This window comes from Dermochelys coriacea, chromosome 4 (genome assembly GCF_009764565.3).
Source record: "Dermochelys coriacea isolate rDerCor1 chromosome 4, rDerCor1.pri.v4, whole genome shotgun sequence".
NCBI classification, from domain to species: domain Eukaryota; kingdom Metazoa; phylum Chordata; order Testudines; family Dermochelyidae; genus Dermochelys; species Dermochelys coriacea.
Window position 1 is genome coordinate 96,031,811 of NC_050071.1, and position 144,179 is coordinate 96,175,989.

The 144,179-nt window shown below is 41.0% G+C and overlaps 1 protein-coding gene across 3 annotated transcripts; it reads left to right on the plus strand.

Annotated features, from left to right (window-relative positions):
* The first annotated feature begins 13,133 nt into the window (after positions 1-13,133).
* On the plus strand, positions 13,134-82,601 carry GABRG1 (gamma-aminobutyric acid type A receptor subunit gamma1). Of its 3 annotated transcripts, none has more exons than XM_038399274.2 (9): positions 13,134-13,825; positions 31,497-31,645; positions 39,852-39,919; positions 54,724-54,944; positions 57,624-57,706; positions 68,689-68,826; positions 69,140-69,292; positions 72,289-72,500; positions 81,105-82,601. In XM_038399274.2, the coding sequence occupies exons 1-9, from the start codon at positions 13,725-13,727 to the stop codon at positions 81,381-81,383; spliced, it is 1,404 nt and encodes a 467-aa protein (XP_038255202.1). In that variant the 5' UTR covers positions 13,134-13,724; the 3' UTR covers positions 81,384-82,601. The 3 variants fall into 3 exon arrangements, with proteins under 3 accessions (XP_038255202.1, XP_038255203.1, XP_043369841.1); XM_038399275.2 differs by having other exon boundaries at positions 72,388-72,500; XM_043513906.1 differs by lacking the exon at positions 69,140-69,292.
* Positions 82,602-144,179: the final 61,578 nt, after the last annotated feature.

The following is a 144,179-nucleotide window of genomic DNA, read 5'->3' on the forward strand; positions in this document are numbered from 1 at the left end:
CAATTATTTATTATAAATTTCCTTAAAAGTCTGTTCTCATGACACTTTTAGCCCTGTTTTGCAGACTCGGGGTGCTTTTCCAAAACTGATCCAAACTATCTGAACTTTTATGTGCTTATTCAGGCAAAATCTTTGAATCTCATGTGGTTTGCTCCATTCTAATCTCTACCTTATCTTATCTGAAAATACAAATCTTTGAATAGGTGTTGCCTCTGATATAGGCAGTGTTGGTAAGAATACTCATATTTCAGGTTGCCTGACATGTTCCATTACAAAACTATTTTCTCAGTTGTTTACATCCTTTACCAGATTTTAAACATTTGGGCTGAAAATTTCCCTTCTTTGTGTGTCAGCCACTTCTCAGAATGAGGTTGGGAAAAAAAGTCTTGTTTTGACCCTTAAATTCTCTTAATTGAGAAGCTCTAGCATCTCCACATTTTGGAGAATTTACTTGAAATTTGGCAGGGGTGTGTCTCCCTGGTGTCAGGGATGTGTCTTTTTCGGTTCCCATGAAACGGTGTCCAAATGTGGCCAAGAGCATCTGAAAAATGTCAATTCACACATGCTCAGTAGAGACTTGATACAGTTTGGTAGCTGAATTCTCCAACAATTCCATCTGATTTGCTCCTTCTGGCTGCGAGGGTTGTTATGGTGCTGGCACAGAAATTAAGAGCTGGGAGACTGTGTCATCTATGCTGTCAATTCTCCCTCTACTAGCACCCAGACATTGTGGTTGAGAAGGAGAAAACAACCTGACTGGCATACAAAGCCATGATGTGTCAGGGAAGGAGACTGGGATGTGGGAGTGGGAAAAGGTGGGGATGTGAATCTGGACCATGGGGGTAATAGATAGTGGGGAGGGAGACTAGATTAAGACATGAATAAGTTGAATGGGGGGGGGTAGAAAGCGTCAGACTTGAGGCAGACAGGGGCAGCAGGATCTGTAACTACTAGAGTATACTCTCATCGTAACCTGGATTAAAAGTTGGAATTCATGAGTCTCAACTTTTCTTTGCTGTCAGCAAATAGGTGTAACAACCAGTGGGCAAAATGTGTGCCTTATCTCTTATTAGTGGCTGGTCCATAGAGAAGATGGCAATCTACTACTGGTATCAGTTACTCTGATAGTAGCTCAGTGACAGAGGTCTGTGCTGTGGATCTAAACATTTTAACTCTGCTAATGATCCAGGGAGAACCAACACGGGTCCGCTTGTTGGAATTTGATGGGGAGTGTTGAATTTCCTTTTCTCAAAACCTAGGAAATTGTATTATACAAAACCCTGCATCTAAAGAATGTTAAAATTGTAAAGTCAAGCACTCAAAATTAAGTTTGCTTGGGCCACCTTAATTCAGCCCTCTTGTGTGTATGCATTATGGTACAGACTTTAATTACCTATCGTATACTGTTTTTGTTTTTTTTTTCCACAATGCAATGCTGTCCTGGAAAGTTGAATTCTATTCCTGTCTCAGCCACAGAGTTCCTATGTGATGCTGGGCAAGTCACTTAAACCAAACTTTTCACAGGTGATCACTAATTTTTTGGACAAATAGGTTATTTGCTGAAAAATGCAATTTTGGTTGACCAGAAACTATTTGTGATTTTGACCCAATCAGGTTTGATTGGGGGAAAAAGCTTTTTAGGGCCAGCTTCTGGAAACCATGTGTATGTCTTAGTTTAGTGGTTATGACATTTGCCTTGGAGATGGGAGACCTAAGTTTGTATCTCCACTCTGGAGCAGGGACTTAAACTAATAAATCCCCACTCCAGGGTGAGCATCCTAATCAGTAGGCTATGCAGGTGTGCTGTGCTCAGTCTTTCCTGTTGAAGCTGTTCCACTTTGGCTCAATGATTATTTATGCATTTATATAAAGAGAGAGACTTTCAAGCCTGATGATTAAAGCACTCACCTAGGAGGTAGATTTGGATTCAAATCTTATCTAGGGCTGATTCAGAAGTTGGAAGTGAAATAGACTTTTGTGTGACCCAAAATGGTCTTCTCCAACTTGATGATAAATTCTAAAAATAAAAATCAGAAATGAACTGAGTATTTTTTCTGATTTGTTTGCTGGCTGAACTAAAAAACTGTCGTTCACTACAGGCCTACTAAATATATTAAACTAACTCTATACAATCTGATATTCAACTGCTTCATACCTTGTATAGCCTTTTGCACTTGTACAAGTGGAAGTAAAATACAACCATTTTGATTTGGCAGGGTTTTACACCCACTTTGCATAAGTGTAAATGCCTTCATGTGATGCAAGGCAATGGTTAATCAGGTCCATAATATGACTTTCCCACTGCAAATCAGAATTACTAATAATTTAGATGTTTGATATTACAGTATTTGTAGATATCTCATTCCTAATTGAAATATAAAACCACTGAAGAAGAGTGTACTAGCCACTTTAAGAGCAGGTACCACTAGCCCTCTTTTTACTGGTATTGGCTATTTAAAAAGAGAAAATCTGGACAGTGTAATTCTTAAAGAAAGCCAGAAATCAGGTAAACAAGAGGCAGCACATGACTTCTAGGCTATATAAAGGGAAGCCTGTGGCTCAGTAGGAAAAAGACTTCCACAAGGTGAAGCTTAGAGACACACAGAGGAAAAGTGTGGGAAAGGGGCAGTGGGAGAAGGCCTATGACGAAGTAGGAAATTGAATGGCCACAAGAAGGAAAAAATGCCAGGGGCCTAGATTTTCAAAGGTGCTCATTCTTGCCCTGTTTAATGTACTCAGATGAATGTGCCTAGGGCCTCATGGCATTGTCGTAGCTGACTCTATCTCTTCTTTACACCCCTATGCCACATGTAGTGAATGGTGATACTTGTCAGTGCCTTTTGAATGTATACTAGGCACACATGAATGGTGAGTAGCCTAAGTGCCCAGTGAGCCAGCTCCAAAGGGCAAGGGAAGAAGCCAGGGGAAATAAGACTACCTTATACACCTGAGTCCATCTCAAACAAATTTCTTACACTTTGGCATCATCTACAAATATTGCAGCTGTGACATGCTCAAGGCTAGTCTCATTAGACAGAATGATGGGGCAAAATAAGCTTGTTAAACAGCTTCCCTTTGAAAATCACCTTTATCACGGATTTCCCCCGGGCCACTGGATTGTATGCACTCTGCATCCCTGGTCCCAGATAGCTGAGGCAACATCCAACTCACATAATAGTGCATCAGTCTTTCTCTTTCAGTTAAGGCTGACCAGTAATTATCAAGGGCAGGGAGAGTGGACAAGAACTGGTTGTGGGAAAAACTGACATAGTCGACCATATGAAGACTAAATCCATCTCCTTAATTCTCAGGCACAAAGGCTCCTTGGAGAGCAGCAGCTTGATCCTCAGAGGAGAGTTTCACTGTTCGGGGCAACTGCACCTGTATTCACCCTCTACAGTCCAACAAGGGAATCCACGCTCAGGCTTTTGGCTCCCCAGCTGTCACCACTTTTGGGCAGAGATCCATATCTCTCCTCCTTCTGACTAGGATATTTCCAGGCTGCAGATTGTGACCCTAATCAGCCCTTCCTTTCTTAGAGGCTATGAACTGTTGTAATTGCCACAATTAAGTTACCATCCAGCTCTGTCTAAGCAAGCACATTTATTCTTAAGGTAAAAGCATTACAAAAATATTTTAAAACGATAAAAGAGCTGACTGATGCTAATAAGCTTACCAGAGATCACCTCACCTCAAACAAGGGATCTGGCAGGTGATCATCAAGAGGTTTTTCTGTTCTTACAAGATCATAACAGCTTTGGCTCAGAACAGAGAATCATCAAATGTGTGCGTTTCTAGTGGTGTCCCACAGGGAGTTGTTCTTGGCCCTATGCTATTTAAGATATTTATTAATAACCTAGAAGAAAACATAAAAATCATCACTGATAAAGTTTGCAGATGACCCAAAAATTGGGGGAGTGGTAAATAAGAACTGCTCAAAGATGCAGAGCAATCTGGATTGGTTGGTAAACTAGGCACGAGCAAACAATGTTGTTGTTTTTTTTAAATATAGCTAAATGTAAATGTGCCATCTAAGAACAAAGAATCAGGTCTTAGTTACAGGATGGGGGACTCTATCCTGAAAAGCAGTGACTTTGAAAAAGATTTGGGGTTTGTGGTGGAGAATCAGCTGAATATGGGCTCCCAGTGTGATGCTGTGGCCAAAAAAACAAATACAATCCTTGGGTGCATACAGAGGGGAATGTCTAGTACGAGTAGAGAGATTATTTTACCTCTGTATTTGGCAATAGTGTGATTGCTGCTGGAATACCATGTCCACTTGTGGTGTCCACGATTCAAGGTGGATGGTGATTAATTGGAGAGGATTTAGAGAAAAACCAATGAGAATGATGGAAGGATTCAGAAACATGCCTTATAGTGACAGACTTAGCAAGCTCAATTTATTTAGCTTAACAAAGAGAAGGTTAAGGGATGACATGTATATTGAGGGGAATGGCCTCCCTCTGCGATTGACAGGAAGGAGCCATTCTCCCCACTCCCCCAGTGGGCAGAGCCCGGCAAGCCACACCCACCTGACCAGAAGCAAAGGGGTGGGAATGGAAGTTTAAAAGGTGGACCCTGCTGCTCAGTTGTGTGAGAGGCAGAGAAGGAAGTGGACATCTCTCTCCTGCTGCCAAGCCCTGCTCCTGAGATGGAGTTCTGCTGCACTGAGGACCCAGAGGAGGTGCTGGGACTGCTGTTGGACCAGTACCTGGAGGAGTGACTAGGACTATTGCTGAACATGTACCCCGGGGAAACAGGGGAATCCCAGGAGACAGAGGTACACTCCAAAGGGGTAGTAGGAAGAAGCCAGGGACACCATACAATAGTCCAGTTGGATTGCCAGAATTCAGGTAACGTGTTTTGACAGGATCCCCACTGACCAAATCATGGAACCATCCACCACTGTTAGAGCCCTGGGCTGGGATCCAGTGGGTAGGGTGGGCCTGGGTCCTCCTACCCCTGTGGCAGCCTACCCACTTTACTACCCTTTGTTTGTCCATTATCTGCCTGAGCCAGAGGGCCAGGCCCCCCAGGATTGCCAGTTGCTTGGCCCTGGCCAGAGGGCCAGGGCATCCCGGGATTGCTAATTCCCCATTGAGCCTTGCCTTTATAGATATGTGGTAGCAAGGGGGCCTGGCTTCCCACCAAGACTGACTGGGAGGAACGGTTACAGACCCTACAACTTCCTTACAGTCTGTAAGGACCTACATGGTGAACAGATATCTAATAATTGGCCTTTCAGTCTAGTAGAGAAAGGTATAACATGATCCAATAGCTGGAAGTTGAAGATAGACAAATTCAAACTGGAAATAAGGCATAATTTTTTAATGGTGAGAGTAATTAAATATTGGAATAACTCACCAAGGACTGTGGTGGATTTTCCATCACTGACAATTTTTAAATCAGGGTTGGATGCTTTCCTAAAAGATATGCTGTAGGAATTATTTTGGGGAAGTTCTACTGCTTATGTTATACAAGAGGTCAGACTTGATTGATCACAATGGTCCCTTCTGGCCATGGATGTATGCCCCTGTAAATATAACTCATGGGAAATAATATAGGAGGGCGCATGCAATGGCAATCTCTAATGTGTTGAGATGCATCACTGATACCAGGGAAATGGCCCACATGAGCTTGAAAGAGCTAAATGCATATAAGGAGCACTTAATATGGCAATTATGGGTCTTATGAGGCTTGTAGTTTTACTCTTTTTTTTTTTCTGGAGCTAGGAGTAGTTCTTAATGCCTCCTGCAGCAGTCTGTCCCTTGCAACTTGTTTCAGTGCTACTTTGGGTGGGCTTCTGCTCCACCTCCTCCTGGCGGGGTGCTTTGAGAGTTCACCACCACCACTGTCCTTTGTACCTCTGCTATTTGACCCTGAAGGTGAAGATATTCCTTTTTGTGCGGCTGTGTTGTGGAATATAGAGTGTGCAAGGAATCTCTTTCCCAAACCTAGTGGGTCAATGCTGTGATGTCCCACACGTAGAAAAAGGGAACTGAAACATATTTTTAGGATATCAGAGGCTCTCTTGGTGACCATTTTTGATTTGTGGTCATAGATAAACCATCTTTCGCAGACAGAGGACAGATAATGGGGAACAGGAGTTGTGGTCAGACAGGGTATCCTCTGTCTCTTGTGAGGGTAAGAAATCATATGAGATCAAATGTCAGGATAATGAAGCCCATGGTTTAGTATGTGAAATAGACAGTGTAGGAATAGGGGCTGGGGGCAGAATGGGAGCTGCTTGATAGTGAGATAGTAGTCCAGTGGCAGGTGGTGGGAAGGCAGAGGAAAAACCTCATGCATCACTTCTTAAGTAACAACTAGCCCTCCAAAAATTCTCAATTGAAGACAGACCTGAGCTGGACCGGTTATATGTATTGTGGAGACAGCCTGGGTAGCTGGTCACCATTTCCACAAATACCAGGCAAGCATTGTACACAGCCATCATGATCATAGAACAAGTCCTTTTTCTGTTTCTCTAGAAGCCTGTCAGTTGGAGGTCCTAGGGTTAATGTGAGTCTCATCCATTGCTTCAGATACTGATGAGGAAACTAGTGATCTCACAGAGTCTCATGGGGAAATCAACAAAATCCAAGGATTGACTGACACCTGTGGTTTGGATAATGGCCCACCGAAAGGATCCTGGTCTCAGGATCTGGTGACTATGATAGACACTGATTCCTTTGTCATGATGAGAAATAACGGAGACCCAATTGAGAGATGCTTCTGGATACAGACCTGTTTGACAAGGCCAAGGACATTCTGAAGGCTGATGCATGTGAGGGGGAGAGAGTTGCCTCCTTGCTTGTGCCTGACATACACACCTATATATCTCTCCTCTCTCTGCCAGCTGCTGCATCACTAAATTGTTGAACATGTTTCCTTGCTCTCTGGTTGATCCCTGTTCTCTCTGCCACCTGCAGACAACCCTCCCTCACCCTGTCCCATCCCTCACCAAGCTATATGTTCCTTACCGTGATACTGCAGGATTGAAGGGGGGTGGAGAACACAGACTGCCAATGGCTCTCAAAACGGGTCCCAGTACTGAGACTCCAACCTACTAGTGCTATGTTGCCCCAGAGTTCGATTTTTTTCAAAGCTATCTGCACCAAAAGCAGCACATAGCTCACAGTCCAGGTGCATGGCATTTTCAGAAGGCCAATTATATCCCATACAAACACACTAGATGCACAATGTTTTCCACACCCAGGAGGCAGTGCTTGGGCAACAGTGGCATTTTCAATGACCAGGAGATGTGACTACCATTACTTGGACTAGGACTATTCCTATTCAGTTTCAGCTCTGCAAATAGTAGTATTTTCAGCATGAACTAGCAAAATGGCAGCAGGTGCATAGTGCACTACTCTGGTATTAGGTGCAGATCCAAAGGGCTCTATGATCCATTGCCATTTTCAGAATGGGCATGAGGAAGAGGAGAATGAGGCATGGTGATGCATCTAAGAGGGTTTCATATGTTCGACAATTGTTACAGCCATATTTTCAAAAGTTAAGCCTGTGCCATTCTGTAAACATATCCTGGTGAAGTGACACACACAGATTTCCAATGTGAATGTACATAGCAAGTATTTTCATATCCCTACCCCGCTAGCTGGCAAAATGTGTCTGCAGGAACTTGAGTTACACATGTATGTTATGTATTGTGCTCATAAGTTGGGCAGGCACAAATGCATGTGCAGTAGTGTGTCTTTCAAAAATGTGGCGCACAAATAAGCTGTTGGATGGATCCAGCAAAGTGGCATTAAATATATAATTCGTGTTCAAACCTACATGAACATTTATTGTATATGAAAGATTAAAGAATGAATGCATTGTGGTCCTAATACTGCTTTAATAGCTGTAAAAAAAAAAGTCTGAAGAATATTGACCTTTCTTATTAAAATATGGCACTGACATTTTGAAGTGTAATTGTAAAGATGAGGTGGGCAGAATTTGGATATGACGGGCACAGAAGATGGATTGTAAAAACCACATCACTTTGATGCAGCATTCATATTATGATCAAAACATGAAACAATTACATTCAGCCAAATAGTCAACATTTTAATAGAAAATAATTTATATAAAACTTTAATTTCCCAGAGCTAAATGCCCTTTTTAATTAAGATTCCATCCGACACATTAATTTCCTCACTCACGTTAATCATTAAAATGATTACCAACAGTATGATTATAGCAACACTTACTAATTTTAAATGAGAGAAGCAATACCAAGGAGAGAGACGTGTGCATGTAGGGAAAATGAAACAAAACAGCCCTCATGATCCCTGACTTTTAAAAAGCACTTAAGAGACTATCCCTTTCAAGAGTAGCCAGGATAAAAAGTGAATCAAATGCAGTATGAGAAGGCAGACATAAGGGTGACATGTGAGAGAAGACAAAATAATTACCTAAACTAGGAGGAGTGGAGACAGTGTCTATAGTACCATTTCCCTGGAAGCCTGTGGGAAGGCATTATGTAAAATAATGCTGAGCCTAAATATGGATTTATTTATCTCCCTCTGATGTAAACAGGTTTCAGGAGCAATGGTTTATGGATCAATGCTGCTATGGATTGTGGAAAAATCAGGTTACACTGAAGAGGAATCAGGCCACCTGGTGGGTGGCCCTGGACTCCACAGATCTTGGGGAATCTGATTTTGGGCAACCAAAACACTTGCCCATTCTAGGGTAGAGCTATCTGGTATGAACCGAGTTTCCTCTCAACCTCCTTGGGTTCTTGCTTGGAGCTGCCATCTTGCCCATTGTGATATTGCATTCCATATGTTTTATGGAAATATGCTCATGAGTGTGAATATGATGTAACTGGAATATGCTTTATGCAAAAGGTCTCTTGTAAGGTATTGTAACAAAGGTAATAACCTACTGAATATATTCCTCCTATCTGTATGCATGTATCATTCTTGTATCTGAAGCTAGAAATACAAAGTATAACTCTGAGGTCCTATTATAATTATGCAAAGTGTGGACCATTAATGGTGATTTAGAATCTTGATGGCTCCCATTGACTAGGACAATTCATTGTAAATGGTTTATTTACCTGCACACCTTCCTGTGTATGTGTGGGCTTACATTGACATGTGACCGAGTCATATGATGCTGGAATCCATCTTAATCCTTGTACATTTTCCACTGATGAGGCGAGGGTGGGGACAAGCACAGACAAGATTCCCCCTTGTGCCAAAGCTATAAAAGGGAGTGGATCAGGACAAAAGGGGCTGCCAGTCTTGAGAAAACTCCTGCTTACCACCTGAGATGTCTGCTGGATCTAACAAAGACTGTACCAGGGTAAAGGATTGGGCTCAGACTAGGAAGGGCTCTAGTCTGTGAAAGAAGCTTATTGGAACATCTTTGAGGGTGAGATTATCTGTAATCAGTTTCTTAATGTATTAGCCTTAGATTTGCATGTTTTTGTTTTATTTTGCTCTGTGACTTTCTTTGTCTTGGCTGTTATTACTTGAAACTACTTAAATCCTACTTTCTAAATTTAATAAAATCACTTTTGTTCATTAATAAACCCAGAGTAAGTGATTAATACCTGGGAGAGCAAACAGAGAGATGCACAGCTATCAGTGATATAGAGGGTGAACAATTTATGAATTTACACTGTATACACTTTATACAGAGTAAAACAGATTTATTTGGGGTTTGGCTCCCATTGGGAGCTGGGTGTCTGGGTGCTGGAAACAGGTAACCTGCTGAGCTATTTTTAGTTAGTCTACAGCTTTGCGGGTGTGGCCCAGACCCTGGGTCTGAGTTGCAGCAGGCTAGCGTATCTGGCTTAACAAAGCAGGGTCTGGAGTCCCAAGCTGGCAGGGAAAACAGGCTCAGAGGTAATTTCAGCACAGCAGGCAACAGTCCCAAGGGGATCTCTGTGACCGAACCCGTCACATCCATAATATTTTGGACTTGACTTTCTGTTTTTGTTTTAGTAAAAGACGTTTGACATCTTACACTGGCCAACATTGAACTTCATCTGCCATTTTGCTGTCCCTTTACCTAATTTTTGTTAGCCCTCTCTGAAATTCCTCACTTTCTTCTCAGTTTTGACTGACCTATATAACTTTGTGTCTCCCACTAATTTTGCCACCTCACTGCTAATCCCCGTTTTCCTTGCCAATGAGAAATAGATTAACTGACACCCATCCTACTACAGAACCTTGGGACACCTCACTGTTAACTTTAGCTATGCCAACCTTTGACCATTTATTCCTATTCTTTGTGTCTTAGCCACTTTCTAATTCATAAGAATACTTTACCTTTCATCCTATGACTGTGTAATTTCCTTAATAGACTTTTGTGATGGACTTTTTGAAAGACTTCTTCTTTATCCATTACTTTATTGATATGACTGAAGAATTCTAACAGATTAGAAGCCATGCTGGTTTGTCCCCATTACACCATCTGGGGGTCTTAGAATTTGAGGTTTCAGTTGACATAATCAGTTTTCCTGTTTCTGAGGCAATGCTTTTGGCCTAAAATTCTAAGGATCACCCCTAAAACCTCCATATTTTTTTTAGTTCTGGAATAAGTATTTTCCCAACATCCTCTCTTATTTCCTTATTCTTCTGTATGGTTTCTTTTGCTCACTTGTACTCCAGTACATTTTGTCAATCTCTCAGGATTCCTGTTTCTGATAAGCATCAAGAAATTTTTAGGATTTTTTTTAAAATGTCTTCAGCTATTTACTCTTCAAAACCTCTCTTTGCCCTCTTACTCTTTCACTTTTCACTTAATTTACTACAGATTGTCCTCTTTTCTGGTGTTTCCGTGAAGGATTAAGTTCTACTTTTTCAAAGACAGTATAAGGAAGGAAGGCTAAGGCTTGGAGCTACCTTGATCTACATTTATCTCCATGACAAACAGAGCACATATCAGCTTTGCTTGCACGCCTTTTTGGCAGGATCTCATTGGTTTTGGTTTCAACTTTTTTTTCCTTAGATATCATTTTAAAATTCAGATGAAAATGAAACCTGTGCTAAGTAAATTTTTTTACTCTCAACTTTAGTTATTTGTTGTTGGTACATACTACAGTAGTGTAGTCCTAATCTTTGCCTGAGCCTGGAATTTCTTGAGTTTGGACAGACTGCTATGCCTTCGGGAAGCTGCACTGAAGTCCATGGGCTTCAACACAGACAGAGCAGTCTCTTCATATTAATCTATTTACATTTCATACAATTTTCTCCACTAACAATGTGTCTCCATTTCCTGTTATGACAGCATGGGGGTAGGATAACATTTTTATGGATTAGCAAGAGCCTTAATGGTCCTAGTAAAATGATTGATTGTAGGCCCCTTGGAAAACTGAGTGTGTGTGTGTGTGTGTGTGTGTGTGTGTGTGCGCATCAGTGCCATCCATAGACAAGCCTAGATAGGAAATGAGGGCAGGTGTACTGTACATCCTGCACAGGGCAAAAGTGTCTTTGAAGTCAACACAACCAGGAGGGGTGCTTCTCTGTATCCATTTTCATTAACAAATACATGTTTTGTGGTGACTGAGCTCATGCTAGTCAGTGTCATCATTCCCTGGAGGATCTACTTTCTGCCATCACCTGCCTGTCCAGCTACTTGTCTTCAAGTCTTTGAATTTTTCACTTGATATACTGCATCTGTCTGAAGTGTATTGTAAAAATTCTTATCCTTTCAAGAAGATATAGATCTCAAAATACAATTACACCACCCTATAGAAGGAGATAAGAACGAAGAACCCACTACTAGCCAGTATCGAAATAAGCAGTAGCAAGGAGATTGAACTACACTTTGATATATCTTCCACCTTTGAGTAATATTTAACTTCGATTATCAAAAGTAAAATGGGTCACTCTAATGAAGCAGGGCAACTTTTTTTTAAAAAAATTAAATAAAATAACCCTATGTTGACCTGGAAGCTGGTGCAACTACACTAATTTCAAAATTGTTTAAAATGTAAGCTCTACCGTGTAGAGTGCTGTACTGTGCAAAACTAATCTAGATTGGAGCTTCTGAACATGAACATAAATAATAAAGTACACCAACACTCGCTGTAACATAATTTATTTTTTATTTAGACTTTTCCTGCACATATTTACCCATCTCATTAAAGTCAGGGGGCCTAATCACTGTATAAAGTGAAGCCAATGTGTAAATCTTTGCAGGATTGAGCCTTCATCTCCAATCTGTTTAATCACTCATAGCCCACCCCACTTGTGTTTTTTTTTTTTTTTTAAAAAAAAGCAACCCGTTCACCTTACATTTTCCTTGTGCTATATTCAACACATTTAATATCCCCAGTGACTTTCATACAACTGCATCCTAGAATACTTTAATACTTTCCATCCCAAAGCTCTTCACTGATTCATATTTGTAAAGGCCCACAATATTCTGGCCAGGTAAATAATATGGTCCCCTATCATTAAAGGGGGGGGGGGAGAGGTGTTGGGGAAAGGGAAGCAAAGAGAGGGTGATGTGGAGAAGCCCATGCCAGAGTGGGGAATAGAAGCCAGCACTCCCCTCTCTTCAGCAACTTGGCTAGGCTTCTTCCTCTAAATCGTACAGCTCGGATCCATATCAGCAGAAGGAGAGATGAAGGGAGACGTCTGCAGACGAGACCAAAGGCGATGGAGCCCCGTGGGCGAGGGATCACCCGCTTGGTGGTGGGAGGGGCAGCCTGAGCGGGGACAGTCACGCATCTTCCAAACTCCTGCAGGAAGTGCCGCGCCAGCCACGGCCCCATCCCCATCCCCTGCCCTGAGTCGTGCCCCCAGAGGAGGGGCGGATGAGGAACTGCAGGTGTCCACGTTGCCGGGCTGCAGCAGCCGGCAGCACAACCGCCGCCCCGGCCGGCTGCCGGGACTGAGCGCGCAGGGCAGAGCCAGAGCGGCGGCCACCCGCGCGCTCCGCTCCCGCGGCGGCCCGGCTTTCCCCACCCCCATAGCAACCGCCCGGGCAACCGGCGCTCGCGCTCTGCGCTCCTCCTCCAGCACAGCGGGCCGGGGGAGGGGGCAGCAGCCTCGCCGTCGCAAGGGGCCGGCGAAGGGCGCGAGCGGGGGGGCTGGCTGCCGCGACCAGGGGCGGCAGGTGGGCGCAGGGGGAGCCACGCAGGGGGGCGGCTCGCTGCGCCAGGCGGGCGCTGAAAGCCACCGGCTTCCTTGCGCTCTGCCTTCGGGGGAGCACAGTCAGCCCACGAGCCGGCGCTCTGCCCCCGGGAGCGCTGCCCTCGGCAATAGACAGCCCCATGCCGCCCCCGTCCCGTTTTGCTTTAAATCCTTATCATTAAGCCGTTGCAACTTCCTCCCTCTACAGCGGGACCGAGCTCTGCGAGGAGCTCCTAGCTCCCCCCGCCCCCGGCTCTCGATCAAGCAGCGCCGCAGGGACCCTTCTCCTCGTGCAAGGCCCTCCGCGGGTGGCTCCTTTTTATTTCGCTTCCCGTTTAAAAAGACACCAACCTGTCTGCTGAGCGTGTTTCCCTTCTAGTAAGGAAGCGCCACCTCTGCGAGGGCTTGATTCGTCTAGCACTTCTTAAGATAATTTATGGAGCAACCTGATGAGCTTACTGGCTAAGTTGCACGGTCCTTTTAGAGTCGGATCCTACCTGGCTGGGGGGTTGTCTCCCTCTCGCTCCTACGCGCTGGGGGGGGGGGGGACGACGACGACACCGAGATTGCAGAGTAACTACTAGAGAGTGACTTGTAAGAAAACCAGGGAAGAGAGACTGAAAGCCAATGGATTCATGGAGGCGTCCCTCCTTCCCGTGGCCTCTTTGCAGTCCCTGCAGCAGGGTGAGACTTCTGCTCCTGCTATTGACCGTGCGGTTGGGGAACTGGTAAGTACAAGTGACTAGGGGACCTGAAGTGGCTCTGCTTTGTAGCCTCTCTCCCTCCTTTATTGATCGCTTTGGGTTGCGGACGTTGCATAGTAGCATCCCATTGCAGGTCTGTCCTACTCCCCTCCGCCCCCATCACCCAACTCCTCCTTTACGTTTGTTGTCGGATCACTTTCTGCTTGGATTTGCATCACTTTCACCTGCCCGAGAGCATTGTGTTCTCGAGGAAGGGGAGTGCCTTATTGTTGTTACAAACCTTAACCTAAATTATAGCTCTTTTGCAAATGACTCTCTGCAACCATCTCTAGTGAATCTGACATTGATAAAGTAAAACTTTACTTGATACGTTTGTCATTTGAGTAAGAAGCGTTTGCAGAGCCCCTGCTTCAGTTTAGCTGCAGTAAGTGATCTTCAACTTACCTTTCCTTTAAAATAATGCATTTTTCCTACCACCCGATATTCACTGTGTGGGGGCTGTGGAAGTCAGTACAGTTGGGAATTTATCAGAGCTTGCACATATTTGCCAGTATCTGTTTCCCAAGAGGACCTTAATACTCAACAATAAAAATTGTTCCATGCAGGCTGCAAGTTATCAGAGTTTCATCTTAGGCAATTAGTTTTATGCATTTTTTTATTTAGTTTAGGTTGTGAAAAATAAATCTTTGTCATCTGACAAGTGGCAGGTTGCTGTTCCTGTAGCTGAAAAGTACTCTGATGTAAATAAATAATACAAATAATTTGGCAAATAACTTAGTTTGATCATTTATTTGCAAAAGAAATAAACCAAAATATTTGTACAAAAAAATTGTCAACTGCATATTGTATTTTAGTTTTCCACCAAACTCTGGTACTATCTGCGTGGCTTTAGGACATAGATCCTGATTCTGAACAATTGAAGTCAATGGGAGTTTTGCCTTTGGGATGAGGATCAGGTCCATTGTGCACATGTGGAACAGCTGGGTAGGTTCTGAGGTGCTGTTGAAGTTAGGAAGCTGAAAATGCAAGCTTTAAGAGGAATTTACAAGACTGATCATACAGCCTCTGAAGAAGAAATTATTTTCTACCTAGTCAATATGCCATTTATAAATGTCCATAAAGATGTAACAATGATTTTGTTTTCTTTCAATTCCTTTAATAATTCAGAGGTAACATTTTTTATTCCTTACTTTATGCATTAATAAAAATATTAAGTAGCTATAATAGTGCAATAGAATATTGCCCAGTGTGCCTATCTTTAACTATATGCATCAATTTATCATTCATAGATGATGTAGCAGATGTGTAGTATCTAGGATGGTAAGAAATCCATTAGCATATGTTTAAAGAAATCCATTAAAAGTTAGACCCCCCCCCACGCTGAACATTTCAGTCTGTGTGAAGATCTTAGCTTATCTCTCTTCTTCAGAGGACTGCTGTGTGATCCCAGTTGGAAACACCACTGATTACCCTTTTCTTAGGCATGTATTAGTGTCTGTTTCTTTTAAAATTCTTGTCAGATTAAGGTAACATTTTTTAAAAGGCATTGATGGAAATGATACCAGCACAGCTGTGCATCTTCAGAATGTTTTTTAAATGAACATGTTACACCTCAGGTATGAAGGAAATTATCAAGTGGTTTGAGAGAAAAGAATATGTATGCTTATTGTATCTGTTCAAAGACTAAGTTTCAAAGACAGGAAGAGCTATCTTAAAAATAAAAGGAGTACTTGTGGCACCTTAGAGACTAACCAATTTATTTGAGCATAAGCTTTTGTGAGCTACAGCTCACTTCATTGAATGCAGTCGGTGGAAAATACAGTGGGGAAGATTTATATACATAGAGAACATGAAACAATGGGTGTTACCATACACACTGTAACCAGAGTGATCACTTAAGGTGAGCTATTACCAGCAGGAGAGCGCGGGGGGGGGGGGGGGAGGAGGGACCTTTTGTAGTGATAATCAAGGTGCGCCATTTCCAGCAGTTGACAAGAATGTCTGAGGAACAGTGGGGGGGGGGGGGGAAGATAAACATGGGGAAAATAGTTTTACTTTGTGTAATGACCCATCCACTTCCAGACTCTCTTCAAACTAAGTTAATTGTATCCAGTTTGCAAATTAATTCCAATTCAGCAGTCTTTCCTTGGAGTCCATTTTTGAAGTTTTTTTGTTGAAGTATTGCCACTTTTAGGTCTGTAATCGAGTGACCAGAGAGATTGAAGTGTTCTCCAACTGATTTTTGAATGTTATAATTCTTGATGTCGGATGTGTGTCCATTTATTCTTTTACATCCCATCCCCAAATCTTACTCAACTCCAGCCACTGTGTTTAGCTGCAGCATATATATACTCAAACAGACCAGACCTCCCTCCTCTACAGTCCGTTCTGCACACTTCTGTGAAATTACACATGCTCAGGTTTGAAGAAAGGGGCGTTGAATGGTTGGTACCTTTACTGGGGTGAAGATAAGGTTGTGGTGCTTTTTTCTATGCTGTATGGTAGAACCTCAGAGTTATGAGCACCAGAGTTATGAACTAACAGTCAGTCACACACACAAACACACCCCTCATTTGGAACCAGAAATACACAATTAAGCAGCAGAGATTTCACCCCCCCCAAAGAAGGAAATACAGTACAGTACTGTAAATGTAAACTACTAAAAAAATTAAGGGAAATCAATATTTTTCTTCTGCATAGTAAAATTTCAAAGCTGTATTAAGTCAGTGCTCGTTGTAAACTTTTGAAAGAACAGCCATAACATTTTTTTCAGAGTTACAAACATTTCAGAGTTATGAACAACCTCTGCCAAGGTGTTCGTAACTCTAAGGCTCTACTGTAGTTACCCATCAGTCACTTACTTTTAAATGCTTGTGCTTTGTAATAAGATCAAAATTATTATGCTGTCTAAATATAAATTATATTTTATTTATTAATATTTTAATACAATGCATATCACCATGACACAAAAACCTTAACTATAACCCAATAAAACTAATTTTCTTTATTAGTAATCTCTAAATACACACACACACACACAATATAAAACCCTTATGAAAAAGAAACTTAAGTTATTACTACATATATGTGATATATGTTGATCAGCCTCCAATGCATATAGTTATTATGGCAGAGCTCCAACCTTGTCCTCGTTGGTCCCACGCTTCTAGGTGGTTAATTATAGCCTCAGTGGCTCATGGTGACCCTCCACATAGCCCTTCTCTCTCTAGGGCCAGGGTTACAGTCTGGCATAAGCCAGCAAGGAGGTTGGTGAGAGAAGTCCCACAGTCTCTGTTGACCCTAGGGGCTTCAGAACAGTTTAGCTTCTTGTCCTGACAGGGGCCTGTCTTCCCCTCCCAGGAGGTGTTTCTATAATGGCAGGTTGGGGCGGAACTCAGGCCCACCCTCTACTCCAGGTTCCAGTCCAGGGACCCTAATGGTGGCCGCTGTTGGTTGCTGACCGTTCACTGCCAGAGTTGCTACATTTCCCTGGGCCAGTTCCTCACAGCTCTCCCGCTTCTCTCTTCTTCACCCATACCTTACGGCTCTCTTACCAATGCATAAGGATACCTTCATTAACCAGCCCTTCAGCCACACTTCCTCTCCCCTGGCTCTCCTCAGCCTGACTGGAGTGAGCCCTTTTATAGTATCAGAGGGGCCTTAATTAGAGTCAGGCGTTCACATTACCTTAATAGCCTCACCTGACTCTTTGCAAGTTATTTGGAGTCGGTTAACAGCTCTAGTCAGTTAGGGAACAGAAAACTGTTAATTCAGTGGTCAGTAGATCTGCCTTTGTCTACCCTGCTGAGTTGAGGAGCAGTGGGCGCTGTCCGGTTCCCTTCGTTTGACCCTTTGACTGCGCTCCTGTCCCTGTTGTTCATTAGTTGTCCCCTGTAATTATTTGGTTTTCCAGGTTCTGTGGATCCCCACCCCTTTAGGCTGGGGGGGATCGTTTAGCAATGGGCGGGCTTCTCCTGCCCACTTCCTGGATCCCAATAAGACTACTCTGCTGAGCCCAACTGGCCTAGAGGGAGGAGAGAGACTGCTACTACTGCAGCTGCTCCCCTGGCTGGGCCAGACCCCCGCCCCCCCTTCTCTGCTACCTGGTTGCTGGCTAGCCGCTGGACCACCCCCTCCCCCCCTTGGTTGCTGCTGCTCCAGCCCTTGGTGGGTGGGGGGTGGCTGCTGGCCTGCTCCCCAGAGGAGGGGAGTGAGGGACCCCAGGCCCAGCCGTTGCTGCTGTGGACAGTACTACCATCACCACCACCACCCGTGAGGGGTCATTTCTGCCTCCCTGTCCACTGGACTGTGGCCTGGAGCTGTTGCATTTGCTGCTTGGAGCTGCTGGAGCCCCGAGGAGGAGAAGAAGAGGCCATCTGCTGCTGGGGGAGCGCACAGGGACTCTGCAGACCACTGTGGAGGGGGCCTTTAAGACCGAGTAACTTTTGAACTGTGCTTTTGTGGTGGGGGTTTTGACTGTGTTTGTGGGGACATGGGGTGTGGTGTGGAGCCTGCCCCCTAGTTTGTCCGTGTGTCCCCCCCAACCCCCACCATTGCTGCCCCCTCCACCCCCCCCCCCCACTGGCTGTTTACCATCTGCCTCAGCTCCTGCCTCTGGGCTCAGCTGCTTGCTTGACTTGCCACGCCCCGCTTCCACCATTTGAGCCAGAAGCAGCAGCCAGCGTAAACAGACTCTTTGTGCAAGCGCATGTGGGCGCACATGCCTCCTCCCCCCACCCTGGACTGCCCACCCCACAGCTTTGCCCTTTACTACCTGCCCCATTTGCCCCTTGCAGCCTTTTCCCTGCTTTTTACCCCAGCCCCCCTTACTAGCTTCAGTTTGTTTGCCTGCCCCGTTCATTTCCTTCTGCAGCCTTTGTTTTGTTTGCCCCACCCCAATCTCTAAAGCTAGCCCCTTGGTTTCCTGACCTAACTCCAGCCCGCTTAGCCCCTTGCTCTGTGCAACCATGCCCCCTCCCATGTGCTTGTGCAACTCCCCTTTTTTAGTTTAAACCCTCTTCACTGCACCCCCAATGCTGTTGTATCCCCCCTCCCCTAGTGCAGCTAGAGAAGCCAGAATCCCACCCAGTGTTGGTCATTGACTCCTAACCTCTTATTGCCCCCCGCATTCAACCTACCCCCTTTTGGCACCCTCCTCCCCCTAGCGGGGAGGAGTGGTCGACCTGCTTCCCCTTTCCCCTTCTCCTTCTGGTGTCTCCCCTTCCCTCCCTGCTCACATCGGCGGGGGGCCGAGACGCGTGGGGCTCCTCCAGAAAACCCTGCCGCACCATTGCCCCCCCCCGAGGCTCTTCCTCTGCTGCCGCAGCCGAACCACCTGCTACTGTCTCTGCTGGGGCACCGGCAGCGGTGGACACCGGGGTGACCTCCGCTACTGCCACGTCCCTCACCCCTTCCGACCGTGGGGAAGCCCTCCCAGCCGGCAGGAAGGGTGAGGGTAAAAAGAAGGGGAAGGGCCCCGCAAAAAAGACCAAGCCCTCCATGTCAGGGGCTGCCCCCACTGCCATGGCCCCACTACCGGCCACGGCGTCCCTCCCCACTATTCCCTCCACCAGCTCTGTGGGTGCCCCTCCCCTGGCCCCCAGGGTGTACGCCCAGGTGGCAGCAGTCCCCCTGCCTGCCGCTATGTCATCTTTCCCGCCCACCGCCTCCGCTACCATCTATAGAGGCTGGGGCCCCTACCCAACCTTGACGAGGAAGCACGGCATCCGTTGCCTCCTGGTGCCTGCCTCGCCCCACGTGAAGACCTACGTGCGGGCGTTGGGGCCCACGGCCATTGTGGCAGCTTCCAAAATGTACGGAAAGGTCGTCTTCTTTTTAGCTTCGGAGGCTGCCACCCAGGAGGCGGTGGAGAAGGGCCTGGCAGTGGGGGGCGTGTTTGTCCCCCTAGAGCCGCTAGAGGACCTGGGCGTCCACCTGGTCCTGACCTCAGTCCCTCCCTTTCTTCCCAGTGCTGCCCTGTTACCTGCCCTCTCTACCCTGGGGAAACCCATCTCCATGGTCAGCCCTCTCCCTTTGCAGTCCTCGCTGCAAAGACCCCGCCCTCCTTCATGTCCTCTCGTTCCGCCGGCAGGTGCAGCTTTAACTGCCACCTGCAGCGTGTGGTGGAGAGGCGCTCGAGGGGTCATTCTTGGTCCCCTACCAGGGGGCCCATTACCGGGTGCACTACTCCACGGGGGAGGCCCGGTGCTACCTCTGCCGGGCGATGGGGCACGTCCGGAGGGACTGCCCCTTGGCCCAGCAAGGAGGGGCATCCAGCATCCCCGAACCCCAGCAGGGCTATGGCCCCGTCATTGCCAGCACCCCTGGCTGCATGGTGCCTGAAGCCACCCCTTCTCCTTCCCAGCCCACCACTGCTCCCGCTTTGGCCCAGGGGACACCTCCCCCACTACGTCCAGACAAGTAGGAGAGCCCTGCCTTCGCTGCATGCAATCTGGTGGGGCCTGTGGAGCAGGGTGCGGCAGGGACACCACCAGGCATGGGAGAATCTTCCTTCCCTCGTGATGTCCCACCATTACCCCCCCCGAGTCCCTGAGCCATCGCCTCTGTCCCCTGACCCGACCCCTGCTAGCCAGCCCCCAGATGATGCCATGGAGGGCTGGGCCCTGTACGGGGGAAGTGGGGCAAGCGGAAGGCTCAAGCTCTGCTCCTCCCATCCAATGCAGAGGTCCCCCAGAAAACCAGAAAGGGGGGCACTGATGCCAAGCCTTCCACTTTGCCCACAGGTGTATTCCATCCACTGGTGCCAGCTGGGGAAGACATGGCAGCACCGGAGAGTCATATCGCCCCTCCATCGGAGACCCACCCCTCCAAGGCCCCCGAGGGAGCCCCTCCTGCCCCGGTATCATCTGAAGCCTCTGTGAGCCCCGAGGCGACCATCGTGTCGGGTGCCAGCGGGGAGAACCCCGGGGTGGTGGAAAGCGATCTCCCCTCGATATACGAGGAGATCGAGTGCCTAGGTCTGATCCCGGTCACCCAGAGGGAGGACGACCCTTTGCCAGCGGGCCTCGATCTGGGCGACCTCACTCCAGCCCCCCTTTCCCCATGCTCCCTCCCCCAATCGTTGCTTCTGCTCCCACCTCCGAGGAGCCCCTGTACTCCTCCATCAACCCGGCTGCAGAAGGCACCCCGCTGATGGCCGCCGAGCCTGTTGAGGTGACGGCCAGTGCCCCTCGAGGACCGGGACCCCGGCCAGGACCCAAGCCACCAGGGGCATCCCTTGTTGGTGTGGAGCAATCGATCTCCTTCCCGGGCGGGGGCCCTACAGAAGACAGTCCACTGCCTGATGCTGTGGCTGCCAAACCCACCATAGAGCCTGCACCCGGCATCACTGAGAGCTCCCTCCTCACCCCCCCCCCAACCCTTGAGCCTGACCGGGAGGTGCCACCACACAGTGCTTGGCTTCTGAAACCCAGAATCTTGCCTCTGTCCCTACCCCTGTCCTGGAGCCCGGCCATGTCCCTGATGCCGATCCTGTCCCTATCCCCTCCACCTCCTGTGACGTTATTGCCGCCCCTGGGGTTGTCTCCTTCCCTTTTCCAGCAAAGGACCCCCAGGGAGCGGCCTTTGTGTTTCCCGGTCCCGACCCACTAGGGGTTGCTATCTTCCCTCCACTGCCCCCTATTGCCCCAGGGTTCGAGGTGGGCCGCGTGGCGCCAGCCCATCAGGGGTCCGCCCCTTGCCTGCCCATCTCGGTGGGCCACGGGGCAGTGCCAGGGGCCTGTCAGGGGATGAGCAGGAGATAGTAATCCCACTCCCCCCATGCGCTGCGAGAGGAGCTGCGGGAGTTTTTAGAAGACGTCCGTGGCTCCCACAACAAGGTACAGCTTGCTCTCCAGCGATGGAGGGACTTTCATCAGATCCTCCAGGCGGCAAGGACCCTTATGGGGGAGGGCAAAAGGACTGAGAAGCAGGCCACTGCAGCCTACCAGTGGGTCCGTGGCTCCGTGACTCATTGCTCACCTATGGGGTAGGTCACGGTTTGCCGCGTGGCCCAATGGGCCGCCTTCCTCGGCACCTTGGATCCTCATGAATGCCTGGTCTTGGGCTGGGACTTCAACACCACCCTCGAGGACCGGGACCGCTCGGGGACCGAGCAGTGCCCAGCCGCCGCGGAAGTCCTCCGGGAGATAGTGGAACATCACTCCCTGGTGGACATCTGACGTGACCAGCACCCGGATGACATTTCCATGTTCATCTTTGTCCAGGTGGAGGCCCATTGGTCTCGTCACTCCCTGTATTTATTTATCATGCTTCCACCTTTCACGAGCCCACTCCTCCAGCATCCGGCTGGCCCCATTCTCTGACCATCATTTAGCCACCGTGACGGTCTCCCTCTGCGCGGAGAGGCCGGGGCCAGCCTATTGCCATTTCAACAATAGCTTGTTGGAGGATGTGGGCTTTGTGGCATCCTTCCAGGAGTTCTGGCTGGCCTAGCAAGGGTAGCGGCATGCCTTTCCCTCGGCGCGGCGGTGGTGGGACCTGGGGAAGGTGCGTGCCCGGCTCTTCTGCTTTGACTACATCTGGAGTGCCAACTGACGGAGGGATGTGGCAATAGAGCAGTTGGAACAGGAGGTCTTAGAGCTGAAGAGGCGTCTGGCCGCCAGGTCCAAGGATCCACCCCTCTGCGAAGCGTGCCGGGAGAAGTGGGAGGAGCTCCGGGGCCTCGAAGATCATCCAGCCCGGGGTGTCTTTGTTCAATCCCGCAGCTGTCTTCTTTGGGAGATGGATCATGGCTCCCGCTTCTTCTACGCTGTGGAGAAAAGGAGGGGGGCCAAGAAACACGTCACCTGCCTTCTGGCAGAAGACGGCACCCCCCTCACGGATCCGGTGGAGATGTGCGGGAGGGCGAGAGCCTTCTACGCAAGCCTTTTCTCCCTGGATCCGACCGATCCTAACACTTGCAGAGTGCTCTGGGAGGAGCTCCCTATGGTCAGCGCGGGCGACCGAGACCGGATAGAGGTGCCTCTCACTCTGGCCGAGTTCTCGGAAGCCCTCTGTCGCATGCCCACCAATAAATCTCCGGGCATGGACGGGCTGACCATGGAGTTCTACCGCCTGTTCTGGGACGTCCTCGGCCCAGACCTAGTCGCCGTCTGGGCTGAGTCTTTGCAGAGTGGGGTCCTCCCTCTTTCGTGCAGGCGAGCTGTGCTCGCCTTATTGCCGAAGAAGGGGGACCTCCGCGATTTACGAAATTGGTGTCCCGTCTTGCTCCTCAGCATGGACTACAAAGTCGTAGCAAAAAGCCATCTTGCTGTGGCTAGGGTCCGTGCTGGCGGATGTTATCCGACCAGACCAGACCTAAATCGTCCAGGGCTGCAGCATCTTTGACAACCTATATCTGGTCTGGGACCTTTTGGAACTTGGGTGTAGGGATGGTCTGTCATTCGCCCTCCTGTCCTTGGATCAAGAGAAGGCGTTCAACAGGGTAGACCACGGGTATCTCCTGAGCACTCTTCAGGCATTTGGCTTCAGACCCCAGTTTGTGGGTTTTCTCCAGGTGCTGTATGCTTCCACAGAGTGTCTGGTCAGACTTAACTGGACCCTGACCGAACTGGTCAACTTTGGGCGAGGAGTATGGCAGGAGTGCCTCCTCTCGGGCCAGCTGTACGCTCTGGCAATCGAGCCCTTCCTCTGTCTCCTCCACAGATGTTGAAGGTCATTTAATCAGAAATATAAGAAAATTGTTTCAAGTGAAGATTTTGCTGTGACTAAAACTTAAATTGCTGAGTTTATTATTTGTGGGAGAATTTTTTTTAATGTCCTTTGGAGATATATTGCTAATCTGTGATGAATCAGAAGAGGCTTGATCACCTTGGCATACCCATTAAGATACTACTAGCTTGATTGCCTGGGCACTTAAAAAAATTGGCAAAGGATTTCATTACACAGAATGATTGAAAGAGAACTGAAAGGGTTTCTATTAGGGAGCTGAGTGTTTTTGATTTTGAAACAAAGTTTTTAATATTTAATGTTAAACAGTTTTTTGTATCTAGTATATCCTCTAAAACCTCAACCATTCCTCCTGCTCAATAAAAGTGCTTCTGATTTCTGTGTACAACATATTTTAACAGTATATTCAGACTTCCTCTTCCTTTAAATTTTTCTACTGCCTTAGGGCCAGATTCTTACATTGTAAAGCACTGTCTGCAAGTCTGCAAGCAGTCTTGTTTGAAATTATTGGATCCACTTAGGGAGGCAATGTGAAAAAAGGTGGCAGAACTGATTGTTAGAAGTTACATGTTTTGAGCAGAAAAAGACTAATTATTCAGAGCACTTCTAAGGCCTTTATTTATTCATATACAAAGACACACTGATTAGTATTTAAATCTAACTCTAGCTTTTCATTATATTCCTCCATAACATAAAATATGTAGCCATTATTGTCAGCTCTTTTGAATAAAGGGGATGCAGGATAATGTGAGGATCAGGGAATAGAGGAAGCTGGAGGCAAACTGAGTGGAAGTAGGGGCATGAGGTTGACTAAAGAGAGCTGTGGGGAATATAGAGAACAGGAAGAGCCACCCCACATCCCAAGGGATGGGAGAGAGTGCATAGGGTTCCTTCTGAGTAGTAAACATGGAGGTCTGCCTCGTGTCTTTTGAACACTAGAGAAGGTAATACAGGTAATGCATCAAAAGCAACATAGAGATTACCTCATATATATGTTCCCTCTTTTAAATCAAACTATCATCTTTGATTGATCTATTCTAACGTACTTTCTAAGAATGCCTCTCTCTCTCCCTTCACCCCCACCCCCAATATGGTTAGTTCTCCAATTGCAGCCACAGAGGTGGGAAGTTCTCTGGATTAAGTACTCATTGCAATGAAATAATACATATTTACTGATGAGTAATATTTTTGTATATCCAGGACTCCCAGCCTTTCTCTAACCCCTGGAAGGTACATTTTGGTTTCGTATTTGCCCTTAATGGGCTTCACATCAGGTCCTTTTGATGATGTGACCTTTGGCCAATTCATCCAATTTCTGAAGCCTCATTACCTGGCCATGAAAAAGAACTTCTTTATAGTATAGGACCATTTACAATGCTCTGGAGTAGGATAGTGACTGTTCAGGTGTCTGACCATTTGAAAGCCTTATCTGGAAGGCTTATCAATAGAGCCTTATTGTATATATGCAAAATATCCCAAACTGTATCATTAGTCAGGATGGTTATTTGCCATAATGAAAAGATGAAGAAATCATAACTTTGTCAAGGCAAAAAGGCAAAATCACATTTTTAATTAAAAAGAAAAAAAGTAATGGAAGACAGAATTCTAATTAAATCAGTCTAGTTTACACTGGAGGCTGAGACAGAACACAGTGAGAAGCCCAAAAAGGAATAACTAGTGTTGTGTTATGTGATTGGCTCACTTGTGTGCAGCATGGAAGAAGGGTTTTACCTAGTGGGACTGTAAATGAGTAACAAAGTGTGTGTGTTGAACTCTGGAGCTGTTAATTTTGTTAATTTAATTTTGTTACTCCTGTGAATCTTGTTCATGTAATGATTTTTATTTAGTGGATACATTTACACTCTTTTTCTGTTTTATAACCACAAGGCCTTGAAGGATAGAGCACACAGGAGGCAGGTCTTGCTGTTACTTACTTCCAGGTTCTGTTAAATATATTTGGGCTCTGGCCATATCTTTAGTTATCTCTAAATGATTATGCGTTGTGAAGCACTGGATTTCCCCTTTCTGATCTGCCCAATCTGACTGCACTGGCACTGCAGCCTCTGCCAGCCTATAGAGCAAAGAAACAGGACCAAGACTGGGTCTTCTTAATGTAGTTGTACTCTGGTGTCTGCTGATCGCACAAACTGTTCCTTTTGTCTTCAACGTTCTCCTTGGTTCATTCATATCTAACCAGTATCAAATGTCCCAGGTATATGAAGGTGGAATGGGGGATGTGTTATGAATACCAACGTAGTGACTTCAGTAGACTGTTAATAGACGCTGAAGTACAGTAGAACCCCAGAGTTACAAACTGACCAGTCAACCACACACCTCATTTGGAACCAGAAGTATGCAATCAAGCAGCAGAGCAAAAAAACAAACAAACAAACAAAAACAAACCCCCCCCCGAAGTACTGTACAGTATTGTGTTAAATGTAAACTACTACCCAAAAAAAGGGAAATTTTTTTAAAAAACTTTTTTGACAAGGTAAGGAATCGGTTTCTGTGCTTGTTTAATTTAAATTAAGATGGTTAAAAGCAGGATTTTTCTTCTGCATAGTAAAGTTTCAAAGCTGTATTAAGTCAGTGTTCAGTTGTAAACTTTTGAAAGAACAACCATATCGTTTTGTTCAGAGTTACGAACAACCTCCATTCCCAAGGTGTTCGTAACTCTGAGGTTCTACTCAGAGCAATGAAGGGTTTAACAATGGGCTTTGACTATAGATAAGTGCAATGCTAGGAGTTCTGTTCAGAGCAATAGTGAAAGTAGGTGCAAATTTCAGCTCTTTTAGAAGAGCGTTGACCTGAAATGTTGACCTAGTTCTGACCACCTTACTGACATCTCATCATAACTTTTTATTATAAGTATTATTCTGTGTTTGGAAGGAAAGCAAAGTCTCCAAGTTCATAAAGTCATAGGGAACACTGTACACTCCCCTGTGGCTTGTGCACTATTAGTTCCCATTATCCAGAAATAAAATGTCTTATCAACCACAATTAATCATTTAATTCATTTATGAAAACTCTAAGGTCACTTTATCTAAAACATTTAATCTTTATGATCATTGATTGCGTTTAGGCACTTACATTTATAGTGTGCATATAATCCCTGGTATGGTACCTAACCTTACACATGCTGCATCTGGCAGAAGGAACAATATCACTGCTCTATTTTTTATAATTAATTGCATAACCTGACAGATGTTAATTACAACTTAAAGCTCATCTGATTATTTCCCCTCATATTAAAAGTAGAACAAAGACCTATGATATTAAAGTCTAAAGATGAACATGCTGCCTGATGCTGTAAAGACTTACTCAGTCATTAGTCACTTATGCTCAGGGATTTATTAGTCATGGTAATGTCTCTAATTAGTTGGAGGGCATAAGCATAATTAAGGCACTTTTTGTCTAATTACAGTTAACCATATATATGTAGTTACTGTTCAGTTTATCATCATAGCCACTGAAATAAAAACCTCTGTTTTTGAAATGAATTTTTTTTATTTATGGCAAGACTTATTTATGCTCCTTCAAATTTATTTTTATTTTAAAAGAATTCATAGTTAAGTCAAACTCAGCATCTGAAGTATAATGGGTGATAATTAGTGTAGTGCCATGGAACATTAAATTTTTAATGTTTGAGAGTCTATCAAATTCATTCTTAATCTTAGTGCCTACAAACATTCTCCAACGGCTTCATAGAGAGTGGATCTTGTTGAGACAAATCATATTTCTTTTCCATTACTTTACACTTCCAGTAATACATAGGAGGAAAGAGATGTCATGCAGTGGAAGTACTGAAATATTCTATGACTAAAACTGGAAGAAAATAAATATATAAAATTGTCCTCCCTCCATTGGTTTAGGAATGGGTAGAGTTCTAGTAGTAAGGATTATGGCAGAAGATGGGAGTGAAGAGTGGCTGTAATATACATGAGTATTCAATAATTTATTTTTATTATGGCACAGTAATAAAGAGGTGTCTATCCCAAGTCTGCCCTTGCCAGATATTCAAGCTACAGCCTTTAATTCAACAGTTTCACCTCTATGCCATAGAAAAAATATAGCCACCCAACAAAATGAACAAAAATACCCCTTCCTTGCCATTGGGTAGGGCGAGTATTGAACGTTTTTAAAATATAGACCCTGGACAAATAATCAAAATAAGAAATGTGACATCTAATAAGAATCATACTCATTGGACTTATTTAAGTGAATTTGAAAAAACTGAAGGGTGCCAGGATGGAATTCTTCCATCTGTTTTCCTAGTACCATATTACTGATGGATGTTGATGTTAGTAGCTTATAGAAAGTTATATTTGTATTTGTAATATAGAGTTTTGAAAGTTGGGGGGAGGGAATGTTCCCATTGGTTGGGGGGATAGTGAAATAATAAAAAAAATATATTCTATCCTGTGTTTAATGTATAAAAGAGGTGAGTCTATGGCAGAGTACATCAAAGTACTATAATTTAGAAAGTGCTAGAATCAGTCAGACCTTTTGGTTATACCCTTACCACTTGAGCTAAAGACACAACTCCTTTAGTTATGAGTCGGTGGCTCTTAACGTTGGTTGGGAAGGTCACTAAAAGGGGACATGATTACATTCACGTCATCTCTTCCTTCAGAATTTAATGAAAAAGCCCTGATGCTTAAAGTGACTCCACTTGAGCAGATTCCTGCACCTGCATGGAGCCCTGCTGGTTTTAATGAGTCATTGGTAAGTGCAGGTTCTGTCTGCACGGAGTCACAGTTGCAGGGCTGGAACCTTTAAATAAAAAAAGAAGAAAAGGCCTGCTCCACAGCAGTGATATCTCCATCCAATGTACATTTGTTGTAAATTCAGTCTAACTACTCATTATCCTCAAGGGGAAAAGCAAAGAGAGTACAGAGCCCCTATGCTTTTACTAAATTTAAGCAGTGATTAGAGTAACCAAGCAAGTAAAAACAGGGACAAAACATATAATAATAGCAATTGATAGTTCTGAAAAGATGAATGTACAGTTGTGAGACTTCTGTTATTATTCATTTTAGTGTTTGGTATGGAATTCCACTAATGGGAAACTTTAAATATTTAATAGCTGATATTGTATAATGTCTGTACAGTACTATAGAGATGTTTAGTTCCTTAGACTTGAAAGGCATTGCATAACACTTAAGTGATTTCCACACTATTACAGGGGGGGCTGGCAGTGACCCCTGTATCTAGGTTGCCTAACATTTTCTATTATAAAAGATTCTTACAACTTTTTGAATAGTTATCAACACCTCCGTTATTTGCTGTAGGCCTTTGATTTTTCCCAGGAGGCAAGCCTTGAGATCAGAGAGGTGCCTTTTGCTCATTCCATGAAAATCCATTCAACTTTGGCTCAATTCTAAACCACTGAAAATAGAAATTTCCCTCTTGTGCCTGATTAATTTTGGCAGCAAGCCAAACACCATGAACGTTCTGTGGCTTTGTCCTCACAACCGCAGCAGCAACATGTACTGCAGTGTGACCCCCCAGGAACAGACTGAGCAGCCATAGTAGTTGTAGCAGGGAGAGGGAGGAGAGGAGAGCAGTGCTGGGCTCCTCCTGACCACCTGGACATCCAGCACATAGCCCTAGCAGCCCAGTCTTCCCTCTAGGGGCACTAAATGAGGCAAAAAAGTCTTTCCGCCTCCCAAAGTGAGACACGAAACCAAGCTAACATTAATCATCGTCCGAAAGCCAACACTTTCTGTGAAAAAATAGTTTAGTTTTAATCCCAATTTTCAATTGGAAAAAAACAGTTTTGATAGAATTTTTTCAACCAGCCCTAATTATGTATTTTGAGAAATGGTAGGAGATCATCTGATTAAAGACTAATTTGGGATATCTATGCAAAGGAGCAGAGTTAAGTCTGAGCATTCATATTCTTGCAGTGTCATTTCCTGACTTGTTTGGATACTTGAATCTATAGGCTTAATGTTCTCTCCATGTAGAACTTTTTCTTTTTGATTTTATTTTGATGGAATATAATCAAGAGGACTTGATTTATATGTGCAGAATACTTTTAAGTTAGTTTAGACATTTAGGACTTATGAACTTTGAAAATTCCCTTTAATGATTAAAAATATGCATTGACTTTTGTAATCTGTTGGTCATCATTTATAATAACACATCTTAATGGCATTAATTCACTATAGAAAAGTAAAACTTTTTAAAACTAAATATGGGATTTTCCAAATCACGTAAGTGACTTTCAGTGACACTTGTGTTCATTAGTCACTAGGATATATCTATGCTACCTTTTAAAACCTGCAGCAATGACTCTCAGAGATTGGGTGTAAAGGCCCCTGCCTCAATATTAAAAATAGCTGTGTAGATTTCAAGCTTGGGCTGGAGCTCTGGCTCGGAAGCTCAGGCAGCATGGTGGGTTTCAGAGACTAAGCTCCAGCCCAAACTGTAAGGTCAACCCTGTTGTTTTTAGTGCCATAAAAAAACCCCATAAACCCATGTCTGAAGGCCCGGTCTCTGAGACTTGCTTCCATGGGTTTTAAAATGCAATGTAGATGTGCTCTTAGGCACTTCTGAAAAAATCTTACCCTAGGAGTACAATGGAAAGCAGTAATTTTTTTAAATAATATTGATGTGCAACTTCTTCCAAGGATAATAATATAACTCCTTTTTGTTGCCTAAATACCTTTGCTTATCTTAGCATTGAAACTATGACTTTTATGGGTTCCATATGCTGTATTATAATTAATGCTAACCATTGTCTCTTTGTCAAGATACATTGTATGACTCCCATAGTTACTGCTCAGACAAGGTGGGTGCGGTAATATGTTTTATTGGACCAATTTCTGTTGGTAAGCGAGACAAATTTTCAAGCTTACACAGAGCTCTTCCAATAAAAGGTATTACTTCACCCACCTTGTCTCTCTAATATCTTGGGATCAACATAGCTACAACAACACTACATAGTTACTACTATCAGTTTGATGCACTTTGTTTGATTAGAAGCCCACAGCAATTTCCTTGAAATAGGGGGATAAGTAACATAGATTGCATACATTAGCAATGGAGAAATATTTAAATCCACACTCATTTGATTCAAATGGAGAGAAAATTACTTCCAGGCATTCTTTGGCATTTTGGAGATCATCTGAGTGGCTCTATAGACATATTTAAGCCACTACTATTTTTCTTTTGACTCAGTGATAAATTATAAATTGCTTCTTATCTAATTGAAAGGTAGATAATAAATGGGCATGTAATTGTTTTTCTTGTGTATTTCTTCCATCTTAATAAAATGTCCTGATAACAAATAATTTGAACTAAAAGGAATAATATAGCACTCTTGCTGCTGTCTGTTTAAATGCAAATAAACTAATGACACACAACTTTTAGCTCCTAACTATATGAACATTCATTCATAAAAGAATGCATACATTAGGAATCCTTGCTCATTATTTGGACTAAATAAAATAAATGTGTTCTGTTTTAGAACATTCTGAGGCTAGAACAAAGTATTACCATATGGGAAATCTTGGTTTGGGAATGATGTCACTGGGCACTAGGAGAGTTGGAGACATTAAGGTGATGGTTTTGATTTCTGAGGGACACCTACTCTCATGATTCGCCATCCCTTAGAAACATTAACATAGTGATTTAAATACAGCAGTTGAATTGGGAAAAGCTTAAGAAAAAGCTCAAAATAAAGGTAAAATTGCTGTCAAGACTTCATTCAACTTCACTCTATTTGTGATCTGAGTTATTGTATCTGAATGGCAAACTCTCTTCTTGACACATTTCTCAGGTGTATGAGATACTAGGTGCTCTCTGCTGCCAAAAAAAAATAAGCAATAAAATATATCAATTAGGTGTAACTATGTGCTGGATACAGAATATGTTCAAATCTTTATTCTACATAATAATTAGGTTACCATGTTTACTCTTTTTGTCATTTCATTCTTCCAGCAGTGTGTATTTTATTTCACTATTTTTCTTCCCTCATGTTTCATTGAACCACCCTTAGTGCTGATAAAGCAGATGATGAGGATGATGAAGATCTAACAGTGAATAAAACATGGGTACTTGCACCAAAGATACATGGTGGACATGTCACTCACATACTGGACTCCTTACTTCAAGGCTATGACAGTAAACTTCGGCCAGATATTGGAGGTAAGTTCATCTCATATTAGAGTAAATAGAAAATATGAACCAGAGAATGCAGACATTGTATGGGCTTTAATGAAATGGTGGCAAGTAGCTGTTTAAAAGTCAACTGTTCATGAATTAATGTATCAAGCTAGACAAACGGAATGTAAATAAAATGGAATATGTGAAAATAACTTTCCACTTTTTTATAGCAAGTACAATAGAAATTGTATGTGTATATATATTATATGTGTATTATATATATATCTGGTTTTGTACTATGTAAAGTATTTAACTTTTGAGCAATATCAAATAGGTAACAAATTACTGCAGTTCCATGTTTCTTTGTTTTTTCATTTTGCTATTTTAATGTGATACCTCTGAGAAGAAGGTATTCCACATTGACTGTCAAAAATCTACCCTGAAATCTGCAAATATTTTTTCAAATGTTTCTACCCAGTATTTTTAGTCCTGTTGGAGATAATACAGTGCAATCTGTTTCATGAAAAGGTTTAACTCAACTCGCTGTTACTACTTATTTGTATCTAATCATGGAACACAGTAATACCAGGGTACAAAATATATCAGAAGGACACAACGGGTCATGCTGGTTGGGGAGTGTCACTATAAGTGGAAGAAAGCGTAGAAGCAAATGAAGTAAAAATTTTAAATGAACCAAATTGTACCATAGAATCTCTATGGATAGTAACTCCATGCTCAAATAATAAGAATATAGCAGTAGGGATATACTATCGACTACCTGACCAGGATGGTGATAGTGACTGTGAAATGCTCAGGGAGATTAGAGAGACTATAAAAATAAAAACTCAGTAACAATGGGGAATTTCAACTATCCCCATAGTGACTGGGTACATGTCACCTCATGTACATGGATGAGATGCAAAGATAAAGTTTCTTGACACCTTAAATGACTGGTTCTTGGAGCAGCTAATCCCGGAACTCACAAAAGGAGAAGCAATTCTAGATTTAGTCCTAAATGGAGTACAGGATCTGGTCCAAAAGGTGAATATAGCTGGACATCTTGGTAATAGTGACCATAGTATAAGTAAACTTAATATCCCTGGGGTGGGAAAACACCACAGAAGTCCAACACAGTAGCTTTAATTTCAGAAAGGGGAACTACACAAAAATAAGGAAGTTAGTTAAACAGAAATTAAATGGTACAGTTCCAAAAGTGAAATCCTTGCAAGCTGCATGGAAACTTTTTAAAGACAACCTAATAGAGGCTTAACTTACATGTATACCCCAAATTAAAAAACATAATAAGAGAACCAAAAAAGTGCCACCATGGCTAAACAACAAAGTAAAAGAAGCAGTGAGAGGCAAAAAAACATCTTTTAAAATGTGAAAGTAAAATCTTAGTGAGGAAAATAGAAAGGAGCATAAAATCTGGCAAGTGAAGTGTAAAAACATAATTAGAAAGGCCAAAAAAGAATTTGAAGAACAGCTAGCCAAAGACTCAAAAAGTAATAGCATTTTTTTAAGTACATCAGAAGCAGGAAGTCTGCTAAACATCCAGTGGGGCCACTGGATGATCAAGATGCTAAAGGAGTACTCAGGGACGATAAGGTCATTGCAGAGAAAATAAATGAATTCTTTGCATCAGTCTTAATAGATGAGGATGTGAGCCATTCTTCTTAAATACAAATCTGAGGAACTGTTTCAGACTGAGGTGTCATTAGAGGAGGTTTGGGAACCAATTGATAAACAGTAGAAATAAGTCATCAGGTCCAGATGCTATTCACCCAAGAGTTCTGAAGGAACTCAAATGTGAAATTACAGAACTACTAACTGTAGTCTGCAAAAAGAAAAGGAGGACTTGTGGCACCTTAGAGACTATCAAATTTATTTGAGCATAAGCTTTCGTGAGCTACAGCTTACTTCATCAGATGCATTCAGTGGAAAATACAGTGGGGAGATATATATATACACAGAGAACATGAAACAATAGGTGATACCATACACACTGTAGCGAGAGTGATCAGGTAAGGTGAGCTATTACCAGCAAGGGAGCGGGGGGGGGAACCTTTTGTAGTAATAATCAAGGTGGGTCATTTCCAGCGGTTGACAAGAACGTCTGAGGAACAGCCGGGGATGGGGGGGGAATAAACATCTTTTAAATCAGTTTCTGTACCAAATGTATGGAGGATAGTTAATGTGATGCCAATTTTTAAAAAGGGCTCCTGAGATGATCCCAGCAATTACAGGTTGATAAACCTGACTTCAGTATCGGGCAAACTAGTTGAAACTAAAGTAAAGAACAAAACAAAACACATAGATGAACATAATTTGTTGGGGAAGAGTCAACATGGTTTTTGTAAAGGGAAATCATGCCTCACCAATCTACTAGAATTCTTTGAGGGGGTTAGCAAGCATGTGGACAAGGGGAATCTAATGGATATAGTGTACTTAGATTTTCAGAAAGCCTTTGACAAGGTCCCTCATCAAAGGATCTTAAGCAAAGTAAGCTGTCATGGGATAAGAGGGAAGGTGCTGTCATGGATTGGTAACTGGTTAAAAGACAGGGAACAAAGGGTAGGAATAAATGGTCAGTTTTCACAGTGAAGAGAGGTAAATAGTGATGTCCCCCAAAGGTCTGTACTGGGACCAGTCCTATTCAACATATTCATAAATGATTTGGAAAAAGGGGGAAAAAGTGAGATGGCAAAATTTGCAGATGATACAAAACTACTCAAGATAATTGCAGACTGCGAAGAGCTACAAAATGATCTCACAAAATTGTGTGACTGGGCAACAAAATGGCAGATGGAAATTCAATGTTGATAAATGCAAAGTAGTGCACCTTGGAAAACATAATCCCAACTATACATATAAAATGATGGGGTCTAAATTAGCTGTTGCCACTCAAGGAAGAGATCTTGGAGTCTTTGTGGATAGTTCTCTGAAAACATCCACTCAATGCTGCAGCGGCAGTCAAAAAAGCAAACAGAATGTTGGGAATCATTAAGAAAGGGATAGATAATTATACAGAAAATATCATATTGCCTCTATATAAATTTTGAATACTGTATGCAGATGTGGTCACCTCATCTCAAAAAAGAGATATTGGGATTTGAAAAGGTTCAGAAAAAGACAACAAAAATGATTAGGGGTATGGAACAGCTTCTGTATGAGGAAAGATTAATAAGATTGGGACTTTTCAGCTTGGAAAAGACATTACTAAAAGGGGATATGATAGAGGTCTATAAAATCTGAAATGTAGAAAGAAATAGGGAAGTTTTAATACTGCTTCTTGTAACACAAGAACTAGGGGTCACCAAATGAAATTAATAGCAGCACAATGCATAGTCAGCCTATGGAACTCTTTACCAGGGGATGTTGTGAAGGCCTAGACTATAAAAGAGTTCACAAAAGAACTAGATAAATTCATGAAGGATAGGTCTAGCAATGGCTATTAGCCAGGATGGACAGGAATTGTGTCCCTAGTCTCTGTTTCTCAGAAGCTGGTTGACAGGGGATGGATCACTTGAGGACTACCTGTTCTGTTCATTCCCTTTGGGACACATCTCACTGGCCACTGTGGAAGACAGGATACTGGGCTAGATGGACCTTTGGTCTGACCCAGTATGGCCATTCTTTTGTTCTTATGGATCAAGGCTCCTTTGTTCCTGACTTTGTACAAACACACAGAAAGAGTTGCTCTGAAGAGTTTACACTCCAAATCAGTGATTTTTCAACCTTTTTTAATTTATGGACCCCTAAAATATTTCAAATGGGGGGTGCAGAAGAAATCTTAGCTATAGTCTGCGGCCCCCCACAGAGGTCTGTGGATCACAGGTTGAAAACTACTAGTTTAAATAGATGAGACAAAGTCCAAGAAGGAAAATGGGCACAAAAAGGTGATATGACTTGTCCAAGGTCACTGATAGGGCCAGGATTGGAATCTAGGTTTCCAGACTCCCATGCCAGTGTGCCTTATTCATTAGCCACATTGCCTTTCTGTTTCTGAGAATCTTTTTTTTCACAGACTTTTGTCCCTGAATAAAGCATAGGTTATCACACTGTTTCCTCTGTTACTTCTCTCCAGAACCAGGAAAACTTGTAGCCCCGTGCTTCACTGGCCACAAAATTTGACCCATACAAAGAAATACAGACTACACCTTCAACTCCTTTCCTGCTACTTATTGAAATGCAGTAGACATTTAACAGAGAAAGAAACAAAATCAGTCATTAATGCACTCATCCGATACTCCACTTCAATTATGTTGATAAAATCTGGTGTTGGTTTCAACGTCTCAAGACTTGCAGAACAAAGTTACTTGACTGGGATTATCCTTAACTTTCAAGGTAATAATATCCCACAGAAGAATGTTTGCTGTTGAATTAATTTGACTCATTTATAGTAGCAACATTTTTGTCTCTGAGCCTGAAGCTCAAGGGTTCAAATACCAGAGCAGGATTTGGTCTCTTCCTGATGTTGACACAGCATTTCAGAATTTGAGAACAAGGGGGAGTGCTGTACTGTTAAAAGTAGAATCCTTTCAAGGACACACTGGGTTCCCTTTTCTGCCTGTTTCTGGTGACTGTCCAGATGAAAGTTGAGAATCCTATGATAATTTTGAAATTTAATAAGAGAAAACACCATTGTGTAGCCAGTCTTTCTCTGTCCCTCTCATTCCAATATTCATGAGCTGTGCTGACTGCTTAATAACCACTTTATTTATACGTTCATTATTACTAACTTTGTTGTTTGTACTTTGAAATGCTTAGAGCATAAAGATGCCATTCTAAAACCATATTTTGTTCTTAACATAATACTGCTGGCTTCTACATGGAAACAAGGTTGTATAAATCCAGATTACATACAGACATTACTTTGTGGAAGGTTTTTATTATTAATCTGTATAAATTAGGAAATCAATAAAATGCAAGTGTGGTAATGCCTAGCCTCACTTTTTGTTTGCTTGTTTCAGGGGGTTTTTAGGTTCATTTAGCCCTCCTGAGTTTACAGTGATCCATGTTGTTCCATCCTTAGTCCCATGTGTGATGGGTTTGGTCACAGAGACCCCCTTGTGACTGTCACCTGATGTGCTGGAATTACCTCTGAGCTCATTTTCCCTGCCAGCTTGGGACTTCCAGAACCCTGTCTTGTTGAGCCAGACACACTAGCCTGCTGCAACATAGACCCAGGGTCTGGTCTATGCCCCCAAAGCTTCAGACTTAACTGAATACTGCTCAGCAGGTCATCTAGTTCCCAATGGGATTCAAACCCCAAATACATCCATTTTACTTTGTATAAAACTTACATGGGGTAAACTCATAAATTGTCCACCCTTTATAACACTGCTAGAGAGAGATGCATAGCTGTTTATTCCCCCTGGTATTAATCACTTACTCTGGGTTTATTAATAAACAAAAGTGATTTTATTAAGTATAAAAAGTAGGATTTAAGTGGTTTCAAGTAATAACAGCCAGAACAAAGTAAGTCACAAAGCAAAATAAAACAAAACATGCAAGTCTAAGCCTAATACATTAAGAAACTGATTACAAGTAATATCTCACACTCAGAGATGTGCTAGTAAGCTTTTTTCACAGACTAGACTCCTTCCTAGTCTGGGCCCAATCCTTTACCCTGGTACAGTCCTTGGTAACCATGGGTTTTCTCATGACTGGCAGTCCCCTTTGTCCTGCTCCACCTCCTTTTATAGCTTTGGCACAAGGCGGGAATCTTTTGTCTGTGCTTGTCCCCAACCCCGTCTCATCAATGGAAAAGTACAAGGATTAAGATGGATTCCAATATCTTGTGACATGGTCACATGTCACTGTAAGATCCCTAGTCTCCATTCTTTCTGGGTTGGCTCACATGTACACAGGAAAGTTTGCAGATAAATAAACTATTTACAATGAATTGTCCTAGTCAATGGGAGCCATCAAGATTCTGATCCACCATTAATGGCCCACACGTTGCATAATTATAATAGGATCTCAGAGTTATACTTCGTATTTCTAGCTTTAGATACAAGAATGATATATGCATACAAATAGGAGGAATATATTCAGTAGGTTATAACTTCGTTACGGTATGTTACAAGAGACCTTTTGCTTAAAGCATATTGCAGTTACATCATATTCACACTCATAAGCATATTTCCATAAAACATATGGAGTGCAACATCACACCCTGTATAGTCAGTTCTCAAAGTGACAAAAACATGGATTGAGATGGTTGATATTTTCAGAATTTCCAATGTGAAATACAAGAGAAAAAGTAAAAATGTTCACTGTTTTCATCCCCCCCGCCTCTGTCCCTCTTCCCTCCACCCCTATTTTTTACCTGTTCTGTACAGGCACTGCCTAGATCCAAAAGAAAACACTCGTAGACACAGGGTCCAGCTAGTAAATGGCCATGCATGAGCAACATGAGATTCACAAGGACCCTCGAAATGCAAACCTGCAGTATGAAAGAGGGCCATACTCCCCCAGTCAGAAGCTATTACAGTGTTCTCTATTTCTTAGATGTTTTAGATTCTTTGTAGATGTTTTCTCTATCCTGCCAACTTTACTTCTATCTTGTCTGAATTGGGCACCCTCCATCCTGATGTCATCTAAACTCTGATCTCATTCTGATATTAGGTTATCTGTTTTGCTGGATCTGCTGAAATGGGATCTTTGCCAATTATTTCAGTGGAGCCAGGATTTCATCTCATATCCTGGCCCATTTACAGCATCCTGAACATGTTGAACTGGAGGAGGTAGGCAGATGGACCCGTCTGGCACCTCACACTAGGCCCTTGAGGCTGAGGAACAATTAGTGATCTCATGGATCTCTCTCAAACTAGGAGAAGCCCATTCTAGAGACCACAAGTGTGCCCACAGTATCTCAGGTTTCAGAGTAGCAGCCGTGTTAGTCTGTATTCGCAAAAAGAAAAGGAGTACTTGTGGCACCTTAGAGACTAATGCTCTAATAAATTTGTTAGTCTCTAAGGTGCCACAAGTACTCCTTTTCTTTTCACAGTATCTCAGCAACCCTTCATCACCTCTGTACAACCATGTCACATGACCTCAAATGTTCTTTGGAACTGAGAAAATAGAACTCCACTTGGATCAATGAGAAAGTGGAAAAATTAATTCTATATTAAATACTTTCCTTGTGGCTCTTTCTCCTTTTCCCCCATAAATCAGCAGAGAAACAAAGGGGTTTCATTTTAAAAATCTTCCAGCCCACTCCCACCACATTTTTATACGGCTGAGTCCTCTTGGCTAGGGACACTGAGGCCACAGGACCTTAATTCTTAACATTTACTGCCCTGTTGTGAGGTGCTGCATGACATATCCTTTTCCCTTCATTTATATCTTCACCCACTCTGCAATATGAAGTGGAAAAAGCAAAAAGTCATAGTAACAATGTTTTTAAAAACAAATATTTCTATTGCTGCGTCCTGGCCTCTCTCACTCTCATATTCCCATCCTATAAACTAGCCGGGGGAAGTTACTGCATATCCTGTGACACCTATACAACAGAAGACCTTTATAAGCTAGCCAGGTATTTTAAGAAACTATCCAAATAAACTGAATGCAATTCTATCCTTCCTCTGTTAGAAGATGATCTCTTGAAAAAAGCTAGTTTTTGTTGAACACTTTAGACTGTCTTCTTTGTATTAAGAAATGAAAGTCATTTAAATGTTACATATTTTAAGAGTTCTAAATTTTGTCTGTGAAGTGACATATTGATCTAGTTGATAAGAATTATTAATGCATCTTCAGGTATGCTTTCATTGGAATATAATTGCATAGGTTGAAGAAACCTGGCTAAAAGCCAGTTTATTTTTCCTACACATCTTCAATAAGAACTGACAAATTACACATGATATTTCCAAACATTTTCTTCTTTCTGTTTATGATTCAAATTTTATTTTGGAGGATGAATCCTTTTATTTTCTTCCTCTACCTGACCTTTTCCCATCACTGCTTCATATAGTCACAAAACATATCAGACAAAGGTATGTTTTCCAGTGTGAAACAAAGATTCATATTGATGATTGTAATTTAATGACAATGAAAAAAGGGAGTTATGTTTCATGTGATTCTGTGCACAGTGATCAAAAGCCAATCTTATGCAATAACTACTCCTTCTGTATTTGATAAAGGGATCACTTTTATTCTTATTTTAATAAATAAGTTACATTAACAGCATACAGTATATAGAGTTGATTACATATGTAATTATTATGGTTGCTCTTTTGTTTAGTGAGAACTACAGTAATTGAAACAGATGTCTATGTTAACAGCATTGGCCCAGTTGATCCAATCAATATGGTAAGTCCTGATTGACTGAAAAATATGTTTGGATAAATAAAAAATACCACCACTTTTATTCAAATTATTGCCTTTTACTCCTCTAACTTTCATCCAATTATAGTGTGCCCTGTAGTGTTAAAGAACATTTGTATTATGTTTTTAAATTGAATTATGATACCATTATGACAGAAGCTGAAGAGTCTCTGTACTTGCCAGCAATTGCCATGTACATTGGCCAAACTGGACAGTCTCTATGCAAAGGAATAAATGGACACAAATCTGACATCAGGAACCATAACATTCAAAAACTGGTAGGAGAACACTTCAACTTCTCTGGCCATTCAGTAAAAGATTTAAGGGTGCAATTTTACAACAGAAAAGCTTCAAAAACAGACTTCAAAGAGAAACTGCTGAGCTTGAATTAATATGCAAACTAGATACCGTTAACTTGGGTTTAAATAGAGACTGGGAGTGGCTGGGTCATTACACATATTGAATCTATTTCCTTAAGTTAAATATCCTCACACCTTCTTGTCAACTGTCTAAATGGGCCAACTTGATTATCACTACAAAAGTTTTTTTCTCCTGCTGATAATAGCGCATCTTAACTAATTAGCTTCTCACAGTTTGTATGATAACTTCCAACTTACCTGTGTGTGTGTATATATGTTCCATTCTATGCATCCGATGAAGTGGGCTGTAGCCCACGAAAGCTTATGCTCTAATAAATTTGTTAGTCTCTAAGGTGCCACAAGTAGTCCTTTTCTTTTTATCCTGAACACAAGCTCTCAAAAAGCAGGAAATGTATGTGTTGCTTACATACCAAGGTAATAGGTGCCTTAGAAAAACCTAAAGTAGACAGTATGACCTATGGCCAACGATATACATTCTAACAGCCTTACAAGTTCAAGGCCTCTGGCATGAACTGCAGATACTGCCAGGGAGTCACTGTCTCTGACTGGGCTATATGGGAAAGAATAAGTGAAAAGCCTCTGAGAGGGGAGATCAGAGGAGCAATGGGATAGTGGAAAGCTATCAGATCTCCACCCTCCCTGTAGCAAGCTTCTGCAACCCCATCTGTCTGCCTATTGTGGCCTCCTTTCACCTCCTCTCCTAGTTTCCCTTGGCAGTCCCTGAAACAGTTCACTGTGGCAACGGCATATGTGGCTAAGCAGCCACCTGTCCAAGGGTGTAGCAAATAGTAGTCTCTTCCATCAGACACCAGCATCAGTGGACAGGAATCTAATTTCAGTTGTTGGATTTAGTGTGCAGATGCTGGCTGTAGTGTTGGTGGCCTGTAATATACAGGAGGTCAGAATAGATGGCCTGGTGTCCCTTCTAGCCTCAGACTGCATGTCTTTAATATCTCTCCCCCCCCATTCTGTATTTGTTCATCTTTCAGTGCTCTTATTGGGCCAGATTGTGATAGACGTTTGCTACCAGCTCAATAGTATTTCATACCATGAGCAGTCCCATTGCAGTCAGTGGGACTACTTAGTGGAGTAAGGTGCTAGTTAGTGGAGTAAGGGTATCACAGTCTGGCCCTGAAGAAATCGCCTGTGTTAACATTGTACCTTTCTACTTTGGGCCCAGATTGTGATCTTCTTACTCGTATTGTTGAGCAATTACTAACTAGAGTACTCCCACTGAAGTCAATGCAACTGTTCATGTGAGTAACTGCTGACCAGTGTAAAGACAGGTGGATAGAGTGTTGCAATTTGGCCAATGTCAACTATAGCCTCACTTATTTTATATGAAATACATTAAAATCACCATCCTCTTTGGTTTCTGAAATATACTAATGGTGTATGGTTTTGAGACAGTTATCATGCATTTCATAAAAAATAAAGCTTATTATGAAAGGAAAAACTACTGATACTGGAGACAGACAAATCCACTCCCACCCTGCCAAAAAAAATCAAAGCCCTTTTGTTCCCCATACATTTTTAAAATCAAGAGAGAACTAAATATCACAGATATGAAAGAACTGTAGCCAGAAGTTTAGAAAGATATCCGTAAGGCATCAAATTCCACATCCTGTTCTTAACACCAGTGTTTCATATTCAATTAGTTCTTGTAAATATTCATGGAATTCTCTTTCCTATCAAGTGTTGCACATTTATTAGGGAAGGTGATTTTGCTAGAATTCAGATACTTATGCCAAATAAAGGTCATTTAATTTCAAAATCTTTCATTTTCCAAACTGGTGATATTTTACAGGTAAGAATCTTTTTCAATAAAATATTTCACTTTCTTTGCTTATCATTTAGTCATAAGTGGAACATTGGGTACTAAAGATATATTACTTTGAAAATTACATTAAGAGCTTAAAAGATGAGCAAATAAGTACAGTATGGAAGTTTATTACTGACTTTATTTTCTCTCATGAGGCCTGGTTTATTGATCATCCATAAGCCTTTGTCTTTTGGGTTTCCTAACTTTACATAAATATATAATTCAATCAAACTTTTACATCCTCAGTGAAATAGAGAAATATACATCTAAAAATGTGCAATTGTTAAAAAAAAAAGGAACATACGTTGTTATAATAAAAAGTATAAAACTGGAAAAATGCAGAGGACTGTGTTAGCAACCTGACAGGGAGCAACACTGTTTCACAAGTATGTAACCCACATCTATTCTGTGGTGCTTTGTCTCCCTCCATTGGTGGCTGAGGTTGATGAGCCTGCTATAACCTTACCTAAGAGAAGTGGCTCTTTCAGTGCAGACAACAGAGGCTCTTTGTTTCAGGTCCAAAGGTCACAGGTTTGATCCCCACTGCCAATGACCCATCAGGGACATTACATTGCAAGTATATTTACACAACTTTGTCTGAGTTGCTGTAATGTCTCTCATAATGTTTTATCTGGCATAAATAAAACAAAATATAACTATCTTTTTAGCCGTTACTACCTTTTCTCTCTCTTTATCTGCCACTGTTCTTCTTTCATGCCCCTTTTTCTCTCTTTCCTTCTATCCTAAAACCAATAAAATGCTTCGTTTCCCTCTCTTAATTTCTCCACTTGACTCTCTCTCTTTTTTAGCTTGTGTAACTTCTTCTATGTAACTCTTGCTAGTTATCCATTGAAGGCTCCTGTTACAGCAAGCTAACAGCCATATTTTGAAGCATAGCACCATTATTTTTAATAAGGTAGCAAAAGCACTGGATACGTCAAAGATTCACACAGTACATCAAATGTTGCTTCACCAGGCACAGTGAATGGCACGGGCAGTTGTTAGGCTTGGTTTTTCTCATCTTATTGCACCATTCATTACTTTGATCTGTAGTGCTTGCCGATGGTTAGCTTTTAAATATCAACTTTTAAATGCCATTTTTATTCCTAAATCATAATCACTACGAAGCAACACTTCATTTGTAAAGGTTGGTGAGGCTCATTTCCCTGCGGCTAGTAAGGTATAAATGCCCTGATATAGATTACTAAGCATTGTCCTTTATTTGTCCTAGTATAGGATGCTTTGTAGTTTGGTGCTTTGGGAATGTGACACAGGATTTCAGTCATTTTTCCTTTTTACACCTTTTAAAGAACAGAAACTTGTTCTGTTAAAATTCAGTTAAAGTATCATTCAATGTACATTAAACACATCAGAATATAAACAGTCTTGGTCAGAAAGTACATTACCATAGACATTCATTGTTCCTATGCTGAAAAATGTAATACCTAATATTGCATCAATTAATTGTATTTGAAATTGGATATTATTGAATTAAGTGTTCTATTTAATGGATGTAAAGTGACCAGTATAAATAAAGAGTGATACATGGAGAGAGGTATTGTAGCTATTTGTATTAGTTTTAGGGAGTAAGGGCCTGATCCTGCATATGCTTTAGGAATGTACTTCAGTTTATACATTAACTAGTCTTATTGACACACACACAGACACTGGTCGAATCATCTATAGGAGGAGTTGAAACACATGTAAGAAAAATGGACAAATCTAAATAAATATATCTATAGGATGTAGTGCCCTAAACCTACTCTTAAAAAGTAAATATAGTTCCAGGTAAGACACACAAGAAATATATAATAAATAATACCTGTCCCAGCACAGCAGGTCACCATCTATCTCTAGAGCTATGTGAACCCTCCCTGTTTTGGCTCATGATGGGTTTGTGAACTGAACAGACATTAAGAGTGAACAGTCCTTGAAGCTTTGCTTGGCAGCTTTGCTTGGCGGTTGGAGTGCAATGATGTCTAAAAGGAACATGCCAAGTCAGTAGAGTCTCTTGTCTTGGCATGGTGAGGGAGAGAAAAGGTTGGTGGTAAATGAGGCTTACTCCGATTCACAGCTGCAGATGTGCATATAACCTGTACTCATATATGTAAATTTGTCAGAATTTGGGGTGAGGATTCTAAACTTCTAGATCACTGAATCCAAACAACTTGTGTGGCTTCTATATGCATATTGTATACAATTCTCTCTGTAGTTTTTCTCCTATGACAATATGTATCCCATGATGCTCTACTCTCAGATCAGGTCAGCAGTGCCAACCTTTGCTCAGCTCTGGAAACCCCATCAGCTTTTAAAGCTCAAGCCCCTCTTTGAATTGAGCTAACAGAATACAGTTTTTTTTCAGTTTATTTTTCTTAATAAGGAAAGGTGGATTTTTAATATTTTTTATTCCTGTCAGCATTACATGTGATAGCTGATTTGTTACCACATGTATATTTGATGTTTGCTGAAATTATATATATATATATATATATATATATATATATATATATATATATATATAAACAATGAGTAAGCAGATGTCTAAATACTACTTTAGTAAGCTTGGCAGTTGAATTGGGCTTTGCTTTGAAATGTGCTTAGCTTTAGAATCCATATGCCTATTAGTATTAAATTATTATTCACTGTTATTTTATAATTTCAACATGGCCCTATAAATATACACTGTACTGAACAAATATCAGTTTACTTCACATTTTCTGTACATGCATTTGGGTATTTTACAGTAGATGAAACTTATTGCTCCAGATCTTGCATTGCAGTAGCTTTTCCCCACATCACAACTATTGTAAGTAACTCAAAACTTGTCAAATCCTCTTCTAGGAAGATTACCACACTGTATGAGGATCTTCCAGTTACGTGGTGTGGAATAGCAGATCCTATGCCACTCCCACTTCCCATGACTGGTGCAAGGGGTGTGGCTGGGAGGGAAATGAAAAGGAAGTGTCTCTAAGGGAACCTTTGGACAGTTGGCACATGCTAAAGTAGCCTTCAGGGATTGAACTAGAGCACAGCAGGCCCAGAATGGCAATGTCACCTTTGCATCCCTCTCCCAAGTCACCCTGTGCTCTTCTCAGCCACCGCTGAGAATCTGGGCAATTGTCTCTTAACAGACTTACTGTCTACAGGAGTTGATCTATTTATGGTTCCACAAAGGTTTTTTTTTCTTTTTTTAAAATGCTCTTCAGTGGAAAAAATACCCTGATTTTTGCATGCTATCTATGAATCCTTTGATGTATGGATTTTGTGATTTTTAACACTGTACACCTAGGCAACTTTATGCTGTAGTGAAATTTTAAATCCTATATATCCAGCCAGCTCAGTTTTGACTGTCTATAAAACACCTCTGCTGTTTAAACCACAATTGGTTTAGTTTTTCTATATCTTAAACGATCATTGGATAATTGACAAAATATATGGTGTTAGATCCTCAGCTGACATAAACTAATATAATTCCACAGACTTCAGTGGAGTATGCTAATGTATACAAGCTGAAGATTTGGCTCATGCTATCTTAAACATCTTAGACAAAACAACAATATGCATGTCCAAACCATCACCAAAGACATAGAGGGTTTTTGTTTTGGTGTATTAATGTTTCCTGGCTTTCCAATATTTGATATATATTTCAATTGTTGATGTATATCTACACTATTACCTAAATCTTTTTTTAAAGTATTTGGAAATAGTAATTGAAAGATACAGTTTTGGGAAATGGAATTCCACCTGGAAATCTTCTGCCTTTTCTTAACCATATTTTAATATCTGCTGTTACACATAAGTATCAAATTCTGCGAATGCTGTAGAAGACCATATGTCCCTCTTCATAGCCTTCACTCCTCTCTCCTTCTATCCAACATGCTCCCAACACAGATAGGCTACTTGGCTGCACTGTGGTAATTTTTTGTGTGATTTCAGATCACCCCTCTCTGGTGATCTGTAGGACAGACTCACTATTTTTAATTTCTTGTATCATTTGTAACAGTTTCTGAGCTACCCCCTACATTGTCAATTAGACAGTAATATATCAAAAATACCCCTATCCATTATGGCTACTCCCTAGCCTTCCTGGGCAAATATTGCCTTTTGATGTTGTGTTCCAACTGTAAGAATCATCATACCAAACTTAATTTCTCTCTATTAAGTTTTCACATTATCATACAATAGTTACTTTACAGTTCATCTTGCCTAACTAACATTTAAAATACACTTTGCGATCCTTAGAAGAAAACCTGTGTTTATGCCATCATGTTCACATTCTACACAGGTCAAGCAGTAGTGATTTCTCATTGCAGTTGCATTTGTGCACCATAGATGCTTACAGTGAGTACACTATATTTTGATTTCTTTTTCTTTGCTTATTACTTTTGGTTGAGTCTTATACGTTCTTATTACCATGTTTTGTTTTAGGTGCTGTGGAAAATGCATCAGTGAAATTTTAGTTCAAACAGTTTTGGGTTTTTTTGCTTTTTTGTTGGTTTGGAATAATATAATTTATTGAGGTTTCATTTTTTTGAAGTATCAATAAATATCTCTGTACATCATAGATCAAATCTCTTTTTAATAGAGATTAGTTCAGAATGAATTTTGAAGCATTTTTGAGATTTTACAGCATAATTGAATTAGTGCAATTTGTTCCCTTAAAATTTGCACCCACATCTTTGTGCCTTCTGCTCAATTATGGATGATTGGGCTGCTTGAGTCTCTCTAGTTACATTATAGTGGGTGTAACTCAAGAAGTCAGAGTTTCAGCAAGGGAACTCCTGTGTGTTTTAAAACAAATAAATAAAACCCAAACTCTCACATGCCATAACTTCAGGAAGTACCCTAATAAATATTTCAGGTAGAAAAATAATTAACTGGCATGATATTTATTAGTAGTCTCTAATTATACAGAAGAGTCAAAATAACTCTTATTATTTATTTATACAACCACTTGTCTGTTTTTCACATTCATAATGACCCAGATTAGTGTGTACACCAGATGTAACTACAAAGAATATGAATTTATCTGCTGTATTATTACAATTTAGGGAGTCACACGGACCTTTTCCTATACACATCTTGTAAATATGTCATTGCAGTATTATTTCCATTAGCCTGGCATATGCTCACATGACAGCCTGTAGTAAGATCTGTTAATGGGAATGATCTGATTGGTTTAAAGTTTCCAACTGTTGATGAAACTGTGTTCTGTTCAATAAAGTTCCTATAAGCCTCAGCTGCTTCTCCTCCCCATCAACACAATATCAAAAATGTCAGATTTATAGGTCAAAATCTATTGCGACTCATTGGGCTTCCCAGATGCGCCTTTAGGGTCCTAAGGAAATAACCAAAAGCGTTTGCTGAAACAAGTAATTTAATTTCAGCTTCAGTCCCAGGCATGGGTATCTACTGTTGAATGAATCCATTGCTGAGCCTGAAACAGTTCCCATAGTTTTAAAAACAGGGTGCTTTAAAATAACCCACCAAAGAGAGCAGACACATTTTAGAACTTTTGTTAGAGTAGCTATAAATGAAAGTCTGCTAAATATTTTACTACTAGAAAGCTTGCTTGAAAGCCCTTGTTTCACATTCACGTAGAGGGTGTTTCAGAGTAGCAGCCATGTTAGTCTGTATTCACAAAAAGAAAAGGAGTACTTGTGGCACCTTAAAGACTAATAAATTTATTTGAGCATAAGCTTTCATGAGCTACAGCTCACTTCATTGGGGGGTGTGTGTGTGTGTGTGTGAAAATAAGTGCTCAGGGACAGCATGCTGGTGATAAAACAGCTAATACTGACAGCTTTATTCCATGCATTCGTGCCTCTTAGATCATATTTTCACTGTTTTGTATTTGACTGCCTTGATCGCCTAACCCTTTTATCCCCACACCAAACTGTGTTTGTGGAATTTAGTAATATCTCTCCTTATTGATAAGGACAGAATGCCAGCATATTTTCTTTAACTTTCCTGAAGAAGAATAAAAAAATTTCCTCTATTTTTCTTGAAATCTCTTGCTGAAAACGCTTTCTTTCTGTTTAAGTCTTCAGCCAGAATCAACCCAAGAAGGCAATGACCTCTAGACAGAACGGAGCTGTTATGAATCAAATGGGTTTTCTTTCTTCATCTCTGCAACTTGTTTGAAGCAAGCTATACTGCAGACCTTTGCTGAATCTTCATCTCAGACTTTGGCTGAAGCAAGTCTTATGCTATTTCTTGGACTTTTGGCTTAGGGAAACACGGTTACATTTGTTTTTGTCCCATAAAGAATCGGGGCATTTTTACTCTTAGTTTCCTGTTTTCCATATAAAATACGCTCCAATTAGCATGTCCCCTCTAGCATGTCAGACCCACTTTGATGCACATTACTCTTTAATACACCCTTATATTGTAGAATAGAAAATCAGTTATGAGACTACTAGAAAAACATTAAGAAACAAACGGTTTCCTTTTTTGTTGGATTTTACTTACTCTTTAAAGTCCCTGTACTCCTCAGCATGCTGGAATGACACATGGTTTCCATCACAATGATTGTAGTTGGGCCTTAGAATCGATGTTGTTATTCCAGATACAACAGCTGGTTTACAACCTGTGCAATAACTTTTGCAGCATTAGTTACATCCACGTAGAACATCAGAGAGCATGGTCTGTTTCCTTTTCTCAGGGCCTTCCAACAAAAAGTCAAGTATCTAGCTGTACTTGAATGCTGACTATGCATGTTTTTTCATTTGCTGTTCGAAATTGTGACAGATCTCAGGAGTTGTCTTATTTAAATACCATGTAGTGACTGTTCCAGATTTTTTTAGTGCAGTTACTTTTTATTATTGATTGATTTTTTCATTGGGACTACTCAGCTGAGTAATTGCTCAACCATTCACAATCTGGCTGTCTGATGGTCATCCATCACTATTCATTATTGTCTCCACTTTGAATTATGTTACAGTGGTGGAGAATAATATTTGTACCACAGTTTAAAAGAGATGAAGAAAAATTGAGGTAAGCTTTAAATAATTAGGCAGGCTAGCTCTTTATTCAAGTTATGGGAGAGCAGAGTTCTAAAGAGTTCAGTGTCTAATCAAATGGCTAACGTGTCATGGTCATTGAACCCTAGGTATAACTGGAGGCTAAATGTGAATGAACACACATTTTGCTGTGGCCATAGATTAAACCAGTTTTAGTTTGCATGGCTATTTTATCACTCACTTCATTTCAAAGAGAAAGCAGTAGACCATTTTTATTTTAACATTGTGGCACTGAAAGGCAAAAGGTTTGATAAAAGACTAATGGAAGAAGTGATAGAATTGTTAAATGTAAATTTCTGTACCAATATAAGAGAGATGAAATAATCATCCGGAGAGAGATGCTGCAATAAAGGAGTATACCGTATTATAAATCCAAAATACTGTTCTGCTGGGTAGTATAGAAGTAAACTATTAGTTTCTACACACACTATGACCTTCAATCATCTGGTTGTGGCCAGCACTTCAGACAGGATACTGGGCTAGATGAATGTTGGGTCTGATTTAGATCATAGGAACTGCCACACTTATTCAGCAAATTTTAGGAGCCACACTTCTCCCTCTTGTAGAGAAATGACAGGTCCTTCAGGAAATAGAGAATGAAATCGGTAGCGGTTTTGTCTTCCAGAATTCATGAATCCACTAAGATCAGTGCAGATATAAAGCCAATACCAGAGGCAGGATCTTTCTCTGATCTTTCTCTTCCTACCTCTCCTTAGCACAGCCTTCAGTGCTGACTGTTGAACCCAAAAACCTCTTGGAAGTGTTAGTCAGCTGTGCAGAGGGGCTCTGTAGAAAAGTAATGCAGCCAAATAATGTATTATGGATCCTCACGAATAGCAGTCTTTCCGTGCAGATGAGGAAAGATAAGAATGCTTTGGAGGTGGCTGGGAAAGGCAGTGAGTTGCATGTAGAGGGCCCCCTCTCTGCCATCCTTTCTCATGGATCCATAGAATTGGGTCCAGTGTTGCACAGAGTGAACTATTCAGCAACAGATTATTAATTTTGTTGTATTATATTTTATGCATTAGGGTTGTATTTGAACGGTGATAAATGCTGCATGCAAGGTGTTAGCAAGGTATTAGCAAATATACAACTATGTCTAGAACTCATATTCAGAGCTAAAATGTAAGATAATATATAAGCAGCTGGCTTGGTTCAGCTGTTCCCTTGCTGGAAACCCTGTTTTCCTTCAAAATCTTCTAGTAGTTTTTCTTCCTTTTTAACCTAAATTCGTTGGGGGTTGTAAGTGTTCTGTGGCTGTGTGAAATTTTCCTGCTCTGGTGGGTTTGACAGTAATGTTACTTTGACATATTTCTCGTTTGCAGTTCTACTGTGAAAAGTGAATATTTAAAATGCCACCTTCTTACTCTCCTGATCTGCTCCTGTTGTATATTGAAAACATCATCTGTTGACTTCACTCACCTAGTGACTATTTACTCCTGTTAATGCTCAGGGGGCAGCTCTGGAAGAGGGAGCTGGTGCCTGTTCTTTGCTTATGTGTCTTCAAAAGAATTACTTACTCAGTTTCAATTAAACTTGTGCAGCCCATTGAAGTCACTTGAGGGCGGTGGGGAAGTTCTCCATTGCACTATGCTTTGTGTGATCATTTACACAAGTGCAGAGTGAGTGCCAAAGGCTGCCTGTCATTCTGACTTGGTAGCATTTTGCATCCACTTTGAATTGCTGTAGCTGACTACACAAAGCACAGGCAAATGGAGAGTCAGGCTTTGTTTTGCAGGCAACATTTAAAGACAAAGGGGTTGCACAAGTATAATCGATGGCCTAATTTGACCTGTGGAACCACAACTGCTGGAGATAGTAGCTGTCAGGAAATAAATCAGACTCTTAGATGCAGATGATCCCAGGTCAGTCTGCATGATTAGCAGTTACAGGCTCCCCAGTCTCCTCCCTCCCACCTTTTTCCTTATAAACTGATGATTTTTGTACTGGGAATCATTCAAGGACAATAAGCAAAGCCCCACAGTGCCTTATTGGCAGAGTGATTTTTCAGAAAACAGAGACCCTTCAAATTGTAATTGTGTTTAAAGTCTTGGCAATTTCTGATAAGACTGTGGATATGACTGAGACTTGTTTCACCCCGTGTAAGGGGCCATATAGCTACTCCATCCCAGGAGCAACCCAGGAAAAGAACAGTGACACAGATGATAATAATTGCTTCCCTGGTCTCCCCCACCTTGATTCTGAGGGCCAGTAAGTTTTACTGCTATGCCATACTCACACTAGCTCAGCTGTGCAGGTGGGCAAGATGGGGGGAAGAGAGTAGGGGCAGGGCATTCTCCACACATGTGGACCAATAGAACTCTTCACAGGGTGAGGGAGTGGGTCAGTCCTTCTATTCCCTTCTTCCCATTCATGACATAAAAGGGCAAGTCACTATCTTGCCCTGTATCAGTTACTTGTTCCAAGTGTGTTATATTACAATTATTCAGCTGATATTTTGTTTTCCACCTGGGCTCTTTTCCTACCTCTCTATTCTGTATTTTCTTCCATTCATCCCAATAGCCCTGGAATCTTCTCCTTGGTTTGCCTGCCTTGTCATCTCTCCCCCAACAAGGCACTTCTGAAAACATATATCAAAGTTCAGGGCAATTGCACTTGTATTCCCCTCCATGGTCCCTCAAGAGCACTGACTTTAGGCTCCTGGTTCCTCAGCAGTCACCTCTCTTGGGCAGTGACCCACATTTCATTCCCTCAGTTTTTTCCAGGCTGCACAGTTCCCTGACTGTGTAGTGATGTCCACAGAAAGCCAGCATCTGCACTTTGCTTTCTCTTCAAAGGCTATGAACAGCATAATTGCCAGCAGTTATAAGTTGCCCCAAAGTCCTTTATGAGCAAGCAAACTTATTCTTAAGGTGAAAGCATTGCACAGAAAACTTATTAAAAACAATAAAAGAATCTACACACATGCAACTGAACTAACCAAAGATCACACACAGACTCCAACAAGAGCTCTGTGCAGTCAGTCCTGCAAACTCCACAAACGAGTTTTTCTGTGATTACAACAGCCTTAGCTCAGAAAGCCATTGCACCATTGTTCAACACAGTCTTTTGAAGTTCATATCACTTCCAACTGTTTGCATACCATCTTCACCCAGAGAGGTTACATACATCCCAGTCCACAGTCATACATAACCTTTGCATATGGTACAATGGACTCCAAAGATACTTAAATTTAACTCAGTAAGTTTTTTTTAGAAAATTGCCATATCTGCCACAACATACTTAATCAAAAAGACTTTCAAATCCTAGTTCTCCCCTCAATGAAGTGTGACCTTTTTCTTTTTTATATAGGCACCTAAACAAAGAAAACATCCAGCAGTTGAAGAGTAGGATTAGCAATGTGCCAAATGTCATGATTCAATCATATGCCTTTTTCCTCCACCCTAGGTTGCAAAAGCAACATTTGAAAATTAGGAAGTGCCAGAATTAAGACTGCCTATGCGACGTTAATTCTGTTCCCTGCTGCATTCTGATACAATCTTTAATTATATGATCACATACTATTTTTCCACCTGTCCCCCTGCTTCATTCAATTCACAGGATGGACAGTGCTCAGGGAATGAGACAGCTGCTCCATATTTTTATCATCATCATTCAATTAGTGATCACTGCTGTATTTATTGTACCCCATCCAAAACCTGCACTGAATACTGAATCATTCATTTCCTTGTAGTCTTTTCTATGGCACTCATTGCTTTGTCTCTGAGTGTTTCACAAACATTAAATTTAATATTAACAACCTTTTGGGAAACAAGTATTAGTATCCCCATTTTGCAGAGGGGGAAACTAAAACTAAAACAATAACTTTCCTGAGGCAGCGAATAAGCAGCATCTCTTATTGTTTTTTTGTTTTATGTTATTAGATACAGGAGGGGGCAGATCTCCAGCTGGTGTCAATTGGCAATGGCTCTATTGACATCAGTGAAACTATGGCTAGTTTACACCCACTGAAGATCTGGCCCAAGGTTTTTATTTAACAAATGTTGTTTCCTTCTTTCCTTTCTTTCTTTTTTGTAAAATCCTGCTGATTTTTATGTTGCTGAAAACACATTGAACTGAACATATTTTGGGTATATTAATTTCTTAGAAAACAAAGACATTAGTCCCTCTGCAGTCAGTTTTACTTTTATATGACTGACGTATCTTGTTTTCTGAAGAGATCAACATTTAGTATTTGAGTGACCCAGGTCAAATAATTGAGCACTACACATAAATGGACTCCACTGTAATTGATAATACCTTCCTTTTTCATGGCATTGAATTCTGTGCAAGACAAATTATTTTATATAATAGGGCAGATTGCCCCTCAAACTTAAAGCTGTGCTGATTCCCCCACCCCAGGAAATGGTGTGTTGTTCCCCTCCATGTCAAAACTAGCACCTTTACAAGAGACTAAAGCCAGCTGCATGAAGACCCTGTGCCCCTACACAGGGTCAGCCCCTCCGGTCACACTCCCTGTGGCTACAGCTGTCCCTGGGACAAGGATAGAGAGCTGTGTGGAAAGGTACACCTCTACCCTGGCCTTCCAAGTCATCTTGCTCCCCAAAGCAGACCCTGGATGCACTGAACATTGTTGCAGACACTTCCATGCATGGATGGTCCCTTCCCCGTGGGTCTCAAGGGCCTAATATGGCCCTGTGTCAACAGAACTCTCTTCAGAGGAGATGATGTCAAGTTGCTCCTTTGTCTTAAGTGCAGAGCAGCCCTGAAGGATTTCTGAAGAACAAGTCTAACACAGCCATAAAATTTCTCCCCTCCCACGCTGTACAGTTATTACTGTCATATGTAGATGCAGATTGAATTGTCTAATGAGAATCCTATTTTCTTATTACTATTCTTCTGTTCTGAACATAAAATATCTACTAGGGAAATTAGCTTTCCATCAAGATAAGATGTTACCTACAGCCTAAAACGGATATATGGTTTTCTTTAACAAAGTTTCCTTCCTACTGTGGACTTCTGGAGTTGTTCCTCCCGACTCCTTGTGCAGTTCATGATCAAAATTTACATGGAAAATGGTGAGGTTTCCTTTGCTGCATGTTCATGAATTTTTCAAAATGTGTTTAACTTAACTGGTAGACAAATTCCATATTTTTTGGCATGAGACATTCATGGAAATGTTGAAAAATGACCACATTTTACCCATGAGAGAACTTTTCACAAAACGGTCAAGATAATTTGAAAAAAAACAACAAACAGGCCTAGAAACTCTGGTCTAACCAAGTTATGCTCGGTGAAAGAGTAGATCTATCTGCATTGTGAACCTTGGGGCTGCTCTATCTCACATTTAGGTACCTATGGTCCCAAGTGGCTGTTCTGGAAACTGATTTAGGGATGCTCCAGTCATGTCCCCCATTCCTCGGTTACTCCTTTTATATCAGAGGCTAGAAGTGCTGTATACTCCTCAAGCAGTGCAAAGGTATCCATAGCAGAATGAAGGAGCTCACCTTAAGTTTAACTTTAAAAAAAATATATTTGGCATATTGGCTTTGGTTGTTTGTGTGTGTGTAAATATAAAAAAAACCATGGTTTCTCTTTTTCTAGGAATACACCATAGATATAATTTTTGCCCAGACCTGGTATGATAGTCGCCTAAAGTTTAACAGCTCAATGAAAGTGCTTATGCTTAATAGCAATATGGTTGGAAAAATTTGGATTCCAGACACTTTCTTTCGGAACTCAAGAAAATCTGATGCTCATTGGATCACAACTCCAAATCGTTTGCTTCGAATCTGGAGTGATGGACGAGTATTGTATACTCTGAGGTAAGGGCTCATGAACTGGATGCAAAGGAGCTCTTCATTAATATTTTCACTCATTGTTATATTCTGCAATCCATTACAATTAAACCTATTGATTTTACAACTTTAATAACAATTGCAACTGACAGAAATAAATGAATTATCATTACTAAACAAAATATTGTGAATGGGACTTTGAAAGAATTATAGTAAGAAGTAACTTCCAGGTCCCTTTCAGTTTCGAAGTTCAGAGGCTCAGAAACAAATGTGGAGATGAATAAGTTGTGGCGTAGTCAAGTAGAACAAAAAATACATGCTATTATAATGTACTGCTCTACAAGAAATTAAATAGGAGCAAGGGGCAGATATGTTTTATTTAGGTACAAGAAGACAGTAAAGATAAATAAGATTAATGTAATGCGACAAGCCAATACCATAATTTGTGTTTAACTCTTGAAGTGTCACAACTCCAGCTGTACACTGGACAGCAGACTTACAGGACTAAATTGAACTCTTTACTGTCCCCTATAGCTATTTTGCACAAAATTATATTTGAATAAAAGAAAGCACTCAGTTAAAATATTAGTCATAAATACTTTATTTATATATATATGGGGTAGGAGTGCCCATTATGGGAAACAGTTGTTTGCCAGTATAGGAAACTATCCTGTAATAATCTTTTAGAAGGAAAAATAATCTAACATGATTTAAAACGACATTGTTAACTTGATTTTTTAAAATGTCTTATTTTGAAGAGTGCAGTTTTCTGTTAGAGCCTTCTGATGGAGCCCTCTTTAAAGAGTATATCCTCTTTTGTAGAATTTCCTATATAGAGTTTTATGCTCATCTGCTACTGTTTAAAATGTTTGTTAGCTTTTTTGAGCACCACCACCAAACCTGCTCAGACCCCTGTCTTCCAGCCAGCTTGCTGCCTGTCCATTTGCAGTTCCAGGTTTGCTGCTGCTGTTTCTGGTTAACATTTTTTTTAGAAGGCCTAGGGAAGAGCACTCATGTAAGCTCTTCACGAGCAGTGGGGATGAGAGTGATGTCACCAAGCTAGAGTATGAGATGGGAACTGTAATCAACCTTCAGCAAAACCCAGTGTTGTCCAATGTACACATTTGAATCAGGGAAAAAGATGGCCTGAATTTGGCCTAAAGTGGAAGTAAATGGAGAAAAGCAAAGTTTATATGATAGTGAATGATGGAGCAACAACAGGATCTGACAGCACATCATGCCATTTGGCTACAATTACCCCTATTGGCCTTCACCACTTCCTTTTTGGCACTTTGTGGAGCAGGATTGGCACTTCTTCACCCTCAACTTCATAGGCAGGCTGATTTTCTGCCTCTCCTGAAATTGGTCAGCTGATCTCTTCAAGACACCTATCTGTGATCCCAAACCTAATTTGGGTTGTCTTAAATAAAAGCTGATTTTATTGGTTTTAACTATCCAAAAAGAACAAATAACAGAAAAGAAAACACAGAGAATAAATGCATGTACTGTAGTTGGCTACTTAAAACAAACAAACAAACAAAAAATGCATCACTCGGTGAATACAAAACTTTAAAATTGAAATATAGTATGTTTTCTGCAGCATGGTAGACATCCTTTCCGTCTTGCATCCTGAAGTCTATCCATCTGTCTCAACTGGTCAGGTCAGATTTCCAAAAAGACCCCAAAGAAGTGTGTATATAAAATAGCAACTTACTTCATAGTCCTATTTTGCTTATCAGCTTCTCTCCCAGCACCCCTCCAACAACACAGGGATATTTAAGCATGGTGTTACTCTCAGAAATCAGTTTACCTGACTCCTATCAAAAAGAAGGGGAGATTTAATTGCACAAATAGCAGTTAGGTGCCTAATTTCCAGTGGAAGTTGATGGGAGCTGGGTGCCTAACTTGTGCCTTTGCAAGTTTTCTGCATAGATGTAAGGTATAATTTTCAAAAGGCCCTAAATGACTCAGCAGCCTAACTCTTATTTTCTGGAGTTATTTAGGGCACTTATCGTCTTGAAAATATTACTCCTGGGCATCTTCTCTTTAAGAGCCTGATCTTGCTACTCATATTATACGACTAGCTTCATTGAAACTACCTACTTGAGTAAGATCTGCAGGATGGGGCCCTATGTATTCAATTCCACTATTGCACATCTAGACATCAGGCATAATGATTCTGAATCCCACTTTAAGAGAAGCCATTAGAGTAGGTTATTAGGTGGTCTAATATATAACCACCTATCAATGGCTTTCACATAAAGAACATATGGTTTAAGAGTTCCAGAGCGTGCAGTGGAGGGAGCACAGCTCCGGCTCCTCTGCTAATGCTGATGGAGAGCTCTCCCAGTCTTGGATAAGTGGCACTTTTCAACAACTCCCCCTCCTCTTTGGTTAGTGAGGGGAGAACTGCTCCTTCTATTTTAATCAGCTCGTACTAGTGAAGAGCTGAAAGGACACAAAAATAGAATGGCATACTTGATATACCTTGTGGGTAGGATGACCAGACACACGTGTCTTCAAGTAGTATTTGGTGATGGATACTGTTCCTTAGAAATTATATTGAATACTTTTTATACATGGTCAGTTTCCTATCCCTAATACACATTCACTGGCCAAAACGACTTGCATGTACTCTAATATGTAGCACAAAGGGTCTAGGTACTTGAACATAACCTCACTCATAAAACTTTTTCTTCTAATTAGGTTGACAATTAATGCTGAATGTTATCTTCAGCTTCATAACTTTCCTATGGATGAGCATTCCTGTCCTCTGGAGTTTTCAAGCTGTAGGTGGTAAAATACTTCATAATTTTATTTTCTATTATTTAAATTCAGACACTGTTGATTGATAGGCTGCAAAGCAGCAAGTCAGTGATTGCACGTTAAATTCTTGCAGAACAGAAAACAATTAGCTGTTTATAGTTTGCTTAGTCTTCTCTTGAATTGAATGAATGATGTTACACTTCATTTCACTGCAACTTTAAAAGGGTAAAAATAATCCTACCACTTAGGGACCTGATACAAAGCTCACTGGAGTCAACAGCCATCGGCTCATTGACTTCATGGGGCTTTGGATCAGATCTTAGGAGAGGAAGAAATATATATAGAATCTGCAAAATTTACGAGCATTTAAGTGACTACATGTAGTATATTTAACAGTATACAATTACAGGATCAGGTCACAATAAAGTAACACTTAATCACCACAACTAGGCCCACTGTATAAAAGGATTAAGGCCTGTTTTACAGTGCCCTCCTCCAAGCAGACCTAGTTTGGCTCTTGCTGAGTCACTCACTTCCTGGGTTAATTCTAACTAAACTCTCAAGGAATTCATGGAAGCAGTTTCCAGCAGGGTTAGTTGTTTGATCTAAGCTTTCTTAACAAACAAAAGCAAAACCTTGCAGACTCTTCCCTCAAATGCCTGTGCAGGCTGAGTCGTCCCTTCCCCAAGTCTGTCCTTTGTACCGGTAACTCCAGTGACCAAAGTTTCCTTGCTCTAAGCTCAGAGCCTCAGTCATAAATGACTCCACATAGTATCCCTTCTGCCCATTTGGAGCAAATCATATCGGCAGTACCTCCAGTAGCAGTCCATTGGAAGCACTGTCCCTGGTCTCAGCTTTCTGGAGGGTATTGCAATCCCTGCCTCCATTTCCTGCTGCCCTCTTTTATAAGAGTCAGCTAACTAAGTTCCAGACCTTTCTCAGATGCAGAGAGTGGGGCTAATCATCCAGCTGCAGGCCTCTGCCCCAGAGGAATACTATCTGATACCTTCACATACCCACCTGCCTTGAGTGGGCCTGTCATGGCACTTACCACAGGGCCTACTGTGTTCTTCAGTTCTTGAAAGCAAGCCTGTATTCCAATGGCCCTTCCTAGGCCAATACTCTATTCTAAATTGAAAGGGTTGAAAGTCTAAGTACCAACTTGTCACATGGGCATTTGAGTCCTTTATGATTTGGAGCCATCTAATGCCACATGGAAAGGGTGTTGCAAACAGATAGTATCTCAGTGGCTGTACAGCCTAGTGTATGGCCAGGCATTCTTTCTCAAAGGACAGAGTACTGGGTTTCCTGGGCTAAGAGTTTTCTACTTAAAGAAAGGACGTAAAGGACAGGGCGCTCTTCTGAATGGAAGTTTTGGGATAGCACGGCACCTACAATGTAATGCAAGGCATCTGTTTGTAGGATGCATTCTCGAGTGAAATCAGGGCTATGGAACACTGGCTTGTTGCAGAGAATCTGCCTAATTTTCCGAAATGCTTGATCACACTGGGGGGGGACCCCGTGACTTGTCCAGGGGCTGACTTTTAAAACCAGGTTGGTAAGAGATGCAGTTAATAGGACAAAGTTGGGCACAAATCTTCTATAATACTCTGTTAGGTCTAGGAAGGCCCAGGCCTGCTTTTTGATTTTGTTTGGGGGTGTTTGCTAGAGCCTCAACTTTGTCAACTAGGCATTGTACCTTATTGTTCCCTACTAGATGAAAAAAATATTTTTTTCCTTTCCCCACTTTGCAGTTCTTTGGGTTTGCTGTGAAATGGGCTTCCTGTAGGGCTTGAAGGACAGCTGCTAGGTTCTGGAGGTGGGTTGGCCAGTCCCAACTGTATACCAGCCTCTCATCTAGGCAGGTCATGGCATAGTGATGGTGGGACCATAAAACCTGATCCATTAGCTTATGACAAGTAGATGGAGCCTCATGCAACCTAAAGGGCATGGTAACAAATCGGAGTAGGCCCACAGGGGTAGAAAAGGTTGATTGTTGTTTTCCTTGGGAATCGAGAGCAAGGGGAATGTGCTAATAGCCCTTTTGTTAGATCTAATGTTATAAAACAAGCTTCACCAAGACAATCTAGCAGATCATTGATTCGGGGCATCGGCTAGGTATCAAATTCAGAAATGGCATTTAGATAGAAATCTACATCAAATTGAATGGTCCCATTCAGCTTTAGTACTAGAACTACCAAAGTCCACCAGGAGATATTGGGAGTCATCAAGGACTCCTGTCTTAACATTTCTGAATGAATGGGTTTTTCACCTTCTGGAATTTGATATGATTTCTGAATGGGCTTGGCCCCTAGCCCTATGTGGATGTAGAGAGGCACCATGGAGGAGAACACCTCCTTTTAAGATCTTAGGGAGTTGTTTATTTGCCTTCTCTGCCCATTAGACAGTCCCTTCCCAAGTGATACTTCCTCTATCCCAATTTTGGCTGAGGCACCAGATCCTCTTCTCCTTCCTCCAGATGGATACAAGGCTTTCCTGTACCTTCCAGGGTTTTAACAGGTTTACATGATAAAATATGCCTTGTTTTTGCTTGTCTGGGCTGTAAATTTCATAATCTGCTGGTCCCACCTGATGGAGTACTTCACAGGGGTCCTGCCTTTTGGCCAAGAGCTCGTATTTGAAGCTGGCAAGGGAGTAGGGGCACTTGGTCTCCCGGTTGGAATTCCTTAGCTCTAGCCCCTTTATGATATTGCTGCATCTGGATCTTTTGGGCCTGAGAGAGGTTAGTTTGGGCAAAGAGGCACAAGAGTTCTTATCTTTCCCTCATTTAACTGACATACTGGAGGACAGTGGTAGGTTGAGCTTCCTAAGACTCCCTAACTTAGTTTAACATTCCTTGAGGCTGTCTCCCTTAAAGGAACTCAAAAGGAAAGAAGCCCATGGAGGCTTGTGGTACTTCTTGTATCGCAAACAACAAATATTAGGGGGAGCAGCTGGTGTCAGTGTTTGGCCTCTGTTCCCACAGGCTTGTTTAACGTATTCTTGAGGACCTTATTGAACTTCTCCACCTGACCATCAGCCTGAGGAAGATAAACTGCTGGAGTAGTCAAACTTTCAACAGTGCCCAAACCTGTCACTTGATCAGTGACTACTTCCAATGGAAGGCCAACTTAGGAAACCAGTTGGTGTAGCTCTTGCCTCCCTCCTGGAGCAAAGGTGTTTCATAAGGGAATTGCCTCTGGATGTTGGGTGATATAGTCCACAAAAACCAAAATGAACTTGTGACATCAATCACTCTTTTACAGAGGGCCTATTATATCAATCCCTACCTGCTCACAGTGGGTTGTGATGAGGGTAGGGGGATGAGAGTGGCCTGGCCCTGAGCTTTGGGGCTCCTTTTGGTAAGCAGGGCATGGCAACAGAAATCAGCTGCCTTTCCACATATCTCCAGTTAAAAGAATTGAGCCAAAAATCTTTCTTGGGTTTTCACCTTACCCAGATGTCCAGCCCTGGGAAGAGTATGGACTAGCCATAGGTACTCCTGCTTGGCAGATTTGAGGACTAGGAGTGGATCTCTGGGTTCCTTAGTTTATAGGTGTCTCTCTACCCAGTTCAGAATCTCATCCCATAATTCAAAGAAGGGAAACTGGTGAGATATGTGTTCAAAAGTAGCCATCCTGTTGGCAGCAGTGACTTGGCTGAAACCTTCCTGTAGTGTCTGGTCATCATCCTGTGTTGCCACAACATCAAAGGTGTCACTCAAGACACTGTAGTCTAAGATGGGAAGGGGATCTGCAGTGTCCATCGGTAAGTGATAACATACAGACTGTTGGGATGTTCCCCTCACAGAGTTTACCCTTTGGGAAAGTCCTTCTCCAGGCTCCATGGAGTCAGCTCCAGCACAGGCTTAGGCTTGATCCTGAGACTTCCCTGAATGTCTTTGTGAGCTCTGGGACCTTCACGAGACTTCAAAAAGATTGGATTGAGCAATGGGCAATAGATCCTAGCATCCTCAGAAAGGGGTCTTTTCTTGAGGTAGGGGGTCTGGGTTGGAGGGAACTGATTCTCCTTCCAGGAGTGTCAGAAGACATTTCCAGTCACATCCCAGGATCACTATCCAGGGTGGGTGATCACCACTCTACCTGGAAGTGCCCTGATTGATCTGCTAACTGCAAATCAAATGAGGCCATTGGGTATGTACACATTTCTCCATGAATGCAGAAAATTCAGATGGATCACTCTGGATCGAGGGCTTTGGGTGAGACTAAGTCCCTTTGAAGTAGAGTTTGTCCACACCACAAGTCTATAAATCTCTTCACTCTGTTTGTCCCTGTTTTTATAGGGACCATGAAAAGCCTTGGGGTCAGTCCTAATGGTTGGTTTGGATTCTCACCTGCTTGGCCAAAGAGGCATCCGAAAAAGTCATAGTCCATCACAGAGAATTCCTGTTGGTTCTGCCTAGGTTACCCAGAATGATAACATATTGGGCCCTTCATGGGAGGGTGGTGGTGGTCCCTTGAAAGTCTGGGACTTTGGAGCCCCTATTCCTGGTGTTCCTGTGATGAGTGTAAAGTTTCATTCGCTCAGGGCAGACCAGTACTGTGACCCTTGGTGGTTTAGCAGCTTATTGTCCCTTGAAACTGTTCTAAAGAGTGGCCAGCCTTCAGGGGGACTGGATTTCCTACTCCTAGGCAATTTGGCCTCCAAAAACCTTTCAGTTGTCTCTAGTGACTTTGGAATGGATGTCGGGTAAAACTGTCAAACCCAGCTTTGAACACTATAGGGAGAATGTTCAGGTATTGTTGTAGGAAAGTATTGTCCATAAGCTCCGCCACAGTCTTTGTCTCTGGGGTTAGCGATCAGATAACGGAGTCCTAAAGCTGTGGAGCTACTTGCCTGGGGGCATGCTACCTTAAAGAATGGCTCTGGCTGAAATTTCTTTTGATAACCTCTAGATTTTGAAAAGTCTGTTCCACTCATGCTCCGCCAGCTGGGCTTCCTGCAGGCATCATTGGGTGGCCAGAAGTGCCATCTGGAACTTCCTTTCATTCTCTGCATGCTGTTGATTCACCCTTATTTGGAGAATCTTCTCCATAGCCCTTCTTGATGGAAGGGGTTCAGGTCAGGCCCCTGTGTAGGCTCTACGTGTAAAAGGATTGGGGTCTGTCTTAAAGCACCCTCCTCCTACCAGCATTGCTCTTGCTGAGTCACTCACTCCCTGAGTTAATTCTGTTTGAGCTCTCTCAGGGAATCCTGGGAAACAGTTTCCAACACAGTTAGTCAGTTTATCTGAGCCTTCTTAACAAACAAAAGCAAAACCTTGCAGACTTTTCCCTCAAAAGTCTGTGCAGGCTGAGGAGTCCCTTCATGCCAGTAACTAAAGTTTCCTTGCTCTTACCTCAGACCCTCCCTTCTGTCCATTTGGAGCAATTTCTCTCCACAGTAGCTCCAGTAGCAGTCCATTGGGAGCACTGCCCCAGCCTCTCAGCTTTCTGGTAGGTGCTGCAGTCCCACCTCTCCATTTCCTGCTGCCTTCTTTTATAAGGGCCAGAGAATTAAGTTCCAGTACTTTATTAGGTGCAGCAGGTGGAGCAAATCAGCCAGCCAGCTGCAGGCCTCTGACTCCAGAGGAATGGTATCTCTTATACGTTTGCATATTGCTTTCAGTGGGACTAGTATATATGAGTAAGAATTACTAACTTACAGGATTATCCTCTTTAGTATAAACTCTGTTAAGCATATAAAATTAATTTGTTCCCAAGGACATTGGTAAAATAAAATACTGAATTCAGAGTAGCAGCCGTGTTAGTCTGTATTCGCAAAAAGAAAAGGAGTACTTGTGGCACCTTAGAGACTAACAAATTTATTAGAGCATAAGCTTTCGTGAGCTACAGCTCACTTCATCGGATGCATTTGGTGGAAAAAACAGAGGAGAGATTTATATACACACACACAGAGAACATGAAACAATGGGTTTATCATACACACTGTAAGGAGAGTGATCACTTAAGATAAGCCATCACCAACAGCAGGGGGGGGAAGGAGGAAAACCTTTCATGGTGACAAGCAGGTAGGCTAATTCCAGCAGTTAACAAGAATATCAGAGGAACAGTGGGGGGTGGGGTGGGAGGGAGAAATACCATGGGGAAATAGTTTTACTTTGTGTAATGACTCATCCATTCCCAGTCTCTATTCAAGCCTAAGTTAATTGTATCCAGTTTGCAAATTAATTCCAATTCAGCAGTCTCTCGTTGGAGTCTGTTTTTGAAGCTTTTTTGTTGAAGTATAGCCACTCTTAGGTCTGTGATCGAGTGACCAGAGAGATTGAAGTGTTCTCCAACTGGTTTTTGAATGTTATAATTCTTGACGTCTGATTTGTGTCCATTCATTCTTTTACGTAGAGACTGTCCAGTTTGGCCAATGTACATGGCAGAGGGGCATTGCTGGCACATGATGGCATATATCACATTGGTAGATGCACAGGTGAACGAGCCTCTGATGGTGTGGCTGATGTGATTAGGCCCTATGATGGTATCCCCTGAATAGATATGTGGACAGAGTTGGCAACGGGCTTTGTTGCAAGGATAGGTTCCTGGGTTAGTGGTTCTGTTGTGTGGTGTGTGGTTGCTGGTGAGTATTTGCTTCAGATTGGGGGGCTGTCTGTAAGCAAGGACTGGTCTGTCTCCCAAGATCTGAGAGAGCGATGGCTCGTCCTTCAGGATAGGTTGTAGATCCTTGATGATGCGTTGGAGGGGTTTTAGTTGGGGGCTGAAGGTGATGGCTAGTGGCGTTCTGTTGTTTTCTTTGTTGGGCCTGTCCTGTAGTAGGTGACTTCTGGGTACTCTTCTGGCTCTGTCAATCTGTTTCTTCACTTCAGCAGGTGGGTACTGTAGTTGTAGGAATGCATGATAGAGATCTTGTAGGTGTTTGTCTCTGTCTGAGGGGTTGGAGCAAATGCGGTTATATCGTAGCGCTTGGCTGTAGACAATGGATCGAGTGGTATGATCTGGATGAAAGCTAGAGGCATGTAGGTAGGAATAGCGGTCAGTAGGTTTCCGATATAGGGTGGTGTTTATGTGACCATCACTTATTAGCACCGTAGTGTCCAGGAAGTGGATCTCTTGTGTGGACTGGTCCAGGCTGAGGTTGATGGTGGGATGGAAATTGTTGAAATCATGGTGGAATTCCTCAAGAGCTTCTTTTCCATGGGTCCAGATGATGAAGATGTCATCAATGTAGCGCAAGTAGAGTAGGGGCATTAGGGAACGAGAGCTGAGGAAGCGTTGTTCTAAGTCAGCCATAAAAATGTTGGCATACTGTGGGGCCATGCGGGTACCCATCGCAGTGCCGCTGATTTGAAGGTATACATTGTCACCAAATGTGAAATAGTTATGGGTCAGGACAAAGTCACAAAGTTCTGCCACCAGGTTAGCCGTGACAGTATCGGGGATACTGTTCCTGACGGCTTGTAGTCCATCTTTGTGTGGAATGTTGGTGTAGAGGGCTTCTACATCCATAGTGGCTAGGATGGTGTTTTTAGGAAGATCACCAATGGACTGTAGTTTCCTCAGGAAATCGGTGGTGTCTCGAAGATAGCTGGGAGTGCTGGTAACGAAGGGCCTGAGGAGGGAGTCTATCCAACTATACTCTTAGCCCAGCGGAAGAATCTGTCCTATCTCGGGGCCTCTCCTTTTGCCCCTCCACCCCCACGAACATGATACAGTTCTGTGGTGACCTAGAATCCTATTTTCGACGTCTCAGACTCAAGGAATATTTCCAACACACCTCTGACCAACATATTAACCCACAGAGACCTTCCTGCCAACACTAGAAAAAGAAGGATTCTAGGTGGACTCCTCCTGAAGGTCGAAACAGCAGCCTGGATTTCTACATAGACTGCTTCCGCCGACGTGCACGAGCTGAAATTGTGGAAAAGCAGCATCGCTTACCCCATAACCTCAGCCATGCAGAACACAGTGCCATCCACAGCCTCAGAAACAACTCTGACATCATAATCAAAAAGGCTGACAAAGGAGGTGCTGTCGTCATCATGAATAGGTCAGAGTATGAACAAGAGGCTACTAGGCAGCTCTCCAACACCACTTTCTACAAGCCATTACCCTCTGATCCCACTGAGAGTTACCAAAAGAAACTACAGCATTTGCTCAAGAAACTCCCTGAAAAAGCACAAGAACAAATCCGCACAGACACACCCCTGGAGCCAGGACCTGGGGTATTCTATCTGCTACCCAAGATCCATAAACCTGGAAATCCTGGACGCCCCATCATCTCAGGCATTGGCACCCTGACAGCAGGATTGTCTGGCTATGTAGACTCCCTCCTCAGGCCCTTCGTTACCAGCACTCCCAGCTATCTTCGAGACACCACCGATTTCCTGAGGAAACTACAGTCCATTGGTGATCTTCCTAAAAACACCATCCTAGCCACTATGGATGTAGAAGCCCTCTACACCAACATTCCACACAAAGATGGACTACAAGCCGTCAGGAACAGTATCCCCGATACTGTCACGGCTAACCTGGTGGCAGAACTTTGTGACTTTGTCCTGACCCATAACTATTTCACATTTGGTGACAATGTATACCTTCAAATCAGCGGCACTGCGATGGGTACCCGCATGGCCCCACAGTATGCCAACATTTTTATGGCTGACTTAGAACAACGCTTCCTCAGCTCTCGTTCCCTAATGCCCCTACTCTACTTGCGCTACATTGATGACATCTTCATCATCTGGACCCATGGAAAAGAAGCTCTTGAGGAATTCCACCATGATTTCAACAATTTCCATCCCACCATCAACCTCAGCCTGGACCAGTCCACACAAGAGATCCACTTCCTGGACACTACGGTGCTAATAAGTGATGGTCACATAAACACCACCCTATATCGGAAACCTACTGACCGCTATTCCTACCTACATGCCTCTAGCTTTCATCCAGATCATACCACTCGATCCATTGTCTACAGCCAAGCGCTACGATATAACCGCATTTGCTCCAACCCCTCAGACAGAGACAAACACCTACAAGATCTCTATCATGCATTCCTACAACTACAGTACCCACCTGCTGAAGTGAAGAAACAGATTGACAGAGCCAGAAGAGTACCCAGAAGTCACCTACTACAGGACAGGCCCAACAAAGAAAACAACAGAACGCCACTAGCCATCACCTTCAGCCCCCAACTAAAACCCCTCCAACGCATCATCAAGGATCTACAACCTATCCTGAAGGACGAGCCATCGCTCTCTCAGATCTTGGGAGACAGACCAGTCCTTGCTTACAGACAGCCCCCCAATCTGAAGCAAATACTCACCAGCAACCACACACCACACAACAGAACCACTAACCCAGGAACCTATCCTTGCAACAAAGCCCGTTGCCAACTCTGTCCACATATCTATTCAGGGGATACCATCATAGGGCCTAATCACATCAGCCACACCATCAGAGGCTCGTTCACCTGTGCATCTACCAATGTGATATATGCCATCATGTGCCAGCAATGCCCCTCTGCCATGTACATTGGCCAAACTGGACAGTCTCTACGTAAAAGAATGAATGGACACAAATCAGACGTCAAGAATTATAACATTCAAAAACCAGTTGGAGAACACTTCAATCTCTCTGGTCACTCGATCACAGACCTAAGAGTGGCTATACTTCAACAAAAAAGCTTCAAAAACAGACTCCAACGAGAGACTGCTGAATTGGAATTAATTTGCAAACTGGATACAATTAACTTAGGCTTGAATAGAGACTGGGAATGGATGAGTCATTACACAAAGTAAAACTATTTCCCCATGGTATTTCTCCCTCCCACCCCACCCCCCACTGTTCCTCTGATATTCTTGTTAACTGCTGGAATTAGCCTACCTGCTTGTCACCATGAAAGGTTTTCCTCCTTCCCCCCCTGCTGTTGGTGATGGCTTATCTTAAGTGATCACTCTCCTTACAGTGTGTATGATAAACCCATTGTTTCATGTTCTCTGTGTGTGTGTATATAAATCTCTCCTCTGTTTTTTCCACCAAATGCATCCGATGAAGTGAGCTGTAGCTCACGAAAGCTTATGCTCTAATAAATTTGTTAGTCTCTAAGGTGCCACAAGTACTCCTTTTCTTTTTTTAAAATACTGAACACATCTTAACAATTTATTCCTTAATGTACAGTGTAATAGGAGATGAATGTAACTACAGTGAATCTTCTTAAATGAATATTATTGCTTAATGTTTGCTTCTTAAGTACTTCAACTAAACATGATTTCACAGCTCAGGCCTGTTCTACATCTAAAACATAGGTTGACCTAGCTATGCTGCGCAGTGGTATGAAAAAGAGAGATGTAGTTAAGGTGACCTAAACTTCCGTGGACCTAGCTATTGCCACTTGAGGGAGGATGGGTAGATTTATTATAGCAGTGGAAAAACCCTTCTGTTGTTGTAGCAAATACCTACACAGCTGCAGCTGTGTCACTGTAGCATTTGTAGTGTAGACATAACCTCTGTCTTCTGAGAGATTGAATTGGCCTAGTGCACCTAAAACTGGATTAATGTAGTTCTGAATCAGGTCCCAAATATCCAGCGTGGAAAGGCAAATAAGTTTCCAAAAGCATTTATATCTTTTAAAGCAAATTAAGTATGGAATAAATAAAAGTAGCTACCACATTTAAGCTTTAAATATGCTTCTCAAATTATGCCCCTCCGTTTTATTACATTAAACTATCATTCTAAAAAAACAGAATCACTACAAGCTAAACTTTTTCATATTTGAATATTATATTATTAATTTGAGACATACATTTTCCTTAAATGTCTGTATTCTCTATCATTTTGGTCGGTAGTACATTTAGCCACACTTAAAATTGAGACATTTGCAGGCTAAAGCTTAATAGTACATCAGGTATGTTATAAAGCAGTTGTTTTCTGACCCAGTTATTTGGGTTGTATCTAATTTCAGAGATCACAAGTGAAAGCATTCTTTGCTGTATACTGTGAATGAATACTTGGTTTGGTCTACTTTGTTCTAGATGGATACCCCAGAAATGAAATTGAATACAAATGGAAGACAACCGCTGTTGCAGTCGCAGATCCCAAATACTGGAGATTGTACCAGTTTGCATTTGTAGGGTTACGAAATACAACTGAAATTTCTCATACTCTGTCTGGTACGGAAAAAATCTGATATTTTCTTGCATGCATTTAGAGGATTAGCAGCCTACGCACTTTCATTCTTTGCCTAAATTGTACAAGCAACCATTTAGTTGTGTGTGCTACTAATGTCTAGGGCAAAACAGAATTTGCAGCTGACCTGTTTTAATGGATAAAAGTCCTTTGGCAGCTTTGTTTAAAAGGAAAGTACATTATGTTTCCCACTGTAAATTTTACAACATGGTATGTATTTGGAACAAGAATACCAAAATTATGGGATAGAAAACCACTTGCAATGTCTAATTAGAATTGTGGGCTTTTTCCTCGTAGGGGACTATATTATCATGACAATCTTCTTTGATCTGAGCAGACGCATGGGATACTTTACTATTCAGACATACATTCCTTGTATACTAACAGTTGTTCTTTCATGGGTCTCATTTTGGATTAATAAAGACGCTGTGCCTGCAAGGACATCATTAGGTATGTATGTTCCCCATGCATAAAAATCTTCAAAGAGAAATAAACTAATCAAAAATATCCATGACTTTAAAATTATGGTTCTGGGCTTGCACCAGGGGACACACAGCAGAGACTGAAAATTCTCAGGGAATCTTGATCCAACCCCCCTGGATCTTTAGCTGTGCACATAGAGGAGTTTTCTATATATGCTCTTCGTATCATCCAGCATGAGGGCAGGATGGTCAATGATTAGGCTGAGAGGCATGATTTTGCTGCAGTGACAGTTGCAGAACACAGGAGCAGTTAATCCAGGAAGATTAACTAATACCAGTTTTTAACCTATCTGTGTCTTTATTGGCCTGGGACCACAAGTTTTCTGTTCTCTGGCTTCTTTCTCAGAGATCAAGTCACCCTTTCCTTTTCTATATGCAGAAGGGGAAGGACACTTAAACATAACAGTTGTTCCTGTCTACATATGCCTGATTCTCCTCTCACACCTGGACAAATTGGGAGTAACTCAACTGAAATTAATGATTGAGTTAAACTTGTGTGAGAGCAGAATTAAGCCCCATTTCTGTTATTTCCATGGTTTTGCTGTACTCCATGCCACAGAGCAGATTGGAGACTATCAGTCTAAATGTATTATAGCCTGTCAATATTGGTTCTGTTTTAACATTTGGTTAAGGCACTCATCCAAGCTCATTTAATTAAATCAGTTTAAGAATAGTAGTAGCCAAAACAGTTTCTAATTTTAGTGATACTAAAGAAACCATATTTACTCTTGTTAACGTGTTGCAATTATTTATGCTCTCTTCAAAAGTACTGGTTTATCAGAATAAATACTTTCAGTCTGTAGGAGAACACTTGCAAATTTGGTTAGAAAGAAATATCATTGTTCAATATACTACTATTTACCTACTGTAGTATGAGTAACAGGAGTTTACTGACAGCATGACTGACACTAATATACAGGAATATACTAATAATATACTAATATACAGGAAGAACACAGGAAGATCTAGATTTTTTTAAAAAGTGATGAATTTTTTCACTTAGTTCTATGCTATTTAATTAACAAAAAGTTCCATAAAATTTTAGTGAATAGAGTTTAAAACCTAATTATTTGACATGTCTCATGATATTGAGAATATATATATATATTACCTCTAAAGTATAGTATTAAACCTCAGCGTGGGTACAGTCTGAAAAGAGAATGTAAATATGGCATCCTATGTTCCTGATTCATTGTCTCTTGCCAACTGAATATTCAATTTGTTCACTTTATAAGGTGTTTCTTCTAAACTGCCAGCCCTGAAAACTTACCCTAGGGTATGATAATCAAGCTAGTATTTTTTCCAGCTCTCATATCAGCAACAGTAATGCTGTTCCAACTAAAATGTGTTTCAGGTATGTCATAGAGGTTTATAGTACTGCACTATAACTCATGCCAGTTGGGTTAGTTATTGTTGACTGATGTGTAAGCAGTAAAGAACCCTGTTTGACTGTCAGATCCCAGGATGATTTTGCTGACTGGCAGATGGAGTGGTGTGGTGATGGTGGTCAAAGATTTTACATGTAAATGAAGCTAATTTGATATGAAAACATTGGGGGGGGGGACAGGGGAGAGACACAAAACCAGAATACCCCACCATACTGTTTTTTTAGAGAGTTACTCTTCTGAGTATAACTGCACTTTAACTCTATTTGACAAACAAAGCTCCTGTGATAAAGTTTATTTCTATCATTAAAGGGCTGAACTATGAGGAAACTGTGTTGCATCCATGGTGACAGAGGAGCAATCCAGACACCTTTTCCCCCTACCCCATCTCCACCTGTGAGCAGCCATTCCATAGCTTCACAATAGCAACGTCTCTACTGCTTTCATTGTGAGGAACACTGGGAATGTTTGCTAGTGTTCCGTCTTCCCCTGTGGAACAGGACTCTGAAACTAGAATAGTGGGAGGGTACAAGACCATGCCCATCCCTTACCCACTGGCTGTTGCAGTAGGAATGGTGCACTGAAGAGGGAGACTTGCTAATGGATGGAGCTGACTGCTCACCCCACCCACATGTATGGCAGAACCTTGACAGAAATTGTGCCTTTCCAAAGCACAGTGGTTCAGATTTTTGAAGGCACCTAAAGATGCACATAGGCGCCTAATGGATTTTTTAAAAAACACCTACTGGGAGGTAGGCATTTTTGAAAATCCCACTAGATACTTATCTGCATTGTTAGGTGTGCCAATATGAAATTGGAGTAGCCCTTGCATTCTAAAATTAATCATGAAGCAGAAAATATAATACAAAATTGTTGTATTACATTAATGAAGTGTGATTTGGTGTGGATTTTGAATATATAGTTACTAAAGCCAGCTCTTCTGTGTGATTGGTTCATATGTCAAAGGCTGAGCAGCGAGTCTTAGGTGGAATGCCTCTTCTATGAATTAGAACTTTCATAGAGATGAAGGCCAGAAGGGATCATTAGATCATCAAGTCTGACCTCCTGTATATCAAGGGCCACTACATTTCACCCAGTTAACCCTTTCTTCTGAAGAATCAATGGTTAAGTAGTGCACCTTTTCCCTAGATATTAACATTTGGTCCTTATTCATATTTTAAAAATATTTAAAATCTGAATAACATTATGCTGTAGAAAATGTTGAAAATTTCACAGACCTTTACAATTTATTTAACTCTGCAATGTGTGGGAGAACAGAGAGGATTTGAACAGAGGCTAAAATCATCTAGCTCTCTATGGCCCCAGTCTTGCCAGTGGATCCATGGGGATGGACTCTTGTGCTGGCACATATATTTGTGCTCACATGGAGCCTCATGAAAGTCAGTAGGCTCTGTGTAGGTAAAAGAGTCAGTTTGCTCAGATCTGATTGTAGTATTGGGGAACGCTGTGCCAGTTTGATTGCTTTGGTACTAAAGGGAATAAATTAAATGCTTCACAACTAAATCTGTTTGTAGGATCACTTATTGAAATACCTCCGTTTGTTTCTGTTTTTGAACAGGTATTACTACAGTATTGACTATGACAACACTAAGTACAATTGCTAGGAAATCTCTCCCCAAGGTTTCATATGTGACAGCAATGGACCTTTTTGTTTCAGTTTGCTTCATTTTTGTGTTTGCTGCCTTGATGGAGTATGGCACCTTGCATTACTTCACCAGCAACAAAAAAGGGAACAAAGAGAAAGAGAAGTCATCAAAACACAAGCCAGCTGTAAGTTTAAGCAATTTGGGAAAAGCCTGCTTATTTGTAATGTCTGTATTTTAATTTTTTACAAAAAGTTATTTTTTTATTTGTATTACCATAACACCTGGGAGTCTAGTCATGGACCAGGAACCCATGGTTCTAGGTGCTGTATAAACACAGAACAAAAAAAGATGGTCCCTGCTCCAAGAAGCTTGCAATCTAAAAGGAACGTTTAAGAGGCTAGCTGGCAAACTGCGAGGCTAACCGTCAAAGGCACTTAACACTGCAGCCTTTCACCCTGGGATTCATTTCCTGATAATGGCACAAATGAACATGAATGTAGGCTCATCCTACTCTCTAATGGATATAAGAGAAGCCAAAAAGCAGTTGAACATAATTTTTCATGGTTTCAATGGAGAAACCCAATGCTTCATCAGGATCCACTACTGCGGACCCAGTAACTCAATGAGTGATGAATCCCATTGAAGATTCGGCCTGTGTGCAGGGTCCATGCTAACACATCTAGGCACAGGATCAGGGCACAATATTGCAGAAACAGATGTTGTAGGTGGATTGAGGGTATGAGGACACTGGCATAGAAAACATTATATTCTACTTCAGCCAGAATTCTTTATTCCTTGCTTTCGTGAAAAGCAAATTCCATAGCCTCATTCAAGGATTTTTTTTTTAATTGAATAAGCACCCTGGTATTAAAGTCTGAGATTTGTTGTGTGAAGCTCCACACAGCAGAAGTACAGGAACAAATATTAGACTATTTTAATGAAGCATGTGTTCTAATATATAAAACCCGTTCAGTATATTTTTCAAAGAATCTAATACTAGCAAAGAGGAAAAAATACTTCAAACTAAACTTTAAATTTACAAAACATTGAGATAAAGGCATTGAATATCTTGTGCATTGAAACACAAACTGAAATAGCCTTAGTTCATAATAATTGAAGCTTGGTCACTACTTTCTTTGGGAAATCTTGCAGGAGGACAAGGACGAGGCAGGAAAATGCCCCAAAGCTACCTTGCTGCAAAGCCCCCTTCCAAATCATTGAATTAAAAGAAGGTACAGCTTGGTGGCAATACCACTGCGCAAGTGACTGACACCTCCTCCTTTTTTTCCTCCAGCTTGAGGAAACCAGAGAATGACAGAGCATCGTGTCATGACCAGATCAAAGAAAAAGTTTCTAGGTATTGAAGGTGAACATTGCTGTTGGAGATCAGGTTCTCTAATGTGGCTGAACTGTGTTTGGGATAGGTCTAGGATGGAGTGGAGGGAATGCAACTTTAAGTCACCTTTGCAGCCCCATGATTCTAGGGCAGTCCAGCCCAATCAGGGAGCCATGGGAGCAGCAGGGGAAAGGAAGGCTTAGAATCTCTTGGACTGATCTGGTAGGAGAACATGCAGTCACAGATGGAAGGGGAGCCTAAGCTTAATTGATGGGAAGGGGTGACAAAGATAGAGGCTGTAGGTGATGGTGTGTCTGAGCTTCACTTTTAGCACATGGCTCTAGGGAGGTCACTGCAATATGTGTCTACTGGTCACGGTAGACTGAAACAGGAAGGGAAGCTCTCAACGTACCAAGGAGGAAAGGGAGCTCTGGGGGAGTGCTGCCTACCCAAGGAAGAGAAACTGTCCTTCACTTTAACCTAGCTAATCTGCCTCCATCACCAGTGAGGCTGAATGCATCCCATGTATTTTAATAATAGAAGTAATGAGAATCTCTCTTCTTTCCCAGCCTGGGGGAAAAAGAGTTGGTTAAGGGCATATATTTTTTCCATAACAACCTTTTAGTAGTATTAAAAGTCTTCTAATATCAGAGTCAAAATATCTAAACATCTCTTTTGAATTAGTGGCTGACTAATATCCATTAAAGTAACGGAGGTGCGTTAATACTGAATTCCCAGATTTTACTGAATTTGCTTTCATAAACTAAGCATTTGTATGATATTCTGCCAAATGATACAAGACTTACAGCACCTAAAGCAATATAAAATATACAGTATTGGTGAGGCATACATAGAATCAATTACTGAATGTGTAGCTAGAGATTTATCTAAATGAGAACCAATGATACAATATCTAGAACACTGTTTAATTATGTGTTTTCCTTTATAAATGTGCTTTGCTTCTTATGGTCTGAGAAATGCATACATCTGTTCATCCATATTTCTTCAAACATGTTTACAGCAAACTAAAAATATCTGAAAGCTCATATTTGCGAAGTGATTAATCTGAAAATAGAGGAATAATTTTTTAATTTAATGTATTAGTTATAAAAATACCAATCTAATGAAAAATGTAGTTTTTTCTCAGTGACATTGTTTAAATGCAGTGAGATTTCTAATTCCAAACAAAACAATTAAACTAACAATCTAATTAGAGAGAAGACACACAGTTACAAACTCTGATGTTTTTTCAACTGCCTTTCTTCAAGTTCTCTATTAATTCCTTTTTTTCCTTCTGATTATGGGTGTACTATTTTAAAACCAATTTAATTAAAAAATCAGTTTAATTCTTTATGAAAAGTTTTCATTCACACTTGTTCTGGAAAGATGGCTTATAGGAGTCTATTTCCAGCTGTGTATTTAGTAAGAGATTATTACTCTTGGAGTTTACTCCAAGAAGATGCTGATAATATAGCATTTTATCAAAGGGCAAGATCTTGCAGCTGATTAGAACTTGTTATTCTAAACTGATTGTTTATTCTACAGAATACTTACTAACATGCAGGGGCAGGAGGTGAATCCATCAACAGCATTTTACTTCATTTGTTAGTATTCACATAGCCGTTTCAGTGATGGTTGTAGGGCTAAGTTAATTTTCATGCCCAGAGAAAAGTTAGGTTAGGAGAAAAGAGGTTACTTTTTCCCTTCAATGAACATAATACACTTTTAATAATCCCCAAAGGGTAAACATAATAAAATATTAATATGCAGCATATCATTATGCAATATATAAATATATAACCATGTCATAAATAAGCAAAAGGATACATCTTGTCTGTATAGTCTCACAACAGCAAGATTACTACAATATATGGAGCTGAAAACATATTTCCGTGAATAAAGGAATTTGAATGAAGAGTTGTCGTCTTAGCAGCACTGAATTGGTAAATAACTTTCTGAAAGTAGAATCTTCATTAAGTTAAAAATTTCCCAGGATGTGGGAAATAGGCTGAGTAACAAAGTTCCATGTTTAAAAAGTTCCTTGTTATGTGTCAGATGGATGCATATTACACAAAAGACACAGTAGGGAAATTTCAAGCAGCAAGGTGTATGCAGTGTTGTTCTAAGCGTGTCGGTCCCAGGATTAGTGAGACAAGGTGGTGAGAATATCTTTTATTGGACTAACTTTTGGTGATGAGAGAGACAAGCTTTCCAACTTACACTGAGTTCTTCTTCAGGTCTGGGAAATGTACATGCTGATTTACCCCAGCTGAGGATCTGGCCTTTCCTGACCTCTAGATTTTAAAGTTTACTTTTTTCTTTTTATGATTTTCTTTTATTCTGAGCTTTCCTGCTCTTTTCTCTCCTCAAGCTATTTCTTTTTTCCCTTATGCTTTTTTTTTTGGTCCCCAGTGATTCTCCCTCCTTTGAAATTCTGTGCTATGGAACATTCCAATTATTGTCATTCACTTCTTTGAGCCCATTGGTGGAACATTCCACTAATTCTTCTCACAACTAGATTGATCACAGTTGTGTGACTCAGGTCTCTCTCATTCCTTCTCCATCTCCTGAACGAGTTTGAAGACATCACATCTCCAGCATTCTCAACTCTTTGCTGGCCTAAGGAGAGAGAGCAGTAGGGGTTGTACAGCCTGATTCTTCCACATGTTGTGTTCTTTGCTGTGGGTGTCAGTCATATTCTGGAGCAAAAGGAGCATTTTAGATTGTGCACACTATTTTTTATAAATGACACTTACTCTGATGGACATGTGCTGCCATTTTATCTTCCAGGCTAGACACAGATTAAACTGTATCTTGCTCCTAACAGTGGGACATACCTCTTCCACTCTCTTAAATCCATTTGCTTCTTCTTCTTCTACTGTTCCATCTTTCACTTACTGACATGCTTACACCATAACCTCTTCTCCTACAAAATTTGATCTTTATGAGCAAGAAAATCTCAGAGCAAGGGACCTAGACATGCTTCAGATACTTTTATTTTTAGGTAAGAATAAAAGGGTATCAAGCCATTACATATTGTAACTGTTTGGATAAGTTATGGGTGTGTTCCTTTACTGGATAGAATTAGAACTGCTCAGAGCATCTGAAACCCTTGCTTTGGGTAGTTTCAAGATTCTTGGGTATCTTTTTACACAAATAGTCAGGACACCTCTGGCAGTGAATAGCTGTGCCATCTTGGATAAATGACTTGTCAGCTCTGGGCCTAAATTTTCCCTTTTGTAATGCGGGTATAATACTTAACTGTCTTACAGAGGTGCTGTGAGGCCATAATTAATTAATGAGATTATTGAATGTGGAAAGGTATACACTGTTCTGACCACAAAACAAGGAGTCCGGTGGCACTTTAAAGACTAACAGATTTATTTAAGTATAAGCTTTCGTGGATAAAAACGTCACTTCTTCAGATGCATGGAGTGAAAGTTACAGATGCAGACAAATATACTGACACATGAAGAGAAGGAAGTTACCTCATAAGTGTAGAACCAGTGAGGACAGGGCCAATTCGATCAGGGTGGATGTAGTCCACTCCCAACAATAGATGAGGTGTCAATTCCAGGAGAGGCAAAGCTGCTTCTGTAATGAGCCAGCAACTCCCAGTTCCTATTCAAGCCCCAATTAATGGTGTTAAATTTGCAAATGAATTTTAGTTATACTGTTCTGACCAGTTTTATGTTTCTGCTGCTTAACACTAATACATTTTTGAATGATTTCATAGAATATCAGGGTTGGGAGGGACCTCAGGAGGTCATCTAGTCCAACGCCCTGCTCAAAGCAGGACCTAATCCCCAACTAAATCATCCCAGTCAAGGCTTTCTCAAGCCTGACCTTAAAATCCTCTAAGAAAGGAGATGTCACCACCTCCCTAGGTAACCCATTTCAGTGCTTCACCACCCTCCTAGTGAAAAAGTTTTTCCTAATATGCAACTTAAACCTTCCCTACTGCAACTTGAGACCATTACTCCTCATTCGGTCATCTGGTACCACTGAGAAGAGTCTAGATCCATCCTCTTTGGAACCCCCTTTCAGGTAGTTGAAGGCAGCTATCAAATCCCCCCTCATTCTTCTCCTCTGCAGACTAAATAATCCCAGTTCCCTCAGCTTCTCCTCATAAATCATGTGTTCCAGTCCCCTAATCATTTTTGTTGCCCTCCGCTGGACTCTTTCCAATTTTTCCACATTCTTCTTGTGGGGCCCAAAACTGGACACAGTACTTCAGATCAGGCCTCACCAATGCCAAATAGAGGGGAATGATCATGTCCCTCGATCTGCTGGCAATGCTCCTATTTATACAACCCAAAATACCATTAGCCTTTTTGGCAACAAGGACATGCTGTTGACTTATATCCAGTTTCTCGTCCACCATAACCCCTAGGTCCTTTTCTGCAGAACTGCTGCCTAGCCATTCAGTCCCTAGTCTGTAGCAGTGCATGGGATTCTTCCTTCCTAAGTGCAGGACTCTGCACTTGTCCTTGTTGAACCTCCGATTTCTTTTGGCCCAATCCTCTAATTGGTCTGGATCCCTCTGTATCTTATCCCTACCCTCCAGCATATCTACCACTCCTCCCAGTTTAGTGTCATCTGTAAACTTGCTAAGGGTGCAATACACACCATCCTCCAGATTATTAATAAAGATATTGAACAAAACCAGCTCCAGGACTGACCCTTGGGACACTCTGCTTTATACCAGCTGCCAACTAGACATGGAACCATTGATCATTACCCATTGAGCCTGACAATCTAGCCAGCTTTCTTTCTACCTTATAGTCCATTCATCCAGCCCATACATCTTTAATTTGCTGGCAAGAATGAGTAGACAGTTAAAAGAAAAAAGCTTCTAAAAAACCATTTTATTTCAGTACATTGCATAGAAGTAAAAGCTGAAAGTGGTTTTGGTTATTTTCCTCATGACAAAGTTTAGAGACCTCACCCCCCACTGCACCCTTTATGCAGCCCTCACCACTGTTCTGTGAATTTTACACCACTGAAACCAATGGAGTCAGGTTGGTGTAAAACCAAGGTAGCCCTGTAATGAATCAGGCCCTGTATCTTTCTACTTATTGCTTTAAAATAGTGTGATAAGATGGCCAATGTTAGTCTGGTGGGTCCTGTTCTTTTCTTGGTAGGGAGCCAAGATGTCACCCCTTTCTCCTGTTCTAGTGGCCCAGGAAGGTGGTAAAAGAGGGAAGCAGGGGAGGGGTCTGGGTTTGCTCCTTTCTCTGAGCCCCAGCCCCTCTCAGCTCCTGGATTCTTACCCTCTTCCTCCTTGGGTGGGATACCTGCAGTCCTTAGATGCTGGAGAAGGAAGTCTCCCTCCCCTACTGGGGCAGGGTCCCCCTTACTTCAGTTCTCTGATTTTTCCAAGTCTCACAGCACACCTCCAAGCTCCAGTCCTCTCTCCTTCCACCTTCCCTGTCTGCCTGAAGCAGGGGGTTTTATTAGGTTCCTAACAGGACCTTAATTGACTGCAAGTGCTCCAATTAACCTGCAGCCACCTTCCTAGTCTACAGGGAACCACCCCTCAATTAGCCTTGAGCTTATATATTTCCCCTCGAGCACTCTCCCACTGCTCCCTGGCCCTCCTGTATCACAGGAGTAATAAACATTAAAGTTGAACTGCAACATTTATTTCTCATTTAAAAACAAACTTTATTTGTATTAATTGAAATCCGGGGAGAAACCTCTAACTGTTGATTGCTAATATAGTTAGTATTTTATTTTCACAAAATTGGAGACAATTCCTTTTGGATAATAATTAGCTCCTGTCCAAAAATGAGAAACAGCAGTCTCTGCAAAATGTCCGTGCTTATGATAAAGTTGATATAAAATATTAAAATACATTATTTAAATAATGTTTCTGGAGGCTTTGGACAGTGCCAGTGACTGCTGGCCATTGTACCACTTCAGTACCAACTCTAGGAGATTACCGGCTGCAAGAATGCACTGGCACAAATCACTCTTTTAGCAAGGAATCAGAGACCTACACAATGTTCAAGGTAGAGCCTTGTAAGTGGTGAAACAGCACCCCAAAAGTGCAAGGTCCCAAATGACTTTACTTCCCATGTCTGTTATTGGCCATCTTGTATGTTTGTTTGCTTGCCTCCACCACATGCACCCACAAATCTTTCAGAGAGATTCCCTTCCATATTTTCAGGTACTAGGGATATAAATGCTTTGATTGCAAATTTGTGCTCTCTTGGTCTATCTTCTAAATGTATTTCTTTCCATTGCTTTCTGCCTCATTCCTGTTCAGTATACCAAGGTGCTCAGTCAAAGTGCTGGAAGAGGAAAGGGAACATATATGAGCATTATATAGGGATAATATGAAGGATCTCCATTTTTTTTCTGCCTAAAAATGCGGAAGGGGATACCAAATCTGAGATTGGAAGAAACAAGGAGAGTGAATGAGAGGACAAATGAGGAGTGTGGGGTTGAGGTTGGAAAGAGGACAGACTAGGGAATGAAGAAGAGTGGGAAAACACGTGATAGAGGAATGATGGGGAAAGGAACCAGGGGACTGAAGATGAGAAATAACATGAAAAAAGGAGACTAGTAGGAGGAGGAAAGAGTAAAGTAAATAGTGTGAGTAGGAAGAAGAAAATTCAGGACAGTAGAACAGAACATCCTATGTATAATCCATTCTTTATTATTTATTATTATTACTTTATTATTTACTTTATTATTATATAATATCAGGTGATAGGTCTTCCATCACTTACCTGATGAGATTATCTACATAACATATTTTACCAAGTTGTAGCAAGGTTGCCTTTCTATGTGGCACATGTCCATTCAACATAGTTAACACTTGGTGCCATATTAATCACTGGTTCAATTTCACTGACTTGAATAGAGTTCTGCTGGGGAAGAATTTGGCTCTTGGTTCCTAACTGCCTGGGTCTACCATTCATCAACTTTAATTCCAGAAGAGACCATTAGATCACTTAATCTGACCTCCTGTGCATAAAAGCTATTAAACTTTCATACAGTTACCACTGTATTGAGCCTAATAACTTATTCGGCTAAAGTATATCTTCTGGAAAGGCATCCAGGCTTAATCTGAAGACATTAATAGATGGAAAATCCACTATTTTCCATGGTAGTAGTGTTCTTATCCTGCTTCTGAACAAGTTTGTGACCCAAGTTTCAGGCTGCAACTGTGTTCCAAAATGTTCTTTGTGCTTGTAACCTATTATTCCTGCCTCACAGAACAATCCACTGTGCATTGCAACATGTGAAAAATATTCATGATCCTTTGGCCTCATCAGTTAATTATATAAAATGTTTCATAACTAGAAAAGTTTCCAAAATTGATTTATTTAAACATGAAATTCTGTGTATTGTTTGTAAAATATTTGTAGTTGGGCATCGCCCAGGGAAACATAAGGGTTATTTTTTTCTCTCTGACTATAACCAACATATTGTTCTCTTTAGAAATCGCCTGCAATTGCTGTCCGTCCTGGATCAACATTAATAGCAATTAACAACATTAATCATCTCCAACAGCATGACGAGGATTATGGATATGAGTGCCTCGAAGGCAAAGACTGCACCAGCTTTTTTTGTTGTTTTGAAGATTGCCGCACAGGTTCTTGGAGAGAAGGAAGACTACACATCCGTGTTGCCAAAATCGACTCCTATTCTCGAATCTTCTTTCCAACAGCCTTTGCCTTGTTCAATCTCGTTTATTGGATTGGCTACCTTTACCTATAAATTCCAGAGGTTTGACAAATTCAGAAAAAGGATAATTTAACATTGATACTGTTTAATGTACCTCAGTGAACAATATAGAATTAGAGCTGCTCAAAATTTCTGAAATTTGCATGAAAATTGAAATTCTTGAAAAAATGAAAGGAAATAGAATGACATTTTCATAGTTTTCCATCTCTAATTGATCAATTATATAGCTAATTTTTAACTTTTGAAATTAGGGGTGAAACTTTCAAAATACTTTTTCTGAAGTTCTTTCTTTTTTTCCAGCTCTAACACAAATGCAGAGAAACCAGTGGTTAAATGGCTGAATCCGACACCTCGTCATAACTTTTAAGTTTTGTTTTTAAATGGAACAACAGCTAAACATTGTAGCATCTCTTACACCAAAGTTAACAAAGCCTTAATAAAAGAGGTTTAGCGCCACTGTTATTGAATCATTCTCATATCTACCTTTTCTACCACAGAGTGACTTTTAAAAATAAAAAACACCTAAACTTTTATAAATTCCTATTTTAAAGAGGTTGGCATGGAATATTCCTCTGGTCCATTTAACCATTTGTCCTCTGCATAATACTGGTAACAAGTATGTGTAAACCTGAATGCACTTAATTAGCACTTAATGAAAGCAGCATGAAACTGACAGGTTATATGAAGGCAATAGTAATTCTGAACTGGTGTGATCCTGACAATCACATAAGTTTTTTTGTGCTTAAAACTTGGGTTAAGTTTATGCTTGTACTTTTCCCATCATTACTTAGCTATTGGTAGTTTCCTAGGGTTCCGAAAAAAGGGCAAAATCCTGCAGAGATCCTTAACTAGTGTAAATTGGTGCAGCTCTACTGATTTCACCAGAACTATTCCACTTTAAACCAGATCAGGATCTGGCCCTGAACATGGTGCTTCTCCTTCCTTTCTCCTGCTCCCTTCCCCCAACAAGTCTCATTCATTTAAATGGACTACCCATTGTTGTAAAAACCATTGTGCACAGTAGAGTTTGTAGGACGTGGGGCCAGCTATTGTTCTCCCAAATACTGCCACTGTCACATGATATTCAGAGGCATTACTTTCCAACTCCAGCCCTCAGAGCAAACGGCATGGCCTCCTTCACTTCATCAGAAACCCATATTGTTTACAGGTTAATCCAAAATGGTAGTGCTTCTATTGATTCTGTTTGTCTCCGTGTGTCTCCTTCTGAGCCAACACTAAAAAGCAGCAGTTTTATAGTACACTTGTACTTGTACTTTAAAGGGTTTTATTAGGTTCCTAACAGGACCTTAATTGACTGCAAGTGCTCCAATTAACCTGCAGCCACCTTCCTAGTCTACAGGGAACCACCCCTCAATTAGCCTTGAGCTTATATATTTCCCCTCGAGCACTCTCCCACTGCTCCCTGGCCCTCCTGTATCACAGGAGTAATAAACATTAAAGTTGAACTGCAACATTTATTTCTCATTTAAAAACAAACTTTATTTGTATTAATTGAAATCCGGGGAGAAACCTCTAACTGTTGATTGCTAATATAGTTAGTATTTTATTTTCACAAAATTGGAGACAATTCCTTTTGGATAATAATTAGCTCCTGTCCAAAAATGAGAAACAGCAGTCTCTGCAAAATGTCCGTGCTTATGATAAAGTTGATATAAAATATTAAAATACATTATTTAAATAATGTTTCTGGAGGCTTTGGACAGTGCCAGTGACTGCTGGCCATTGTACCACTTCAGTACCAACTCTAGGAGATTACCGGCTGCAAGAATGCACTGGCACAAATCACTCTTTTAGCAAGGAATCAGAGACCTACACAATGTTCAAGGTAGAGCCTTGTAAGTGGTGAAACAGCACCCCAAAAGTGCAAGGTCCCAAATGACTTTACTTCCCATGTCTGTTATTGGCCATCTTGTATGTTTGTTTGCTTGCCTCCACCACATGCACCCACAAATCTTTCAGAGAGATTCCCTTCCATATTTTCAGGTACTAGGGATATAAATGCTTTGATTGCAAATTTGTGCTCTCTTGGTCTATCTTCTAAATGTATTTCTTTCCATTGCTTTCTGCCTCATTCCTGTTCAGTATACCAAGGTGCTCAGTCAAAGTGCTGGAAGAGGAAAGGGAACATATATGAGCATTATATAGGGATAATATGAAGGATCTCCATTTTTTTTCTGCCTAAAAATGCGGAAGGGGATACCAAATCTGAGATTGGAAGAAACAAGGAGAGTGAATGAGAGGACAAATGAGGAGTGTGGGGTTGAGGTTGGAAAGAGGACAGACTAGGGAATGAAGAAGAGTGGGAAAACACGTGATAGAGGAATGATGGGGAAAGGAACCAGGGGACTGAAGATGAGAAATAACATGAAAAAAGGAGACTAGTAGGAGGAGGAAAGAGTAAAGTAAATAGTGTGAGTAGGAAGAAGAAAATTCAGGACAGTAGAACAGAACATCCTATGTATAATCCATTCTTTATTATTTATTATTATTACTTTATTATTTACTTTATTATTATATAATATCAGGTGATAGGTCTTCCATCACTTACCTGATGAGATTATCTACATAACATATTTTACCAAGTTGTAGCAAGGTTGCCTTTCTATGTGGCACATGTCCATTCAACATAGTTAACACTTGGTGCCATATTAATCACTGGTTCAATTTCACTGACTTGAATAGAGTTCTGCTGGGGAAGAATTTGGCTCTTGGTTCCTAACTGCCTGGGTCTACCATTCATCAACTTTAATTCCAGAAGAGACCATTAGATCACTTAATCTGACCTCCTGTGCATAAAAGCTATTAAACTTTCATACAGTTACCACTGTATTGAGCCTAATAACTTATTCGGCTAAAGTATATCTTCTGGAAAGGCATCCAGGCTTAATCTGAAGACATTAATAGATGGAAAATCCACTATTTTCCATGGTAGTAGTGTTCTTATCCTGCTTCTGAACAAGTTTGTGACCCAAGTTTCAGGCTGCAACTGTGTTCCAAAATGTTCTTTGTGCTTGTAACCTATTATTCCTGCCTCACAGAACAATCCACTGTGCATTGCAACATGTGAAAAATATTCATGATCCTTTGGCCTCATCAGTTAATTATATAAAATGTTTCATAACTAGAAAAGTTTCCAAAATTGATTTATTTAAACATGAAATTCTGTGTATTGTTTGTAAAATATTTGTAGTTGGGCATCGCCCAGGGAAACATAAGGGTTATTTTTTTCTCTCTGACTATAACCAACATATTGTTCTCTTTAGAAATCGCCTGCAATTGCTGTCCGTCCTGGATCAACATTAATAGCAATTAACAACATTAATCATCTCCAACAGCATGACGAGGATTATGGATATGAGTGCCTCGAAGGCAAAGACTGCACCAGCTTTTTTTGTTGTTTTGAAGATTGCCGCACAGGTTCTTGGAGAGAAGGAAGACTACACATCCGTGTTGCCAAAATCGACTCCTATTCTCGAATCTTCTTTCCAACAGCCTTTGCCTTGTTCAATCTCGTTTATTGGATTGGCTACCTTTACCTATAAATTCCAGAGGTTTGACAAATTCAGAAAAAGGATAATTTAACATTGATACTGTTTAATGTACCTCAGTGAACAATATAGAATTAGAGCTGCTCAAAATTTCTGAAATTTGCATGAAAATTGAAATTCTTGAAAAAATGAAAGGAAATAGAATGACATTTTCATAGTTTTCCATCTCTAATTGATCAATTATATAGCTAATTTTTAACTTTTGAAATTAGGGGTGAAACTTTCAAAATACTTTTTCTGAAGTTCTTTCTTTTTTTCCAGCTCTAACACAAATGCAGAGAAACCAGTGGTTAAATGGCTGAATCCGACACCTCGTCATAACTTTTAAGTTTTGTTTTTAAATGGAACAACAGCTAAACATTGTAGCATCTCTTACACCAAAGTTAACAAAGCCTTAATAAAAGAGGTTTAGCGCCACTGTTATTGAATCATTCTCATATCTACCTTTTCTACCACAGAGTGACTTTTAAAAATAAAAAACACCTAAACTTTTATAAATTCCTATTTTAAAGAGGTTGGCATGGAATATTCCTCTGGTCCATTTAACCATTTGTCCTCTGCATAATACTGGTAACAAGTATGTGTAAACCTGAATGCACTTAATTAGCACTTAATGAAAGCAGCATGAAACTGACAGGTTATATGAAGGCAATAGTAATTCTGAACTGGTGTGATCCTGACAATCACATAAGTTTTTTTGTGCTTAAAACTTGGGTTAAGTTTATGCTTGTACTTTTCCCATCATTACTTAGCTATTGGTAGTTTCCTAGGGTTCCGAAAAAAGGGCAAAATCCTGCAGAGATCCTTAACTAGTGTAAATTGGTGCAGCTCTACTGATTTCACCAGAACTATTCCACTTTAAACCAGATCAGGATCTGGCCCTGAACATGGTGCTTCTCCTTCCTTTCTCCTGCTCCCTTCCCCCAACAAGTCTCATTCATTTAAATGGACTACCCATTGTTGTAAAAACCATTGTGCACAGTAGAGTTTGTAGGACGTGGGGCCAGCTATTGTTCTCCCAAATACTGCCACTGTCACATGATATTCAGAGGCATTACTTTCCAACTCCAGCCCTCAGAGCAAACGGCATGGCCTCCTTCACTTCATCAGAAACCCATATTGTTTACAGGTTAATCCAAAATGGTAGTGCTTCTATTGATTCTGTTTGTCTCCGTGTGTCTCCTTCTGAGCCAACACTAAAAAGCAGCAGTTTTATAGTACACTTGTAATATGAATTGATTCATAATGGCTATTGTAACAATTGTATGTTTAATTGGAAATGTGTGGTGTTGAGAAAGAAGAATAATTATGTATTTCAGGTAATTCTCCCTGGTGCGAGACATCCCTAAAAACCATAGGACCGTCATGCACCTCCTCCTCACTCAGATGTCCCATTGACATTAGTGGATATTGTGCAAGTGGTGGACTTTCCAGACTGAGTTCACTGCTTGTTGGCTGGCTAAATTAATTAGCACTTTTATATCATAAATAATTTTGTCTTCACTGCAGAAAAGTACAATCCTTTCTGCTTTCTGACCTTTAATAGACAATGAAACTGGTCTCAAGCTAACCCACAAAAGTCAGCTGTGTAATTGAAGAATTCCTTAACTAAAAGTCAAACAAGAGAGTCCTTGAGGATACTTTAAAGGGAATTTATGGGACAAGGAGTTGTCTACTATAGATGGGCCTTAGTGAAGACTTCACTGTGTCAGAGGATACCTCCACAAAGCATAAAGAAAATAACTGATAGCTTGAAGTAGACAAAGATTTATCTTTTTAAAAGGGAAGACCCGAGAGTTCTATTGAATAGCATACCTTCTCTGGATGTGTCTCAGAAACATACTGTATGTTTGTATAGTTGCTGGTACAAGAAACAATATGGCTTGATATAAATTTGAAACTGAATTCAGAGGTCCAGATCCTCAAAAATATGTAGGTGCCTAACTCCCTTTGAAATCAATGGGATTTAGGAGCCTAAACATCTTTTGAGGATCTGGGCCAGAGGAACTACTCATGTGAAATTTGAAAACTGCATTTGACTTCTGAGTTCAATGAAGAATCAAAGGCCAAAAAAACCCAAAAAACCCAATGATTCTGGGGGGCAAATATATTGATGGACACAATTTAATGCAAACTTTATTTCAATATTTAGCTGATAGAATGTAGAAATGATCAGGAGAATTTGAAAGATTGCCACTGACGTTGTCAGATTTCTTTTACTGGGTGACCTTTTCAGAGCTCAGAGCTTCTCATACCTGCTAGAATGAGGGTAAAAGTGATGTAACATCTAAAGACATTTCCTAATTTACTGTCATTTTATTATTGCTTAACAGTCCAGTTTCTGGGATATGTCCAAAAAAATTGAAATGAGCCAGTTCCAACTACCAGTGCAGTTGTGATGTTTTCACTGTGCATTGGGAATGTGGTGAGGGTGGTTTCAATAGCAGTAGATTAAAGAAAAATGAAGAATACCATGCTTACTATACCACTAAAGGACCTATCCTATGAAGAGCTGAGCTCCACCAACTCCCATTTAAGCAAATGGAGCTTAGGGAGCTCAGCCCTTTGCAGGAGGAAATCAGTACTTCACTGTTGCAGAGGGAACTCTCTCTTGGCACATCCGGTTAGTTATTTCTATTTCATTTAGTTGTCAGTTGCCAATAAGTTCCAGTGAATGAATTAGCAAAGAGATCTCAGAGTAGCAGCCGTGTTAGTCTGTATTCGCAAAAAGAAAAGGAGTACTTGTGGCACCTTAGAGACTAACAAATTTATTAGAGCATAAGCTTTCGTGAGCTACAGCTCACTTCATCGGATGCATCCGATGAAGTGAGCTGTAGCTCACGAAAGCTTATGCTCTAATAAATTTGTTAGTCTCTAAGGTGCCACAAGTACTCCTTTTCTTTTAGCAAAGAGAGAACATCCTGAATTGGCAGGGGATTGACAAGAAGTCTGTCATCTCTAATTTGTATGAAACAATGTAATGGAGTATTAAAGCTATTGAATGTTAGGGCTGTTTGGTTTATAAATACACTTGCTTCTGTCTGTTAACCAACTTTTGTGTGTACCTCATTTGTTTCTGGTGAAATCATTTCAGGTTTTCATAGTACTGTGTGTGCAAACAGAAATGAGAATGCAGTGAACTATAACTTGGCATGCAATAAATATGTTGATTTAGCCCTACATGTTTCCTTTCTAGTCTGCATGGAACACTTTCCCTAGATACCAAGACATCTAACTGAAGTTAATGAAAAATGACAGAGTTAGATGTGATCATCTTTCAAATACACATAGCTATAAAATGGAGAGTGGCTTATTTGCTGAAGTATGCCATTGTGAGATCTGGAGGTTTGGTGTAGTGCACTCTGGCCCCAATTCAACATGGCACTTAAGTGCATGCTTAAGTCCATCCCTATGCAGAACAATACTTGGCCTGAATTCAGGAAAGCACTTATGCATGTGCTTAAGTGGTCTCAAGAATAGAGATATTTTCCTAAAATGAGACCTTAAATATGACCTAAAATGAGACCTTGATTTCAATAGGCAGCACTTAAATGACTGAGCCCTAACAACATGATCCAAAGCATATTTAAGTCGATGGGAGGTTTTTCTCATTGATTGTAAAGGGCTTTGGAGCAGCTGCCATATAAATGAAGACGGGTGGGAAAATGGAAATAGAGAAAACTGCATGAAACTGTGCTTCATAGACTTGGGAAATTTCTGAAATGTATCTTGTGAAAGACCTTAAGTGATACTTTTATAGTCAAGTGATCATCTCTCTGTTGTGTAGTTAATGCCGCTAAATGTGTTATTTTGCAGCAAGGTTTTGTGTGTTCGATTGTATTTCACTCATTACTCTCAGTGTTTGAATGTTTTATTTTATGTAGTGACAGGACCAAGCCAAAAAAAGTGAGCTCTGATTATTGTGCTTCACACAATTTCTTTCAATAAGTTTTACAGGCTTGGTCCCTTGTCTGATGTCATGGAATGTTGCAAGATTTTAAAGAAAAATCACTTCAGACAATGTTGTTTTGCCACTGTAATTACCTGTTGCTTACTTGTTACGTTAATGTATGGTTTGTTTGTATTTGAAAGATGCTTTGTAATTTGATCATCATGTGACCCCTTAGTCTGTCTTTCGTATCAAAAGCTCACAGAAAAAGATTATATTTATTTTTTAAATATTTGTATAAAACCAGATATTTTGTTTGTATCCTTTACCATCACAATTCATATTTTCAGATTTACTACAAATAAGCCTAATTTGTATTTTTTTAAAATCCTTACTGGTGTTTAAAGTTAAATTGCACACTGTTGTAATTCTTCTTTGCATAGTCATACTTTCAAAATAATCTTTTATCTGTTTTTATGGTATCCTTCTAAAAATGCAGCTTCTAATGATTATGCATACAGCCAATGGAAAGCAAAATCATTGTCCATGAACTAATTAAACAAGTTACTAAAATACATGAACAGAACTTGACAGTATTACTTTGCTTTCATTTCTGTAGAAGCTTAAATCTCCAACACACCTTGATAAACATGGCAAGGAAGCAATTCACCGAGGTGTAGAAGTTCCAAACTGGCAGGTCTGCACACGTAAAGCATCAACATGGCAGAGTACATGCACTGTAAGCTATGGAAGGTCTCTGTCCTGGCTTTTAATAAACTTGAGATTTTCAAAAGCATTCAGTGTTGGACTAATTTTGTTCTTAGTGAGGTCAATGGGAACTTTACCACTGACTTCAATGGGACAGAATTAGGTCACTTTTGAAAAACTTCACCCTAACATCCTGGCCATTGTATCATCTTGGCTTCTTTTAGCTTTAGAGTATCTTTCAGAGGTGCTCAGTGTGACACTGTTATTCTCTCTGTGGGTTAATTAACTATCTGTTTTTAAAATAGGATCAGAAAAAAAATTGTAATCAACCAGATTTAAAATAAGAAATAATTAAACAACACCTGGGTTTTTTTTTCCTAGAGATTAATGACTGGCTGGAAGGAGTTAACGGCATTAACCCCACTGGTCATGAATTTCTGTGAAATATCCTGTTATAGGGACACTATTGTTATTATGATTTTAAAATAAGGTGGAAAACATTTTTGTTTTATGGCTGATTGTTTCAATTGGTATTTACAGGGCCTTTCTTGAGAATTAACATCTACATTAAGCCAATAAGATTGCATGAATCACATCTCGTTGTCTCATAAAAAATGTTCACTGTATCTGCACAAAAAATCAGACTAAGTAAATAAATTGTTACATGTATTTTTGAAAATAGTGTATAATTTACCACACGGAAATTGCCCATGCAATTTTTCAATGACTCACTAAAGAAAATCAGTTCACTGTGTAACAGAGTTACAGAGAGACTATTAGGTGTCAAATCAAAGCAAAAGTGTAGATAAAAATAAAATGGATAAATGGCTCTAGGCCTTGTTTTCACAGACAGGTTTTATGAACAAAATTGATAGTAACTTGTTTCATAACAAAATCCAGGTGAACTGTGGTTGAAGTCTCATGGCATTTTGAAAGAAAAATGACTAACAGAATCCCTAAGCTTTTGGAGTGCCCACTGCAGAGGCAGATTAGGGTTCCATCTCCAAATGTCTGGTAACGCTGGATTGACAAAACTTGCACTATATGAGAGTGAGCCATGCTGACTCTCTGCAAAGCACTCCAGATGTGAACCACTAGAGAGAGAGAGAGAGAGAGAAGGTGGGGTAGTAGCAGGCCTGCTAGCTGGCTAGATCTAATGGTATGTTTGTCAGTAGATGAAGGGACATTGAGGAGAAGGGTTGTTCTCTATCCATTATCTAAAAATAGCATCACTCCAGAACCCTCTAATCTCAGAATTGTTTAGGTGGGCAACTAACATAGTATTTGCGAACCAAGTTCTTCTGTGGCCCTATAAGAGAGGCAAAAATTTCAATCTGGTGGCCAGAGCAGATGGCTGGTGGGCATGGAAAATTTTGCTCTGTGACTAGGGTTACAGTTTCCACCAATCCATAGGTCTCTTCACTCTCTCCTCAAGAGGGAATCAGCTTGCAGTAGTAAGGTTTCCCCCTCATACAATCTCTGTAGTAGTTGCTCTCCCATTCACCCCTTAATTGTTTTCTATTAGTGTTTAGCCAAAACTCAGAGATGATTGGGAGTGGAGATCATTGTATTGTGTTGTGTTGTATGTCTACACTACAAGGATAGTAAAACGGTTAATGTGAGCTGGAGAGGCCAAGTTACCCACCTGTTTGAACCTGGAGGGTGGGCCAGGCCTAATTAAGGATGAATCCCAGCTGGGGAGAACTGGGTACTATAAAGAGAGGAAGCCCAGAGTAGATGAGAGAGCTGCTGAAGGAGGAATTGCTGAAGATATGCCTTAGAGGGAGAACTTAGGTGGGACCCTAAATGTGAAGGGTGTCAGTGGTAAGTCTACTTTTTTTTTATATGTGTTTCCTGGCTTCACAGACTTGTGATCTTGGTCTGATCTTGGTCAGTGGGCTGGATTTTTGTTGACAGCCATGTATGGGGTCAAGGAAGAATGCTTTTCCTTGAGGCTCATTGGCCAGGGCTTGTGTGTGGTAGTTTGCCATTCTACAGCACATCTGGGAGGTGAATCTTAGATTCTTCCAGTTGTGAGAAGTCAGGATAGCCCTTTGGGTTGCAGAGTGAGTGCTTTATGGATTATGGCTGGAAAAACTGATTGTTGCAATGTTGACCAGTGGAAGTACTAGTTCTTTTTATGCTAAGATATACAAAACTCATATTGTGGTTGGTTCAGGCATGGGAAATGGTAGAATGACCATTTCTTTATATCTGTTCAGAAATATGATGCTTGCTGCCACCACCACCTTCTCCTTGGCTTGAGAAGACTGATTAGGGGATCCTTGTTGTGAGACCAAATCTCCTGTAGACAGTAGGCCATGATCTCTTTGAACCTAAGAAGGTAAAAGTGTGTTTTTTCTGTCCATCATGTGATGGCAACAGAGATATAGGGGCTGTCCTGTTATGGCCCTGATCTTCAAAGTCAGGTATGTGCAGAAACTTGTACTGGCCCTGTGAAGATGCATATACCTGATCTGTGCTCACATATTGGGCATTCACATACTTAAGTCAATCACAATTGTCTGCATATGCCTAACTTTGAAAATTGGGCTTTATCGCCTCACATTAGTCTTTAAGGTTTTTTTGCAACAGTGCTCATTGTGTGCTAAGACCTTTTGTGCAAACATAAAGGGCTAGATTGGGATACTCTTGTTTGTGTTGAATCCACAAATAGTCCCTTTAGAATCAACAAAACTATTCAGTGCGAGGAAGGGCATCAGAATCAGGCCCAATGGAAATCAAGATTCCTGCCCTGAAAAATGTAGTGTTTACTGATCTTTCAGTTCTTAGGTCTTAATTTTTTCATAAGGCTGACCTTTGAAGTCTTTGTTTTCCCTCTGCCTGAAGTTGTGCTAATCAATTTTAAGTTGATTTTAGACTTTATTTTAAAAAATAACCAAACAAAAGAAACCACCTCCATAGCAGCTTAGCAATGGCAATACTCAGCATTGTCATTATTTTATTTGGGGGTGGGAGATGCCGAAAAGCCCCAATCAGGAAATGAGACTGCACTATGCTAGCATGTGCACACATGCATATGAGGTCCCTGCCTAGAGTTATAATGTAAGTAGTATTTCATTGGTGCCCTGGCTGCACTTCAATTTAATTTTCAAATTGACAAGTCCTTTCTTGCATTCTGGTTTCTTTTTATTTCTTTTAAAAAACAACTATTCCCTCCCCAAAGCATTGCATATGCCTCCTTCCTGCTGTTTCCAAATTGGAATGGCTTCTCTTTTCTTCTCCCATGGGTTGGGGGCCCTGGATTCTTTTTCAGTGCCTGTCTCCGCTCATGGTAACTCCTTTCTGTGCCTGAGACACAGCGAGCGCTGTCTCTGTGGAAAATAATTAATACTATGACTCTCTTCTCAAGGAATATACCCAGTACATGGCCAACACAGTACATTAATACAAGCCCCAACCAATGAAATGCCACACTCAGAACAATATAACAGAGAGAACTGCATTGGGGACTGAAAACAAAGGATCAGTACTAACTAAAACATCAACTATATAACACATTCCTCACCTCCCTACATTTGCAACTGTACACAGACCCCAGCTCCCTCCCTAGCATTGTTCCAGGTAGATGGAATGCTCAGGATAAGTCCTGCGATGAGTGCTGCAGCACTGTGAATATTTGCCAGCTTACACAAAAAGAAAGGGCTCCCCTTTATGGTGTCTTATGCCCTGGGTAGGGTGAAGTGTTCTCTTGGCTTCCTGGTCAGAGCCCTGTGGAGGTCTTAGCTGGCATTTGGTTTATTATCTACCTCCTTGCCTGCTAGTCTCAGTTGGGCTTGGTGCTCCCAGATAACAGGTTAAATCCCACAATAGTTAAGTTCCCCTTTTTGGGGGGAAGTGGGAATTGAATAGATTTCCCAAGTTGCACTGCTCCTCTCCCAGCTCCAAACTCAAACAGCCCCAAAGTGAAACCAAAATGAATCCCCCATTCCTTTTCTCTCTGTGGCAGCCTGCCCCCTCCCATGAGGGACGGAGCGGTCTTAGCCTGTCATTGGTCATATGCTTTTGTAGGAGTTTCTACTCTATTCTGTGCCCATCCCAGACCCCAAGCAGGCTGGAAACTGCTATTCAGAGGCTCTGAAGCCATTGTTGCTGTAGTCCCAGAGGGTAGGCCCCCTAGAGGCTCAGTTCAGTGTTGCAGGAACTAGCAAACTAAAGGGAGTCTCATCTGATGAAGTGAGCTGTAGCTCACGAAAGCTTATGCTCTAATAAATTTGTTAGTCTCTAAGGTGTCACAAGTACTCCTTTTCTTTTTGCGAATACAGACTAACACGGCTGCTACTCTGAAACAAATATTGATGCAGTCTGACTCAGGGTGTTGATTTATGCTGGGTTTTTTCTACACCCATGTATCATAGATTCAAAGATACTAAGGTCAGAAGGGACCATTCTGATCAACTAGTCTGACCTCCTGCACAACGCAGGCCACAGAATCTCACCCACCCACTCCTGCGAAAAACCTCACTTATGTCTGAGCTATTGAAGTCCTCAAATTGTGGTTTAAAGACTTCAAGGAGCAGAGAAGCCTCCCTCAAGTGACCCATGCCCCATGCTACAGAGGAAGGTGAAAAATCTCCAGGGCCTCTTCCAATCTGCCCTAGAGGAAAATTCCTTCCCGACCCCAAATATGGTGATCAGCTAAACCCTGAGCATATGGGCAAGATTCACCAGCCAGATACTACAGAAAATTCTTTCCTGGGTAACTCAGATCCCACCCATCTAATATCCGATCACAGGCCATTAGACCTATTTACCATGAATATTTAAAGATCAATTAATTACCAAAATCACATTATCCCATCATACCATCTCCTCTATAAACTTATCGAGTTTAATCTTAAAGCCAGATAGGTCTTTTGCCCCCACTGCTTCCCTTGGAAAGCTATTCCAAAACTTCACTCCTCTGATGGTTAGAAACCTTCATCTAATTTCAAGTCTAAACTTCCTGATGGCCAGTTTATATCCATTTCTTCTTGTGTCCACACTGGTACTGAGCTTAAATAATTCCTCTCCCTCTCTGATATTTATCCCTCTGATATATTTATAGAGAGCAATCATATCTCCCCTCAACCTTCTTTTAGTTAAGCTAAACAAGCCAAGTTCCTTAAGTCTCCTTTCATAAGACAAGTTTTCCATTCCTCGGATCATCTTAGTAGCCCTTCTCTGTACCTGTTCGTTTGAATTCATCCTTTTTAAACATGGGAGACCAGAACTTCACACGGTATTCCAGATGATGTCTCACCAGTGCCTTGTATAATGGTACTAAAACCTCCTTATCCCTACTGGAAATACCTCGCCTGATGCATCCCAAGACCGCATTAGCTTTTTTTGCAGCCATATAATATTGGCAGCTCATAGTCATCCTATGATCAACCTATACTCCAAGGTCCTCCTCCTCCGTTACTTCTAATTGATGCGTCCCCAGCTTATAGCTAAAATTCTTGTTGTTAATCCCTAAATGCATGACCTTACACTTCTCACTATTAAATTTCATCCTATTACTATTACTCCAGTTTACAAGGTCATCCAGATCCTCCTTTATGATATCCCGGTCCTTTCCTAAATTGGCAATACCTCCCAGCTTTGTATCATCTGCAAACTTGATTAGCACACTCCCACTTTTTGTGCCAAGGTCAGTAATAAAAAGATTAAATAAGATTGGTCCCAAAACTGATCCCTGAGGAACTCCACTGGTAACCTCCCTCCAACCTGACAGTTCACCTTTCAGTAGGACCTGTTGTAGTCTCCCCTTTAACCAATTCCTTATCCACCTTTCAATGTTCATATTGATTCCCATCTTTTCCAATTTAACTAATAATTCCCCATGTGGCATGGTATCAAATGCCTTACTGAAATCTAGGTAAATTAGATCCACTACGTTTCCTTTATCTAAAAAATCTGTTATTTTTTCAAAAAAGGAGCTCAGGTTGGTTTGGCACGATCTGCCTTTTGTAAAACCATGTTGTATTTTGTCTCATTTACCATTGACCTCAATGTCCTTAACTACTTTCTCCTTCAAAATTTTTTCCAAATTTTGCATACTACAGATGTCAAACTAACAGGCCTGTAGTTACCTGGATCACTTTTTTTTCCTTACTTAAAAATAGCAACTGTATTAGCAATTCTCCAATCATTTGGTACAACTCCTGAGTTTACAGATTCATTAAAAATTCTTGCTAATGGGCTTGCAATTTCGGGTGCCAATTCCTTTAATATTCTTGGATGAAGATTATCTGGGCCCCCCGATTTAGTCCCATTAAGCTGTTTGAGTTTCGCTTCTACCTCAGATATGCTAATATCTACCTCCATATCCTCATTCCCATTTGTCATGCTACCATTATCCCTAAGATCCTCTTTAGCCTTATTAAAGACTGAGGCAAAGTATTTGTTTAGATATTGGGCCATGCCTAGATTATCTTTAACCTCCACTCCATCCTCAGTGTTTAGCGGCTCCACTTCTTCTTTCTTTGTTTCCTTCTTATTTATATGGCTATAGAACCTTTTACTATTGGTTTTAATTCCCTTTGCAAGGTCCAACTCTACTCGACTTTTAGCCTGTCTCACTTTATCCCTACATGTTCTGACCTCAATAAGGTAGCTTTCCTTGCTGATCCCTCCCATCTTCCACTCCCTGTATGCTTTTTGCTTTTTCTTAATCACCTTTCTGAGATGCTTGCTCATCCAGCCTGGTCTATAACTCCTGCCTATGAATTTTTTCCCCTTTCTTGGGATGCAGGCCTCCGATAGCTTCTGCAGCTTTGATTTAAAGTAATCCCAGGCCTCCTCTACCTTTAGATCCATAAGTTCTTCAGTCCAATCCACTTCCCTAACTAACTTCCTTAATTTTTGAAAGTCAGCCCTTTTGAAATAAAAAAACCTAGTTGCAGATTTATTTTTGTTAATCCTTCCATTCAGTTGAACTGAATTAGCTCATGCTCACTTGAACCAAGATTATCCCCTACAACCATTTCTTCTATGAGTCCTCACTACTCACCAAAACCAAATCTAAAATGGCATCCCCTCTAGTAGGTTCAGCAACTACTTGATGAAGGAATCCATCAGTTATCGCATCTAGAAAAATCTGAGCCCTATTATTATTACTAGCACTGGTCCTCCAGCCGATATCTGGGAAGTTAAAGTCTCCCATGATCACTCAGTTTCCATTAGTATTTACTTTATTAAAAACATAAAAAAGGGCTCTATCCATATCCAAATTATATCCCGGTGGTCTATAGCACACCCCATGCACTATCCTAGGGGAGGCTCTGAGTTTTCTTCCCCAATGTAATTTTTGCCCAGACAGTGGTACCTATTGAAAATATATATAGATGTATAGCTGGACATTACTGTCCATCAGATTTTCCTGTAGAACAATAAGTGGGTAGTTCTTGTGGAGCACTTAATGTTTGAACAAATGACAATGTAAGTTACTGCTAATTACAAGAATTTATATGGTTACCTCTCTAATACAGGGAGATGTCTATTTACACCTACTGAGGATTTGGCCCTACGTACTATATGTGTGTCTATGTATAGACACACAATTCTATTGTAAATGTATACCTGTACTCATACCAAAATCTCTTCCAAAAGCCCTACTACCGCTTCAGTTTTGCTAGTCTCCCTATGACTGTACTAATACATCCATTTCTGTTGGGTACAATTCCAGCAATAACTTTGGTGTTCATTCAGCCACTATTATATTCAGCTACACAAAGCTTCAGAGTATCTTAGCAAGCTGTTAATATGATTAGGCCATGACTTGTTTCATCTCTCTTAAAAGATCATGGTCTTCCAGTGCCAAAACTATACCACTTGCAAGTATTAAATGGAATGTTATGTGATTCTCCATTGTGATAAATTACCTTTGCCAAGCAAGAATCCTGTCCAAGCTTCACTCTCTTTTAATATTTGACAACATTATTAAAGGTAGTGACTAAGCTATTAGAATTCAGAGCCAGTTAAAAAAATAAAATTGTGGTCAAACCAGGCCTATTTGAACCATAGTGACTATAGTATAAAGGAAAATGAGAAATTGAGAGACATTTTTCTTTAGGATGGATGGGTGAGTTTACAACTTTTACATATAGATCAATCTCTAACTAACATTCTGATATGTTTTGGGGGCATATTTTCTTATACTATTGTGCACTGGAATAACTTTTGGGAGGAAGATCTACTCTACTTATGTGGCAGTTCAAGTAAGAGGAGTCTAGGAAATACAACAAAAGGTGTTGTCAAGGTTCCTTCCCCACTCTGAACTCTAGAGTAAAGATGTGGGGACCTGCATGAAAGACCCCCTAAGCTTATTCTTACCAGCTTATGTTAAAAACTTCCCCAAGGTACAAACTTTGCCTTGTCCTTGAACCGTATGCTACCACCACCAAGCGTTTTAAACAAAGAACAGGGAAAGAGCCCACTTGGAGACGTCTTCCCCCAAAATATCCCCCCAAGCTCTACACCCCCTTTCCTGGGGAAGGCTTGATAAGAATCTTCACTAATTTGTACAGGTGAACACAGACCAAATCCTTGGATCTTAAGAACAATGAAAAAAGCAATCCAGTTCTTAAAAGAAGAATTTTAATTAAAGAAAAGGTAAAAGAATCACCTCTGTAAAATCAGGATGGTAAATACCTTACAGGATAATCAGATTCAAAACATAGAGAATCCCTCTAGGCAAAATCTTAAATTACAAAAAGACACAAAAACAGGAATATACATTCCATCTAGCACAGCTTATTTTACCAGCCAATAAAAAAAAAGGACATCTAACCCATTTCTAGCTAGATTACTTACTAACTTTACAGGAGTTGTAAGGCTGCATTCCTGATCTGCTCCTGGCAAAAGCTTCACACAGACAGACAAAACCCTTTATTCCCCCCCTTCAGATTTGAAAGAATCTTGTCCCCTCATTGGTCATTTTGGGTCAGGTCCCAGCGGGGTTACCTTAGCTTCTTAACCCTTTATAGGTGAAAGGGTTTTTCCTCTGGCCAGGAGGGATTTTATAGCACTGTATACAGAAAGGTGGTTACCCTTCCCTTTATATTTATGACAGGTGTTAATGCAACATGTAGGGCTGCACGGTAAACTATAGCTGGGGCATAATGGCTTACAGTTGTGGTGAGGGATCAAGGTTGTTTTTTGGCGGTGGGGGGAAAGAACATTGCATTTAATTTTCTTTTTTTATTATAAAAGAAAGTGCCTGTTTGAAGGTTAGCACTTCAGTGGATTCAGATCATCTTTGAAATTTAGATCTCAGTGAGGGGTTTTGGATACGAATGGTGAATACCCACCCTTAGTGCAGCTGATATATGGATGAAGACAGATGTCTTTTTGCAAGCTTGTGCCTCCAGAGCACAAGTGCACACTGCTTTACACAGGGATAGCTCTGCCCACAGTGGGAAAAGATTGATACTTAAGCCTAAATTTTCAAGCATGATTACTGATTTTTTTCTTTTTTTTTTTTTTTTAGCTGCCTATATTGTTTGGTGTCCAATCTAATTATACCTTAAAGGGGCCTGGTTTTCAGAGAGTGGGGTATTCAGCACTTGCTGAAAGCCAGGTCCATTAAGCTTTCTCAAGTTGGGCCAAAAATGGAGGCAAAATAATTGGTCAGTTCTGAAAAATTTAGTCCTCTTTTCTAAAATTAATGGAAAGACCAGATTACTTCAGAATACAGCAGAAGCTGCCAACAAAGCTTAAAACCCAGAAATCCTAGCTTTAAAATTTTTGTTGTTGTTTTCATGACTATCATATTCTTTTGTCTGAGAAATGGGACAGAGGAGGAAGGAGGGTTTTGTTCTCTCTTACTGGCACAGTATCCCTCATGGACATTGGACCACCAATTACATGAAAGCAGCAGGCTGCTGCTGCTTGTGTGTCTCGGGGGGAAAACAGCAGCCCCTAGAAAGAAAACATAGTTTAGTATTGGATGGAGCAACATTAGCCTCTATTGACATCTCAGCGGGTGCCCACTAGGCATGATCAAATATTTTTCAATGTTTTATTTTATTTTTCCCCAAACAGAACAGACTCCAGTCATTGGTGAGGATGAGATCTATGCCAGTATAGAATTTTAGAAGTTTTTGCTGTAACATTGCTCAAAAAGTGTGTATTTTTATTTGAACAATGCAGAACTTTTTTTAGTCAAATGGATGACGTATCTCAAAATGTTAAAGCAGAGGTAAAGCCCAGAACACTAAAAATATTTAGCTTAAAAATGAATGGTTCCAAAAGTTGTGAAAACAAGGTGTGATGATGCAAACTGTTTACTATTTTAGTTATAGCAGATAGTACTTCAGTACATGGTGAGATCTTAAAACCAAAAATTCAGACAAGTTTTAGTTATATTTTAAACACTTCTTAAAAAGGCCATCCTGCCTATCTGACTCATGCACTGGGCTTCAGTGTGGGGGTGCTGATCTCATGCTTAGCCCTGTTTCCCCTGGTAAAGGAAGTAATTTGGAAGTAATTTGGAGGCTTTCAATCCAGGTGGGTGGGAATACCTGATATAATTCTCCATCAGTCCTCTTGGACTGATTTACAGGAATAATGTTAGTTGGCTTAGTTGGAAATACAGCCCATCTTTATGAGAGGGACCTGCCCTGCCACACAAGGCCCTGAGGGTAGAACATACCTGTGTTCTCCCTCCATGTTTAGTATCTGAGGACTCCCACCTCTACAGAAACCTGTGCCAAGAGAGAGGTGCAGCCCCGAGGAATGGGTGAGGGGCGGCAGCAAGTGTTGCTATCTAGGCTGCTTGGATTCTGGGTTGCTCGGGGGACTTGTTCAGGCCCTGGCACAAATTATATTATGTTGCCTATGGGCTGCTTCTCAATCCAGAGCATCCCAAAATCCCCTGTAGCATCCTGGGCTGTAGCTCCCACTGGTATGCGCCCCACTACCTTAGGCTTGCAGGGAGCTAGAGTATGTAGTGTTGCTGCTTTGGGTGACAATCTGTGTATTCCTTTTGTTTTACTTGAAGTATCTAGTAATGCTACGGCTCAGTTTTACTTTCCCAAGATTGCCAATGTGCTCTGTTAGATGTACATTTCAGTAATGTACTGCTGCTACACAATACCATGTCCCTGAGAGCATAGTGTTGTTTAAATAGCCTTTTACTTCCCAAACTAGCTTCTACAGTTTGGTTCTTTTGAAGTAGCTGATGAATGGGGTAATATGGACAATCTTTATGAATGAGTGAAGCAAATTCTGTCACCTATATTTTTTAGAATGAGTTTTCAGCAACAGGTGCCTGGTAGAGCTTGAAATGATTTCAAATCCTTGGAGCAGCCCGAAGAACAATAGGGCTGGTCCTGCTTGAGGAGGGGGTTGGATTAGATGATCTCCTGAGATCTCTTCCAACCCTAATCTTCGATGATTCTATGTATAATATTCTTTTCTGCAAACTCAGGGTGCTGAGACTTGGAAGGAGAGAGCAGATCGAGATCATTCCCTGGACTGATATGCTCTGACTAATAATAAGTTATTTATTAAACATTAGTGCACTGGATGCAGTGTGCAGTAACACACAGGAACATTCAGTCCTTCCCATATACATCTAATTTAGACAAGCAAAGCAGTTCAGATGCTTAGAGCATCATCTAAGTACAAATGGAGGTGTGATCCCAGAGCTGAATTGAGGTTTCTTTTAATGTCTAGAGTCAGAATTGATGTAGTCTTTTTTTTCTTTTTTTAATTTACCTTTTAAAATCAAGTGTGTGGACTTAGAATTTATCCTCAATTCCTGAAGTGAAATATCTGGAGACAGACACCCTCTAGCCACACAGCAAGTACATCAGCGTCACAAAGTATTTCACGCTTCTCTGGCAATGTATCTCAACCCTGACGTAGAAGAACCATTGCTAGTTATGAGACAGTAGTTAAATGTACAGGTGCATTCAGTTCTTGGCTTCTCTGGGAGTGCTAGCTGAGTTGCCATTTGCAATGGCTATTTTTTGTGATCACCTGTCTATTGGGAACTGGGCTGCAACCATCAAACTCATTTCACACAGGCCAGAACAGCAGTCATTTGGTAATGACTTTTAGTAACTACCAGCCTGAGCTAGATTTGAATTGGTAACTGAGAAATTACAGGCTCTATAGCCCATTACATATCCCCTGAGCCATATAGTCCACGATTAACTGCAGCCTGGCTCTCTGTCCTCTTCTCATTCATTCTCTCCTTCAAGCAACATTGCTTCAGACTTTTCTTTCTCTCCTTGTGTATAGCTATCATCTACCCTTCTCTTCACTCCTAATCTACACATCACAATTCCTTGGTCCCTTTTCCTTTAACTGGAGAGAACTGTTAGAAGGGGAAAAAAATCTTATTTGACAGCCTTTTAAATGGTAGTAAATATGGTAATGAAATGATAATTAGGGAAAAGAGAAGAAATTGGTTATGGGTTCAGATTGCTGCTGTTAAACTCTGATCCAATTTTTTAGACTACAAAACAAGACAAACTCTCTCAAAAGAGAAGAGAATAGCAAATATAGAAAATGCATTTTCTATATCTCTGGTGTTGACTCAATTTCAACCTCACTACTGGAAAAACAAGGGCTTGGCACATGGTCTTATTAGCCACTATGAGACCTGACAAACTTTTACCACCATTGAGCTGTTTAGGGCATTGCTTTTAGCTGGCTCTCTAGTCACAAACTTACAGCAGTGTTGCAAAATATGCCATCTTGTCTGACTAAGCCAGGCTTTTATAAAACAGAAGACAAAAGAAGAGGGATATGAAAGAGAAGATACAAGGTGGGGGATGGGGAGACTCAAATCTCGTATCCTAGCAGGATTTGGGGTTTAGTCTGATCTAGTGGAGATAGCATTGTCATCTGGGTCCTCTCTCTAGCACAATCTGGTCAGGCCATCTTTCACACAGTGGTGTAATGGTGGGTCCAGGAGATGTGGAGGTGGCACCCATGGTGGTGAAGCTCACTCCTTTCTATTTTTCTATTCTTCCAGTCAGCCAGCATTTTTTAAGGATCCCAAAAGGGAGTGATGGGTGGACTAGCCCATACCCTTGATTATTTTGTTCACCAATTAGGCCTAACTTCGGACACACCGAATTTAATTTCCCCGACTTCTTTTGTTTACCTGGTACGATCTTAACAGTCCTTGAGTTATATCAGTAGGCCTTGTTGTTTAGACTTACTTAGTCTTTGTCTTCATTTTGCACCTTTACCTATCAACCTTTATTGTTCTAGGTCAGGGGTTCTCAACCTTTTCCTTTCTGAGCCTTTCCCCCTCCCCACCTACCCCCAACATGCTATTAAAAACTCCACTGTCCACCTATGCCACAATAACTAGTTTTCTATATATAAAAGCCAGGGCCAGTGTTAGGCTGTAGCAAGCAGGGCAATTGCCGGGACCCCCATACCACAGGGCCCCCCACAAAGCTACTTTGCTCAGGCTTCAACTTCAGCCCCAGGTGGTGGGGGTCAGGGCACTAGACTTCAGCTTCATGCAGTGGGGCTTCAGATTTCTGCCCTGGGCCCCAGGAAATCTAACACCGGCTCTGCTTGGTGGCCCCCTAAGGGGCCCCAGAACCCTGATTGAGAACAACTGTTCTAGGGTATTGCAACACTTTATAAAAGTTGATGCACTTTTCCACAGTTGAGCTTACAATTAGAGTGAACTTGTAGACCCAGTTATTACAACAATGCACCAAGCTAAAGAAGTTCTGTGAGGATACAAAGTCCCACTTGTAATCTAAATGAAGTCAATGAGAAAAATCTAATTCAGTGGTGTAGAGCTGGGCTCCAACTGATTAGCCTAGATCATTTAAAAAGTGTGGGTCAGAGCCTATTGGTATACACTGATTTACAACATCAAATGATATGACCTATGGAATGAAAAGAAAATCGAGAGCCATGGACTAGAAACTTGATACAGTAGTCAGTATTTTTTTGCATTAAATTCCACTGCTGTTTTAGTATAGCTAAGAACTGCCTTTTTGGCTTCAGTGAATGGGAAACACAGGCACCGACTTTCCAATGTGCCAGGGAGAGCTCGACCCCTGGCTCTGCCCTAGGTCCCACCCCCGGCTCATTCAGCCTCCTGCCCCGATGACACCCAGCCCTCACTCCTCCATCCCCACCCAGCGCCTCCTGCATGCAGCAAAACAGCTGATTGCAGTGGCCAGGAAACGTGGGGACAGAGGAGGAAGTGCTGATCACTGGGGCCCGCTGGCAGGTGGGAGGTGTTGGGTGGGATGGGGAGGAGTTGATCAGCGTGGGAGGTGATGGTGGGGAACTGATGGGGGACTGCTGGTGGGTTCTCAATCCCCACCATTTTTTCCCATGGGAGCTGTAGCCCCCAAGCACCCACAGAGTCAGCACTTATGATGGGAACCAACTCGGAGGTCACATGGTGACTGTTTGTACTGCTAATATACTTGCAGTTTTGATCTTATCAGTGAGCATGTGCATGTTCCAATTTGTGTCATTTAATGAGTATTTCTGTAAGGAAGGTGTTGCTCAAGAGATGGGGTGGATGATCTTTAATTTATTGTATGGAAACACACATACAGAAAAACCTTTGCTTTGTTCTGTTGTCCTGACCAAAATTCATCTCTCGTGCTGAATTTATAGGCTCAGATTCTTCCTTACATGGACTCTAGGTCTGGCATAGGGACCAAAGGGAGGCAGCTTATTATAGGAGCAAAATGCCCTGGCCACTCCCCCTTCCATTTCTGACACACCCTGGAATGCCCCCTGTGCCAGGATGTTGACCTGTGTAAAATGTTATCACTGGCATGACTGGAGAATACAGACCTGGTAGCATTTCAAACTCACTTTGCAATGTGCAAGACTGGCTTTATTTTTTTTAAGCACTAAAACATCCTGTCTAAGAAACAGAGTGCAGCTGATATTCATTAATGTTGCTGCCACTGACCTAAACCTAGCTAAGTGGTCTGTTTGGACTAGTGATAAAAGAATCAAAAATGCAAATGGAGTTAAATCTCAGTCATAATGTTTGTCATAAATATAAAGGGAAGGGTAACAACCTTCCCGTAAACAGTACTAGAAAATCCCTCCTGGCCAGAGGCACAAAATCCTTTTACCTGTAAAGGGTTAAGAAGTTCAGGTTACCTGGCTGGCACTGGACCAATAAGGGGATAAGATATTTTCAAATCTGTGGGGGGGGGGGGAAGGTTTTGGTCTGTCTGTTCTGAGTGCTTGCCGGACACAGATTAAGGAAGCAAGTAATCCAACTCCATTAGAATCAGTAAGTACTAGCAAGGAAATGCATTAGCTTAGTTTTGATTTGGCTTCTGATTTTGCTCTGTGCTGAGAGGAAGGTGTATTCCTGGTTTTCTTTTTGTAATTTTCAAGTTTTTGCCCAGAGGGAAATTCTCTGTTTTGAACCTGATTGTCCTTTAAAATTACCTTCCATCCTGATTTTACAAAGGTGATTTTTTTACTTTTTTTCTTTATAATAAAGAATCTGATTGGATTTTTAGTGTCCTACATACCCAAGGGTCTGGTTCGTGCTCACCTTTATTTTTCAAGCGTCCCCAGGAAAGGGGGTGTAGGCTTGGGGGGAGGGGGATATTTTGTGGGAATAGGAACTCTAAGTGGTCCTTTCCCTGATTCTTTGTCTAAATCACTTGGTGGTGGCAGCATACCTCAGTCCAAGGACAAATAGAGATTTGTGCCTTGGGGAAGCTTTTAACTTAAGCGGGTAGAAATAAGCTTAGGGGGTCTTTCATGTGGGTCCCCACATCATGTGGGTCCCCACAGTGTTCAGAGTGGGGAGGGAACCCTGACAGTTTATATTCAATCTTCTTCAAAATTAGGACAGATTGGGGGTGGTGTTCCAAATCCATATTTCCTAGAGAGATTCAAATAAAGTTTAGGATCTTGATCAGATGTTCCCCTGCCAAAGTTTGGAGAGGAGGTGACTTGACTCTCTCACTAAAGATGGGTTCCAAACTAAAAAGAAACGTGGCAAGGAATCTATACTTCAGAATGGTAAGGTTTTTTAGGGCAGGGGTGGGGCATGGTCTGTGGGGTCTTCCTTCCCACTAAACATGAATTGCTTTTCTAGATCTCCAGTTATAAAGCCGGTTAGTTTTGTCTTTTAATTATAGGTAGACGTATGTGAATAATGTAAGGATTGAATTACATGAACACTGCATTGCAATTTGCTATAGTTCTCTTCAGTCCAAGTAACGTGATGTTAACTTACAGATTTGTGGATGCCTTTAGGTGACACAGTGCCTTAAAATTCTAAATGATGACTTAGCTAAATGGGAAAATTGCATTACAAACAACCTTCACTCTTCCCAGGAGCCACAATTGAATGTGATGCCCTGGCACCATTCTAAAAGGACACTAAGTGAAGTTATGCATCGAAGCCACATGGTCCTTGAAGCCACTTGAGACAGTAATTTTTCGATATGTGCAGACAGCCATTAACAATGTGCTTGATGTTACATCGAGTGTGAGGAAAATATCAGATGCTTGCAAAAAGTTTTGAAATGTCTACTAAGTTCAGTAGAAATAAACACTATGTAGAAGTACTTCTACATATTTCTACCATCTACTACATTTAATCAGTGGAAATAATTAAGGTCTCTGTGTGATAGTATTGTAACTCCGTGGTTATTTTGTACATTGTGTCCTCAAGATCCTCAGTGGCCTCTTAGGAGCAGAGTCATCAGTGCCTTCCCTAGCACAAGATCAGTGACCATACTGGCACTGAAATTTTTTACCTTCCTCTAGAAAAAGAGGATAGTCACCGTGCTTTCCAAGATGGCACAGTATTCTAAAACCAGATTTGATTCAGCAGCCTTGTTTGAGCTAAATAAAGTGGACTAGTTATAAACAAAGCTGGAATGGAAATAAAATATACTTAACGGAGTTAAGTTACTAGAGAGGACTGGCAGTGTTGTATGGCTATTTGGTTGAGGCCTGTTTGCAGTGGAGACGCTGGTTTTAAAACTGGCTCAGCTAAAGCAGGGGTTCCCAAACCTGGTTTGCGGCTTGTTCAGGATAAGCCCATGGCGGGCTGCGAGATGCTTGAGTATCTGCAGGTACGGCTGCTCACTGCTCCCAGTGGCCCCGATTCGCCATTCTCGGCCAATGGGAGCTGCAGGAAGTGGTGGCCCAGCCCGCGCTGCTTCCTGCAGCTCCCATTGGCTGGGAATAGCAAACCGCAGCCACTGGGAGCTGTGAGCAGCTGAACCTGCAGACGCTCAAGTAAACAAAGCGTCTTGTGGCCCGCCAGGGGCTTATTCTGAACAAGCCGCAAATCAAGTTTGGGAACCCCTGAGCTAAAGCTATTCTAAAACCTATTAGAACCAGGGTGTAGACCCAGTCTGGGTTGTCCTCTTTTGGCTTTTTATTTTGCAAACCAATTTCAAGACCATCAAAGGTAGGGCCACCTTAAACCATTTCAAGCCATTCTAGAGTTCTAATGGGCTTGAAAACTGTAAGTTTACTGATTTAGAAAATGTCCCCATGAGCACGGAATTGCATCTCTAGCATGTTTCCTCTTGTTTTGGGAGTATTTCCAATATACCATATTCTAACTTGGCAAATGCTTTTCCCTCAGACACCTCTAAATGCCTTCTTTTCCAATGCTGGGAAGGCCTGACATCTGATGACTTTGTTTATCTATCTCTCACCACCGTTAAAGACACTTCTCCTACCCAATCTCTTCACTTCCTTTTTTTTTTTTTTAAAAAAAAAGATCAACAATTCTAAAACTTCACTGTGGTACTTGCACATAGTGTTTGAGTTATCCACTAATGGTAGCAAGGCAGTGTAACTATTCTAATATTACAAGTACAAAATGAAAGCTTGTAGATACAGACTGAGAGGTTAGGACCTATTGCAGCATGTCTTCCCTGAAGTAAAATGAAAATAGTTCTGATGGTGTTATCTGCTGCAAAGGGTAAGTATATTAGATTTTTCCCTAATGCTCACTTGGCCAAAAAAAGGGGAGGGTGTTAAAATGAACATTGAGGGGTGGGCGTGGGAGGAAGAGTGGCTTAGGGGTCCCAGGAGCACCCAGCCCAAACTAGGAATGCTGCAACATCTGAGGAGAGACACTCCTCCCTTGGCACAACAGCAATTATAGTATTAATACAATGACCAGGACAACCAAAGGGCAGTTGCAGTGAAAGTGAAAGGGGCTTTGAACCCTTGCTCCTGGCAGCTCATCTCAGCTTCTCTGCTCTGCATAGTGGAAGCATGAAGTACAGATTTGAGAGACCACCAGGCTGTGATTGCTTGGCCCCATACCAGCCTCTTGCCTTCAAGAGGTGTCTTCTGCTCTCACTGACTAGCTGCAGGGAGTTTGGAAGGAGAGGGATGCTATATATTCCCCTTTCTTCCACTGCCTCCCCCCAAAAAGCAACTTTATAAATAGCCATATTAGCAGTTTTCAGAGCAAGATGGACCAACACTTTGAAGGGGAACTGAAAATGAATCTCTTAGGCCATACAGAAACCCTTTCACTTTGTAAATAAACATCCATGTTCATGTATTGGCATGGTCATCTTCTTTAAGGTCCTAGGGGCTAGCCAGCCTGGTCTGATTATCTGTTCCAGCTGGGAAGGGGTCAAGTTTTTTCTATAAAAGTGGAGAGAGCTCAGGTGGAGGAAAACTGTAGAAGGGAGCCTTGTTCCTATGAGTCACCCTGGAGCAGAAAGAGGGAGTCAGAGTGAAAGACCTCTGGGCCCATTCAGCTTGGGTTTGTTAGGGGGAAATAGTGTGGTGGTTTTTCTGTTAATAAACAAAATAAAATAGAACTCTCCTGAGAGAAGAGCCAGTGTGTTTGAATGTGTGTTTAATTCTTCCTTGATTGGTAAAATGGGCCAACATCCCTACAATTCACTTCAAGGAAGTTTAAAATTAGGTTGTGTGTGTGTGTGTCGGTGGGTGGGTGTGTTTTTTGTTGTTGTTGTTTTTTTAAATAGACTCATGGCCTCTGACTCTCAGCACCAGCAGCTAAACTAAAGTTTATTATCTGACAACTTCTCACCTGTGTTTTTCTGTACTCCCTGCTCCCCCATACAAGGTTCTCTTATGAACTAGTACCTGAAGATGACTTTACCTCAATTTTGCTAGCAACTTTAATGGACATTTGACCTCTGTCTTTTGTTTTCTCTGTTAGTATAAATCAGTCAGGTTTTTAAATCCACCTCTTAAATGGATCATAGCACAAACTCAAGTGAATATCTCTTTTCTGGGTTTTGCCTGGCATGTGCTCCTTTGGACTGCTCAGGGGAAGAGAAAATCAGGCTTGGTGCAATTTAACTTCTCCGTTTTACACTGTCTGAGCTCCCTGTGCTCTCAATTGCCAGTGCAGCGGGGAAACATCACAAGAGAGCCTGGGAAGGAGAAGTAGAGACCGAAGGGTGTAAAGGAGGCTAGGATTATTCCAAGGAGGGGGAAGAGCATAGGAAGTCATAATGGAAGTAAAATGGGAGAAGAATGGATGGCTTCTACTTCATTCAGGGCCTCATGGGTGGAGCTCACAGAAGAGGAAAAGCATGAGCTCTCCTGTGCCCCAAAGGAAATACCAAGGGGTGCTGTCAGACACTGAAAGAAAGGAGAACCTTGATAGACCTTTGAGGGAAGGTAGTGGTCCTCCAATACTGGATGGGGGCAGGTGGAAGCCTCTGTTGTATTCCTGCATGAGAGGAAGGTCTTCAAACTGGATTTATAACCCTGTGTGTGGTGGTAGTAGTAGTGGGAAGGTTGATACAGCCTTCATCAAAGAGGGTGTGGCCCATAGAGGGAGAAAAGCCGGATGAAGACTGCCTGATAGAATCGTTTGAAATTCTTGGTTTGGCCAAGGGGGCTAACTACCCACCAAAGAGGGAAACAAAAGCATAGTTGCATCTCCATGCCAGAGAGCTAAGGTCCTCATTATACTAAATTTTCTAATATTGAAGAAAATTAGCTATATTTAAGAGTCTCTCACGAAACCATGGCATTTCATCTGCTCTTAAAACAGGTTTCACACTTGTTTGTTCCATTTCTGAAATCTAGACTTAAACTGCTATAAACATCTCTATGAATCTTTAAACTGAAAACCACTTTGGTCTGAGAAAATGACTCAATACTTTATATACAAGAACAAAAGGTAGTTCTGTAATAACTTCAGTGGTGGAAGAAGTGGGGGAAGGGATGATCATTCTGCCAATTGTTGTAAAAAATGGCTTGCATAACAGTGGTTTCACAGTTGGCTATGTTGTATGAGTAATGTTGCTATTGAGCCCTTATCAGGGAAGCAATGTGAGTGTGAGTCTTTCATGTGGCCACTTTTGATTCTGAATTTAAAGAAATACAAATATTCCACGTCTCATCATCATCCTGAAAATGAAAACAGTGTTATGCCAATCAGATACACTGCCTGAGAAAGTTGACTACATTTTCTAAAATATGATAAACTTATTCTCTACTAAAACATGCACACTTTAATCAATTAAAATTTTCGTTTTAAGGATTTTGTAGATGTGCACCATAAAAGCCGCAAGGCACTTTTAGATTAAAATGTTTTCTTCAGAATAGTTTGACACCTCAAATTAAAAATAAAAAAGAGCAATCAAATTGAGGGCTAGATTACTTTGGGTTGTGCCTAAAGTCACAATATAAACTGCACCACCTCAGGAGTGGCCCGGGAGGTATTTTGTCATGGACATGCTCCTCTGAGGTAAAATTCGTTTCCTGACCCTCTCTTGCTCCATGAGGAAGCAAGTTACTGCAGCCTTTGAAAGGGTGCATTTTACTTCTTCATGCCTGGACATCTAATTTGGCCCCATGAATAGAGAGGACAAAGCCAAGACTCTGCTCTTCCCACTGGAGCAGATGGGCAGTGAGTGGGTGTGGGAACTGCTTGCTATCCATCATGTCTGGACACATTCTCTGGATAGACTATGCAGGGGCATTAGGCAAGTAACGGGGGGGCAGGTACATAGCCCTCCTAATCACAATCTAGCCCCAAAATAATGCTGGTGATTGTGGGGCAGACAAAGACAATATAGAAGCCTATAGCTAAACAACAATTTTAATGAATGCCCCATACAGGCTAACTTAAAGGGCCAAATGTGAACTTACTCCATGTTTTTGGATATTAGATTAATAGCTTAGGATAAAGCACACAACACTATTATTGGCATGAATAGTAGATTTGGTATTCATCAGTCTCCAGAAAAAAATACTTAGGATCCAATTCTGTAATACTTAAGTAGCCCCAATGAAGTCTGATGGAATGACATGTGTAACTCAAATGTTGTATATGACAACAGTTGATTTAAACCCAAAAGAAAGCAGCGGGGAGGAGGAGGAGACTTGCTTGAGTCTCCTCTCCAAGAGCAGAGGGTTTCTCTGCTTGAAGGCCTGGAGACACGAGAAGAATGGTTGTAGTTATTAGTCATGCTCAATGGTTTCACTGTACATTGTGTTCCAACCTGCTGTGAAACTGATGTTAATACAGAAATGTTCATCCTTTCTGCTCCCTCTCAGCTGCAGCTCCCTCCATGTTTAGTGATTGGTGAAGGAGCATGGGAACCCCTGCACCTTTTATTTTTATTTTTAAGAGCAGTCTTGTAAGGGTTTCTGGTACTGAAATGGCTATCTGTTGGAATGTGTTCAACACGTCTATGCTGGGAGATAGATATAGCTACTTACAGAACAAATGGGATTTTCTAACTCCGCTAAGGGAATTCCATTCCTAGCACCCACTAAAGTTCGGTTTCCAATTACTTTAGGTGCTTGTGAATGCCTTACCCTAAAAAAATTAGATGACAGCATTTGCTGTTTCTGCACAAATAACTTGTGTGTCCCTCACCTGGGGCCTTTCTCTCTCATCCTGTTTCTGAGTTGGGTTGGCAGACTGAGAAGTATGATACTTGGTTCAGAAAGAGAAATGATGATTAGTATGAAATTACCTGGATAGCTGCAGTTTCAGAGGGTAAACCCTATTTTCCCCATGCTGTGTTTTCTGAAGAAGCTGTTAGTACCCAGACAGGCTCAGTGGTTTGAGCATTGGCCTGCTAAACCCAGGTTTGTGAGTTCAATCCTTGAGGGAGCCTTTAGGGATCTGGGGCAAAAATTGGGGATTGGTCTTGCTTTGAGCAGGGGGTTGGACAGCATGACCTCCTGAGGTCCCTTCCAACCCTGATATTCTATGATTCTAGGCTACATTGAGGAATGCAGCAAGGTGTTTTAGGAGAACTTATTATCGCAAGCCATTCTACATAGGAATGAAGCCACACATCTGGAAAAAGCCCTGATACAAAATGCAGAAGCCATATTTGTTTAGCCGCACAAGTCACAATGAATGCATCACCACAGAAAATTTTATTTAATTTTTGTCCTGGGGATCTGTTTTTGGCATCACTCCTGTGACGCTTTCTTTGGGTACCCAGGCTGAGTCACCTTGCAAACTGCCTGCCTCCAGTGATGGAGATACTTGCTGTCATCTCTGATGCCATCAGCCTGTTAGCCCAGAGGAGATCGTCTTTGCCTTGTATGCTAACAATAGGTGCACCCCAGTTCCTGAGTCCATTTGAAGCATTCCCGTGTGATTTCCAGCCCCTGTCACTGGCTATTCACAGAAATACCAGGTTTGCTGTCCCCGAGGGAACGGTATATGCACAGCTGGACTGATTCAGCTTAGGTTCAGCTCCTTGTACAATAAATATAACTCAATGTTGTGGTATAGCAAAAACAATCATAAGCCTATTACCACAGATCAAGAGTTTGTGATAATTAAGGAAAACAGAAATATATCATATATAAACAATCATAATAGGCATTGTAGAAATTTAAACTTAACTTTAACAGGCTAACAATCTGTCTGAAGCCGTCTTATCTCACCCAAATGTCCTTTGTAGCACTTCTAACCAAGGCTGGTTGGGATCCCACTTTCATGAATGTAAACCTGCTGTCTATTTCCTCAGGTGCAGGAATGAGGGGTGGCTTTTTGCCTCTTCCTTGTATCCCCCAAAGTTCATTGTTCATCTCCAGAGTCAGGATGCACCCTCTTCCCCACCAAAGCTTATACTGCAGTGTGCTAACTTCATACATACATGGGACTTCCATTGTGTTGGCTTACAATGCTAAATTTACATGTTATCTGCTTGCCTCAGTTCACTGTACATCCTTTATCTGGCAAAAACCTGTTTTATCAACTCAATAACAGTTCATGGAGGATAGGTCAATCAATGGCTATTAGCCAGGATGGGCAGGGATGGTGTCCCTAGTCTCTATTTGCCAGAGGCTGGGAATGGGTGACAGGGGATGGATGAATTGATGATTACCTGGTCTGTTCATTCCCTCTGGGGCACCTGGCATTGGCTACTGTCAGAAGGTAGGATACTGGGCTAAATGGACCTTTGGTCTAACCCAGTATGGCCATACTTAGGTTCTTATGTATGCCTTGATTCACACTTGCATGGTATTTGCACATACATTTCACAATGGTATTAATAACCAGTGTGTGTCTAGCTTTTATGAAAGACCTTACTGAGGAATCCTGGGGCACTGTGGTGCTGCAACTACCCCTGCTCAGGGCTGGGCCTTCAGGCACCAATTTAGCTTTAGCATAGAAGCATTGGGCAGGATATGTGCCAGATCCTCAACTGATGTAAATTAGGATAGTCCACTGACTTGGGTGAAAGCCAGGTTGTACTGGGGTTGGGAAAACCTGGTTCAGATTCAATAAACTGCTCCAAATCTTTGCCCAGAAGTTGAACTGATAACTATCCATTTGGGGGTTTCTTTCTTCTAACCTTTGTCTGAATGTGCAGTTCCTGGGTTAAGAACAAAAGTGGAAAGTACCAAAGGTGGGTTTTTTTTCCTAAACTTTTCCTATAATAATTCCTCCTAAGCTGTAACCGAGGAGTATGGGAAATCTCCCAAGAAATCCTGCTCACATAAGGCTTGCAGAACAATGTGGTTACAATTAAGCTTTGGGTAAATATTCAAACTTTAAATGTCTTTGAACATTCAAACTTTGGGTGGTGGGAGAAGGTGGGCACTAGTTATTAGAGCATACTGGTCAGGAGAGAACTTGTATACTACAATTGGCCCTTTTCACTTGCAAGGCAATCTTATAAAACCTTTTAATAATAAATAATAATAATAATATATCTCCTTAGAGAACAAATGTCTAATTCAAAAAGTACAACAGTAACCAGGGTATCTTTCTTCACAAGCAAAACTTGCAGTCCAAAGTTTCTGTTCGGCAGCCTTATCTCATTTGAGCCCACAATCCCCTTGATTACTGTACATTTCATCTTCATGGGCCTCAATCTGATATCTCAATCAGCAATACATTGTAGATACTACTAGTAAAACTCTCAGATTCTAGAGGCAACTCCTGATGCAGTGTACTTTGCTGATTCATACAACTACTATATACAACTCTCTGAGCTGGGAGCAATATAGCAATGTTAAGGAAAGCAGACCCATTGTTAGTTAAATGTTGTGTTACAACTCAATTACCACTTCCATTTGCCCTTGGCAAGGAAAAATATCTATGCTGTTTTGGTATTCTTTCAGATGGCATTGTTTCCACTTGTCATTGCAAGAACCTGTTAAGTTGTCATCTTTTGAATCCAGTATGCCTTTTTTCATGAGACTTATTATTTACCATTTCAAAGTCACAGCTATCCTGGATAAGGTTTGTTAGTATTAAAACATGAAGAGCAGAATTGCTGCAGTTTAGAAAACGCTGGAAAAGAAAGGAAAGATTGTAGATCAACCTAATTGCAGTGACATGCTGACTGCGGAATATTTGTTTACAATTTCTACTTACTAGGCTGCTCCAAGAAGTGCCACTTGTTTAAAGCAGTGATACAACCTGACGTGCATTGCATTAGGCTGTATATGACCTGGAAGAATAAGAAGAGGGGTGTGTGTGTGTGTGTGTGTGTGTGTGTATAGGTAGGCTAGACAACTTAAAATAGGAGCTCCTAGTCAGGGATGTGCTTTGCAAAAGGACTTTTGAGGTCTAGTACAGCTGTTGCAGGAGGGATGAAGGGAATTCAGACTATAAAGGCTCAAACACACTACTTCAGAAAGAGCAGTGGCCTCTTCAACTTAGTCAGGGCCCAAAGCATGTTCCTGAGGTGCTCAGGCTGATTAAATCCACCTGAAAGTGATTTGCCTGCATTCAAAATTGCCACTTAATAAAATCAGTGGCTAGAATGGTGAAAAAGCATCTTAAAATAACCAGGACCATTTTGAAGGTTCACTACCTGCTTTCCAGTCAGTAACATGAACTGAAGTTTTCAAGAGTAAAGTTAAAGGGAAACTGCCAAGATTTCTTAAAGTTTTCGTTTCCATTATTTCTAATATCCTTGTAGATGCTGAAAACACTTTTTCTTCCCCACATATTTTGTCCTTTTTTTATTAAACTTTATCCCTGCCCTAGTAACCAAGGAGTACAAAGTTAGCAGAACCTTGGTTTGCTCACCAGCATTACTGATGATGACATTAGCACAGTCGGTGTGTGTACTGAAGTTGGGTCTGAACCACAGCATCAAATCTGATGCATCCTACATCAAACCCTTCCCTTCAAACATTGGGGTTATTTGAAATCTGAACCAAAGATAGATCCCAATTTTGCATTTAAACATTTTGGTATTTATGTACCAAATTTACATTTGGACTAAATAGCCCTCACCTAATTGCTCTTAAAAGCTGTAAGTAAACAACCCAAACAGAAAAATAATGTGGTAAAGGGTACTTCATGCCAAACATTCCTTCCTCTCTAGCAGGGTTTTATTTTTTTCCTATAAGGACATGTTCTCTAACCTGTTGCCATGTAGGTCCACACAGCTCATTCCCTACTGTGGCTTCCACAGCCCTGATGCTGATGGCCAGTATACATTTTGTTATCAATGAGGTACCCACTGGGAGTGTCAGCCTGGCCATTCTGTGAAGCGACAGCAGAGGTACCCACTAGGAACACCAGCACTATCGTGGGCTTTCTAACTGTTCTCTTTCTCTCTTTCTCTTTCAGAGGGCTTTATTATACAGATAACTGATGGAATGGCAGTTAGACTTCTAAATAAGACACCTAGTGTTCTGACTGGTATCAAAATTAATATCAGACTCTGGAAACACTGAAGGGAAGGAAATTCAGCAACAGTAGATGAGCAAAATAATCTCTGTTGGACTTGGCCAGCTCAAAGAAATGAGTATCAGACTCTAAGAGAAAAAGCAAGTTTCTTTTGGTATATGAAAAGACAGAAGGAAAGTTAATCATTATTAAGACGAGAGACAGAGGCACACAATCAAATCTTGAACACAGATAATCTCACAAAAATATTGCTGGCAGTTCATTGGAAATAACAGAGAACTTTAAATCCTGGGCTGCAAAAGTAGAAAAAAATCAGAGTAAAGAAAATAATGAATTAAATATTTTGAAATAGACTACCATTTCCTAGAAAGAAATTCATTCTTTGAGTGGACTGGCCATCTGAAGAAAGTTTACTCTTGTACCATACAGGCTAGCATTATGGAATCTTAAAGAAACAGGCAATAAATCAATACTGACTCCTGATGAGGTGAATATCCAGTTTTATTGACGTGGGATGTAAATATTGTGTGCCCAATACTGTTGGGCCTGTTTGTATTGTAAGTTAAACTGGATTTGGCCAATTGAGTCCATGGCTCAGTGAATGCCATGATTAATCACTATTCAAAGTGAACATTGGCAGTTACATTTGGAGCATCTTCATCAGCAATGCACAGAATTTTCTGTTTAGAGAAAGATTTTTTTTAAATGCTCCTCCGCTAGTATTTCTTTAGAAATCTGTCTGTCAGAGTACTTTCACACTAAGTAGTAAGGCATCTAAAAGATGCAAGTACAAAGAAATGTTCCTGAAATTATGTGCCTATATTTTTATTTGCAGAATGACTTTAAGAAATAAAAATAAGGGTAGATAAGCTCACGGTTTTCTCCTGGCTATTGTAGTGTATAAACTCAACGCACTTCTTTAAAATATATTGCATATAATATGTATATGCTCTGATCAGAGATGGACTTTTCATTCTACTATGGTAGAATCTGTCTGGAAGTGTACCTAAGTACAGTATCTTAATTTCTTTTTCTGACATTTGCGAAGAGCATGTGAAAAACATAGTAATGGGAGCTAATAATTCACAATTGATTTAACAACCTGCACTAAGAAAATCTGGTAAAGCTTACAGTACTAGGTCAGCTTTTGAATACGCTACTGAAGAAATATAGCAGTATCAACAATAAATGATCAAATACACACAGTATGTGCCAGGTATTATGTTGTGGGACATATGATGTGAAATAAAATCAGATTCCTACTTTCCTACATATTCTTACTTGAGATTCAGGCACTCCATTAGACTATTAGGCTCCTTCTTAATATATAATATATATTAATAACAGGCTACCTATTGAATATACTCAGGAGTAGTACCGAATGATTGGAGAATTGCTAATATAGTTCCTATTTTTAAGAAAGGAAAAAAAAGTGATCCGGGTAACTACAGGCCAGTTAGTTTGACATCTGTAGTATGCAAGGTCCTGGAAAAAATTTTTAAGGAGAAATTAGTTAAGGACATTGAACTCAATGGTAAATGGGACAAAATACAACATGGTTTTACAAAAGGTAGATCATGCCAAACCAACCTAATCTCCTTTTTTGAAAAGGTAACAGATTTTTTAGATAAAGGAAATGCAGTGGATCTAATTTACCTAGATTTCAGTAAGGCATTTGATACCGTGCCACATGGGGAATTATTAGTTAAATTGGAGAAGATGGGGATCAATATGAAGATCAAAAGGTGGATAAGGAATTGGTTAAAGGGGAGACTGCAACGGGTCCTACTGAAAGGCGAACTGTCAGGTTGGAGGGAGGTTACCAGTGGAGTTCCTCAGAGATCGGTTTTGGGACCAATCTTATTTAATCTTTTTATTACTGACCTTGGCACAAAAAGTGGGAGTGTGCTAATAAAGTTTGCAGATGATACAAAGCTGGGAGGTATTGCCAATTTGTAGTAGGATCGGGATATTATACAGGAGGATCTGGATGACCTTGTAAACTGGAGTAATAGTAATAGGATGAAATTTAATAGTGAGAAGTGTAAGGTTATGCATTTAGGGATTAATAACAAGAATTTTAGTTATAAGTTGGGGACGCATCAATTAGAAGTAACGGAAGAGGAGAAGGACCTTGGAGTATTGGTTGATCATAGGATGACTATGAGCTGCCACTGTGATATGGCTGTGAAAAAAGCTAATGCGGTTTTGGGATGCATCAGGAGAGGCATTTCCAGTAGGGATAAGGAGGTTTTAGTACCATTATACAAGGCACTGGTGAGACCTCACCTAGAATACTGTGTGCAGTTCTGGTCTCCCATGTTTAAAAAGGATGAATTCAAACTGAGCAGGTACAGAGAAGGGCTACTAGGATGATCCGAGGAATGGAAAACTTGTCTTAGGAAAGGAGACTTAAGGAGCTTGGCTTGTTTAGCCTAACTAAAAGAAGGTTGAGGGGAGATATGATTGCTCTCTATAAATATATCAGAGGGATAAATACAGGAGAGGGAGAGGAATTATTTCAGCTCAGCACCAATGTGGACACAAGAACAAATGGGTATAAACTGGCCACCAGGAAGTTTAGACTTGAAATCAGATGAAGGTTTCTAACCATCAGAGGAGTGAAGTTTTGGAATAGCCTTCCAAGGGAAGCAGTGGGGGCAAAAGATCTATCTGGTTTTAAGATTCTACTTGATAAGTTTATGGAGGAGATGGCATGATGGGATAATGGGATTTTGGTAAGTAATTGATCTTTAAATATTCAGGGTAAATAGGCCAAATCCCCTGAGATGGGATATTAGATGGATGGGATATGAGTTACCCAGGAAAGAATTTTCTGTAGTATCTGGCTGGTGAATCTTGCCCATATGCCCAGGGTTTAGATTGCCATTTTTGGGGTCGGGAAGGAATTTTCCTCCAGGGCAGATTGGAGAGGCCCTGGAGGTTTTTCGCCTTCCTCTGTAGCATGGGGCATGGTTGACTTGAGGGAGGCTTCTCTGCTCCTTGAAGTCTTTGAACCATGATTTAAGGACTTCAATAGCTCAGACATGGGTGAGGTTTTTCATAGGAGTAGGTGGGTGAGATTCTGTGGCCTGCGCTGTGCAGGAGGTCAGACTAGATGATCAGAATGGTCCCTTCTGACCTTAGTATCTATGTATCTATGAATATCTGAGTTACAATGAGAAGTCCTAAAGGGAATCCACTTTCCTCAGAAATGCTACTGGGTAGGATGCATTTAAATCTGTATCCATTACACAGAAAATTTATTGAAATCCCCAAAACTATTCCAAATGTAATACTTGGTTCCCTGCCCTGCTGCTGTGCTGTGGGGCTCAAACAGCCTGATGCTGTCTTGCCAACTGTGGAGACCTTCATCAGAAGTGATGGCAAAATCACTGTCCTCTAAAGATACAAATCAAATGGGGTGCTGCTGTTGCTGCACAGTGCCACCTGAACAGCCTGTGAGCAATGGGGAGGTCTTGCCAGCTGAGTAGAGTGGTCCTAGTCAAAGTTTAGAAGTAAAGTGGGATGGATCCTTGGGATATGATATTTTGCTCTTTCCAAAATGCTAGTGGCCATTGTACAATGTCTCATTTGCCTGTGAACATACTCATAATTAGAGGTGGTGGAATTTTTTCAAAACTGACAAAATTGGAGGTTGTGTTTTTTCACAAATTTCCCCTGTGGCAGGGCACCTCCCTGGCCCAGTCAAGAAGGGGTAAACGAGCTCCTCTGCACTCAATCAGCCCCATCCCACTGCACCTGTACCACTGGTCAGTCCTGGAGAATAGCAGCTCTTTCAAAGGGATGACTCCATCTCATGCTGGATGGCATTCAGGAGCAAACAGAAGTAGTGCACAGAGCTCCTGGGCTCCAGGGAATGGTGGCTGAGCAAACTGTCAGAGCATCAGCTGCCTGAGTGCTTTGAGAAAACAGAGGGACCAGCTCTTCTTCACATTTCTTTTCAGAGCCCTGAGACTCAGCTGTGGTCGTTTGGACACCCAAGGGATAAGCAGCCCTGATCTTCCTCCCAAGGGCTAGTGGTAGAGCCCAGTAAAATCTTTATATTTTTATATAATATTTTATGTGGGGGAATTTAATTTTATTCCCCTGGAGGGGGCGGGGTGTCCCTGGGGTATGTATGTATAGGAAATAAACAAAATTTCTCATGAGGAGGGATGGCCTGAGGTTTGTGGGTGGGCTGGGGACTGAGCCCACCCTGCACTCCCCATACAGTGGTAGCTTCTGTCCCACAGGGCCAGGCCTGGCTCCCCTCTCTGAGCATTATGACCTGGCACATAGTGTCACAGAACCATTCAGGTTTGGCTTGGCCACCCTCTCCCTCACCCTGGTCCTAGCAGAGAAATAGGCAGGCCAAATTTGGGATGGTGTTGTGACCTCGTGTGCTAGGTGCAACTCATGGAAGTTTGGCCTGCCTGCCCCCTCTTGTCTTATGCTTTCTTATTCATTTTATTTCATGCTATATTGCACACACACAAAAAAGGGACTCTAACAATTTGCCTTTACCTGATGTGCGACTGCAAAAGCCTGGCCCTTTTCATGGGCTGTGGAGGTGTTTTTGTATTTTCTTCTGGACTACTTTAAATCCCACACCCAAAAACGGGGGCATAGTCTAGAACCTAGATGAGTCATATCACTGAGAGAAGGAGGTCCAAGACAAGAGGTGCCCCCTCACTCCAAGGTGGTGTCAGAGAGAATGTATGCTCCCCCCCCACTGACTTTTACCCACCCCACCTGAAAATAAACCAGCTGAGCTCATGGTCAATGCTGATTACTTACATCCAGTGGTGTGGTTTGTTTCAGCAGTCTTGGGACTTGACCATGCATCTCTAACCAGCTTAATTCATCAGGGCAGGGTGTCTAAAGTCTTACACATGGAAAGGGATACCAGGTATTCAGTAACTAGAGCATGTCTAACAAATTCAAAAATTTGGATATTCTTCTCAGAGCAACAGAAGAGAAGAGCAAACGAATGCGCTGTTACTGGCCGTTAAAGTCCAGGGTCTGTGAGGTGAAAGGGCAATTGTGGGGCTGGAGGGAGTACAAAACCCCAGACCTTTGAAGCCAGGTTGTGTTTTGGGTTCAAAACAAAACCCAAGTGAAACTTGTCTGGCTATGGATTGTGGTTCTGTTGTGAATATATTGTACAGCTCTAAGGATCCAGATTTCTGCTATGAAATGATCTTTTCCATTAATGTATTTTCCAAAAAGAGACTTCAATAAAAATTAACTTTTGTAACAGGAAGAAGGGATTTCTTAGCCCCAAATCAGCTGATCGAAATTGTCTTGTCAGGGCCTAGAGTTAAAATAGTATTAAATATACTAATTTATTTTTTTAAATAAAAAATCATAGTAAAAGAAATTCTCAGCCTAGTAGATCAGTTTTACTGACAGTGGCTCAGATCTACACAAGTAGAAGGGCACGTATTCATTTTTTTTCCCCTCCAGGAATCATTGCAAATGAATCTAGCACAAGCTGTGTGCAGCTGCAGTCTCATTTTATTAGTCTGTCTCTCTCTTTAAAACTCACGTAGCTCAGTAACTCATGGCCTCTTCTTGTTTCATCTCATTTTCCCAAGTAAACCTCATACAACCTTTGTAAGAACTTTTCATTCTTCTTGTATTGAATTGCACCCAGAATGACCCTCTCTCCTGGTCAGAGGGTATTTATTAGTCACAGTCCCTTTAAATCTTAGATGTTACCTTTTACCACTAGAATGGGTACCCTGTTATTCAGAAGCCCTTGCACATTTCAGTCATTCTGTAGTCTATAGCTATGTACTTTGTGGAAAAATAAAATGTCAACTTGCCAAAGGCAAAGCTGTACATTTAGTCCTCTTTATCAAATCAGCCAATTACAACTCTACCCTGCTCTTCATAATTATACAGTGTGAAAAACATCCTCTTCCCCCACAGACTGAGGAAAGGCACTTGGTACCTAATTGTCTGACTGTCAGGTGATAACATGAATATATAGCCAGTTGGAAAGCCAAAATGAACACAGCTTTTCTTCATGACAGTGGTGAAGATCTGATTTGTATGTACAGGCACAGCTGTGATTTGACAGAAAACTGGGTAATTGTGAAATACCAATTAGATGTGTGCATATTGTTTGCATAATTTATGAATGCATTGTTAAAAATCAGCTGCATAATATCTCTTAGTTAATGGGCACAGCCAGATTAACCTAAAATGGTAGGATTATAACTCTGCTATGCAAGCCTTTCCACCACTGTCTTGATAGCTCCAGCTAATTAAGGGAACAGTGTCTTCATAATCTATTCAGTCAAACCTTGAAACCATTAGAACACTCAGCAATACAGCACTACTTATGTATCATTAAACAGGGAAGAGGCTCCTTAGTGGGAGGTATATTCATGCCAGTTACATGCTCTCCATTGCATGCGTCAAAATATAAAAGGAAAGGTAACCACCTTTCTGTATACAGTGCTATAATATCCCTCCTGGCCAGAGGCAAAATCCTTTCACCTGTAAAGGGTTAAGAAGCTAAGGTAACCTTGCTGGCACCTGACCCAGAATGACCAATGAGGGGACAAGATACTTTCAAATCGTGAGGGGGGGGGAAAAGGTTTTTGTCTGTATGTGTGATACCTTTGCGGGGAACAGATCAAGGATGCAAGCCCTTCAACTCCTGTAAAGTTGATAAGTAATCTAGCTAGACAATGCTTTAGGTTTTCTTTGTTTTGGCTCATAAATTTGCTGTGCTGGAGGAAATGTGTATTACTGTTTTTGTGTCTTTTTGTAACTTAAGGTTTTGCCTAGAGGGATTCTGTTTTGAATCTGCCTACCTGTGAAATTATCTTCCATTCTGATCTTACAGAGTTGTTCTCTTACCTTTTTTTTATTCTTCTAATAAAGTTCTGATTTTTAAGAATCTGATTGGATTTTTAGGGTCCTAAGAAACCCAAGCTGGTTTGTGCTCATCTTGTTTATTCTCAAGCCTCCCTGGAAAGGGGGTGTAAGGGTTTGGGGGGATATTTTGGGGGAAGACATCTCCAAGTGGGCTCTTCCCAGATTCTTTATTAAATTGCTTGGTGGTGGCAGCGTACCAGGTTTTTTATCTAAACTGGTTCCCAAGGCAAGAAAGATATCTGTGCCTTGGGGAAGTTTTAACCTAAGCTGGTAAGAAAAAGCTTAGGGGGTCTTTCATGCGGGTCCCCACATCTGTACCCTAGAGTTCAGAGTGGAGAAAGAACCTTGACAGCATGAAATGTCAAATTAGTTTTATTTAGAAATGATAGCCAGACTTCTGCTTCCTTACAGCTCACATTAGAGGTATGCCAATTTCTAGATAAAGGCTATGGGAAACTGAAACATTCAGTTTGTATTAAACCAAACCTATCAATCAGGAATTCAGAAAGGAAGAAACAGAAGTTTGGAATACTTAAAATATAGGATTTGGTATGAATTTAAAACATTTGTTGAAACCTCTGTATTTTTAATGTTTCTCTTGCTCTGTGTATGTGATTTACACTCCTTCATTCCTATAGCTTATACATTCAATTGTATATTTGCTCAGAACCTCTGTTATAATATCCTGTCTTATATAAAGGCTGCTGGCACTTTATTACAATAAAGATTAATTTATTTGAAAGCCATCTTATTCTGTATGTAAGAGTGCTTTACAGGGAAAGGATGTCCAGTGGTTAGGGCATTAGCCTGCGACATGAAGACCTGGTTTCACTTCCCTGATCTGCCACTTCATGTGTGGCCTTGGTAAATCACTTTCTTTCCCTGGCCCAGATCTTTAAAGGTACTTGGTTGCCTAAGTCTACCATTCAGGATACTACTGGCATTTTCTAAACAACCACTGTGCTGCTTCCTAATCCTGTAAGCACTTAACTTAGGCACTATAAGACTTTCCACCAGGCAACGTCCACAAACCCATCTAAATGTTGATGCCTCCCTACTGCTAAAGAGCTACTCTGAGCCCTAGCATAAGGCAAAGCTGGATTCTCAAAGTAGGTGGGGAAATGCCTATCTTTCCAGTGGGGAGAATGCTAGGTTGATTGGGACACCTGAAGCCAATCAGGGTTGACTGAAACTAGTTAAAAGCCTCCCAGTTAGTCAGGTGGGTGTGGAGTCAGGAGCTGTGGGAGGAAGTTGCACTGTTGGAGAGACAGAGTAGTACACAGCATATCAGGCACAAGGAAGGAGGCCCTGAGCTAAGGGTGAAGTGGAGCTTGAGGAAGTGAGGGCTGCTGTGGGGGAAGTAGCCCAGGGAATTGTACATGTCATGTTTCTAAAAGGTCAGCTACCATAGCTGATACTATTAGGGTCCCTGGGCTGGAGCCTGGAGTAGAGGGTGGGCCCAGCCCCCCCCCCCCCTTTGCTCCCGATCAATCACTGAGACTGGGAGACAACAGAGACTATGTGAGGAAGGATAACTTCTCCTCACCTCCCTTGCTGGCTTATGATGAAAATGGCTCAATAGACTGTGACCCTTCTCTCTAGAGAGAGAGAGAGAGAGAGAAGGGTTATGTCGAGGGTCACAGTGAGCCTCTAAGGCTAGCAAAATCCACCAGGAAACGCGGCACCCATGGAGGCAAGGACAGAGCTTTGTCACAATGGTTAATTACGCCCACTGTTAAAAATTTATGCCTTCTTTCCACTCTGACTTTGTCTAGCTTCAGCTTCCAGCCATTGGATCATATTATACTTTCTCTGCTAGATTGAACAGCCCATTATTAAATATTTGTTCCCCTTGTAGCTACTTATACAGTGCAGTTAAGTTACCCCTTAACTTTCTCTTTGTTAAGCTAAATAGAGTGAGTGTACACTATAAGGCATGCCTTGTATGCCTTTAATTGTTCTCATAGCTCTTCTCTGTACTTTGTCAACATCCTCTTGAATTGTGGACACCAGCACTGGACACAGTATTCCAGCAGAAGTTGGACCAGTGCCAGATACAGGGGTAAATAACCTTACTATTTGTCCAGATTCCTTTGTTTATGCATCCAAGGTTCGGAATAGGTTTTTCTGGTCAGAATGTTCCCCTGGGAACTCATGTTCAGCTAACTATCTACCATGACCCCACAAATCTTTGTGACATTACTTTTTAGTATAGCATCATCCTGTGCTGTAAGTATGGCCTACATTCTTTGTTCCTAGATGTATGTTTACATTTAACCATATTAAAATGCATATTGTTTGCTTGTGGCTGGCTTACCAATTCACTCAGTAACTTGTCCCCTTTGTTATTTACCACTCCATCAATTTTTGTGTCATCTGAATTTGTGGGATCAAGCTGAATTGCAAACTGTTTGCATGCACGTAGTCTTTCAGTTAGTTGGCATTTTACATCATTTGGAAGCTCTTCAATTCTCCTAACTGTGGCATTAGAAAGTGGTATGGACTTTAGTGATGATGCAGCAAAGAAACTTATCTATAGCAGGTGGAAGAATCTGTTCTCCAATGGTATGGGATTTTCTGCTCTTTGCAGTCTGAAGTGCTGTTAAGAAAGATGCTTTTGGAGCCTTTTCTGGAACTTGTATGTTTGTCATTTTCTGAGTTTTCTGTCAACTGTATTCTTTCTTTCTTTTAAAAAAGTCTCTGGATTTATCTCTTCTACTCCAGGTACCTTGTTGCGAGGTGTTTCAACTTGGCAAGTTTAATTGCTTTGTTTGATGGGATTTATAAGCATACAATGCATTGCAGTCATCCATCACTAAATTCCATAAAACCAAAATCAATCTAATTTTTGTCACTCTGTTCTTCATTAGTTTCTTACTACTTGCATTGCCCATGGCTTCAGCACAATTAGCAGTACTAGTATGAGGACATTTTAAAACTTATCCATTTTCAATCTAATTTGCTCTCACACTGCAAACATATATTTCACTTCCACCCGCCAAAGACCTCTCAGTCATCAAAAAAATGGATGTCACTTCTTTGCAACAGCAAATCAGCAGTGAGATTTTTTTTTTACATTGATGCTTGTGCAATGTGAGTATTAGTGTTCATGCACCATGGAACATTGTATAAACAGAAATAGTAGATTTGTTGGTTTTAATTGTTAGGCAATGCGGATGTTGTGAGGTGTGGGGTTTTTGTTTTTTTTCCCCGTAATATTTTGCAGACCCCCTGTGCATTCTTTAGGATTAATGACCTAGGAGAGAAGGACACCCCAACATTGGTAGGGTGAGGAGCTACAACTAAGGTAAAGGGGCTGAAACCCATACTGAATATGCATTAGGCATAGTGGTATCAGTATAACACACAAGCTGTGTCCCAGCCTGTGTGCCTTAGGAGATGCCAGGATGATGACCATTGGTGATGGTGAAAGAGAAGATGAGGAAGAGGATAACTAACACTTCAGGTTGTTCTGCAAGATATGGGGAGAGTATATGGCTGCTCAGCTCATTCTGTATGATCTCTACCTACCTTGCTGGGTTGGAGTGTTTGTAACTTTGCTAACTGTGTTAATAAAACGATTACCAATACAGAACATTTTTCCTAAGTGTGAGTGTTGGAACCTTGCATGAAGAGGTTCCCAGTTAAACAGGAATTCTAATAGTACTGAGCCTGATCTTGGGACAAGAACCTACCAAACCTCAGAGTGTTAAGTGGGAATTTGTAAGTAATAAATATAATGAATACATAATCAATAGATCAGGCAATGTCTCCTTACTCCTAAGCATACTTGTGGGTGGCGGCAATTATTCTCTGACAAGGAATTAAAAAGACTAATCTAGCAGCAGCCAGCAGTATGGGGGTTCCTAAAACTTTCACTATATTTCACAAATAACTTCACAGCTCCTCTGCGGACCTAGAGATGATATTTCAATTCCTTGTTCTGTAGTCTATGCTGAAGGGGGTAAGATAGTATGCTGGATAAGATGAACAGAAAGCATGGCATGAGGCAGACTACAGTTGTCCTCTGCAGACAGTTGCATGTTGTGATGGGAGATGATTAGGGCTCCAAGCTAGTCAATCTTTACCTGGTTTTGAAACTGAAAGTCCAGAAGTGAAGAAAACTGAGTAGTTCCTTTTTTTTTTGTAAAATATTTCAATGTATGTAAAAACACTTGATAGTTCTGTAAGTATTTATTTTCAGAAGGAATTTACAATGAGAGAGGGAAAAGAATACTCCTGAGGGCATTCTGCGCCAAAAAATTAAAAATTATGCACACAGTATTTTAAAATTCTGCAAGTTTTATTTGTCAATAAATAAATGCAGAGGCTCCCGCATGGCAGTGGGGAGCTTAGGCCACTGCTGCAGGAAGGTGGGAGATCACCCTGAAGCCCTTCCGCCCCCAGAACACAGATTCAGTGGGGAGGCTGTACCCGACCCTGACACAGCACAAGGCCTGGGTCTCCCCTCTCTGCGTCAGGTGCACCAGGTGTGGGGCAGGCAGGATCCAAGTATGGAGGGGCTCAGTGTGGAGAGATCCAGGTTTGGGGTGAGGATTCTGTGTGGGACAATCTGGGTGCAGGCAGCTCATTGGGAGGTCTAGGTGAGGGGAGGGTTCTGGATACACAGGCTCACTGTGGGTGGGGTTCCAGGTGCAGGGGAAATGGGACTCTGCATGGACTTCCAGGTGAAATGGTTGGGGCACCGTGGAGGGGTCTGGGTGCTGGAAGAGTGGGGGTATGGGTGCAACTAGTTGGAGGTCAGTGGTGTGGGGGTCTGGATGTGGGGGCCCAAGTTGGTGCAGGGTGTAGGGCATCATGGTGGGGGTTTGAGTGCAGGAAATTCAGTGGGGGGTGGTCTGGGTGCAGGGGTGGGGTCTGGAGGCAGGGGTTGAGGTTCAATGGTGTGGGGTTTGGGTATGGAGGACTAAGGGGGTTCTGGATGTACCAGGTGAGGCTTGGCAGGGGTGTCTGGGTATGGGAGGTCTGGATGCGGGGGTTGAGTGGATGGGGGAGCAGGTCCCTATACAGTGACTCCTCCCCCCATAACTGAGGAGCAATGGTGGGAGGAAGCAGGGGAGGATGCTGAGCTTTCTGCAGCTGGGGGAAGTTTCTGGTGGGTCTGACACAGCCCCAGCCTCTCTTTTCAGGGGACGAGGAAGTCCCATCCTCTCCTGCCTCTAGCCCAACCAAGACTAGCAGCTGACCCCGGCTCAAGGTAGGAGCCACTGGCTCTGGTGTCTCCAGTACTGTGGTGATTTACCTCTCCAACAGCTGCTCTGGGTGCCTGAAATGATGTACCTGCACTACTAGGGAGTGGCGCATGACTGCTCTTGCAGCTTCCCTTTGCTTGCTTGTCAGAAAGTCATTTTTCTGCCTGGAAGCAAATAAATCTGTGGGGGACATGAATTCTGCACAGTGGTGCAGAATTCCCCCAGGAGTAAAATAATCTGGTACAAACAAAGCTAAAGGAATTAAACTTTTTTAAAAATGACACAGAAGTAGACTTCCACGGTCTCTGTACTCTGTGGGAGAGAACAGTAGTGCTTTCTTGGATATCTGCATTTGTGGCTTGTTTTACACTTTCACTTGGGGTGAAATCCTGACCTCATTCAATACAGCCCTGCCAGACCTACGTGTGTTTTCCCCCCAGATGTGATTCTAAATGCACATTCTTCTAAAAGGGGCAAAGTGGAAGCATCAAAGCTCCTGGCTCACTATTCTGCCATCGGTACCATCCCAGTGGATGGGTGGGGTGGGTTGGAAAATGTGTTCAAGTCTAATATCAAGAGTACAACACACATCAGCTAGGCCATTTTAATGGCCATCTTCCATGAATATGTGAGAATAGCTACACACAATTCCAGTTGATAGACACCCTGACTTGAAATGAAACCATTAGGCTGTTATGGGGTAGATTGGTAATGCACCTGCTATTTCATAAAAGAAATAGGGGCAGCAAGATAAGTTGCTATCCTACTGTATAACCAGTTACAACATATCACATCTTCCCCATACTTTGTACTTGTTTTCTGCACTGCTTGTGTTGTGCAAAGACCATTTTTGTGGCTTTATGCTAGTACCTGCTGCAATACGTTTGATTGGCTACCAGTGATTCATGTGCTTGAGCAATCAGCTACTCACACCTGTAGCAGGTCCCAGTCTCTGTCACCTCAAAGCCTTCTGTCAGTGAGAGATTCTTCTATGTACTTCCCTTGCACTTCTGGTAGCACATTCTGAGTAGGAGTTACTTCAATTTATCTGTAGTTAACTTTACAGCTTCTTTACACTGTACTCCCAGCAGGTGTAATTAATTGGGCTGAGAATTCAAAATGACATAAGGGGTGAAGAGAAGGATCGCCCAATTAAATTATACCTCTCACACAGGCAGAAGGCCAGCTATACTGGGAAGAAAACAATTTCATTGTTTTAACCTGTTAGTTTTGCCAACCAATAACTGAGAACTGTGTTAGTGATGGTCACATCAGCTCAGTACAGTACATGTGAGCAGCTATACAGATATCCTAAGAGCTGCCATGGCAGAAGCCAGAGCTTGTGTTAATTAATTAGACCACCTAAAGTTCACAAGTATACAACTTAAACTTTAGCCTTTTCCAAGAAACTCTGGACAGCCAGTGAAGATTAGCACAGAACCCATGGTGATACCCTATAATCAGTTCCATCAATCCAGTAGCTGGCATTGGGATAGTGGGTTCAGTGATTTGAATCCCTGAAAAGCTCTTGTGCATTTTATATACTGTGCAGAATAATACAAAAATTGGCACTATACCACTCTGTGCAATTAATGACAATCACAACTGATTTAGTGAAAGGTAATCTTCCCATCTGTTTCACTAAACCTCTAAAACGTCAGATACTTCTCTGAACCATATGGAAACCTGGAACTTCCATTTTTCAGTCACAAGCAGAAATGAAAATGTTTAAAAAAATTAATCTTTTAATCTCAGAAAAGGTTTGATTCATGCTTGCTTGTGTTCCAAGTGAAGGTTCTGTGAGTTAACTTCATCCAAATCCACTTGTTCACTGCCACTCTATGTGGTGGTATTTTTCTTTAAGTTTAAACAGCAAACGAGTGGTGCCTTTACTACAGTAAGGACTACCGTGTGGGAATTTTTCCAAACCAAAACCTTACCTACTGCTTTCTACAACTTCAGTTTGCAATTATACATCAAATGAATAACTGATCTACGGAGCAGCACAGCCTTTGGCAGCCAGTTACTAAGGTTCTTATCTGCAGGAGTTAAAATTTAGCACAACATTACTAGAATTTGACAAGTCCCTTAGTATCTGCATTAGGTCTGAATACCAAGCAGAGCTTGCCAAGGTCCAACTGAAAGACAAGAATAAAAGATCTCTGCCTAAGCTGAAAAAGTATATACAGAGGAGATTCATTTACTGTATGTCATAACTTGTTCAGCTCTGCAAAATTGACTGGCCAGATCAGCTTATTGCTGCCCTAAAAGACTGGGGGCAGGGGAGCTAACAGTGAACTAAAGAAACGAATAATCCTTTATGACCTCCTGAGAACTATATAGAAAAGACAAAGAAAATCCAACAAAATATGAGAGGATGCAATATGCCTGATAGACTGAAAAGCAGCAGCAACAGAGGTGATGCTAGTAAGTGGCAGACAAATATGTAAAATGAACTAAGGAAATGAACTGTTTCAAAAAGAATGATTCTCAAGGCAGGCCTACACTACAGCCAGGATTGACGTTCTGAGATCGAGTCACCAGAGAGCAATTTAGCAGATCTAGTAAAGACCCACAAAATCAACGACAGATCGCTCTCATCGACCCCTGTACTCTACCCCTGAGGAGAAGAGTAAGGTAAGCCGACAGGAGACTTTCTTCCATCGACCCCCCCGCCCCCATGGTGTAGACCCCACGGTAACTCGACGTAAGGTACGTCGACTCCAGATATGTTATTCACATAGCTGGAGTTGAGTAGCGTAGGTCAACTTACCGTGGTAGTGTAGACATAGCCTTAGTAACTTCAATATGCATCTTTATTTTTGTAAATGTAGATCTTGAGTTGTTTAGGGTCCAGTCCTGCAATCAGATCCACATGTGCAGACTAGAATATCCATGCAAAGCTCCAAGGGTCGATTTGTATGGATCTGACTACTGGATCATGGCAATTGTTATAGTAGTAAGGTGCACAACAACATGCAAAACTCTGATTTTCGCAGGATTTCTAGGTGAAATCCTGGCCCTACTAAAGACAAAGGGAGTTGTGCAATTGGTTTGAGTGGAACCAGGATTTCATCCTATAAATCTAGAACAGACAAAATATATTTCCAATCCTGGAAGACCTAACTAAATTAGCAGAGATGGTCATTTTTTTCATATTTGAAACTTGGATGAAATTTTAAAATGTGATTTTTATTTTTTTTAAATTGAAAATTTGAATCTTTCTCTTTTTTTTTTTCATGCTCTTCCTCCTTCCCCGCCCCGACAAAAAAATTCTACAGATTAAATGTGGCCTTTTCCATCAGATTTCTGAATTAACAAAGACTTTTGTGAGGATGGTTCCCCCCGTCCCCCAATAGAAGTATTACATTTACTGGTGGGTGGTGGGAGGGAGGAAATCCTAGATAGTAGCCACTAGAATTGGGTGAAAAATTTTTCACCCAAACTTTTTTTGGTTAAAAAAAAAAGTAGATTTAGTGATGCTGACATATTTGAGAATTTATAATTGTGGAAAAATTGTTCAATTGGAAAAAATTCTGAAACTGAAATATCTTTTATTTTTTTAAATGTCAACTGTTTCAATTTTTGGCTTGAGGTGACTTTTTTTACTTCTAAGTTCCCTTAATTTTATTTTTAAATACCTAAATATTTTAAAATGGTAAAAAAACAAACCATCGATTTGTTCAATCTGATTTTTTTTAACTTTGTTTCAATTCACCCAAGGTTTTTTTTTTTTTTTGGTTTTGTTTTGTTTTTTCACTTTTATCTGACCAGAAATAACTTAGAATTACTCTTCAGAATTGCCAATGAACCAAAAATTGGTTATTCACCTATTCTAATAGCCACTCCTCACTGCTTTCCATGCATCAAACCTCCTAAATCTAAAAGCTTCAACTACATAGTTTCCGTTTTAAATGATTTGTTTTGGAGAAATTTTTGCAAAGTGAAAAGGAACTTGTTGGAAGAACATGGCAAATCTTGTAGATTCAGCCCTTGCATGTGACCTGTTTGATTGTAATGCCTCCACAAGGATTTTTAAAAATAATTTTATTAAAAATTATTTATCCCTTGCTAGGGATGACTAAAAATTTTCCATGTAAACAGTTTTTTCAAAGGAAAATCGGGTTTTTTGACATAATGAAATTTCTCAAAGTGTCTGCATTCCACACACAACTTCAATTTTTCATGAAGAAACTGTGACTGAAAATGTGACTGAAACTGAAATATTTGGATTTGGACGCTGTTACAATTCCTTGTGGATTGTAGTTCAGTTGTTCATTTCTCCATTCTTATGATGCACTACAGTCAGAGACTCCTTTGGTGCATGGTCTCCTCTCTCCAAAAAGAGACATGGTGTTTTATGAGAGGCACACTCCAACTAGAAGGCCTGGCCTATAGAAGAGAAAAGGAGCATGAGGCATGCAAAGCACAACTCCTATGAGGCACTAGTGGTAGTTCCACATCAGTATATTTTGGTTTGGGGGCATTCAGGTTTTCAATGAAAAAATCAAAAGTTTTGGTGGGGGTGGAAAATGTCATTTTCTGACCAGCTCTACTTATTACAAATACATCTATGCATTCATATAAATAAGCCAGCAATATTGTGGTTCAGTTCATTCTTTGCTCAGCAAACATGTTTAATACTTCTACTAGATAGTGGGAACAGCTAAGTACAGGCCAACAGTAAGTGGAGAGGCCTTCCCCTCCAAAAATCCATAGCTCAGGACATGGGGCCTGATCCAAAACCATTGAAGTCAATGAAACATTTTACAATGTTCAATGGAACAAAGGCGCTATTTTTCATTTTGGGAGATCTTTCTTTTGGAAGGGCATCTCTCAAAAAACTTGCCTTGGTACATAAACTTCAAATAGTCCTGGGACCCAATTTTGTTTGAGCTAACAGCTGTCTCATTTACTTTGGTGCCTTTGAAGGCATAGCTCTTTTATACCTGCAAAAGTCAATCCACAATTCTAAATGAAATGAAAAAAATACAATATATGGCACATTGTGGTACCTGGATATGAAAAGTGCCATATAAACTCAAACTCTGTCTTCATCAGAACAATCGGAAGTTAACTTTAATCTAACTCTCTACCAGCTATCAATACTCCCTGAAGTTCACATTGATTACCTGTATTAATCAGCTTTGAAGGCAAGTCCACAGATGTACATAATTTTATCATAAAGCAATAAAATGTTAGACAAAACTCCTGTCAGACTATAAATACAACATTATTATCAAGAAACAGCAAATAAGTACTAACACATTCTATCAGCAACTTGCTTTGATCTTGATTGGGGTCTCTAGACAGTACTGTAATACAAATGATAAGAATATTTAAAAATATATCCCATTTAAGGGTGTCCTTAAAAGAAAATTGGTTACCAAAATCAAGACAACAATAATAGTAAAAGCTGAAGACTTAGAAGTTGTTAATGAAATAGGTATTTCCTTATAAGAATAACAGGCCAGATCCTTAGCTGGTGCAAATTGACAGTGGCACTACTCTGATTTACATTTGGCTCACTGTGTTTGTTTATTATTTGGTAAGTGTAAGATATATGGTGTCCTTATCTTTTCATTTCCCTGATTTTTAAATGCCTGGCTTTGTATATGATGGGATAGGTACGTACCTGAGTAACTTTAACCAGTTTTTAAAACTACTTGGGTTTTTTTTTAAAAGCATTGTCAAGAAGCAAAAGAAGGGCAAATGCCTATTTTCGCCTCTAATGTTTTGGCCAACTGAACTAGCTTTTGAACAGGTGTCTATGGTGAAGAACTCTGTTATTAGGAAGCCAGCTAGCATGATGGAGTTATTCAATATTTTGCCTCCTTAAGAGGGATTTGTGAGAAGGCTCCTTTAATGGCTCCTTTACCTTAAAAAGAAGAAACTAAAAATGCAGTTTCAAATACAAAGACCCTTCAGGGAGGTGGCAATGCTGCTGAAGCACCCTTTGTGTATTGCAGCTACTCATATGTTATCCATTGTGATGTAGCAGAATTTCACTGATCCTAGACCAGGGCTAGTCTGAGCACAGATGGATTTGACTACAATTTAGAGAGGTCACTGAAATGATGGCACTCGATTCCAGTGTTCTTTGAAGGGCATACAGCTATTTTCACTACATCAGAACAATCATGAACATCATAAATACTCTCCTGTCTCTGCTGTTTGGCATTTTGGCTGGGCTGATCCTAGTTTTTGGCTTGATTATAATGTTTTGCATCCTGCTTTTCAGCACAAGGCTAACTGTTACATTTGGTGAAACTAACATGGTCACCATATTTGAAAAAGCAGCAGTGGTGACTGAAGTTGTCCAACCCATCCAGTCACCAAACCAGAAGCAACCCACCTAGTAATCAAATTGGACAAAGCTGAGCTACTTGCCAAACTGGCCAAGGAGATCGCTCCCAACTACAGTGTGGTGGGTATCAGTATTTTCTTATTTCAGGCACAACTTAGAGTGTGAGACTTCTCAGTTTGTCTGTTCTGCCTGGCAGAATGAGTTAATGTGTGAATGGGTGACCGTGTTCGTTTAGCAATACTACTACTTTATGACTCCAGGCTCCATTTTCTCTTCTGCTACTGCCTGTTTAAATATACCACTGATGTACTGGACTGCAGTAAGAATCACCTTAAATCTTACCAGTATGAGGACGGGAAAAGGGGTTATTCCTAACTTTATGAATGCAGAAATCAAGGCAATTTGAGGCTAAAGTCATTTTAGGAGAACTTAGTTAATATTACAGCCATCTCTGTTTGGAGTGTGTTAAGGAGGTGGTGGGTAGGAACAATTTAACTGATGCTTTAGAGTTTCCTGGTGCTTTAGAGTTTCCTTCAGTTTTATCAGAGAAAAGAATAATGCTGAAAGAATCTATTACTTGTATTAACATAGAGGATGCTGTTACTATAGGGCAAGATTCTGCCACTCTTACTCATGTTCCACAGTACCATATTTCGTGAGAAGCTCTATAGAAATCAATGGGACTTTTTGAGAAGTAAGATGTTACTTAATGTCAGAGAGGGTGCAGAGTCTAGCCTTTAGTGATTATGAACTAAGCTCTGGAAGAAGATGGAGCATTTTAGAATTTTATGTATTGATCAAGTAATAAACAGTGAACAAATCTGTAAAGAAGGCAGAGAATTCAAACAGTGAATGTACCTCAATAGAGCAGTAGTAGGCCTACTACACTAAGGCCACTTCATGCCACTCTGACAGTGAAAAGGGGTGTTAAAGTAGGAATAAATGGAATGACGATATAAATTACTCCACCTTTAAGGCCTTTTTGCACTGCCAGAGTGGTGTAAAGCATCCTTAGTGTAAATGAGACTCTAACACACTACCTCTCCTCACAAAGAAATAGGAGATCCTCTGTATTATGCAGAGCTATTTCATAAGAGTAGAACTGCAAATTGGCTAAACACACTGAAGGCCGAATTCCTATGTTAATACATCTTTCCAAGGTGAGATATATGAAAGAAGAAATGAAAACAGGCTGATGCTGCTTCGTCTGTGGTCTGACACTGAGGTGCTACTGTGCCTCACCCACTCCTTTTGTAGTCAGTGAAAGATGAGGGTGCCCAGACCTTGCAAGAGGCAACCTCACAGAATTGCCAAAAAAGAAAAGGAGTACTTTTGGCACCTTAGAGACTAACAAATTTATTTGAGCGTAAGCTTTCGTGAGCGACAGCTCACTTCATCGGATGCATTCGATGAAGTGAGCAGTAGCTCATGAAAGCTTATGCTCAAATAAATTTGTTAGTCTCTAAGGTGCCAAAAGTACTCCTTTTCTTTTTTGCAAATACAGACTAACACGGCTGCTACTCTGAAACCTCATAGAATTGGGTGCCTCAGCTGGAAGGTGATTCAATTCACTTTGGTATTACAATGTCTCTGAATACGGAGGAGGCGCTGACCTGTGGAGCTAGTTCACATACTTAAAACGATACTGTTGTGGGCCTCTTTGAGTTTTTTTTTTTGTTAGTCAACTTGCTATATACTAATCCCATGTCATTTGTTCTTTGTAATGGCTTTATTTCAGCCTCACTCATTCATAGAATTCAAGGCCAGAAGGGACCATTGTGATCATCTAGTCTGACCTCCTGTATTTACCTACTTTTAAATAGTTAATTTTATTTACACATCTTGACCATATTCTCTTTCCTTTCATACTAGTGATCCTGTATCTTAATATTTACATTCAATAATAAGCTGAGACCCAGTGATTGCACAAGTTGTGTAAAGTGGCTGGCATAGCTCCACTGAAGTCAATTTTGCTCTACAAAATAATGTCTTCCATGCTGTCTCAGGTCCTGTGATGAAATAGTTCATTAATAGTTCTACCTGGATGTGTGGGTCAATCTCAGGATGACTGAGTCAGCAATGTGATGTGACTGTGAAAAAGGCAAATGGGCATTTCAGTAGAGGGAGAGAAAAGTATTAGTGCCGTTGTACAAGGCATTGGTAAGACCTCACTTGGAATACAATTTTTGTCACCCATGTTCAAGAAAGACAAATTCAAATTGGAGCAGGATGACCAGGGGAATGGAGGACCAATCGTGCAAGAGGAGATGGGAAGAGCCTGGCTTATATGGTTGCTCTCTATAAATACACCAAGAGCTAAATATCAGGGAGGATGAAAAGCTGTTTAAGTGAAAGGACAATGCTGGCACAAGAACAAATGGATATAAATTGGCCATGTACAAATTCAGGCTGTAATGTAGAAGACTGTTTCTAACTATCAAAGGGATAAGGTTTTTTAACACCCCAAAAGAAGTTGTGGGGGGCAAACAACTTAATTAGTTTTAAGAGAGACCTGGACAAACTCTGAATATGATTGGGTTGCTTGTGATTGCAGGGGAGGGGTCAGTAGCCCTGGGGCTCGCTTCTAGTTTGTTTTATGTTCCTCAGAGCTCATGCATCGCTGTTTCAGCTGGCCACCTGCAGGTGTGAGGACGGGATTTGTGTCTCCTCAGTGTATTGTGTGGTGTCTTTTTGTTGTCGTTATGTTTTTGTCTCCTTCCTCTAAAGCAACAGAGATGGCCAGGGCAGGAGATGTGCAGGGTGAGCCAGGGTTCAGAGGTGTCACTGAGCATTTTGTCTCAGTGATTGGTTGGGCGGTTCTTGCTCACATGCTCAGGGTCTAACTACCATATGTGGGACTGAGAAGGAATTTTCCTTGAGGTCCAATTGATACTGATTTTAGGGAGGGTTTCACCTTCCTGTGTGGCATGTAATTTAATAGTAGTTGGGTTTTATAATTTAGCTGTATTTATTATTGTTTCTTATTTGTATTGTAGTCCCATCTAGACCCCACATTTGGGAATCAGGGCCCCTTTGCGCTAAGATCTATATATAATACACACACACACACACACACACACACACACACACCAAAAACATGGACTATGTCCCAAAGCCTTATAATATGTTGGGCTCAATTGATATTTCTTTTACATGCATCAACAATTAATATAATTTATTTTAGAAGGGAGCAATTGGGATAAATATCAGAGAGAAAATAATCTTCATAATGAGAATTATTAATCTGTGAAATATGTCTCCTAAGGAAGTAGTGGAAGCACTTGTTCCTGAGATATTTAAAACTACACAATACACTAGGAAAACAAGGAATAGTTCTGAATTGGTAGGTGATTTATATTTTATAGGCTAACAGGACTAAAACCATCTAAAATCAGTGACTAAATGTAGACCCCTTAGGGTAGAATGGAAAGCAAATGACATCATGTATCACAGAGAAGTAGGCACAAGTCTACAAAGTTTGTTTAGCATGTTTTGTCCTAGGTTAGACTGTCTATGCAACTCTTTCTGGCATTTTTTTGTTTGCACCATACCTAGTACAATGGAGTCCTGATCCTGAACTGGGTGCCGGGTAATAATAAATAGAAGAAAAATAAGATGTTGACTATTCTGATACTTTTTATGGGATTAATTGCATTGAAGAATAGTTGCTATAACTATCATTACCCATAGTTACTACACAATAAAATCTGGGATTCATAGAATCGATACTTTTTCCTTTTTGCTTAGAATAGAAAAGAGCTGTAGTATCTGATACTCCTGCAAAGTATAAGTAAATACTGACTTTTCAACAACTAGTGTACATGGTCTTCTCCCAGGCCACTACAATCAATATTCTGGCATTTGGAGCCACTCTTAACTCAAGTGCTTTTTTTTTTTTTTTAAACAAAGACCATGCAGATCTCTGTGAAAAACAAGACTTGGACTGGCATCTCGGTGAAAGTGGATCCCAATGACAACACTTGGAATGCCAAGGCCAATATCCAAGTCAAGTCTGATGCTCAAGAGGACATCAATTTAGAAGAGGAAAGCTTAATTTTCAACTGTAAAAAGCTGAATGACAGCTGCACTGTAACAACTTACAACATCCAAAATGAACCCACAATCCAGAGCCTAGAGCTGACTGATGTTGTGAGGGCCATCTTGCAGGTGTTTTATGGCACTCTTCAAATGCCATCAGCTGTGGAATCCACTGACACCAATGAGATTAGCAAGAGTAAGGAGGCAGAAATCCATCAGAGCGGTGAAGAGTGAGCCTATCCTCTTCATATCTGGAAGACTGACACCATTTACAAGATTACAACGTTCAAGAACCCACTCTCCACGGATTGTTGCATTTGAGGAACAGAACAGACATAACTTGCTCATCTGTTACTCACTGATCTGTGGGGAAAAAAAAATCAGAGCATGCTGTACTTCTAACACGTCCTTGTTTTTTTGTTCTGGTTCTTTAAGTTTTATACATATAGTTTTTTTTATAGTTCTTTAAGTTATACATATAACAGCCACACTATTAGCATCTGCCATTTCCTCATTCACTGTTTAGTGCAATAAATTATTTTACTGCCCAGTGATTTAACTACTGCTGGCAGAAAAATGGGGGAAGGGAATTGAATAATTTTTATAAGGTTTTTGGTTTCCCCTTTCTTTTATAGAAATTCAATATTTGAAGAAATTTGTGAAAATATTTAGAAGTTTCAACATGACCAGCCTTCCCCTTAGTCACCAGTAATGGAGGGGGCAAAAACTATCAGAGTATAATTATCTCAGGCATGAAATCAGCAACTATTTTTAATCCTCCCTGTTATGCACAACAATTAAGACAGCACACATAAACCTGTTAATATTTGACATACTAGCTTCTATGTCTGTCTGAGTGCAAACTTTATTTTTGCATAATCAGCATTAGCCTCCTCTATGGAAAAGATGCAGAGGGATAGCAGAGGCTATGTTAGCCCATATTCTGAATCAGCGGATATGGAGGGAGGGGCTGAGTTGTGTCATCCCTTGAGCCCCACCCCCAGCCAGCCGATGATCTGGCAGCGAATTCTATCCTTGCCACCTATACAAAGCTGAGGTTTTAGCACAGAAGTGAATTTCACTCAATCAGTTCCTTGTATGGTTCACTTCAAGAATACTGTAACAGGCCAGACCTGTAGCTGGTCTGAATGGCCTGGCTCCATTAACCTCAGGGGAGCTGGGCCTGTTTGCACTAGCTGAAGATCTGGCACAATGTGTTTATAACCCTGAAGTGACAAGTCAATTAATTTAAGAAACCCTGTAAATCTAATTTCCAAACTTGAGTGTCTAAAGTCAGTCCCCTAAATCCATATTAACACATCCATATGCCAATTTTAAATTTAAAAACCTGCATTTAATTACCTAAAATGTAGACTTGGGTGCTAGCTTTAGACAACCATGTTTAAAACTTAGAACTTTTATTTAAAATTTATAAAAATCTGCATAACTCAAATGAAATAGTAATACAGACCTATAATATTTTGCAGTGAGGGGCATACAACCAAACACTTACCTCACTAATGTTAGTATGCTTAACTTCTGCCTTCAGGTGTATGTGAAGTCAATGGAAGCTGTCTTCAGAAATGTGCACACTGAATTTAATTCAGAAATTTTGCTTTCTATACACTTCTTTGCCTGAGGCAAAGTAAGACCTCCATGCACAAAAAATACAATTCTTTCTCTGAATCCTAAACATAGGCGAGAGCGCCCCTGTGAGGTACAGTATGGTGTGCCTATTGAGTAGTAGTAGTTTCACCATCTAGCCAATTTAGTAGTACTCTGGTGAGTATCTTGGCAGTTTTTGGAATAGTAGTTTATGGTGTATAAAGTGACACTTAGCTTTTTGTGTGACTTTAAAGCTACTTTTCATAATACAGCATTCATACCATTAACTCAAACACTGATAAGAAGGAAACCTGTTCCCTTGCAATTCAGAATAGTGAATTTACTTGACGTTATGAGGCACAATCAATCCTTATATTTTTTCCTGGGTTTAATGTTAAGTGCCTTTTGAACAATCCAGTCTGAGGAAATTGTTGTTATACATCCATCCTCTGAAAATACTTTTGTGTAAGGCTGATTTGTTTCTGAACAAAGTCTACACAGGAGATTCCATATGACTGGTCAAGGGTTGCCATATTCTTGGCATGCATATGATGCAATAGAGTTTATATTCTCATAATATTGTCAGTGGGATCTCAAGTATCTGATGGAACCTGAGATGGTGTCAGTTTATTTATCTGTACATTCAAATCCCTTTATTGTCAACATGTTACTGTACTATGTATTGTACTTTTGCGTCAATCGCATTGCATGCTCAAAAAATGAAATGATACTTCTAAAAAACATACCTGTATGTTTCTACATCAGATCCTCCGTTGTAGAGGTCTTTCTTCCACCCCCCCCCTTCTTTGGTACTGCCAGATATACCTGCTCTATGAACAAACTTACTTTTTTTCTGGGAGAATATATTGTTCTTAAATGAATGAAGTATTCTTTTAAGATGTACATCAGATTTTATCTGTATATCTGCCAATTCCTACTGCAGCAGTATTAAATCTTTTGTGCCACCTAGGATTCTAACAGTGGTATGAAGGGTGCCTTCTCAATATTAAGTGGCATATTGCTTGACCTTGGTTCATTTCATACTGTAACTTTACAGGGTGTTTTATCAAAAATATTATTTTGCACACCTAAATCCTGGTGGTGTGTTAAATCTAGCAATAAATCTATTTCTGGGCATTCCAATCTAATTAGCTTTTTACTCTTCCAAAAGAATTTTACAAAAGGTTTGTCAAATTTCAACTCTTGTGGAAACAAAAGGGAACATCAGTAGAACAAAATCTCATTTTACTGACAATAGGCGTTTTCAGCCAAGAGGAAAAGAGTTTATTCCCAAATTGTTTGCTGGTTTCTGTACTACTTGAAGGTAGATAGTTAAGATATATTTTTAGACATTGGATTATTTTAGTCTTGACCAATAGAAAGTAGTGCAGAATAAATGCCACTCCCCACCACCACCATCAAAATCAATTCAATTAGATGTGTAGTTCTAAAACACCTTCAAATTTTGGTAAGGTTCATATATGATCAAATTAAAGTTTTGGAATACAGCAGAACAGAATTTGCATGCATGCCTCAAATATTTATATACTTAGAATAGAAGAACTATTAAGGATGAACATTTGTATTTTTTCCATCCCGTGCACCCTCTTGTCCCCCCTGGTTGAAGGGAAATTAGATGAAGGATCTGATCCTTCAGCCATTACTGTTGTGAGCAGTCTAATTTAAGTCAATGGAACTAATAATGAGAACAAATATATGAGGGTCACCTGCCACTTCTCCTCTCTGCATCAGCAGTGATACAAGCTTTCGTGTCCCATTTGTATCCTTTCCCCTCCATTTATCCCATATCAACTCCTTAGACTTGAATTCCCTCCTAATGTTCATCTGGCATGCCATGATCCATCATTCAAATCCTCTAAGATTTCTGTCTGCTATCATCTCCAAAAGAAATATCAACAATGACGGTAAAAACAAAACAGCTCCCCAACCTTTCACTATTCCCAGTTCAGCCTTCTCTGATAGATCTTCTATTATAATGCCTTCCCTTGGGGGAATCCATGGAGTAAGGTGTCAGTGCAAATGCTGTCTGTCTTCTCCAAAGACTGAGAGGGGAAATCCTCTTCCTGGAATCTAATGGCCATTGCTGATACAGAGAGGTGTGATTTACACAGTCCCATGATATTGGAATTGAAAAGTGGTCTGTAGGCTAAGGGTTCACTATATATAAATATTGTTTCTAAGACTATACAAGCAAGATTTGCTGAACCAACAAACTGAAGTGCTGAATATTGAATTGAAACAAAGCATTGCACTGATGTGTGTTTTATCCTCTTTCTTATGTAGATAATAAGACTAGGCGCTTATTGTTGTGAAATTATGGGATCTCTTTATGTGTTTAAAAAAATCCATGAGTAATGTCAGGTATTGACCCTGGGAAATAGATTACTCTTAATGGTTTTCCTTTTCTGGGTAAAACGGGCAACTCCCCTTCACAGGGCAAGCCATAAAATCGAGTTTATTTTCTAGTGTATTTCACTCATGTTGCATTCCTTAATTAGTTTGGGCACAGTTTTGCTTTCCTCCTTGCTCATTCAAAGCTGGGAATTTTGCACACAATGCATACAGGATTGGACCCATAATTTGTGATTTTATGAAACTATTTTCCAAGAAATCTGACAAGAGTATTAATGATTTTTAAAAAATAATGTATTGGGTCACTTTTTGTTGTATTTGGGGTGTGGGGGGGAAGCTAAAAAAACTGAGGCAAATTAGAAAAATGGTTTTTATTGAGAGATTAATTCAAATGCACAAACAAAAGACAACTGATGCTTTCTTTAAACAGAGAACCAGATAACTAAACTCTAGATGCTCTTGCAACTATATCAATTCGTGAGCATTTAAATAATCAGCTGTAACTCATAACAGATCAGGATTGTGAGGGCAGATAACTTATCTACCACCTTCTCACAGGGGGCTTTTCCAATTTATGGCTACACTCCTGCAACTGGTTCCACATAGGTGGACCCTTTCACTCTCTCAAAGTCCCATTGAAGTCAACAGGGTTCCACAGAGGTGCAAAGCTCTACTTTTGGGGGACTGTTTGCAGGGTGCAGGCCTAATTCTTTTGAGGGTATCACAGGACAACTATCACTGTCATTAACTTTGGTGGATGTTCCAAGCCCTGGGCTTCATTAATATACAGGTTTCTGGCAAGGCAGTAGTAGTGTCTTTCTAAGGGGGAGAGTATAATTATTGCCAGCCTTATTGACAATCTGCAGCTGGGCAAAGCCACTATTTATTAGAACTGTTAAAGTTCTTGACTTTTGCTTACTTAAGAGGGATGCATCTGATACCGTTGCATAAGGCTTTTCTAGTTATCTTTCTGTAATGAAGATTTTATCACGTATTCCCAAATCATGTCAACAATTGGGGGGGGAGTGATTTTTTTTTTATTATCCTTAATTAAGATGAACTATTCTGGCTTCTTGGGGGGGGGGGGAAGTATTTTAAAACATGTACTTTGACCTTATAATTTCTCCCCAAGGCTGAGCAATGCCCAGGAAAGAAGCACGTTAGTCAGATGAGCCCTCTGCTACAGTACATCTTTGCTGTTAGAGAACTGCAGGACCACTCAGGACTAATTCAACCTTGGAGAAACTGGATAGTCTCTCTCGACATCTTAGGCATTTTAGGAAGGTCACTTCACGCCCTTTTTGCAAAATGCCTGCGTCTTTTATCACAGAACATAAAATGTCACATTTTACTCTTTGGTGGACACACCATTAAATTTGAAGGTTCATTGTTTGTCAACTGAGTTGAAAGTCCTATATAAGATGTATTATGTAATCTCTGATATATGAATCCAGGGGATAGATAATGCCAGAAGAAAATGATTTGCCTTTCATCATCCTTCACTTTCATCCTCCTCCCAACAGGCCCTGTGGGTTGTGACTCACTCCTCAACAGACCCAGGTATTTCCCTCTTTGCACCTTTTCCTGAGTTGAGTGGAAGACTGAAGAGATAAGTGGAGCCCAGTAACCTCCCTCCTTCACCTTCAAGGGGTGGCCAGCTGAGCTTCTATTCCCCCTCTGCTTCTTCTAGAGTCAGTCAACTTTCCTCCTTTACTAATTTGTTTCAGGGCCATTTGATAGGCCCATTCCTCTTATGGGACAAGTCTTATGGGCTCTGCTGCTCTCTTTCTCATCCTATTGGAAACACAGACAAGTTCATGCATATTGTAGATTGGTTATCCTTATCATACAAAGTGAATTTCAAAGCACTGAAAGAGCTGCTTAGTTTCCAAGTTCACATTTAGGAATATTGTATGCTGCACATTGATGCACTCAGCAACCAGGAAGAACCTGAATCTCTTGAACTGCTGTCACCTCCACAACCTCTTTCACTTCCATTAAGTGTGATCCTAAATCTCATTTAATGCTATAAATACACTGGACTGCTGTCCTAAAAGTTTATACAACATAAGCAGCGAGCTGAAGCTCTAGAAAATAAAGAGCTCATTGTTGGTGAACAGAGGGAAGAATGACAACAGAGCTACTTCATCTGCATA

Coding starts and splice junctions, on each gene's coding strand:
- GABRG1 (XM_038399274.2), top strand. CDS start 13,725: ATGGATTCATGGAGGCGTCCCTCCTTCCCGTGGCCTCTTTGCAGTCCC. Junction 31,646..39,851: donor ACTTCGGCCAGATATTGGAG/GTAAGTTCATCT, acceptor TCTTTTGTTTAG/TGAGAACTACAGTAATTGAA. Junction 72,501..81,104: donor CATCAAAACACAAGCCAGCT/GTAAGTTTAAGC, acceptor TGTTCTCTTTAG/AAATCGCCTGCAATTGCTGT.